The sequence below is a fragment of the Amphibalanus amphitrite genome, unplaced genomic scaffold, assembly GCF_019059575.1.
Source record: "Amphibalanus amphitrite isolate SeventyFive unplaced genomic scaffold, NRLGWU_Aamphi_draft 001066F_arrow, whole genome shotgun sequence".
Classification (NCBI taxonomy): domain Eukaryota; kingdom Metazoa; phylum Arthropoda; class Thecostraca; order Balanomorpha; family Balanidae; genus Amphibalanus; species Amphibalanus amphitrite.
The window spans coordinates 68708-212886 of record NW_024882560.1 but is presented as its reverse complement, the minus strand read 5'-3'; the positions used below and the strand labels follow the sequence as shown (position 1 = coordinate 212886).

The following is a 144179-nucleotide window of genomic DNA, read 5'->3' as shown; positions in this document are numbered from 1 at the left end:
CGGCTCCTTCGCGCGCGCCGATCCACAAAGGCCGGCTTGTTTACGATCCATCAGAGCGGCGCCTCTCCCTGGGACCGGCGGCGTCCCGTGCGGTTTGATTTGGCGCTGAGCTGACCTGTGCCGCGATCAGCGCTGGGTCGCCGTGCCGGTTCGGGCGACCCAAGCAGTTAACTGGCGGTCAGACAGCCGCCGGTGCCGCCCCCCGAGAGTCGACAGCTATCACAACACGGTCGGGCATGTTCGGAAAATATCCCGGCTCCGGGGGGCCAATCAACTGAGAGCTTCCAGCCAGTGACGTCACATACGGATCGCTGCGGATGTCTGTGAAAGAGTCGCCGCCCGGAGTTACATTAGAATCCGACCATATCGCTGCCCGAACTGAATACGCCGCTGTCAAAACTGTGATGCGCGACACAATGCAAGCCTGAAAATATCTTGAAATGTGCTCAACTCAATATAAACAATGGAAGTGTCTGGCTCTTGGTAGACGAAGAAATCGCTTTCATACGCCTGCTCTGCATTTGGCGAATATAGCCGATTGCGTGCAGATCGTTTATTGCAACATACACCATCCATTTTCTGCCTTTCGGCCATATTTTAGCCGGGCCTGACCTGACCATTCCCATAACAGCAGCCGGTCTGTCCGAGCGAATCGCATCCGTCGAACGGGTGCTTTCCGCGGAACGGCACTGCTGACTTAGGTCCTCCCCGGAAACCCATAACTCAGTGTCGACCGGCTCACTTCGGTCCGAGGGCTTAGTGCTGCGCGCTGCCCGGCGACGGGGCCCCGGCCGTGCGGACGCAGCGGTGACCGGGCGGGCGGTAATAGCCGTTTTCACGACGGGCTATCCGGCGAGTGCACCTGATTTGACCAAATCTCCACCTAATATCTTTTGCAGCAAATAGCTTTATTTTATGAATTTATTTCAGTGTTTTAATCGATGGTACTCTCTGATAATATGACAAAGCAGGCATATAAGCAAATAGTGCAACCCTAGCTAATAGCTACCAAGAGACACACTGAACCTAATTTTACCAAATCTGCACCTAATCTGCATCAGATGTGCACCAAATGTGTACCAGATGGCCGTCGTGAAAACGGCTATTGTCTGAACGCGGGTCCTGGGGGGGGGGGGGGGGGGGGGGCGCAGTGCGGGCAGACTGGGGCAGAGCAGGGGTACTATGTCACCTCCCAACGATGGCTGGGGCTATGGACTGTGGACTGGGCTTCGCTCGACTGACGTGATCAATGGGGGGGGGGGGGGTGACATTTGCATTCAGCATTGGTAAGAAAGTAAGAAATATGCAATGCAATGATGCGCTCAGCTACCCGAAGAAATGCGTCCTATATTTTAAAAGATTCAGGACAGGATGGAGAGAGCTAAAACATCAACACTAAATGAGTTAGAAAATATAAGCGACGTGGTTATAGAACCATTTGATTGCTCACTAAAAATCACCAGAACAGTGATCCCTCTGTTGCATGCCTTTGCAGTTTGCCGTGCCTTACAAGCATTTAACCTTGCATCGTTATTAAAAATGTCTGCAAACTTGTACTGAATTGACGAGCGCATGCTCAAGCAACACGCGCTCGGCACTGTATCCACCGCCTTGGTCGTGTCAACTTTCCGGTATTCCCTGTGTCTAATGACCTCGCTCGTGCCCACAGATCTCTGGTTGAGGCGGCAAAGTTCTACCAGCTCCGCGGAGTTGCGAGGAGGGGTGAGGCTCCCGAGTCTGCGCCGGCCGAAACTCAACTCTAGTCAGCTGCTGACGGGTCTGCTCAGAGCACGTGACCCGTTCTCATGTGCTCGACGGTCGTCTGAGAGTGGCATCTTGCGAGCTTAAGGTCCGAAGTATTGTTCACGCTGTGACACCAAGCCAGTCCCAGATGAACTGGTCTCGCCCCGTTCTTATGGGACGTCTAGTCAGGTGAAGTGCTAGTATGGTGGGATTTGTGGGACGGCATGGTGGGACTTTGGAGCTGTCGCCTCCGACACCATTCCTCCCCAGGGGCGAAAGGCACTAGGCGACTGGTTTCATCGCAAGCCGAGCAACGTTGGACAATTGACGTGAAACCCGCTCAACGACTCCCGTCACCGAACGCGCCCGTTCGCTGTCGTGTGTGTTCATTGTCAGCAGGTGGCCGGGCAGCGGGCCGGTGTGCCGCCTGGTCCTGTGTTTGTGGGTGACCCGGGTCAGGTCAGCGGGCGCAGAGCGCTGACCGGGGTCGGGTCAGCGGTTGCAGAGCGCTGACCGGGGTCGGGTCGGCGGGCGCCGTTGGCCGGGAGCCTGTGTGAGCCCTCGGGGTCCCGGCCGACGGGCCGCCCGGCGACCAGCGCCGTCCGCGGGCGAGCTCGCCGTCACCCGGTCGTCTGTCGCCCGGGCCGCGGCCGTCACCCGGTGATGGACACTTGACCGTCAGCTGTCGTTCGCTGTTGACTGCGCCCCGGAGTGTAATGAAACGCTGTTGTATGGCTGTATCGGGTCCCAGCAGCGCCGTTGTATCTCGAATGATTGCTGTCCAAATGCGACATCCTACTTTGGTGACAAAATGTGACCTACTACAAACGAAGCACAGTGCAACCAGTCGCGTGGGTCGTCGCCTGCAGTGCGCTATCGTAGCGCTGACACACTCGGAGGCGCGGCCCGACTACGTGCAGTGTGTATGTCGCTGGTGTCCTACCGGGCGGCGCATTAGACCGTGTTGATCGGGGTCCTCACCGGCGTCCGAGCCGCATCCCGGCCGCGGCGCTCCGGCCGGTGTCCGAGAAATGGGCGCATTGACGCGTCTCATTGTCGAGGAAACTGAGGACGATGTGGCGACGCCGAGTCGGCCCGCCGATCGGTATTGACGTATTGCTGTTAACTGTTGTTGCTGACGTTATATGCTCAAACCCAGCCGACCGTATCGCGGCTTCAACGACAAACGTGGTATTTGTGAGCTGTCCGAATGGCCGGACATGCATCTATTTCCACAATCATTCGCACATGTCCCACGCAAAACCGAAGCGTCATTTTTTGTTAAAGTATTTTACTTATTTATTTTATTTATCCGTACAACGGCATCCACACAAATCGTGACTAAGCAGAGGTGACTTTTGCTTACCTTGATTTGTTGGCTGCTCCGCTTTATCAAATATTGTCGTTGATCGGGACCGAGTCATTAATGTATATCTCAGAATTTTGATATCGATGACCTAAGGTCAGGTCAATTTTGCGACCTCCCCATTATAAGTCAATGGGAGAAAATTGAAATGCGCCTCTTTTGGACGAAAGACATTATAAACACTCCCAACCACTGAAGTACAAGTGATTTAGACACACTGAACATGAAAATGGTGTCCGTGACCCCTGTTTATGCCCTGAGGTCATCTTAGGTCACGAATGGTATCTAACAGTTTTTCGCAAATAACTTTTGATAGAGGCATGCTAGAGCGATGAAAACACCTTAGATGTGTTCAGCTCGACGATACGGATCGACTGATATGCAACATGACCCTTTCCTGTCAGGTCATGACCTTGACCTGAGGTCAAATTTTCAACTTGACCTTTCAAGGTCAAGTTATAGTTCATTCGATGCGTCTTGACGAGAGGAACATGATGCCGGTAAAAGTAAGCTCGTACAAGGCTTGGGTCAAAAGTTATTGCAGAAAAACTGTTTCCGAAAAAATCGGCTATTTTTGCAGTTTTTGCCCCCTGCAGGCAAAACCGTTGACGTTAGGCCAAATCTGAGAACATTACTCAGAAAGGGCGTTAATAGGGCTATCGAATGCGCTTTTCTGCAGCGCTGTAGCTCTATTGGTTCCAGAGTCAGGGGCGTAGGCAGGGGGGGGGGCCACTGGGCCATGGCCCCCCCCCCTTGGGCGCCGAAGGCGCCCTTTGCGATTGGAGGGCGCCGAAGGCGCCCTCTAATCGCAAATGCAATTGTGATATAATCGAATCGAAAAACAATCGCGACTGGAGGGCGCCCGCCAATCGCGAATGTGTTTACAGGGAAAATAAGGATGGAGGGCGCCCTCGGAGGACGCTCATTCCAAATACGCCCTCCAAATACGGTTGGAGGGCTCCCTCGGGCGCCCTCCAACCACATTTGTAGGCTGTAGCTCTCTAAGCGTAACGGTGGTCGCCTATGTAAGCCGCTGTCCTGTAAATAAGCGCCCTCTCACCCGAAGGCGCCCTCCTGTAGGTCGCCACCCTGCTACACATTGCCGCCCTTCTGCTGATCGGCGTCCTCATAATTATTGGCGCTTTCCTACCTATTGAGCCCTCATGTGAAATTTTGAAGGCCGCCTTTCTCCCTTTTGGCATCCTCTTGTTCAGTGCCGCCCTCCTACCTATTGGTTCCCTAGTCCTTCCTGTTGAATGTTAATCGGGGCCCTTCTCCTATTGGCGCCCTCGTGTAGATCGCCGCCCTCCTAACCACTGGCACCCTCCTGTTGATCACCGCCCTCCTATCCACTGGCACCTTCCTGTTGACCAGCGCCCTCCGCACAGACGCCCTCCTGTTCGTGTCATCCTCTTGAGCAAAGGCGCCCTGCTCACCATTGCCACCCCCATTTTAATCGTCACCCTTCCGCTCATTGGCGACTTCCAGTTGATGACCGCCCTCCCACCTATTGGCGACCTCTTGTTGATCGCCACCCTCCTATTGGTGCTCTCCTGTTCCTCGCCACCCTCTTACCTGGTGGCGCCCTCCTGTTGATTGTTGATCGGCGCCCTCCTACCTATTGGTGCCCTCCTGTTGATCGCTGCCCTTCTATCCATTGGCGCCCTCCTGCTGCTCGCCAACTTCCTACCTATCGGTGCCCTACTGTCGAAACTCGGGATGTTGATCGGGGCTCTTCTACCTATTAGTGCCCTCCTGTGGATCGCAGCCCTTCTACCTATTGGCAACATCCGTTGATCGCTGCCCTCCTATCATTTATTTACTCCTTTGGCATGTTTTTCAACTTAGTCGTTCTATTGCACATAGTTGATGTCTTGCCTGTGAAAACTGCCACAAATGAACGTGCATTCAGCACAATGAATGAAGTATCTATACCTACCAAAACTATCTACGCTCTACGATGCATAAAACACGTCTTTGGTCTTAACGGATTGATCCTACTTTACGTGCATCATGGCATCTATATGGATTACGATTAAGTATTGTCAACAGGTTCGGGCGCAACAGCAGGCATCTGAAGTTTCGGTGATTGAAACTGGTTATGTGGGTACACTGTATGCATCTGTGAGAAGGCTATGAAGGCTGGTCTGAGGTAATTTGGATGATGTTTACGCATCTCGCGCTCCGGTATCAATCCGATACGGTGATCTGGTGCGTAGATATGCCACCGCCAATAAACTTTTATACATCGACACCCATGAGCCAAGCTTTCTGTACAGTTTGTGTGGCAGCGGCCCGACCAAACCTTAGGTATTTTTTACACCTTCAAATTTGGTAAAAGAGCGAGAGGAGCTTTGAACAGTGATCGTATAAAAGGCGTGCCTAAAAAGCGGAGGAAAAGGTTGTTATCAAAAATTTCGCGCGCCTTCGGCGCAGCATTTCAAGAACACTTGACCTTTTGTGACCTGGAGTATAATGAATACACACGATGCAAAATCAATGCAGCACGACCTATACGAGGTTACGCAAAAAAAAAAACTGGTGGCATGGTAAAAAACGCCTCCCAACCCCCCAACCCCCACTGAGCGATTTTTTATCTCGCGACCGTATGGCGCCCTCCTTGGGTGAGGTGGCGCCCTCCAAACCCTTGGCCCCCCCCTTCGCGATTTTCTAAATACGCCGCTGTCCAGAGTTATGCGTTGGCTTCTTGGAAATTGTCGACATTCGACCTGGAAATCGGCGAAATTTTGCCTTCAATGACCTCTGGTGACCTGACCTTTGACCTGACCAAAAAATTGACCGAAGTGATTTCCTCATTATTTTTGACGTTCTTTCGAACACCGCCTTCCGCGTATCGCTACGTGGCCCAGGAGCTGAGTTAGAAGGGGGGGGGGGTGTTCAAACACCCCCCCCCCCCAGCAGGGCGTGGAAATCCAGGACCCCCAGCAGGGCGCGGGTTAAATAATAGGTATCAGTGTCTGTATGAAAAAGGCGCGTCACAAATTGTCTACCTGTCCCTTGTCATCACATCTTCGAAGCGTTACATATTTGAGTAGAACTCCTGTCCTATTCCAAGATTGCGTTATGATGACATCAAGTAAAATCAGCGTCACTTCCACTCTCCAGTACCGCATCTGGCTGTCCTATATAGCCTCGTCATATGTGGGATGTCATCGTGCGCCTCTGGTAACTGAAACTGGCAGGCAGCTTACCACCGAACATCCATTTCCCCAGATGTTCGCTGAAATTTCACCTATCGCACCTACGTGCAGGATATCGACAAGATTCAATATCCGGCTCAATGGATTCTATTTCAGTTTCTGATGCATCCCAGCTCAGGGTGGCACCTTTGCTATATGGAGCTGTCACCACAGAAGATTGTCATTTTCTTTAAAATTACTGAACCTTTTGCGATGTTCCTTGGTATTCAGCCTTGCCGTTATCATGTCTGTAATCTTTGACCTGAGAAAAAAAGTCTCCTTCAGCTGAACCACATGTAGCAGTATTTTTCCGTCACAGACTTTTTGAAGAACAGTGACATACGTACATATATGCAACATACGTACATACCTAGACTGGAACTTGTGAGACCATTATAGCTAAAAATGTAAAGGAGGTATTCAATAATACCCACGATTGATAGATATTGGCCAATAAGTACCAAAAACTATAATATCTCGATTTAAAACACATACTGCAGCTCTTTTCGCGTGGGGCACTGTTTTCGCGTTTGTTGGCGTTACAAAATGTGAACGACACGCGAATGTAAACACAGGATTGTGGACTGTGTCTGGCAGCCTCCTACTTTGCATAGTACTTAGTGCTGTTTTGGACTATTTTTTCTCACTTGGTGTTGATTATATCCTATTGATTTAATGTCTGATCAGCCCATGAGACGCATTATCCATCCCCAAGAAGTCAATCGGAGCACCTCTGATCTGCTGCCTGTTATGCTATGAATGTTAAAAACCAGTGTCTAAGTTGTTTATGTGCTTATGTGTACCATGTTATAATACGTTTGACCATCACGAAGGGCATGGGCTAATTCGTGTCATATTTTTTAGGCATACCATTCCGCACCCAATTGATTCATTGGTGTGTAGATGTGCTTATTTTCACTGGTAATAAAATGAGTAAAGTTCCGTGTGCATCTTTGACACCAATCATGACATGACTGCATCACAAGCGAGTGAAATAGAGGATCTGTAGTAAGCGATGATGCAGCATTTGCAGACTCGTATACATCAACGTGGCCTCATGAAATTCATGTTTTAATTATGACTGTTTGCCACTGGCGGATCCAAAAAGGGGATCTTGGACGCTGCGGAGAATGGGGCATACACCGAACAAGTTGTTAGTAAATGACGCATATGAATAGATAACGGATAACAAATATGCTTCCATTCAGATATATGCAAATCACGCCAGGTCCCGTTACGTCACCAAGTCAGGTCCGGTCCGGTCAGGTCAGGTCAGGTCAGTCCGCGGCTCGGGCCGCTGAGCCCGGGTGCTGACCGGCGCGGCGCGGCGGCTGGCTGCAGGCAGCTGACCTCCACTGGTCGCCCATTGCACTGAGCCGGGCAGCGCGTGACGGGTGCCATTCGAAGAGCAGCCCGGCCAATTAAACCGCGCCGAACGCGCCGGCCGTGCCCAACAGCCGATTAAGCGCCGAGAGGCTCCACCGACACTCTGCACGGCCGGCAGTTCGAGCTGGCTGACCATCTGAACTGGCAGACCTGGCTGACCAGGAGGCCTGGCTCCACCGACCCCCCACGGCCGGCAGGCCGAACCGGCTGGCCGACAAACCTGGCCGACCGACAGACCTGGCTGACCAGCAGACCTGGCTGACCAGCAGACCTGGCTGACCAGCATACCTGGCCGACCGACAGACCTGGATGAGCAGCAGACCTGCAGCTGACCAATCCTCCACGGCCGGCAGTCCGAGCTAGATGACCGTCCAACCTGGCTATCTGGCCGCCCTGCTGAGCTGATCGCTCAGACTCGCTCACGGATCGCTCAGCCTCGCTCACGGATCGCTCAGCCTCGCTCACGGATCGCCCAGACTCGCTCAGCAAAGTGAGCGACCTCATGTGACCGAGTTACTTTGCCAAGCCAACAAACAGCTCGCCGACAATGGGTCGGTAACGATATGAGTGTTTTTTTCTCTTTGACGCTGTTTCCGTAATAAGATTTGTTTGAGCATTTTTCAATTGGCTAGTTCCAGCTGTAGAACTTCAACTGTAAGTAAAACAATGTATTTAAAACCGGTACATATGATCCGTAGAGGATCTCATTAAAACTTGTCAAAGTCAAATGAGCTTGTTGACATACAACTCAGCCTATTTAAATGTTGAGATAGCGGTGAGTTGCATTAATTGTCTCCCTGCACTGCAATTCGTGGGGCGATGATGGAAGTTGCATATTATCTCCCGGAAGTAATATCATTTTGCGTATAACTTGTGATACGATACCTGCAATTGCTGATTGTTTTGTTAATGGTTATTTGCTATCCAGAACCAAGCATGTTTCATGCATTGAAGAGTGCTTGCATTTATCCCTTAGCACCAGACTGCCATGGCACAAAACCGGTATCTTTTATGACTGTCGAATTCCAAAATAACGAAAATAAATAAAAACATTTGATACTTATGATACATAAATCACAATTGTCAGTCTACTTAATGATCCACATAACAAAGCCGTAGGTTTGCTATGTTATTACACCAGTGCAACTTAATGTAATAGGAATAATCATAGATCTGCAGTTAAGGTTACCTAGATCAGTGAACCGAGGCCCGTATCCATCCTGTATAGGATACAAAGTTTCAGAGAACAGGTAAGCGAAAAGACTGGAAAGCTATCGGTTCTATTTTTATCGACTTGTGCAAATCTCAATAGATGGGCCGACTTCAAACCATGCCAAGTTAGCTTGTAACTGCTGCACTGATGTCGACAGTCCAATCGGAAAACTCTGATTCCACATACGAGTTTAACAGCCGAAGTCAAACGGACGCCCAGCCACCCGGATGGTGTTTGTCCCGCTGACGACCGGCCTGGGGGCGACGTCTCCACTGGGGCAGACGATCCGTGTCAACAGGTGCTGTGTGATCCGCGCAGCGCGGCGGCCAAAACCGGCTCTCACCGCCGCGCACTGCCAGCGTGGGACTGGCATCGACAACAGGTGATCTCTTTCCGCTAAAAGGCAAGTGACACTGACAGAGCGCAAACAGCAAAGGCATAGGCTCGTTTAACGATATACTATCGTAAACAGCAGTGTGAGACGTTGCTGAAATCAAGTGTCACGGTGTTGCTTCCGAACGACTATGATTTTAAGTACAAAATTGTCCTTTATACTCTGCCAGTGCAACTTACTTTCAAACCCAAAAAAGATTATACAGTTTAGGTATAAGAATTTAAGAAATTCATTCAGCAATCTGAAAGTCAGAATCAATCATTTTGAAACAGCGAACATTAATGATAGTTCTATTGTTGTCGATAACTTTTACTGTACTGTGCGGCGCACTTTTCCAAAAAATCACAGCTAACAAGCTCTCCGTATGGGTCGTCATTTGACGCCTCGGACATTTAGCTGATTGAACCTTTCAGCAACAAACGGATCCAAATGGATGCATGCTAGAGTGCGTTCGGGAAAAAATGTGAGCATTGCTTCTAGGAAATTATTGCTTTATTTACTTGGATATTCGGCAAGGTCCATGCTAAGATTGTAGTCCATTCACTATGGAGCAGTCATAACTATGAACTGGCGTCACGTCACGCAAGATTGCTCAGTTAATTATACGCTGGCCCCTCAGGGTCACATTGGATCACCCAGCAGTCGTGACTCGTGGCTATATTGTCACCGCCGGCTCAGCCATAATCACGTGAAACTTCACATTTATGAGACCCGGTCGATGCCTTATTGCTGTGAGAGCGAACTGGCCTCTAAATGAATGCATGCTATTTTCTCCATGGTTGCTGTAATTCCGGAAACTTGGGTTTGTTACTGCAGCTTACATGATTATCATAGGAAAATACCTGTACTGCTAATGCACTGAAAATACGAATAACACTGGAACAGTAGAAGCGCAGGCTTTTTTAGAGTTATTAAGAGCAACCAAAATATCTTTCTCTCGGCAATGTTCACTTGGAACCATAGTTGAAACTGGCACCGGAGCGCTCATAAGTCAGAGATCGGGATTATGGAAGCCAAACTACGGTTGGGTATTTTCCCAGGGAAACAATTGCCGAAGCCCTATCGAATAACCTCCACCTCTTGTAACTGGATATTACCAGTTCTCGGCGTACGTAAGCACATACCTACACTGCGAGTGTGGGACTAATGTCACATGAGAAAGGCGGGGTGTTCGGTGGCCAGACGGGAGCGGCACGACGGGTGGCTACTGATTTGTGTGTAAAGTCAGAGAAGAGCTACGGGCGGTCAGTCCGGACCACACTAGTGTCTGTGACGTCACAGAGGAGAATGCGGGCGGTCAGTTCGGAGTTTGGAGTTCGGACAACATCGGCACTGTGACGTCACAGAGGGGCTACGGGCGGTCAGTGTGGCGGCCCATGACGTCACAGAGGGGCTATGGACGCGGTCAGTGCGGCGGACATGACGTCACAGAGGGGCTATGGACGCGGTCAGTGCGGCGGACATGACGTCACAGAGGGGACTGCGGCGGTCGTGGCACGGGGCAGCCGGCGGGAGGTGCACTGTCGTGCGCGCTGTGTCCGCCGGGCCCCCCGAGGAGCAGCACTGATGAGCGCGTCAGACAGGCGTCATCCGCGGCACCGTCCCCCGGCGGCCTGTCGGCCTGGCCGGCCCGGTCCCCGGGGCAGGGAACGAGCGTCTGATCGCGGCTCGGCATGACACGAGAAAGGTCAGCCGGCACAATGATTATACGGTGAACAATGATGGTGCTCACTGCTCACTGTTCAGCATCCTCCGGAGAGAAATGTACTTACATAAAAAAGTGTGCCTATGCCCTGAAATATTTTTTTTTAATAAATTTAGTCCGAACCTTTCGATTTGAAGGATTCACCCACAAGCACAGAGCCCCGCTAAGCGAAGCTTGTTGTGTTGACCCTGCCCTCTACCCTCCGATCGCGCAATTCCAGTTCTTATATGACATAATTTAGAGTCCAAAGTTTAACGTGCGCAGTGCGCACATAGCCGCGCACGGTCGGTCCCCTCACGGAATTCGCCTGGCAGAGGCCTGCCACCAACCGCAACCATACCTGTCAGGAGGACCATAAACGTCAAGCGCCCGTCGCGCTTCGAACCCGGAACTATAGTAACCGGGAACGTGTGCTTTCACCACGCGGAGTCCAACGCTCCACCGACTGAGCTACGGGACCGGCGAAAGGCGAAAGGCGAAAGAAGCAATCACTTCAATTAGATGTTTCCAGTTCAATTAGCGCTTATCATTCGGTGCAGAGTCTTTGCCATTCCATTTGTAAGAGTAGCTACTTGGAATTCAATATACCCTGGCTACTTGGCCCAAATTCGGACGTGATATCACAAACACATGTTTATCAGAGCTGTTCAATGTCACTGTTCATGTGTATGGGTGATCAATTATGACCATTGGCCTGTCTCGTACTTTCAAACATATATTTTTATGGATTCTTTCGATGCGTCTCGGTGATCCTTTTCGAGCGCCGCCTCGTGCGTACTGCCATAGATGATCGGGGGGGGGGGGGGGGATGAAAACAGCCCCGCCAGTGAACGGTGTTGGTCGGAAGGTTCGGGTAACTGCGGGTAACTGGAATAATGACTGTGGCCATAGGCGGCCGAACGGGGAGGGCACCGGGGCACCGTGCCCGCTTTGATTTTGGCATTTTAACATTAGCCCTATGGGCGTTGCATGGAAAGAATGGGACCAAAAGTCGGCAGTGCCCCCCCCCCCCTTAATTCCGCCGCTACTAACTATGGCCATGTTGTCTTTTTTTTTTAAATGGCAGTAGCGCCCTTTCTTATTTTTCATGCTCGTTCAAAGCTCAAGTCTGTCAAATTATCATGTTTCAGATATTCTTGCACCAGGACCTAGGTTTCAAGTCCGTTTCGCCTGAATTTCATACTTGACACACACGAGTAGGTATACCTGCCTGCTGGCGGCTGGCTTGTGAGCCGGATCGCGTGCGAGAACGAACCACTGACCTTTTCCCAAGACGCCTGCGAAACGGGAAGTTGGCGATACATTAGTTGAGCTGAGCCTTACCGGTTGCCGACCAAAGGGTGGGAAAATCGATAGCGCCCTGGGAAAAGGTGCGCCCTGCTCCTGATTGATTACAGTGAATTTGAGAAGCTCGATCGTGTGCAAACAGAAGAAAACTCGGGCCTCTGCCACTAGCCGTGCTGAGACTGAATTTCAACTTAGTTCTGGCGTTGGAAGTACACTTTGCCGTAGCGATATAAGGAACGAATCAATTGAAATATCATTAACCTGCTTCTCCCTTTACTTTGTCATTGACACTAAGTTATGGAGTTTGGATGAGGTACTTACATGGGCCGCTGATCATCGGCCAATGTATATGGGATGGGATGGAGCTAACTTGAGTTTTTAACTAAACTTGATTTTTTTTGCGGGGTATATATACCCCGCAAAAAAAAAACTCAAGTGAACCGCCCCGTTGTTGCTGAGATCAAGTCACAGTACCTTGCAGGCCTGTGACATACGGCCGGCCGCTCATAATCGGAATTTTCTGCTTTTCTATTCTTAACGAAAGATTTCAGCTCGCCCGCTTTGCAGTTTGCTCGGTCGCTTGTGATCATCCTCATACCAATAATGATCTAAACTCATCAGCGTTTCGATCAAAGCGCAGAACAATATGATTTCCCGGTCTGGAGTGTAACAGAAGCCGGGGTCATTCAACTTTTTGCAGCTAATGTTCCGTATCTCCCGGGATTATGACACTAATTGAATTGTATCTGAGTTGAGCTACTGCTGATCAACGATCAGTCATCATTCGTCATCAATGAAGCAGAAAGGCTTTACTCCGAGCCACCGATAGACACAGCCGAAATGCTGTATTTTTGGCGGGCTTTCATCTAATAATGATTTCCGGTCTCCTCCAACAAATAAAATCGGCTTGAAGTGTCAATTAAAACATTTTTAAACTCACCACCTTTTGGGATGGAACGCCACCTCTAGTTTCTTTTGCAATATTTCCGAAACAAAGGAAGTTTATACAATCCTTACAGTACGAGTACCTCATATTTCAGTTGACAAGCAGCAATGAATAATGTTAGGAACAACTTCTTATTAAAGAGCGTCGAATGCTCTCCTTGAATTGTGGTTACGTACTACAAGCCGAGGAACAAATGATGCCACGCAAGAAGTTTCAGACTGTCGACACGCAGCACCCTGTTTCTTTTAAAACTGGGGCTTTTTTGAAATTTTGAATTACTTGCCAGAACTAGCCGACATACATGTTAGATAATGGACTACTGATCCAATCAATCTCTAGGTGTCCATCGCTTCTTCAGATCCATGTAATTATGACAGAAATTGCTGACTTTTCGGCGCGGTGATCCAACAATGTTGTAACACTTTGTATCACAAGCTCCTGCTAGAGGCGTCAGCACAAGATTGCGCTACGCCTTCTCCTCCAATGGCGCCTCATATACTTTGGCGCCGTCTGCCTGCATGGCCAGAAAGGCGTCGGCAGGACCACCGACTCCATAAAACTCTGGTGAAAAGCTCATTAGGCAATATTGGCGCCGGTGACGGCCCGAGGCGAGCTCATAAAGTGCCGTCCTCTGTCAGGCCGGTGGGCCCGTCACTCGTCTCATCCGCCCCACCGTTCACGGTGAATCTACCACGGTGAGCTGTATTAGTCTAGGTACAGAGAGGTGACCGAAAATTATTGAATTATTTTATCCACGCGATCTTCTAGATATTCTCAATTCACGACTTTCATTTCCCGTGAGGCTGTGGGCCTATTTGCTGTTAGATTCCTACCAAATGACGTCAGTATCCGGGGCGAATCCATTGATTGACGCTAGAGAAGGTTTGTTGACCCCTCACTTCACCTCGTGTGACCTCGACACAGGCTCCGTGACCCGATCACGATCGACCTCAGTGCGCCCACAAAAGGACCAGCAACCAGAAACGGAATGTGTAAGAATGTGACGAGAGTATTACCGAATACTGACCCTGTGGATGACCCGAGGGTCATGTAGAGCCATAAATATTCCAAATATTCCACAGCTAAAGTCACAGTCCCCAACTCACGCGACTTCAATGGTAGATTCTATCAGACCCCATCATCGCGTCAAAGCACTCCTGTATCTCTCGAAACATTCGAAACACAGCTGTTTTTAGCGACTCTTGACCTAAACTTTATGTTTACTTCTTACCCTGCCTAACCACCTTCAGTTTTCCATTTAACCCTCGCCCATGTAGGGGTGCAACCCCCCCCCCCCCCGAGGTTTTTCTTAGCTAACACGCCGGACCGTTGCAGATAGCCTGCTCAAATTTTCAGTACCCTTTGGGCATCCTTTGCGCAACTTTTGGTATTTTTTGTCAAGGTCATGTCAGGTCACGGAGTTATGACGTCATAAAGGGAACAACCTCCGGCCATATTTACGCTAAATTGGAGATTGCTTCACATTGGTATAAATGCCGACTGACCTGACACACTGATGGATTGTTTTAGAATCACAACTGGCTGATTTGACATTGGCACAATGTCCGTTGATATTTTGAAGGTTACCAAAGGTCAAGGTAAGGTCAGTGACCTCGGTTGACCTGTAATGACTTCTTGCACTTGTATGCCTTTTCGGGGTATTTTGATGCCCTGAATTCGAATTTGCTATCCATTTCAGGCATCGTCGGTTGTTTCTTGTAGTTCATTTTGGGTCAGGGTCAGGTCAGTGACATCACACGCCTGACGTGACCCAATGCACAAATGACCTTGCAGACATCCGATGCTCCCAACGCATCATTTTTAGCAGTGGCGGATCCAGGGGGGGCAACATGGGCATTTGCCCCCCCCCCCTAAACGGCATAATTTTAACATTACGCCTATGGACGATGCATGGAAAGAATCGATAAATTGTTATGGTTTGCCCCCCCCCCCCCCCAAACTCTAAGCTGGATCCGCCTCTGATTTTTAGAGTTATGACATCGAAATACTCACCAAACGATAGAGAATTGATCCAGGATCACGATAGTGAAGGTTTCAAGTCGATATCTCTTTCCGTTTTGCCGCAATCGGCGCGGAAATCTGAAAAAGTTAGATTTTTCCGAAAATTTGACCTTTGACCGGTCATAAGTAGGTCAAATGTTGACCTAGGACCAAAAAATATACCACCAATCGCGAGATCTCGTTGAGAGCAATCCGTTGATCTTTTTCGCTAAGCTCTACGACGCTCCGTTTTCAAACGCCAGGGGGGGGTTCGCACCAACCCCCCCCCCCTGCATGGGCGAAGGTGGCAAAACACCGTTTACGGGCGAGGGTTAAAAAACCTTAACTTATTGTTTTAACATTCTGATTGCTAAGCTTTCAAATTCATTCCATACCCAGCAAAAGAAAAAAGAATACTAATATTGCTGTAGAATACAAGAGCTATGTTCATTATGCTTCAACTTATATATTTATACAGCTCGGTAGTCGATAAGAAACGCTGCAAATTGCGCTCCGACTCATATGTTTCCTCATGATAAATTGCATTAATTCATCTTTTTCAGTTATGAATTAATTTATACCTACCGAAGACGTACGAATGCAACATGAAACGAGTCGAGCATGCAACGTTATGAATGTAATGTGCAGTCGTGCACTTGGAGAACAATGATCACAGACATCATTTAGCACGCAAATTACTTAGTTATATTTAATATCAGAAATGTTTACTTTATCCACTAGTCGGTTAAGTTGGCTGCGTTCATTAAACACGCGGCTAATCTGGATGTCTTAGTGGCTGTCATTACTGCTGAGAGATCATAACGGAACCGAAGCTATAATTACATGATGAGCCTCAGATTTGTCAGCAGTTTATGGAGTTGTTTGGTGAATTACTTTACTTTGAAGTTCTCTCGGTAATTGTCGTGCTAAGACGGCATTTGAGTGGTTGCAAAGTCCCAGCAGACTGCTGAGCGGCTGCCTGCCCTGACTGCCCTGCCGACTGCTGAGCGGCTGCCTGCCCTGACTGCCCTGCAGACTGCTGAGCGGCTGCCTGCCCTGACTGCCCTGCAGACTGCTGAGCGGCTGCCTGCCCTGACTGCCCTGCAGACTGCAGAGGCTGCCGCGTGGTTATACGGATCGAACTCGGAATTTCAGCGGCTCTGCATGTCACCGGCAGTGAAACAAACTGCCGTGAAACGTTCAGAACGCAAAGATATAAACATGAGCTAGAATGCCACGAAATTTATGATGGAACTCAATGTCCTCTTGTAAAACAAAGTCAATGACGAAATTTATGACTCGTCCTTCTCATTTGGACGATAGCGTATCACATAAAACAAGCCATGGTGCCCATGAAAAGAAATTTAATATTGCACGTCTTATTTCCGATTCCGGGAAAAAATATACTGATCTTGTAAATGTTACGGCTTCGTGCAGGAACAACTTCATATGTGTGCTTCTTATCTTTTGCTACAAATCTTGGTAAGCGCTATAATTTTTGTCTGGTGCGTGTGTCTTATAGTTCAAGAAAATAACTGATTTATGCCTTCCGTCAAAAGGTTTGATGCCATCCATATCTTCAAACGGTTACTTGAAAAGAATTAACCCGCGCCCCGTTGAGGCCTGGCAAGTTCCAGGTCCTGGTGGGGGGAGGGGGGCAAAGCCCCCCCCGTCGTATCTCCGGAACCAATAGCTGGATCGAAAAAATTCAAACGGCATTAGAAAGAGCTCATCGAGATGCACAAAATAGGATATAGATGACCTTGATATTTGACCTGTGACGTCACATGGAGGTCAAACAAGATCAAATCAGTCCAATTTACCATAGACCCGGGAACAGGGGGGGGGGCAGCGGGGCGCTTGCCCCCCCCCCACTTGGGAGCCGAGGGGACGGCGCCCCCTCAACATTGGGGCAGCGAGAAAAGATCTTTCCTCCCTTTTCCTTTCTTCTTTCCTTCTTGTTTCCTTTATACACCTAAACATCAACACACGGCATTTTCCTTGCCATCTGAATGGTTGCTGCTGATACAGTATCGATTTGCCATCAGCCTATTGTCATCCCGCTTTGATTTGGACCTGACCTTGGCCATAAGTTTGGCAGGCCAGATGTTATACACTTATCCCTAGAACGCCTAGGGGGGGGGGTTGTATCAACCCCCCCCCCTGAGGTTTTTTCGAAGTGCACGCTAAACGGCTTGTCGTAGCGGGCTGATATTTTCAATACCCTCTGGGGCAACCTTTGCGCATCTTTTGCCGAAAAAAAAATTGATCGGGTCATGTCAGGTCACGGAGTTATGACGTCATAAGAGGTACAGCCTCCGGCCGGATTTTCACAAACTGAGTGCCAACGCCCGAGGTTTCCTGCCGGTGGTACGGAGATCGGTTGATGGATCGTGATGAAACTTCCCATGCAAGTTGGGGCAAGTATTGGCTATCATATGGTATAAGAAATTTGACCGGGTCAGGTCAGGTCACGGAGTTATGACGTCACAAGAGGAACAGCGTCCGGTACTATTTTTGAAAAGCGCCCGAACCACTATTTTGCTAATTCTTGTCATCTCAATGGGAATATGCAGCAATATTAGCTTCTATAGGGAGCAAATGGACCTCCCAAATCCAAAAATACAATCAGATTTCAAAAATTTAAATTTTGATTTTTCGAATTTCTGCCGCCGACTGTGACCTTGCCGACTTCCGGCGTTCCCAACGCGCCATTTTTAGAGCTAGGGAAACGAAATACATACCAAACGATAGAGAATTGATCAAGGAACACGATAGTGAAGGTTTCAAGTCGATATTTCCCACCGTTTTGCCGCAATCGCCGCCGAAAGTTGAAAAAAATCTATTTTTCCGAAAATTTGACCTTTGACCGGTCAAAAGTAGGTCAAATGTTGACCTAGGACCAAAAAATATACCACCAATCGCGAGATCTCGTTGAGAGCAATCCGTTGGTTTTTTCCGCTAAGCTCTACGACCTTCCGTTTCGAAACGCCAGGGGGGGGGGGTCGTAACAACCCCCCCCCCCTGGTCGTTCGTGTTATGAGAAATGGCCTGGTCGTGCGAGGGTTATACTGCACTGCACCAGCTTGAGTCAACTTTGAGAAACATATAACGTACAACGGTGGTAAAATCGTTGCTATAGGTATAACACAGTTTACCCGCTCCGGGTGTGATCGAGGGGTGTGGGGCAATGAGTGCACTGACGTGGCGCCCTCGGAGATGGGATTAAAGCTCAGCGACACTAAGGGCTTGTGTGGTCCCTTCGGTTATCGGTAGCACCCTCAGAATCACCGGCGTAGGGCCCTCAGAGCCGCCGGTAAGGGGCCTTTAGAGGCACCGGTGTGGGGCCGCCATGCAGGTGCAGGTGGGGGCGCTCAGAGGTGCTGGTGTGGTTCTCTCAGAGGCGCCGATGAGGGTCCTTTCAGGTGGGCCCTCATAGACGCTGGTGTGGAGCCGTTACTGACGGGTATGGGGCCTTTTGAGCTGCTGACGCGAACTCTCTACAAGCCGGCAGGGGGTTCTCAGTGACCGGCAAGGGGCCCTTAGGCCGGCAGAAGAAGTTTTGTGGGGTCCTTACTTAGAGACCGGCATGGTACTGTCAGACGCCGGTGGGGCCCTCAGTCACCGGTGTGAGGCCCTCAAAAGTCACCAGTGGGTGGCCTTTAGATGCGCAGGTGGTGGCCGTTGGGTCCTCAGAGCCACCGATAGGTATAGGACTTTAACCCGCGCCCTGCTGGGGGGGTGTTTGAACACCCCCCTTGTGGTTTTTCGCGAATATCTCAAAAACGGCGGCGCGGAGCGCCGCCGTTTTTGGTACACCTTATCATACATCAATTCTACACATGTTGTGAAAATTTCAGACCAAGGTCATTCAAGGTCAGGTCACCAGGTCACTTGAAGTGACCTCACCTCATAAAAAGTTTCAATGTCTGTCATAGCTACACCGAGTGACCGATCCCTTTGAAACTCTCAGCGATTGCTAAGAGCAATAGCATGTACAAAATGTATATCTCAGAATTTTGATATCGATGACCTAAGGTCAGGTCAATTTTGCGACCTCCCCATTATAAGTCAATGGGAGAAAATTGAAATGCGCCCCTTTTGGACGAAAGACATTATAAACACTCCCAAACACTGAATTACGAGTGGTTTAGACACACTGAACATGAAAATGGTGTCCGTGACCCCCTGTTTATGCCCTGAGGTCATCTTAGGTCACGAATGGTATCTAACAGTTTTTCGCAAATAACTTTTGATAGAGGCATGCTAGAGCGATGAAAACGCCTTAGATGTGTTCAGCTCGACGATACGGATCGACTGATATGCAACATGACCCTTTCCGGTCAGGTCATGACCTTGACCTGAGGTCAAATTTTCAAGTTGACCTTTCAAGGTCAAGTTTTAGCTCATTCGATGCGTCTTGACGAGAGGAACACGATGCCGGTAAATGTAAGCTCGTACAAGGCTTGGGTCAAAAGTTATTGCAGAAAACTGTTTCCGAAAAAATCGGCTATTTTTGCAGTTTTTGCCCCCTGCAGGCAAAACCGTTGACGTTGTGTCAAATCTGAGAAAATTACTCAGAAAGGGCGTTAATAGGGTTATTGAATGCGCTTTTCCGCGGCGCTGTAGCTCTATTGGTTCCCGAGTTATGCGTTGGCTTCTTGGAAATTGTCGACATTCGACCTGGAAATCGGCGAAATTTTGCCTTCAATGACCTCTGGTGACCTGACCTTTGACCTGACCAAAAAATTGACCGAAGTGATTTCCTCATTATTTTTGACGCTCTTTCGAACGCCGCCTTCCGCGTATCGCTACGTGGCCCAGGAGCCGAGTTAGAAGGGGGGGTGTTCAAACACCCCCCCCCCCCAGCAGGGCGTGGAAATCCAGGACCCCCAGCTGGGCGCGGGTTAATAGGCACTGGTGTAGGCACTCAGATTTGGGCGTGTGAAAACCTCAGAGCCACCGCTGTGGGCCCTCATAGGCGCCGATGAGGGTCCCCAAATTTACCGTTATTCGGCCCTCAGAAAAATAGTGTGGAACCATCACATATGGGAAATGCCTCTAGAACTGGCCCCTCATAGGCCGATAAGAACTCTCAGAGGCCAGTAACGGGCCTTTGGAGACCACCGAGGGACCCTTAACCCTATTCCTGGCGGGGGGGGGGGCCTCAGGAGCCCCCCTGAGGTTTTTTGGTTATTTCTCCCAAACGCGTTGAGCTAGGAAGCTCAAATTTTCTGACTTTTCCTATAAGGCTTCTATGCAACATGTCTGAAAATTTTGAGTTGATCTGACCTCAGGTCAGGTCACCAGAGGCGGTTTGGTGACCCTACCTCAGAAAAGTTTGCAATCACGCCAGAGCTAGAGTTTTTGACCGATCAATTTCTTCTCTTCAGGCTTTAGTTAGGGTACCAGTATGTGCAATTTGTATATCTCGGAATTTTGATATCGGTGACCTAAGGTCAGGTCAATTTCGCGACCTCCCCATTATAAGTCACTGGGGGAAAAATCAACTCCCTGTTTTTACCACTAAAACGGGTCGGAATGGCCCCATATACCATACATGACTTCATATACGATCAACCTTCACTACCTTGAGGTCTGTTTTGCTGTTGGGCAGCTGTGAGGTCATGTGACGTCATCAAAGGTCACCAAAGGTTTTTTGGCCAATAACTCCGTACAGGAACAAGATACAGACGCGTGGATGGTCTCATTGTGTTCAGCTCGTCAAGACGCATCGAATGATATATATGATGACCTCGAGGTCACGTGACCTGAGGTCAACCTTTGACCTTGACCTTTCGAGGTCAACATATATATCATTCGATGCGTATTGACGAGAGGATCACGATGATGCACTTAGTTTGTTCCTATCTTGACTAATTCGAAAGTTATTCGAGAAAAACTCTCCATATCTAGCGCCGCCATTTTGACTTTTTCGACCCCTGTGAGGTCATCTTTGACCTGACCTGAAAATGACCTTAGCAAAAATTGTAGACCTTGTCCATGCGTATCCGATGCCGTTTACCGCTTGTCGCTATCTTGCTTCGTTCTCGAGATCTCAGGGGGGGGGGGCCGAATCGCCCCCCCCCGCCAGTTTCTTGTCCCGGCGGAGCCCGCCAGGAATAGGGTTAAAGCCGCAAGAGGTCCTCAGAAGCCGGAGTGGGGCCCTTATGTAGATCTAAGTGTGGCTATTTAGCGCCCATGAGGTGTTCTGACGAGCCCCATGGGGCCCTTCTGAGTCGAAATATGGTCATCGGTAACGCTCAGCGGTCAAATGGCGCCGCATGGGGACCCTCGGACCCGATCGTCCCTTTGAACCCAATGGGGGGGGGGGGGGTACGTGTCCCCTGAGCCCCAGCTACGCCACTGTTTCATATGCATCATGTCAGGTATTTTAGGCTCCCCTCCCCCCAACTTGAAAATCGTTCCCGGGCCCCTGCCTTCGTAACATGTTACGAAGCTGCCAGAGGCGGTTGACACGTACTACGAACACCCGGCAGAACCCCTTACTGGTTGACCTGACCTGACCTGACCCCCCTCGCCTGCACATGGGGGGGGGGTTGCCACCCCCCCCCCCCAGGTAGTCTTTCTGCTCTGCACTCAACATTTTTAGAGCTAGAAGGCTGATTTTTCGTATAGTTGCTCCTCTATCCTTTCTTGATGTCCACTGCAAATTTCAAGTTTCTGTGGTTTTTGGTTTCGGAGAAATGACCTTGTTTTTCGGGTCATGTCATGACCCAAATGGCCAATTCTCAACATCTTGCGTTTGCTATGGGCCTTGTGAGCTTTTGACACCTTGATTTCGGCCTTTTTTGCCAGTCTTACCTCCCACCTATCATGGAACATGTTGTTCGACGATGTACAGGTGTCAAGGTCAGGGTCAAGGTCAACCTAGGTCATCTAAGATAATTGCGTTTTAGGCAAGCTAAATTTACTTTTTGTGAAGTTTTTTGACTGCATTTTTGGTAAAAGCTTCTCAGATCATGATTTCATGTAATATGGACACAAAAACAATCGGTGCACACATCAGTATACACACAGACACACACAGACATACAAACACATATAATTGACCTTGACCTAACTTGACCTGAAATGACCTCAGCAGCAAAAATCTGGTCGGGTAGTGTGACAAAGAGGTTCTAGCTGGCTTGGAACCAGAAAACAGCATCGTCATCGGTACCTACATGATAAGCAGCGCACTTGATATCCAACGGTGACCCAAACAAAACAGCAACATTTTTTAGTTTGACCTGACCTGGAAGGTCAATGACTGACCTGAGAAGGTAAAGCTGGGCATCATTGGATTCGTCTCTTCCCAAATAATCTTTTTGGTCTTAACCGCTAAGCTCTATCTCCAACACATGGGTGTAGGAGCGCCAAAAATATTGGTGAAGGATGCCACCTGAACCTTATGAAAAGGGACAGGACCGTGCCAACCAACACGCACAGTGCAAGCGGGGGGGGGGGGGGGCGAATTTCGCCAACCCCTTGTTTTTCGCAGATATCTTACGCCCTTATCATCCCATTAACGTCAAATTTTCAATGCCTGCCTAAAATTGAATTGTGCATCTTGCCATGACAGCAAGATGTAAATCAGGGCCTCGGCTAAGGAATTTTGACTACTGGGGCAAATGGTCAAAGTGTGTTAACCCGCGCCCTGCTGGGAGGGGGGGGGGGAGGTTTTTGAACACCCCCCCCCTGCAGTTTTTCGCGGATATCTTAAAAACAGCGGCACCTTATCATCTATCAATTTTATACATTTTGTGAAAATTTCAGACCAGGGTCCTTCAAGGTCAGGTCACCAGGTCGCTACAAGTGACCTCACCTCATAAACACATCATAAAATGTTTCAATGTATACGCCATAGCTACACCAAGTGACGGATCGCTTTGAAGCTTTCAGCAATTGATAAGTGCAACAGTATGTACAAAATTCGGAATTTTCATATCGGTGACCTAAGGTCGGGTCAATTTTGCGACCTCTCTAGGTATTAGGTATAAGTCAATGGGAGAAAATTCCAAACCGTCTTTTTCGGACGAAAGTCATTCTAAACACTCTCAAACACTATATTACAAGTAACTTTGACACACTGAACATGAAAACGGCACCCATGACCCCTGTTTATGCCCCTAAGGTCATCTCAGGTCACGAATGGTATCTAACAGTTTTTTGCGACTAACTTTTGAAAGAGGCATGCTAGAGCGATGAAAACGCCTTACATAGGTATGTTCAGCTCGACGATACAGATCCACTAATATGCAACATGACAATGTCCGGTCAAATCATGACCTTGACCAGAGGTCAAATTTTTAAGTTGAACTTTCAATGTCAAATTATAGTTCATTCGATGCGTGTTGACAAGAGGAACACGATGTCGGTAAAAGAAAGCTCGTGCAAGGCTTGAGTCAAAAGTTATTGCAGAAAAACTGTTCCCGAAAAATCGTCTATTTTGGCAGTTTTTGCCCCCTGCAGGCAAAACCGTTGACGTTAGGTCAATTCTGAGAGAATTACTCAGAAAGGGCGTTAATAGGACTATCGAATGCGCTTTTCCGCGGCGCTGTAGCTCTATTGGTTCCCGAGTTATGGGTTGGCTTCTTGGAAATTGTCGACATTCGACCTGGAAATCGGCGAAATTTTGCCTTCAATGACCTCTGGTGACCTGACCTTTGACCTGACCAAAAAAGTGACCGAAGTGATTTCGTCATTATTTTTGGTGTTCTTTCGAACGCCGCCTTCCGCATATCGCTACGTGGCCCAGGAGCCGAGTTAGAGGGGGGGGGGGGGGTGTTCAACCCCCCCCCAACCTCCCCCAGCAGGGCGTGGAAATCCAGGACCCCCAGCCGGGCGCGGGTTAAAAAACAGACATTTGATCAACCGTCGAATCCAGTAGTTCTAAGCATAGGTAGGTGAAGACCCTCCCTTGCATTGTCCAAGATTGGTGAAGGATCCTTCACCAATCTGAAACTTTGGTGAAAGGTATCCTTCACCAAAGAGATACGTTGCTACACCTATGCTCCAACAGGAACGAAATGGCGCGGGGGGGTGGCAACCCCCCCCCCCCCATGTGCGTTCTAGGATGGGAAAATGGCATGTGCGGGCGAGGGTTAATGCATAAAAGCATCATCTGTGATCAAAATTAACATGAGCTTCGTGATCAGCACCCCGAAAAAAACTGTGAAACGATCCGTCTTTTTAAGAAGTTCTAGCAGGTCCTGATTTCCCCACTTTTGGGTCATTGACCTGAACATGGAAGGTCAACTAATGACCTACTAGGACCTTAAAATTGGGTACCTACCTATCATCGGCTTCCTCTCGTCACAGGCAGCACGTGGCTTTTTTTCCGCAAGCAGTAGCGAGTAGCGACGGAACACGTTCAATTAAGGGGCACTGCCGACTTTTGATCCCATTCTTTCCATGCAACGCCCATAGGGCTAATGTTAAAATGCCAAAATCAAGGGGGGCACGGTGCCCCGGTGCCCTCCCCGTTCCGCCGCCTATGTCCGCGAAGCTCTAAATCGATCAGGGGACAAACGGCTCGGGGTGGAGGGGGGGGGGGGGGCAACGGATCCCCTTTAACACGCTAACACGCTAGACGCTGGCAAAACACCAATCCGGGCGAGAGTTAATAAATTCTAGCAGGGCGTGATTTTCCAGACTTGGGTCATTGACATTGACCTGACCTGGAGGTTCAAATACCTAAGATAGCATTGACTTCTTTTTGTGACGGTCAACGGCCACAACGATGGTTTTCCCGCAAAGATCTTGCTCGATCAGGGGCCGACGGGCCGGGGGTGGGGGGTTGGGGGTGGACCCCGTTGCCGGTTGTATGACAGCGACTGGTAAAACGCCATTACGGACAAAAAGAGACAATGAAATGTGATCATATTTTGCTCAATTGATTTAAAAAAATCAAAGCAAGACGAGCACTGCATTCAAAAACGTACAAATAGATAGAATATCTAACATTCTTGCAAGCAAAATAACTGTTGACAATCACGCTAAGCTGTGGTAAAATCGAAAATTACATAATGTGATACGATAATGGGCGCGATTATGTATTTGGCTGTCAGTTCTCTTTGCCCTTCTTTCATTTTGTAGATTTGTGATGCGCAGCTGCGACATAACCTGCGCATGCGTACGGATGTGACAGCTGTTCAATAGCAGGCCTTTTTTAGATCTATTGGCAGGTTGCTAGGCATCAGCTTCAATAAAATTTATTACCGGCATTTCATTAGCGAGTAGCCAGGTAACTGGCGTTCTTTATCTGCTCCCTGCTCGCTTTCGAACAGATTCGATCGATATTGATTGTTCCACGCGGCGCGTCCCGCAGGACACGGTAATACTTAATAAATCAACGTCAAAATACTTATTCCAAGTTCCACCATGAAACCACCACTATATTACTTGCTTACAGACCCGTGCGCACAGTGCGCGCAGTTTTATCGTGACGTCAGAGGGTGCTTCCTCAGTGGCGCCCCCTGGCGGGGAACGCGTGCAAAAAGTCCAGCTCTTAGGCATGTCCGTAGGTAGGTGCCGTTGGAAAACTGATATTTGCGGTAAAATGCTTTTTCTTTGCTGAGTTGTGATTAATTACCTAAATGGCTCATAGAGTAATTTGATATTATCAGATCTGTAACACGGACTTAGCGTGAACATTTTTGTATCATAAATAATGCTTCATATAGCTGTCTGAACAGCCAATACAAATAGGTAACCGCCTAACCGGTTCAGGGTAGGTACCAATATATCGCAATAAATTGTTAATGTCCCAGTCATGAGTCAATATTATTGTTTATTAGTGATGAAAATTATATTATGCAGAGGGTCCCAGTGATAAGCCATATGCTTGTATTGATTTACCTGTTATTGACATTGTGGTAAGTCCGAGGGCCTGTTAGAGGGCTTGGTTTCTATTGCGCAAGTTAACCTGATTTTGTAAAATGGATTTTCTCAGTCATTTCATTTAGAGATCAGATGTGAGTGCGGTGAGTCGTACAGAGGAGAAAGTGGACATCCAAAATCAACTAGAATGAAGGAGCACATGTTGATGTTGATGTCTGATTTAAAACATGGTCGCACAGACATATTAGGAACAGGTCAACATGCCTACTAATGCAACAAAGCATTAAATCCAAGAGACGTAAAAGCATTGGCAGTTGAAAGAAACTGGAAGCGTAGGACAATCCGTGAGGCACTGGAGATTAAGGTGCACAATTCGTTAATGAATAGGGGGGTCGGAAATGTCACCATCACCATTTGGGACATTGTGTTGAGATAGGAACATGTGTGCGTTTGCCTGTTATAGTGTGCCTCGAAATGTGTTTCACCACAAATCATTTGTTCAGTTTTTCGTAAGCTAGATTTTAGAAGATCGTCATCACTGACCGGCGACGGCACGACATGAATATTTGTATTTTTTAGGACATGTTTTTGAGAAACATTTACTTCAAACCAGTGAACAAGGGTGATCAATAAAGCCAAAATATTTGGTTATATTATTTAGTTTTCCTCAGTGAAGCCTGTTTTGAAAACAATTAACTTTTGAGAGATCTATAGTTTTTTTCTTGCTAAAAATGATCAGAAAAATAGCAATGTTAATAAAAGTATTTTAAAAAGGTATTTTTATGTCATGGGAATAACAGTTTTTCATCTTTGGTAAAGGCTTAATAGCATTTGCAGTGAAATGACGAAGTTAGGTTCCACAAGCAAGCTGCTGTAGCATCTGCCAAAGGAAACCAATTACTAAGCTCTCATCAAGCAATCCTTTCTTTGTATTGACAAGGTATCCTTCCCTGTATCCTTTTTCCATCCTTAGTTGTAAGATCTCCTTGTTGTACAAGACATTGGTAAGACCCTACTTATGGGGACCTGATACGGGTCAATCAATCAAGCCGACCAAAAGTTGATTGAGCGAGTGCAGAGAAGAGCCACAAAACTTGTTTGGGACATCAAACACCTATAATACCAGGGGTGTCTCAAATGCCTGAACCTGCCATCCCTCTACTATCGAAGGAGAAGGGGTGACATGTTTGCCATATACCACATATTCAGTGGAGGTTTAGATGTCCAGCCTGAGAAATTCCTCACACTTGCCCCAGTAGTTGGTACTACCATCTCATTCAGACTCCATGTCATGTAGGCAGTACTTCATCTTCACATTGCAGAATTTCAAATGAAAGCCAAGCTGTTTGTGTGTTGACGTAAACAAAGTGGGTACCCTGACTCACAACCACTACCGCCCTTTTGTGTATGTCTCATCAGGTGTTTTGCCAGTGTGCGGACCAGCTGTGAGCGATGGCGCCGCGCCGGGACCGAGTCTCGTGCGGCCTGGACCTGGTGGCTGTGCCTGACGTGCCCGCCGGCATCTCCAGCGCCACGGAGGCAGGGTCAGTGACTGCATGGACACCTGACCGGCACCGGGCCCACACGGCTGACTGGGAACACGGCCGTAAGAGGGGGGGGGGGGGGCGAGTTCGGTTCCGCGCTCCGGTGGTGTGGGATAGGGGGCTTTGTTGTCGAATTCGCTTTCTGGTCTGGGAATGCTGTGCAAGGGTAGGGGACAAATAATACTCAAGCACTGGCATGCTACTTCAAATGTTTAAGGACCAGGTGTACTTTAGGGACTAAGGAGAGTTGAAGAGAGCTACCTCCACCTTTGTGGTTTTGTATTCATGCTTGATAAGTACCAGGCAGACCGCTTCCCTAAGCCTGATTTTCTCACTTTTTGATGTACCTTTCTATTCGATCTGATACTAGCCAAGTAAGGGGTAGTTTGTGTGCCTCTGTTTTACTCTGGCTAGTCTGGCTAGTGCTATTGTCGCCATTTAGCAGCTGTGCTCATGCTCGGCAATTTTTGCCAGGTACCACGTCTTAGTGTTCATGTTCTCGTTGATTTTCGCCAGGTACCAGCTGTGTTCACGTTCTCTAACGTTCGCCAGGTACCAGTTTGTGTTTATGCCGATCGTCCACCCGCGCTACCGTCGGGAGTTTGTCAGTGGTCGAGCCAAGGATCGGACCACTCCCTTCACACGCTCCGATATGGTGCTCAGCAACGCAGGTGAGCGAATGATGGAGTGGGTAAGTGAGTGGTTAAGTGAGTGCTAGTGTGCAAAAGTGCGAGTGAGTGAGTTTAAGTGAAAGTGAGTGTAAGATGTTTTACAGCAGTAGATGCAATTTATTGTATGGTCATTTTTTCCCGAACTTCGAATACGTGTGATAGATATCAAACTACTGTGTGTGTTTGGGGATAGGGGATATTCATTGTGTTTCTATTAACAAAAGCTTTGTTTTACTCTTACGAATGATTGCAGTGCATTACTGAATGATTCATGCATGGACCCGTGACAAACGCATGCTGGACATTGACTATATTACATACCTAGTCTATCCGGTCCAATCCAGTTCTACTTCTCCCTCAATCACTTGACATCTGCCGTGTTTGGAACTCGTGGCCCGCCGCCCGTAATGACACCCGCCCGCCTCCCGCTGCCCTCAGACTGGAACACGCTGGTGGTGGGTAAGCTGTCGCCGCACCTGGCGCTCGACTCGCCCTGCGACTCGGTGCGTCAGCAGGCTGAGGCCGCGCTGGCTGAGGAGCTGAACTTCGCCTCGCACCTGACACTGCCGGCGGTGACCCTGCGGCTGCACGGCGGTTCAAACGCCAACCTGGCGCGGCACCTCTACAGCCGCGTGGTCAGCAGCTGCTCCTACCAGGTGAGTAGGGACGGACGCGGCCGCGTGAAGAATGGGCAGCGGCACTGGGGAATCAGTGGCTGGGAGGGTCGACTTGTGAAGGCATTAATAGGTACATAGGAACTGCATAAATCCAGTGCAGAGTCGGATAGGTTTGGGATAGGGTTAGCTCGCAATCAACCAATGGTTTGGCCTATTTGCTTGACGGACCTGTGCCCTGGCGGCCGTCCTCCACTCTCAGCTCCTTCAGATCTGGGTGCAGTTTTTTCTGACACCCTGCCCGGGCCTATCCAGTGTCCATCAAATATGGGTTCAGGTGCCACCAGTACTCCATCCATGTCCTTCAGATCTGGATGCCACTAATATCCCAGTGGTAGGAACTACCACTTCAGAATAGCTAGGTTCAGGTGCGGCTAACACCCCCCCCCCCGGTCCCCCAGATATGGGTGCACGTACCGCAGCTAACACCCCCTCCCCCACCCCCCAGATCTGAGTGCAGGTGCCGCTGACACCCCCGCCCCCTTCCCCCAGATCTGGGTGCAGTTTCCGCTTACACCCGTTCACCCCCCCCCCCCCTACCTTCCCAGATCTGGGTGCAGATGCCGCTAACACCCCTCCCCCTTGTCCCCCAGATATGGGTTCAGGTGCCGCTAACACCCCTCCCGTCCCCAGATCTGGGTGCAGGCGCCGCTAACACCCCCCCCCCCTTATCCCCCAGATCTGGGTACAGGTGCCGCTGACCAGTCCGGCGGCGGCTCAGCGGCAGTACCGCAGCGACCTGCCGTCCGAGCCGGACTCGGCGCCAGAGGAGTTGGACGACCCGTGGCTCTGGTGGGACCGGCTGAGGAACGCCACCGGCACAGAGTCGCGGCTGGGCGTGTGTCTGCAGGTGGGAGCCGACCTGCCCGACGCCCGCCGGCTCGACCGCTGGATGGGCGAGCCGGTCAAGTGCGTGATGCTCTCCGCAGATGTGTTCATCAGCAACAAGGTGGGTGAACGGCGGAGTATATACATAGGGCCGGGTGTGTGATGCTATCCAGAAGGATTGGGAGCAGTCAAGCGTTCACTAACGTTTAGTACGTCATGTTGTGTTCGTTTTGTCATAGCAACGGTGCATCTTTCTGCAAGGTGTTTCGATGTGCCTGCGAATGAATATCCCCGCTCTAACGGCAAAAAGCGAAAACAGATAATACTTGTTCTAAAATTTCCTAGATCTTTCATTCCATTATATAGCAGTACGATTCTTCGTTTTCATGATGACGTTTTCCGGTTTCTCGCGTCCTGTGTCTGAGCCAGGTGTGCTCTGTTCCACAGAAGGGTTTCCCGGTGCTCACCCGCGCCCACCAGGAGCTCATGAAGAGCCTGATGCGGCTCAACTGCCAGTTTGTAGTGACGGGCGCCAACCGGCACCAGCACGTCAAACACTACTGGCAGTACCTCAACCACCTGTACCAGGTCAGTCACAGGGCCTGTACCCCATGTACCCAGTACCAGGTCAGTCAGAGGGTCTGTCTCTGGCCACTGGGGGCTTGTACACCTGTACTAGATCAGTCTGAGGGCATGTATAGTCGACTACAGAATGATGTTCCACTCTTCAAGTTCAGAAGCTATCAGTTGACCGGAGCGCTAATTTGTGCCGTTTATCGCGCAATTAAGCGTGCCGCTTGTGAGCATTGGGACAAAGTTATAATTCGTAAACTCAGCCCGTGTGATGCGGCACAGCCTACCACTCCAGGCAAATAATTGCCTGTGAAAAGTGGAACATCATTCTGTAGTCGACTATACCGCGGGTATGTACCGCCTGCACCAATCAATGAGGTTCTGTACCCTGTAGTCTGTGCCAGGTCAGTGAGGGTCTGTACCAAATGCTCATTGTTTGTTAAAGGCTGTAAACGCCTAACGCTCGCCTTCTGCCACACTATTGACACGCCCTGCCTCTCGGTGTCCCGTGTGTTGCCCGTCTGACCGACTCTCTATTGACAGGTGTTCCGCCCTCCCTCGTGCTGCCCCGTCTAACCTCTACTTCTGCGTCAGGTGTTTCTGGAGGAGTCCAACGATCCGCTGTCGGACTTTGCCATCGGGTACGAGGACTACTTACAGTGTCCGCTCCAGCCGCTGATGGACAACCTGGAGTCGCAGACCTACGAGATATTCGAAAAGTGTCCCGTCAAATACTCCCAGTACCAGGTAAAGCGGTGGCGCTGCTGGCTCGGGATCGGTTGGATTTTATAAGGAATGCGTGTTCTTACTCCTCTTATGAGTTATATTGTGTGTTTACGCTATACACCTTTTAGTGCTGTTGTTTTAGCATAGAGGAACAATCGTATGCTCACCATCTTTAAAAAATCTAAACTTAGCCTCAAATGTCGGGAACGTTCCTTCTTCATTTCGTAAATGTTCAGCTGTTGTTTTATGTTATATTAAATAGATGAGTTACCAATCTATTTAATATAACATAATCATATTTAACCCGTTTGCCGGCGCTGTTTCTGACGCCGTCCGTGGCTCTGTTCCAGCGCGCCATGTACCACGCGTTCCTGGACCGGGTACCCACTGAACGGAAGGACCAGGATACCATGTGAGTGCTGCTGGGCTCGGGACTAGAGAGCTAGAGAGCTGATGGTCGTCGGATGCGAAAATCGGCCGATGTTGAGTTACGAGGATGGGTCCTCGGTTGGTTTTACTGACCACTCCGGGACGAGTCAGTTACATATGTTGTAGGAATATCTACTCTTCCTGGCTTTGCTTAGCTCTACGGGCTCAAACTGGGCTCCAAAGTGATTAGTAACTAGGTGGCCGATGTTGTCCTTTTCCTGATTTGGCCCGACCTGATAATTGGCCCATTCACTGACTTTCCCAGTCTGGGCTTTGGCGTTCCCCAGCTCTTCTGCTGACCTGACCTATGTGTATGTACCCCTCTGCCCTCAGTCAGAGTTGTGGTGGTGGGGGGGGGGGGGGGGGGGGATCCTATCTGATCTGACCTGACCTATATTCTGTCTGTACCCCTCCCCTAGCGTTTTGATGGTGGTGGGCGTTGTACCTGACCTGACCTGACCTAACCTGACCTGACCTGACCTCTGACCCCCTCCCTCCCTCCTCAGCGTTGTAATGGTGGTGGGTGTCGTACCTGACCTCTGACCCCCTCTCCCCCTCAGCGTTGTGATGGTGGTGGGCGCCGCTGCTGACCTGACCTGACCTGACCTGACCTGACCTGACCTGACCTGACCTCTGACCTCCTCTCTCCCTCAGCGTTGTGATGGTGGTGGGCGCCGGCCGCGGCCCGCTGGTCAGGGCCGCCTTCCTGGCGGCCCGCCAGGCCGAGCGGCAGCTGCGAGTCTACGCCGTCGAGAAAAACCCCAACGCCGTCGTCACGTGAGTTCTGACACGCTGAGCTGAGTTGTTCTCAATGGTCTCAGTACAGGGGCTCTCGCTCTTTCCACAGGATTGTTTGTGGTACCTATAAATATCCTGTCATTAGTTGCCATTACAATTGTGAAGCTATAACAGATGGAATGTCTACCGTATCGTATTTAGTTGTCCTCTTTGATTTATTTTTAATTCAGGCGACTCCTCCGTCTGTTCTCTTCATGCTTTTATTTCGTCTGACCTCATGTGACCTCTGCTGACCCCGATGACCTCCTTTGGCTTCATATGACTCATCTGACCACCTACTGACCTCTGTGACAGACTGCGGACGGCGGTTGAGGAGGAGTGGGGCGACACAGTGGTGGTCGTCTCGTGTGACCCCTGCTGACCTCGTGTGACCTGTGTTGACCTCTGGTGGCCCCTACTAACCCCGCTCTGACAGATTGCGGACAGCGGTTGAGGAGGAGTGGGGTGGGTGACACGGTCGTCGTCGTCTCGTGTGACCTCCGCTGACCTCGTGTGACTCCTGCTGACCTCTGGTGCCCTCTCTCTGACAGACTGCGGACAGCGGTTGAGGAGGAGTGGGGCGACACAGTGGTGGTCGTCTCGTGTGATATGCGCGAGTGGCAGGCACCAGAGAAGGCCGACATCCTCGTCTCGGAGCTGCTCGGATCGTTCGGCGACAACGAGCTGTCGCCAGAGTGTCTGGACGGCGCGCAAAAGTACCTGAAAGGTGGGTGAAAGAAGAATGGTGGGCCTGGGATGCCGCCACCCGTGGGCTGGACTGAGTCAAAGGCTGCGAATGCTGACACAGGCAATGTGATTAGAACTCGTGGTCATCCAAAGGCTTGTGCCCTTTGGTGAAAGACATCACCGCTGCCTCGTTCCGGGAGCCGTAGACGGACAAGAAATTTGTAGTTATTTGTAGAAATTTAACTTGCTGCTTTGGCAGTCTCCTTATATACTATTGCTGAAGTAACAGGTGGCTAGAACAAGGCATCTTTCTTGCCTCTATTCATATACCTATGTATACAGAGGTCTATGCTCTATTCTAACCCTGCAGTCGTATAGGGAGTGTGTTTCAGCGCTGTACCTCACCGTATCTTTGTCTCCCTTCTCACAGACGACGGCATCAGCATACCGCAGAACTACACGTCGTTCCTGCACCCGGTGCAGTCGCCCAAGCTGTACAACGACGTGCGCAGCTGCCGCGAGAAGGACAAGCCGGCCGTCTCGCCGTTCGAGATGCCCTACGTGGTGTACCTGCAGAACGTGCTGCGCGTGGGCCAGCCGCAGCCACTCTTCCACTTCGAGCACCCCAACAGAGGTGGGTTCACACTTCACTCAGGCTCAGGGTCACCGGTCACTGGTCAGTGGTCAGGCGGAGGTCACTGTGTGGGTAGGGGTTACTGGAATACCGGCCTGCTCAATGGCCACTGGCCAGTCACTGTTTAGGTGAAAGCTGACATGCTCCTGCATATATCTCTTTAGGCCTCTTTATACAGAGGTCTATGGTTCCAGAAATATCCGTAACTATCAAAGGCATCGGCCTGCTTAACTCAGTCGGCAATGGGGGTAAAATATTCACTGCGCCAGTTCATGTGAATATCTTGTCCTGCCGGAGAAGGTATCTAACCCGGCCGTATCGGTGTATGGGGCGATGGACGGGTGGTGGCGCCAGAGGTCGATGTGGTGGCTCTATGTACGTACGATGGACGGTTGGTGGCGGCCTCTGTGGCAGCAGTGAGACCGCCACTGCGGTACTGACACTGACAATGAAAATAAACAACAGTGGCAGTGACAGTTATGGTGACAGTCCTGACTGTGGCAGTTGAAGACTGACGCTGATATGGTGACAGGGAATCTGAATGGCTGGCTGTGAATTGCGATAGTAGGACCCTCCGCTGCGTCGCGGCTCACATATTAGATGCAGATGGACGAGAGTTGTTTATTACTATGCGTTGCAACTCTACATCCATCATATTGGTATTGTCTTACTCAGCATATGATAGCATAGCATCATAGCAGCATCATATCATAGCAGCGTCGCTGGCTACGTTACTATGCTCCAATGCTCCAAACCATTTTCCAAATGCCTATCTCCACCCCGGCCTGTCTTCCGCGTCCACAGACGAGGTGATCAACAACAGCCGCTTCAAGACACTGACATTCGCGGCCGATCAGGACTGCACGGTGCACGGGTTCGGCGGCTACTTCGAGTCGGTGCTGTACAAGGACACCATGATCAGCATCCACCCGCACACACACTCGCCCGGCATGTTCAGCTGGTTCCCCATCTTCTTCCCCATCAGGGTGAGTCATCCGCTGCCACCGGCCAGATCCGCTGCTGGGTGCCCTGGGTCGCCAGAGTTGTGATCGTGTTGTCTTGTGTTGTGTTGTGTAAAACAACACAACAGTTGTGTTGTGTTTTGTTGTGATGGCCGCTGGGTTTTCTCTTCTTCCTCCCCTCCCCATCAGGAAGAGTGTGCACTACGCAGCTGCCTTTTGCGCTGCTTTGCCTCTTCATATAGATGAGTTTGCTGACGGCCGGACGTGGGTTGACCTGGTTCCGTCAGAAGTGTAAATGTAAATGGCTGATGCTTTTTTCGTGGTAAAGGGTCTACTGGTGTTATTGGTTGCTTCGTTCCTTTTCTTTACGGCGAGGCCCATGGGCTGTCTTATCTCCCAGCCTAGCTCGCGGTGTCATCACCAATCGTCCTGCGTTGCCGAACTGTGTCCCGCCGGCTGCCACTGTTCTGTGTTCCGTCGCCCGTCTCTGCTCTGTTTGGGGACCGCCGCCCATCTCTGTCCCGTCTCTGCTGTGTTTGGGGACCGCCGCCCATCTCTGTCCCGTCTCTGCTGTGTTTGGGGACCGCCGCCCATCTCTGTCTCGTCTCTGCTGTGTTTGGGGACCGCCGCCCATCTCTGTCCCGTCTCTGCTGTGTTTGGGGACCGCCGCCCATCTCTGTCCCGTCTCTGCTGTGTTTGGGGACCGCCGCCCATCTCTGTCCCGTCTCTGCTGTGTTTGGGGACCGCCGCTGCCCATCCCTGCTCTGTTTTGGGGACCGCCGCCCGTCAGCTGTGTCCCGCCGCCCGTTTCTGCTCTGTCTGTGTCCCGCCGATCTCTGCTCTGTTTGGGGACCGGTGGCGCGCCGTGCGTTACCGGTGACGTGACCAGACTGCCGGCGACGACTGCCGCCCCTCTGCTCCGGATGGGCAGAGATTAATGAGCGCGTTTGTTGACGCACGTGCCCAGTGTGCCGTACCGCCGCCTGATGTCAGCTTTTAGGGGGGGGGGGGGAGACATCGGAAATCGGCCGGCTAGGATTGTCAGAAAGGGGAGCAAGGAGGTATCATACCCAGTACGAGATTATGAGAGGGTCAACTGATGAATGCCGTTACTTAATTTGAATCTCGTTGTTGACTTGGCTAGGTAGCATCTGAAAGCTGATTCATTCAACAGTTTTATGTAGTGTACGGACAGAGCCATACATCGTGGAAAGAAAAATATCAAAGAGTAGTCCGAATTGGCCAGTCACACTTTTGAGAGACGTTTATCTCTGTAGCCACAGATCCTAACAACCATCGGTATTCTGCATCAGCCAATCATATAACCTCTACCAGGCGTGTGCCACCGACACGTCTAATTGTTGACAATAGCGCATTTTGAGTGTCTTGGTACTGTCTTCAGAAGTGTCATCTTCACATAAATTTTGTGACGGTTCGTTCAATTCTATCCAAATGTTGAATCTTTATGTAGGTACGTTCACATTGTATTGTAGGCTATTTCATAATTGTTCAAAGGAGTGACGCTTCAACAAGTTATTGCATCCTGGTGATTCAAGTGTGTCGATTGCTCAGAGCATATCCGCTTCCGTCCCCGTCTAAGAAGATGGCGATCGTGATTTCCTGCTCACGGAAAATGCGCTGTTCAGAGAATATTACCGCCTGTCCTACAACTTTCTCCACGGCTCTGCGTTGTTCTCTGCTCCGATTATTTTTGCTGAGCTGCGTGCTTTTTCTGTCTCCTGAATACCTGCGGTTCGGTGGTTAATTGCGAATTGCCAATATAGTTGTAACTTGTAAAGCTTTCTTTTATATCAATTAACTCGTAATTTTTCGTAATCCGACCAAGTAATATCTTCCATAGATATGCTAGCAATAGCTTGGCTGCCTTGTGGCTACATGTGTTGAAGTTCACAACTTTGTTTTTGTCAAAGCTGCTAAGTGTGTACCCATGCTCTTTGTATCAGTTTGTATCTGAGCGTCCCGCATGCCGCTGCATTCTTGATATGGTTTCTCCGGCTGAGTCGCACCATGGAATCAGTGAACACATCACTTTTGCAGAGCTCAATGGAGCGGTGCTGATGACCGCGCTGAGGCTGCCCACTTGCACCCAACACTCAACGGCCTCTGACTGTTCTCTCCAGAGCTGGATTTATTTCGAATGTGATGGTCAGAGGGCAAAAATCCGCCGGCCAACTTTTGCAATGTCACGCTCAAGTTGGGCCTAATGACGGTGGCTGCCCGCATTTCGTTCCCCAAAGCACAACACTCCATATTTCGCCCGTCTCACAGCGGACCGCGAGAGCCGACCGCAAAAAGGCGCCTTCAATCCAGCCGGGGCCTGCAGCGAGCCATACTAGCGCGGTCGTTTGGTCCAAGCTGGGCGGCTCCAAAGCGCGAGTCTTCAGCGGGGAATGTTCATGCCTATTAGAGCTGTTAATCTGGAGCATATTCTTTACCGATATCAAATAGGTCAATCTGGTGTTTGAGCCTGGTATTTGGGTAAATCGTCGGCACATCAAATATTTAGTCACATTCCTTAGTTTTTACTTAGTCCCGTCCTTAGTTTTCGGTGACTTTTATATGCAATAAAGATGGTAATCCTTTTCTTCCATTTGGGTCTCGGTTGGTAGGCATCAGTTTCAGTCATATAGTTTGGTTTCCCAGTACACTGACACTGACATCACCTATCCTGTAGCGCGTTCGGTATCCCGTTCGGCGAGACCTGTACCTGTACGACGAACCCGTCTGCCGTCGGTAAGCTATAGTCCGGATTGAGGTCGCTGCTCGCTCGGTGCCTGGGTTTCTGCCACGGCCGGAAACGGTGATCGGGTGTCCGGTTATCGCGAGGAATGCGCGTGTCGGGCTGCCTCCTAGAATTTGTGAGAAACAATGCATTACTCATTGCTAGTTTGTGATACCAATAGGCTTGCTTTGCCTCGGAGACTAGCTATCTATGCCTGGGTGTATGTGATTAGGGAGTGGAGTGGTATAACAGCGGTCTTTTCTTTCTGTTCATTTTCTTTACAGTAATTATACTAATATTTTTTGTCACAAAGACCCGCTTCCTTCGAAAGAGACCTCCCCAAACCATTTTTAATAACATTTTATTGCTCGAAGTGCCTCAAACTTGGATCAAACTCAGATACCCTTGTACATATATGAGCACCTACTATTCTTCAGGTTTTTGTTGACTAGTCTAGTTAAGCTCCTCAAAAAGAAGAAAAAACTGGAAGTCCGTCTCGCGAACTTCCCCTACGGCCTTGATCTCTCCTAATAAGAGCTCTCTTATTATCGCCCTTTGAAGTGCGAGAAAATTTTCTTGCTAGTAAACCAGATGGTGATTCGATCTATCACGATCTATCTATCTGACCGGGGCTGCGGAGTCGGAGTCGGAGTCGGTCGGAGTCGACAGCTCTGACCGGAGTCGGAATCGGAGTCGGAGTCACCGAAAATCCATCGCCTCCGCAGCCCTGTCTAACGATCTATCACGAAACCTTTTGGGTGACATCAAACGTCATGCCGTCTGATCGGTAATGTTTCTTCAGATTTACCAGAATGCATTTGTTGTGCAAAGCTCAGGTAAATATTATCGGTAAAATTTTGGGCAATTTTCTTTTCGGAACTATCTGCCGATCAAGGCAGATGTTTTGATTAATCCGTGTACGATTGATATACCTCCTGATAATTGAAGAAGTCAGAGCTTGAGTAAACGTGGCTATAATGTTTCAAGATACGCGATAGTCTCGCTTTTTTTGCCCGAAATTGTTTAGTTACAGGCAATGTTTTGCTTTTGCTCCTTTTGCTTTGTAATGTTATCGCTACCCTGTGCGGTAACTAATATTCTGCAAGCTGGCGAAATCTATTTCGCTCCGCTTATGTCGTCTCGCTAAACTTATTACAAGGGAAAAGTGAAATGATAATTAAAGGGCACCTCACTTCCCGATGCGACTGCCTTTTTGTAGCAATTACAGTTGTCACCCATTCAATTGTCACCCATCACCCATCAATTGTCACCCATCAATTGTCACCCATTATCATATACGCCAATTAGGATTTTCACGTGGCACAAACTGCACTTTTCTATATTCCTAGAATTTGCATCGCATCTGGATCACTGATGCATGCCTCCCGCTTCACCTGGCAATATTTCTGTGGGACTGAGTCGACCTCTAGTCCCGCTCTCCCGTGTGGCCGGAACTGGGTGAGACGCTGGCCGGACCGGCCCCGTCTGACCTGCCCCCCCCCCCCCTGACTGTAGAACTCGGCCGTGCGGGGAGCGTGGGGCTCCGCGGACCGGCCGAACGGGTAGAACCGGTGCGCGGAGAAACACAGAGGCCCGCGCTCCGCGCTGGGTGCCGTGCGCCGGGCGGAGAATAGCGGGGTCAGCCGCTGAACTGAGAGGGGGGTCTGCCGGGGGGGGGGGGGGGGTCATGTAACAGGGATACTGAGTCGTGGAAAGGGAGAGCAGGTAATGCGTCAGCATCCGGCTCGACTTGTACAAATATACTTTCTTCTAATTAAATCAACCTACCTCCTCTATTATTTTTATCTATGTTTTGCGTAGACGTTAAACCGCGCCCCACTGGCGGGGGAGGGGGGGGGGCTATTCATAGCCCCCTCTCGTTTTTCTGCAATATCCTCTAAATCCCTGGACGTATCAACACGAAACTTGCGCTACCTTCGGCTGCATCAATTTGACACCTTGTGTTCAAATAAAAACTTTGTGGCTACCAAAGGTCGGCCAGATATGACGTCAGATATCAAAATCGGCCGAATATGACGTCAGAGTGACGTCACGTTCGGCCGATTTTGATGCAAATCATTGAACTACGACAATCGCTCTCAAGAGCTCAGTTGATAAGCCAGAGCTAATTTCTTTGCATGAGAGGACTCAGAATACACAGGAATATCAAACTGCTCTCTCTCAGATTTTCAAAATTTTGAATATTTTAAAAATAATTGAATATAAACTTAAATTTTTTTTGAAATTTTTACGAATAAGTTTTTAATTTTTCGAGAAAAAAAAACAGAATACATGTGATAGAACACATACATGTGATCTATTTTGGGAAGTTTTTGGCCGATATCTTAAAAGATAACCAAGTTTTACGCTTTGTAGTTCATAATTTTACCATTAGAAAAAATCACATCCATTTTTCAGTACGTTTTCGATGTCGTACACCAAAATAAATAGCACCATCGTGTTTCTGAGCTCAAACTGCATCTGCTTACTGCTAGACACATTTTTGTTGCAAAATTTCAACCTCAAAATTTTAATTTTTTGTCATTGAAGTGACCCGACCTCAGCTATATTTAGCTGAAAATGGCCTCAAATGACACATATTACACGGATTTCGAAATGTATGACCTAAATGGACCATAGGTAACACATGCGTCTCGTGACCGAAGCATGATATATATTTTCCGTGACCTAGGATGGCGTGGCTTTGACCCGAAAAAAGTACAAGTTTGGTGCCCTCAGGGTATCTAAAGCATCTATTCAAGAGTGTGTAAACCAAAAATGAGCCTGATCTGACTTATTAGCCGGTGGCCAGAGCCGAAATTGTGAACAAGCCAAAACGTTGATACTTTTTACTTTGACCTCACCTGTGACGTCATCGGTGACTTCGAGGTCAAGGAAATTAGGTTTCGTGCGACAGTTTTTTGGAGCTATCAGACGCTGTTTGAATTTTGACTATCGGCCTAGTAGTTTAGGAGTTAGGAGGAGCTATGGATAGCCCCTGCCCCCCCCCCCCCCCACCACCACCAGTTGGGCGCGTTGCAATACATACCCCAGTGGGGCGCGTGTTGAATGCGTCATTTGTGTGCAAATGTGACCTCACAACATGCGGGAAGATGCTATTGAACTATAATACAGTATTCCGTTTTATAGAACTTCGGTAAACAATTAAATCGCTGATTCAGTATTTATTTTCGTCCTATTTAGCTGATAAATTGACCTTTTCACCATTAACAAACAACGAAAAACAAACAACTCTGCTTACTATTGAATTTTGCAGATCAATAATATTGAAACTGGTTTTGAAATGAGAGAGGAATGAAAAGCTGCCAAATTTATCCCAAACACCCTGTATACGTTGTCGCTAATTTGTCTACGATGCGCGGATACTGTCTCGTATCAGAAAAGGATGAGTGTTCTCGAGATAGCTCGGACAGCTCTTCTAATGTATGTAATTCTCGCTGTTCACGCTGAATGCGCTTAATCCTCTCAGCATCTACCCAGTGCCTGCGCCACGGCTACCGGCTGGATGTGATTACCCAACACCCACGCGCGCACGAGCTCTGCCCAAACGGCTCGGTTCCGGCGCCACGCGCGCACGCGCGCACGCGCTGCGGTCTGCGCCAGCTCAGCGCGGTCTCTGGCGGGACCGCGCGGGACCACACGGGACCGGTGGTCTCTGTGTGACCCGGGTCACAGAACTGGAACCAGCTCGACCCGGTGTGGCCGGTCCGGGTCGCGGTGTGGCCGCTCCCGCCACCGGTGTATGCAGGAATGCCCAGCCGCCATCTGACTGGAAAGTGGAGATATGTTGTGGAGAGATTCGGGCCTCGCACGGCTACTGGTTATGTGACTTGTCACATGGAGTCGTTATCTATGAGCCGTTAGCATTTTGGTGTGCATGAAATGACAGCAGAACTTTTGCTGTGTTCTGCTGTCCATGCAATATAATCTTCATTTAGTTTATCGCCGAGTTATTGCGAATGGTATTTGCTCCCAAAAGCAATGCAGGTTTGCTCACGAAAGATCAGAGGTCACGAAAGGCTCTGACGGTTCGGACCACAGCTTGGCGTTTACGGAAGCGCTTTCGAGGCTTTCTGGTTTGCAGATTTTTAAAAGAAAGCTCAAATAAGTTCTGTGCATCGCTATCTGGAGATAACGAACCTGGGAAACACGAACTAGTTTCCCAAGTAAGCAACCTTCTGCACCATTTTGTCACTGAAAGAGTCGTTTATTATTTGAACTTACCTTTGACGCTACGGGTGGCACCAAGGATAAATATTGGTTTGTTCCGTCGGCCGTCGCCCCTGTGTTCTTAGTATTGATTCTGTAATTTGTACTCCTTTCCCCGGGATTGACATATTCTCTTCGTCCTCTCCTCATCCGGGACTGACGCTGTCTGACCCTGTAGAAGTGTCATTTGGCTGACTTGTCTGGGTTGTTCTCTGGGTTTGAGCCAGCACCCTGTCGCCTGTGTTCGTGGGACTGACGTTATCTATGTGTCCCTAAGTGACAACCGTTTCTATATGTCTATCGGACTGACTTCTTCTTGCCCCTGTCTCGGTTTCACCTTGGGAACCCAGTCGCCCCGCCTTGGACTGCAGGTTGGACTGGACTCCTTGGACTGCCCTGCTCCCCTGCCCCTGGGACTGACGTCGCCAGTCTCAGGGGCAGTCCCAGTCGGCAACTGGCAATCTCATCACTTAGGGACTTGCCTCTATGTCTCGTTTGACCCCCATCTCCCCCTGTTCCAGGAGCCGATGGAGGTGAAGCAGGGTGAGCGTGTCCAGGTGAGTTTCTGGCGGCTCTCCAATGCGCGGAACGTGTGGTACGAGTGGTCCGTAAACGCACCGCGCACCCTGCCCATCCACAACCCCAACGGGCGCTCCTACACCATCGGACTGTGAGTCAGTCGCCAGGGTCGCCAGGGCTACCACCAGCGGGTTGCCAGTCGCCAGCCGCCAGGGTCGCCATTCGCCAGTCGCCACGGTTACCACCAGCGGGTCGCGAGTCGCTAAACGTCAATCGTCAGTCACTGGTAGTCAGTCGCTAGCTTCCGGCTGGTAACCGCCAGTGTCCAGTCACCAAGAAATCAGTCGCCATTTACCAGTCGTCCGTCTCAAAGTACCACCAACGGGTTACCAGTCCTTCGCTGCCAAGCATCAGGATCGCGAGTTGCCAGGGCTGCCTAACACCAGGTTCATCGCACAAGCGTCGCCAAGAGTCGCTGGCTGCAAGCAACTCTTTGGTGCCACTGTCAGTCTCCTGGGCTGCTGGCCTCAGCTGCACAAGAAGCTGACCTTAATACACAGTCTCGGGTCTAGTTCACGGGTGTTCTATCATCGATGGGAGATGCTGGTGTGTACCGACTGCCGACCTAGTGGGACGCGCGATTCGTCCTTTGTGTGTCTGTGATTAGAACTTTGGCCGGTGGATGCGAGTGGATGTTGTGATGTGAACTGCAGTGCGTCAAGAGTTCGCTTATTGCGGCTTTGGAGCTGACGCGGTAAGAGAATGGATAGATCGGTTGCTGGTTCGTTCTGGGGAGTGACTGGAGTGAGCGGCTGTGCGAACTGGAAATTGTTTGGGCTGTGTAGTGTGTACTGATGCGGCGTGGAGACTGGCTGGTGTGTGCTGTTGCGATCCGACTCGAATCGGAAATCAAAACTGGTGTGATCAGCGGCTCGGCGCTGGCAGGTACCCGTCGGAGGTAAGCGTTGGCTGCTGTGCCGCTGTATATATCGATATGTACCGGTATGTACCGATGTGTACTGGTTGGAACTGGTTCGCGCCGGTTCACAGACGGACGCGCCCCATTGCTACGCTGCTGCCATGCTCATCCTGAACCCCAAGGGAAATACAGTAAACTGTTTTTGTTTTGTTCGTTATATATTTATGCACATAGTCAAGAAGAGCCCAACCACTGAGCCAAGAGACAATCATTCACGCTCACAACAATCTCACATAATAAATATTTTTCTGCCCTCGTTAGGCTATAAATTAACAACAGATAACACGTTAGACATGAGCTGCACTTCCCGTTGGCTCAGCGCTCCTCTCCATTGTGGAGACTGATGCTGCTGTCCGACGGGGACCACATTTCCATGTTGCAGTTAAAACCAGCTGGCCAGCGTTCGGTGCTCCCTCACGGGAGGTATCATCACCGGCCAGTCTAGAGCACGAGGCCGGCGGCCAGGCTGAGTCCGAGCAGCGCGGGGGGCACCACCATGGCGGCGCGGAGCACCTGGCCGGCCACGCTCGAGTCCTCCTGCTCGGTGCCGTCGGCGCCCACGGGCACGGCGCCGGCCTGCTGGGGCTGGTCCGACTGGCCGCTCAGCCAGGACGGCAGGTACTGGGAGATGCCGCCCTCCTCGCCGCCGGCCGCGTCTGTCTGCTGCGCGCTGGAGGTCAGCCACGAGGGCAGCAGGCTGCTGACGCCGTCAATGCCGGCCTGCTGCTGCTGCTGCGTCTGGTGGCCGGTGATGGACTGCAGGAGCGCCGGCAGCTGGTCGTCGTTGGCCACCGACTCGGGCTGCGCCAGAGTCTGAGCGTCTCCGCCGATCACCGTGACAGGAACGCCCGCCTGGCCGGCAATCGTGACAGGCACGCCATTCTGACCAGCGATAGCGACGGGCACTCCCGCCTGGCCAGCAATGGTGACTGGCACACCGGTCTGGCCGGCGACAGCGACAGGCACTCCGTTCTGGCCAGCGACTGTGACCACGGGCTGCTGCACGACGACGCCGCTGCTGGTGGGCCGGCCGGCCAGACTGTTGTAGAGCTCGGCCAGGGCCATCTGCTGCTCGCTGGTGTAGTGCTGGCCCGACTGTCCGGAGGCAGCCTGCTGCACCGCCGCCATCACCGCCTGCCGGTACGCCTCAGCCGCCTGCTGGTGAGCCACGCGGTCTGCCTCACTGTCGGTGGGTGGTGGTGGCAGGTGGGCCATCACGCCGTGAGCGGGGTGCGCCGCCACCGGGACGGCAACCGGAGCCGGGGCCGGGGCCGGAGCAGGGGCCGGAGCCGGAGCCGGGGCAGGAGCAGGGGCCGGAGCGGCCACCGGAGCGGGAGCGGCCGCCGGCACCTGGGCCTGCACCCGGACCGGGCGCTGGGCGGGCGCCGGTACCGCCGCGTGCACCGGGCCCTCGGCCTCAGCAGCGTTGAGCGTCTGGCTGACGCGCGAGTCGGTGTGGGTGGAGCCGGTGGAGGTCATCGTGATCCGACTGTCGGAGGGCACCTGCAGCTCCCGGTAGCGGCGCAGGTACGGAATCACCACGTCGTTCTTCAGCGAGAGGCCTGCAATGGAGATATAGGACGTCAGCGGATGGGCGGAGGGGCCGTCACAGTTTCCAGCTTCATGTTGAACTGAAATACTTATCACGATGCAAGAAACTACGATTACGAAGGCGATGAAGTCGACTTCATGACAGTACGAAGATTCAAATCAAACTTCAAACACAAATTACGAATCGCTCTCAAAGCATAGTGATATGCAAATTGAATCTCAACGCTTTTCAAAAGTCTGATGGTTCTGTTACGCATTATGACATTTTGAGACCCTTCTTTTCCTCCACCGTTTCGTTCTCCTATCGTCTCCTCTCGCCAATACTGACCGGTATCGCGAACGTCCTGGAACACGGACGGCTTGCTGTTGGCGCCCGTCACGAAGCTCAGCGTGTAGGGCATGTCGCTGTGTGGCTCGCGCAGTCCGCTGGGCACACAGGTGCTGCACTCGATCAGCAGGTTGGAGACCGCGTGCGTCTTGGGGTCCACGTTCATGGTGACGCCTGCGGGTGGAGGGCCGGTCAGTGAGTGGAGGGGTGGAGGTGGATGTCACAGAGAAGGGTGGGCTCTTTGGCAGGTGAGCCCCCCAGTCAGGTAAAAGATCAAATGTTTGTCTGTGAACTGCTGCGCAATATACTGTCGGCAGACTTTGAGATCGTCACCATTTGACAATCGGTAAGTGGTTTGTTAGGAGCATCGATAAGCTTAGCGTGAGCCCACCATTGTTGATGCTTCTTTTATATCAATTACCTACTGGCGAAACGTGAGGGACTGACATCTGTTTTCCACCATCCCATGTATCCCGGTGCACCTTTTCAACGCTTCTCCAACCCTCCGCGACCTTTTCTCCCGTCCGTCTCGGTTTCTCCACTCACCGGAGGCGTGCAGGAACTCTGTGTTGCTCATGGTGGCCTGCATGAAGAGCTGCATCAGCTGGGTGGTGCCGCGCAGACGGCCCATGTAGACGGTGGCGTCGTCCATCAGCGAGGTGGCGACGTCCGACTCGCGGATGTCGCCGGACCAGGAGCCGCTGAACACGCCGCTGCCCACGACGGCAGCGTTGATCCGGCCTCCCAGCTGGAACAGGGGGTCATCGTCAGTCTCCTGGCCTTCAATTGGCTCAGCGGCGATCGGTCTGTGTAATGAGGCGACGAATATGTATTTATTGGTCGTGAGTTCCTGACGTGGAATGACGTTTGACAGAGGTTAATTACTGACGTTGAAGAACGTGATGCCCAGGTGATGGATATCTGTCACTACTGACGTACAGGGAAGTGACGCTGAGGTGGTGGATGCCTATCGCTACTGACGTGTGGCTGATGTGACGCGGAAACGGTGACCCACTGAGCTACCGGTTTGCACAGCTGGGCCGGTTTGTGGGAATCGGGTGGCGCGCAGTGCACACACCAGTTCCTGCACGAGCGGTCAGATTTTCCGGACTGCGGGATTAGTGTCATCTGATGAATTCCGCTACAACCGGCTCTTAGGAATGGCGCTTTCTCAACTCCAGCGCCGTTACAAAATCGTTCCACTTTTCATCTGATTAAACAAGATTTGAAGCATTCCTAAAGCATTCCTCGTTCCTCGTCTCCCGTCATAGTCTCCCCGGCACTCACCCTCCATTTGATGGCGTCAGCGATCAGCTTTCCCATGGCACACTCCTTGTCCTGGCAGTCGCTGCCCAGGCCGGATATGACGCCAGTCGAGGTGGCCAGGACCTCGCCGCTGGGCGCTGCCACGGGCGGGCGCGGCCGGAACGGCGCGGCGGCGGCGGACGGCGCAGATGCCGGCTCCTCGCTCTCGATCTTGTTGTCGGCGGAGCTGTGGCCAATGACCTCGTTGTCCTCGGGACGCAGACGCAGGATCTCGGCAGTCTCACGGTCCAGAGTGTCTGTGGAGACGGGGATGGGGTCAGTGGGAGGTATGGTACCCTGGGGCCCCGCTAGTGAAATGTAGGCTTTCGCTTGTACTTGAGTGATAAGGCGACGCCGTGCCATCAGTGTACGCCGGTGGTAAGGTGAATTGCATCAGGAAACACATTTGAAACATTTTTTTTATGTCTTCTGATGTTTACTCAAACAACAATTCATGCTCACACATGAAAAGCCTTTAACGCCCAACATTTGAAAGCATTCATGAAAAGGCAAGCCGCCACCGTGGAGACCGGTGCGCCGGTACGAGAGATGTCCACTCACCGGCAGTGCCCTGCTTGACGGCCTTGTACAGTCCGACGCCGCGCTTCATCTCGCCGCGCGCGTTGAACAACAGCCGAGTGACGCCGATGGTGTTACCGGTGCGGGTCGGGATCTCCATCAGGGGTATCTCACGCGGCCGGCCAGCGCTGGTCACCTGAGGGCGAGAGGAGAGGCACGCGGTTAGCTGAGAGACAATAACTCTTCGCCTTTTTTAACTTCACTCCCTTCACTGACTGTTTACTTCTTCTTCAAGAGCCCACCGAAACCAATCCGTTGTCCGGTCCAGACTACGCAGTGACGTTACTAAACTCTCGAGCTGTCACTACAAAGTGCATTCACTTTGGTCGCCAAAAGTGCTGATGCTTATTCACTCAATGCTATGTCCCCGAAGCCCACGTGTTCCTCCACTCGCGTCACCAAACACTGTACCATGTCCTCGATATCGCTCACTTCCCTTCCCGACGCCCTGATTGGGTAGGTACTGACCATCTGGGGGAAGTCGGCTCCGGGCACCTCGGTTGGCGCAGAAACCACCACATCTACTGTGGGCACCAGCTTGGCCAGCTCCATGTTGGCCGCGTGGCCGGCGTTACCCATAGCTGCGGACGGACGGACAGGTCAGGTCAATGGGAACGGGCAGGGAGTGGCACACCGCGAGCGAGACGTGAGGGTGACAAGCGGTTATCGATTAGTTAAAGAAAAGGCTGTGGCCATTCATGGCAATGCCCTCCATGACAGCGTTCGCCTCGCATCCTTTTCACTTTCCACCGTTAACCTCTCTGGTTCGTATCGCGTCCACCTTACTACGTATTTATAAAGACAGCCATGATGTTCGCATATCCAACAGCAGTGACCTCTGACCAGCCCCAGCCGGTCAGTGACCTGACCCACCACGGGTCTCCACGCCGCTTCGTGGGGGGACTCACCGATGATGATGTCGGTGCCCTGGTCCTGCAGCCGGCTGGCCTCGGCGCGAACGGCCATCACCTCGGAGCCGATGTGCGAGTCGTCGTCCTCCCGGAGCAGCACCTGGAGGGGAGGGAGAGGAGGTCAGGAGTGTTGAAGAGTGTCCGGGAGTCCATGAGTGACCGAGAACGTCTCTGGCAAGTCTCCGGGAGCGCCCAATTCCAAAATGTACAATATTTTATAAGTAACGATAACATCAAAACTCGTCAATTACCAAGCACACATCACACCACTCTTAAACGCTCACCATTCTTCCGCAACCCTCTTCATTTCTATACATCTCAACACTCTGCTGTCGGCACTCACGTTCAGGTACGGTGAGACGAATCCGATGACGGCGACGCTGTAGTCGCCGAAGCGGGTCACCACGGACTTGGAGACGAGGTCGCCCAGCCGGGTCGAGTTGAGGTTGGCGGCCACAAACTTCTCCCCGGAGGCGGTGAGGCGGGCCAGGAGGCCGCCGTCGCCCTCGAGACCCTCGTCAAAGTCGCTCAGGGACAGGGCCTGTGGAAGGGACAGGCCGTGTGATGGATGCGCCGAGGAAGAGTGGCATAAAAAGTGTGTTATGTAAGAAAAAAACATAAGTTAGCTAACGAACACTAATCCAACGAACTCCATCAAGCGCATTCCAGATCAATCCCAAGGCCAAACAAAAGCCTAAAAGTGAAGTGATTCTCAAGTATTGAAACCGACACGTCTTGGAAGTGACACGTGACCCATGTAGTCTCATTGCTGCCCGTGTCTGCCTGGGGGCGAGTTCTGTGTACCAATGCCACCCTGCGCTGTGCCCTGATCGCGACGCGTTCACTGACCGTGGCGTCGGGCGACACGGCGGAGTAGGCGGCCGCGTCCCGTCGGGACAGCGTGGCGCCGCCCGTGTTGAGCAGGAGGACGTTACCGCCGCCCTGCGCCTCCACCAGCTCCACTGTGCGCCGCACGCGACTCATGTAGTACTCCTGTGGGGCGACCCGTCACTGTCAGTCAGTTGTCGGGGAGGGAGAATGGTTGGGATGAGGTGACCACAGTCCTTGACCACGCTGCTCCAACAGCATCGCTGTGCTGGGATTTCATCGGAAAAGAAGCCGAGAAAGAGAACAAATTGACGCTACTCCTTTGATGTTATTATAATATGTCTCAGTTATCAATATTAGTCGTACTCGTGTCACCCTGCACCGACAGCGGGTCCTCTCATGAGCTGAGAGTTTTCAGCCTGCAGGAACAAACACACCTGCAGCGTCTTGCGTTAAAGCGCAGCGCTGCGGTACTCACCCGTTCGGCGGGGTTGATGGGCGGGTTGTACTGGACGATGGTAAGCTCGAACGGGCCCTGGCCCTGGGCGTCGGCCGTCACCAGCGCGGCCAGCACCGCCACCGACACCGTCCACAGAGACATGGCGCCTGAACCGACGGCAGAGCAGCTCTCGAAGTACGGGCTCGGGTCGATTCACTGCGCTCGCGGCTCAGCAGGTACGGCAGCTACGGCAGCGGAGAGAACACAGCGGGTTACGGGGGGAGCTGGGAGCACTGTGTCTCCAGGCATGGGAGACCATGTACCGTCACTTTGTGTTCTTGGTCTCTACGTGTTAACGTAAAGCTCCCTCAAGCGCTGAAGTGATTGCATGCTACCGTTCGATTACTGCTGTTTGCGATTCGCTATACGTTTATGACTGTTTACGTTCCTGATAGCCAAAGAACATGCACGCAATAGGTGCATTTGATTCGTGTGCGATTCGAACATCTGGCAATTTATGGTGACAGATATGGCGGAGATACATCTAATGCACCGTCGTTCTATTTGAAGCTGCTGAACTTAGATCAGGTACTTGGGCATCAAGTCCCTTTAGTGAAACTGCGAAAATAAGAAAACTTGGCCGCCGATTTCAGGAATGATCATACCTATGTCTGATCACGCTTTTCGTAAATATTTTCCAAAACCTCATTACTAGCCTGCACTTAGAATTATCAGCAGCTTGAACGTCTCAAGTCACTGATCAGGTACCCTCCCAATTCGGAAGTTCACATCACTGCTCTTCTTTATGCTCCGTCACTGTGCGAGTCTCTGTGAACTCCGGCCTCCCGCCGCGCGGCGGAGAGGTGAGGTACCTCAGCTCACCTGCTCGTCTCAATCCGAGGAGAATGCCTCCTCTGGACCACTCTCTGGCCACTGCCACCGTTCAACTGACCTCTCCTGCTGCCGGGCACACCAGCTCAGCTCCGCAGCTCCTCCGGAACACCGGCGCCAAAGTCGTCGGACCGGCCGCGCAGCTTTCGCAGGTCGCACGCGGACGGATACGGCAGGTTAGTGGGTCGGCACCGCGCGGAACCGGCGCCTCATCCCCGGCGGACGGAACGGACGGGACGGCACGGCCAGCCGGCCCTGCCACACGGCCAGCCGGCGCTGCCACCTTGTCTGGAATGCGGCGGCGAACAGAGCCGCGACGGCGGCGAGGTGTTCGGGCCCGCGGTGACTCTGGGGGACATCATTTGAGCTGCTGGGGTATACCTTCTGCTTGAACATCGCACAGTGGCACGGTGTTTCGTTATCACTGAACATTACTGTTAGTAGTTTGTGATGTGCCCCCTGAGTCAGGTCGAGGTCGGGGTCTTATGAACTTCCGCCGCTTCGACCCATTTGACAAAACACTATAAAAAGCGGAAAATATCTAAGGAACATGAAAATAGAAAACGTGCCCAAAAATCCTTCATCTAAACCGGCAGCTGAAACGAAAAGACTTATAAAGCACTCGTCAGCCAGTTAGTTGCCTGACAAAGCCGACAAATGAATCAAACGCGCGATACCCTCAGGAAACTGGAAAGCTGAGCCGAGCCCAATGGTCTCCCCAAAACACATAGGCCAGTCCGCAGACGTATGTTCCCCTCAGCCAGGGGCGGCGGATTCGGGGGGGGGGGGCAGGGGGGGGCAGCTGCCCCCCTGGCAAACTCGTGGGGGGGGCAAAAGTATCTTTTTGCCCCCCCATAATTTGTGAAAAATTTTAGACAAGAAACATATACCTGATTAGTGATTATTCTGTTCGATCATCTGAAGAAGTAACCAGATGCCCATATACTTTATCATACGTTGCCTTTCATGACAAGTGTTCGCGTTCAATTGAACTTTTCCTCTCTTCAACCTAGTTTTGGAGGCATTATAAGCGTCAACGTGACGCGGCGGCAACCCAGGCCTTCAGTGACCGCTTACAGGGGCGACGGACACGGAGCGGCAGAGGAGGCATCGTTCCCTAAGAAACTTCGGGAGGAGGGACAAACGTATATTCTTGCCCCTCCATAATTCGTGCCCTAAACATGAGGAACGTTTCCATAGCCTGATATTGCAGCTATGCGCTCCTACAGTTTGTCCAACGGTGTCTTTTGAATATGTGTAAATGCTAACCATTTCCGCTTTATAGCATTTTTTGTCTTTTCAGATTCGATTTAGAGATATTTTAAGTGTGCAAGAGACGCAACTCACACCCTCAATGGTCGTTTGCCGCTATTTTGTACCTACATGAATGCCAAATCGCAAGCGAGCGGAGACGGAAGGGCTAGCCACTCGTTTGCGGGTAGTTTAGGACTGATGAGCGCTCGTAATTAATTAGCCACTCCCCTGATTTTTTTTTTCGAGCGCAACAGTTTCCAGTGCAAGTAACATGGTAAACGCCGAGGTCGTACTCATTGACCACATTGACCAATGCACGGTATGACACCCAAAGGCCAGTCATCAGAGATCTGCTTTGGGCATTCGGAGGCTTGTGTGGGGCCAGTGTAAAAACTGGATGTTCACAGTTCAGTATCCGCTTTATTTCAGTATTCACTATTAAATAAGTAAAAAATAACGGTGGAAACTTTTGAGGGTTAGGGCACTGATCATTAGTGGGCCCCCCTCTGGATAAAGAATATAGAGCATCGAACACGAAAGCAAAATCTAAGGCATTTTGGAAAAATGAGTATGCCCCGCAGCGTCCGATAACTACCACCTTCCAGTGGGTCAAGCCAACGGGGTCCAAGTCTATAATGGCACTTAACGATAGCACCAACCTTGTCTCACTTTTCGTTGAAGTCTGTTCCGAATGGTTTCGGCGACAGACTGGCTGCACTGAGGTCGTTTGGTATGTGCAACTGTAATTAAAGCCACCTGAGGCGCCCAGGCACCAGGCTGAAGCTGGGTTGGAAATGCTTCGTCTTTGCAGATATCACTGGCCGCTGTTTCTCGAGTGCCTGAACCGGTAGATGTCTTGGCAAAATTTGGTGTGATAATTTGGACCTTACCGCATTCAGCGCACCCTAAAGCCCTAATAAAGAAACACCCCCCCCCCCCAGAGCTTCTGGATTCCCGTTCCAGTCCACCGAATTCCTTCACCATAGTCCGCTGCTCGACTCCCTCACCTCAGCCCTCCGTTCCCAGCTTGACGAGCGTTAGGGCCTTAGTTAAGTCTTGCTGTGGGCTCATCTGTAGGATAAACCCATCGAGACAGCCCGTCTCGGTGAGCTTAGTTGGCGAACTACTGCCTTGGGGTGGGTTTCTGGCGGATTGCTGTCCCAACAGGTTTAGATGCGACCGACTGTCTCTGAATGTTTGAGCGGTCTCCTCCCGCTATTAGCTAGTTTCAGTTGATATCTGTCTCAGAAGACAGAAATACTTTTGAAAGGAAGGTTAACCCTAGAACGCCTAGGAGGGGGGTTGTATCAACCCCCCCTTGAGGTTTTTTCGAAGTGCACGCTAAACGGCTTGTCGTAGCGGGCTGAAATTTTCAATACCCTCTGGGGCAACCTGTGCGCATCTTTTGCCGAAAAAAAATTGATCGGGTCATGTCAGGTCACGGAGTTATGACGTCATAAGAGGTACAGCCTCCGGCCGACAGTTACCAAACGTGTGCGCCGAATCCCTAGGTTTTCTGCCGGTGATACCCACATTGTTTGATGGATCATGATGAAACTTCCCATGCATGTTGGGGCAAGCATTGGCTATCGTGTGGTGCAAGAAAATTGACCGGGTCAGGTCAGGTCACGGAGTTATGACGTCACAAGAGGAACAGCGTCCGGTACTATTTTTGAAAAGCGCCCGAACCACTATTTTGCTAATTCTTGTCACCTCAATGGGAATATGCAGCAATATTAGCTTCTATAGGGAGCAAATGGACCTCCCAAATCCAAAAATACAATCAGATTTCAAAATTTTAAATTTTGATTTTTCGAATTTCTGCCGCCGACTGACCTTGCCGACTTCCGGCGCTCCCAACGCGCCATTTTTAGAGCTAGGGAAACGAAATACATACCAAACGATAGAGAACTGATCAAGAAACACGATAGTGAAGGTTTCAAGTCGATATCTCCCACCGTTTTGCCGCAATCGCCGCCGAAAGTTGAAAAAAGTCTATTTTTCCGAAAATTTGACCTTTGACCGGTCAAAAGTAGGTCAAATGTTGACCTAGGACCAAAAAATATACCACCAATCGCGAGATCTCGTTGAGAGCAATCCGTTGGTTTTTTCCGCTAAGCTCTACGACCTTCCGTTTCGAAACGCCAGGGGGGGGGGGGTCGTAACAACCCCCCCCCCCTGGTCGTTCGTGTTATGAGAAATGGCCTGGTCGTGCGAGGGTTAAACGGAAATCGAACGTAAAATGAACAGAGGAAATGGTAACGAGTTACCTCATTGAAGAATAGCGTTCGCCTACTTCAAAAGTTTCGGCACCGTTCTTCAAATCTGATTTGCGATCGGGTTATGCAAGATTACTTTACTATACTCGGGTTATGGGCTATGGCACAATTTTTCCCATAGGAGTTTTTTTCTAACTCAGCAATACGAAAATTGTTATACCTATATCGTCCACTGGCAGATCCAGGGAGCGGGTATATAAAGCAAATATTTACTCCCCCTCCCCTTGCATCGCCCGAAATAGACAAAACGTACCTTATGTTTCCTAATAATAAAACTTTTATCAGAAATTCTTTGCTTCATACTGTTCAGCAGTAAGGAATCGAAATCCGAGGAGTTTTTGGATTTTGGACACTTGGGGGGGGGGGGTATGTCCCCTACAGCGTCGAAAACGCCTTTCTGGATCCGCCTATGACATCATCTCGTCTGGGATCTTGCCCCCCCCACGCCAAAATCGAATCCGCCGCCACTGCCTCAGACCTATCGTCCATGCATGCGGATTACGTAGTACGTTATAGGTAGACTTTCAAATTGCGGCCCTTGTCTGGTGTCAAACTGCTACGAGTGCGTAAAACACGCATGCGTTGCGCGGTTCAATGTTCAATCTAACTAGCAGCAGCCACTTGCAGTGCGGTGCAGTCTAAATTCAGGCGACCACATGGGCGGTGCGGTGCAGTCTAAATTCAGGCGACCACATGTGCGGTGCGGTGCAGTCTAAATTCAGGCGACCACATGTGCGGTGCGGTGCAGTCTAAATTCAGGCGACCACATGTGCGCTGCGGTGCAGTCTAAATTCAGGCGACCGTACGTGTAGCGCGGTGCAGTCTAAATTCAGGCGACCACATGTGCGGTGCGGTGCAGTCTAAATTCAGGCGACCGTACGTGTAGTGCGGTGCAGTCACTACAGGCGGCTGCATATAGTGCATTGCATATGCTACAGGCCGTATAAAACTTGGTCCGTTTGCAAATGGCCTGAACACACCGGTTGTTTGCAAACCGCCTGAAATATTAGGCCGTTTGGAAACGGCCTAGGGAGTTTGAAAACGGCCTAGTGAGTTTTACGGCTTGGCGGAGTATAACAACCTCTGACTGAAGATGGCTTGATGGATCCAGATTGGTCAATGATCGGGTCTGCGGAAAGACTGTCTACAGCGAGCATTTTCTTACTGTGCAGGTGCTCGTCCCGGGCCTGTTCTTGACAATATTACTTTAGGCTCCCTCGCCGGCACAGGCCATTTTGCGTCCTTCGATGGCATAATGGGGGGGGGGGGTACGACCCCTCGCGTTTGTCTCCTGATCATGCTAGAGCTCCGCGAAAAAAAAAAAAAACGAGCGTGCTGCCCGTGACGAGAGGAAGCCGATCATACCCAAGTTTAGGGTCCTAGGTCATCGGTTGACCTTCCAGGTCAAGTCAATGACCCAAAAGTCGGGAAAATCGGAACCTGTTAGAACGTCGTAAAGTGTGGCTGCTATGGGGTATTTTCGTGGTGTTGATCACGAATATCATTTTAGTTTTGATCACAGATGATGACTGCATGCATTTAGGCCAGGTGGGGTCAGGTCAGGTCAACCAGAAGGGTCGCCTGGGCCAAGACGCCCCATATAATTTATTTTGCTTCATAATTGGTCCTCCCGTGGCCTAGTGGATAAGACGTCCGTCTCCTAACTCGGTGGCAGCGAGTTCGCGGCCGGGAAGCTCCACGTCGTTTGACCCGCGTTCCTATATTAAACCAGCTGGCAACTGCCGAGAGAGGGCCATGCTAGACCCGGGAGGACCGTGCCGCCATCTACCTGCGGCACGTTAAACTTTCGATCCAAATTATCACCGGTGAACCGGGCGCGGGCAAGGTGGGGTGGTGGTTGCGTGGTGTCATTCGCAACAAGCACTGCTTAGCGGGGCACCCGGGCCCATAGCCACTCATTCATCCATTCGGACAAAATTTATAAAAAAAAAACTTTTGTTCCAGATAACCTGGACGGCTAAATTTGTGCTCCATACGTTCTTTGGACATTTTACTTTAAATTCCAATTTCCACCCCTCAAGTTATTTCTTTTATGATCGGACTCCCAGCTAGGAAGTGATTTGTGAAGCAACTGCAAATGGGGCATTTTGCCCAACCCCAGGGCAAAACGCCCCATGGCCTGAGGCAAGAAGCCCCATACTCCCCAGTAAACATGCCGACGTCGGCCCGACGTCGGCCGACGTCGGGGTGACGTCGGCAACTCGGCATCAGCATGCCGACGTCGGCCCGACGTCGGTCCAGCCTCGGCACGACGTCGGCTGGATGTCGGATATGCCCGCATGTTCCGACGTCCAGCCGAGGTCCAGCCGACGTCGGGCCGACGTCGGACCGAGATCAATTGCTGAGGTCCAGCCGACGTCGGGCCGACGTCGGGGCGACGTCGGACCGACATCGGCCGCTGTTTTGACCGTTAAAATAATATAAAATACATGTTTCATGTTTCATAAAGAGCTTCTGTATTCAAAATATCCTCAGGAAACTCAAATCTTCCTCCACGCCGCAACCCCCTGATCCGGACTGGACGGGAAACTTGATCCCATTTGGGATTGCCCGTAAGCCGAGCTCGCCCGTAGCCGGGTGCGGTGAGTGCTTGGGGGCTGCTCGGCCTATCCTTTGGTCAGGCTCAGCCCCGGCAACTCACCAGGGCCGGGCCCAGTTCATATAGAAAGGCCAGTCGGCAAGTGTCACTTTGCCAAAGTGCCACTTATCAAAGGGACACTTTGGGAAACGTTGGTGCAGGTGTGTAAGAGTGGCTATATGAATCCATTGTGGGGTCGCCCTTTCCAATAAGTGTCACGTAACAGCAATGCGACCAGGGACTCTATATGAACTGGACCCAGGGTGCTCGCCAAGAAGACCAATGTCTCCATCCTATGATCCTTCCGGCTCTGAAATGGTCTTGTCAGACCGAAAGGACATAAGCCAACAAAACAAACCAAATTCGTTAGCTGGCTGCGTGGTGTAGTGGTTACCGCACTAACCTCGCATTCGAATGACACGGGGTTCGAATCCCATCGCCGGCTGATGCTTTTGGCGTGTTGTCCCAGTAAACATGCCGACGTCGGCGACTGGGGGGCTCGAATCCCGCCGCCGGTTGATATTTTTGGCGCGTTGTCCCAATAAACATGCCGACGTCGGCCCCGTCGGTCCAACGACAAACGATCTCGTCAACCTCGGCAAACGATCTCGGCCCGACGTCGGTTCGACGTCGGCTGGACTTCGGCTGGACGTCGGAACATGCGGGCATATCCGACGTCCAGCCGATGTCGGGCCGAGGTTGACCCGACGCTGGGCCGACGTCGGGCCGAGCCTCGGCCCGACGTCGGGCCGACGTCGGCATGTTTACTGGGTCTAGATTAAAGATTAAACATGGTAGTTGGATAAATCTTACATGAGAGGTCCGTCAGACCTCTGGAGGCACGGCACTGAAGTTACCACATCCCATCCTATCAGGTGTTCAGCTATGACGCTATTGTATGAACAGCTCTTTCACCTGCCTCATAAGGCCAAATAATAAATTATTGCAATGCAAATGTTAACAAAATACTGCCTTTGCGTACCTGCAGTTGCTGAGAAAAATACATATAAATGCATAGAAACTTACTGTTTGCCAGCTACCGAACATTAGGAAGTGGGTAGTCCGAATAACACGTGAGGTAAAACGCCCCATGGGGCGTTTTGCCCCGCGACCTACTGGGGCGTTTTACCGCATCACGTAGTTCGATCAGAGAACAACGCATTGCGCTCCAGCAAGACATACCGGGTGGCCCAGAAAAAACGTTCCGAACTTTGGAGGCCTATATATCAAATTCGAGTGCAAATAACGAGACAAAATTTTCAGCAAATTTGCGTCATTTCTTTGCGCATTGGTATGCTAAATTATAACACTATACCATCATTTTCAAGCTGGCAATCTTGAGTTGAATTAAGCAAGACGTTTTTGCTTTTTTTGCCGATGTCAAACGATAGTGATGATTGGGTTAGACGCCCCATGTTATAAAAAGGAATAGAAAAATAGAGCATGTGAATGAAACCAACACGTATGTTCTTATTTTAAATATTTGTGTCTCACTTATGTGCCAAATATTCAAATACTGAGCCAAAATGGTGCTCATGGATGCCATTCGTTTTAACACCAAATCATGATTCGTGGCACGGTGCATGGATTACTGCTGATTACCCTCCTTTCAGTAGATCAAACAGTAAATCGACCGGATAAGGAAAACAAACTAAAGCAGACTGGTTCCTGTGCCAGAAGACCACATGACATTTTATGAAAAACAACATTGCCAGCAGATGACAAAAAAAGAAAACTGGTTGAAAAGCTACCTTTTCCCAGGAATGTCAGCCAGGAAAGCATTTGAGCCGCAAGATGGTAAGAAAACTGGAAACTTCTTCCGATGCCACTGGCACAGAGCCATCGTGGTTGCCTGATGGAATGTGTCATCCTGAGACCCGAACCATCAATGAGTGAGCTGCCAGTAGCAGCCATGGCTCTAGGCCGTGGTGCCGAGGGGTGAAAGTGACCTGTTCACTCACATTTTTGAGTAAACATCGGAGCAAAAAAGTAATTTTTACATGGCATGCTTGAAACACGAACCGTTTAAAAAGTAATTTACCGAACACCATGAAAATCACACCATTTACTGAAAATGTGTGCCGCATTGACTAATCGAAGTTTCAATGTTGTATCTTTATCACTTTCTGAGAAATATTGATTTAAAGTTGGGAACGTTTTTTCTGGGCCACCCGGTATACCTACTTAACACGAACCAACCCGGCATTATAAGCGTTAGACAATAGTTGTTCAAAATACATTCAAGTCGCTAGCCTGATATGGACCATGAAAGAACGCTATGATGCATAATCAGACAACAAAACATGAAAATCACTCCAAATACACATTTTTGGCTATGTCTCCCAAAAGAGTTATCACAATTTCTTTCCAGTCTGGTTATAACTTGATCATATAGTGCACGCTTTATAGAAGAGAGGAGGTTTCCCCAGAACCTTGCCAGTTCCGAGAAACGTCGGTGAGGCGTTTTACCTCGGCGGGGCGACTTGCCCCGGTCTACCCTATGGGTCCTGTCGGGTATTCGTAATGCGTGTCAACCGCCTCTGAGTTCTGACAGCTTCGTAACATGTTACGAAGGCACCGAAATCACTTCGTAAATGTGCAAATGGTTGCTAAATTCGAATTTAGCTCCAAAAACTTGCCTAAACACTTGTAAAACTCAAAAAAGGGAACCGAGGTCATTTAAGGTCAATGACCTGACCTTCTGGTGACCTTGACAGTCACCCTAATGTATGGGACCAACATCATATCACATGACTGAATGAACGCTTGAAACCACGAAAAGACTGCAAACGCACAGCTAATGTGGGTCGACATACGCCGAATCGCGATTACGGCCAAACATTGTCTCGAGAAATAGATCACAGGTCAAAGGTCATTCGGGTCAGGGTCATGAAATTTTCAGAGTAGGTGTAAAATTGATCAATGCGAGGGTACTGAAAGTTTCGTCGCGATCGGCTGCTTTGTACGCGAGTTATTCGCGAAAAACCTTACGGGTGGGGTGCATCACCCCCCCCCCCCGCCTGTGCCGACAAGGGCTAAAATTGAGTGTCATCGGCTTCCTTTCGCCACGAGCAGCACGCTCGTTTTTTTTCGCCACTAGGATCGTGTGGGCCGTAGGGAGTTTTTGCCTGCTATGGCGGTCGTCGCGCCATCTGTGTAGCATCGAGTGCTGCCACCTTGCCGTCTCCCTAAACTAGCAGTCGCGGAGGTCGGCGAAAGCTCGGCGCATATCAACTGCGAGACCTTTAAGGCCGTGTTACACTGCCGAATTTTGGCCACGACCCTGTCGCCGAATCTCGTCGTGTAGGAAATCGGCGAACAGTTCACCGACAGAGGCGAACAGTTCGCCGACAGAGCCTGATTTGCAGAAAACGGGTGGAGGGCCCCTAACACTGAAAGAAAAAAATACCACCCTAGTTAGTTTTTGGGTGGTGGTCATATTTTGAACAGCCTTTTACTTATGGTAAACCAGTTTACGATCCAAATACTAGGCCCAATATCAAAGGAATACTATGCAACTACCAATGCTCATCAAAATACCATGGTCTTAGTACGGTAATATTTTTTCATCATACTACCTTGAAACTAAAGCATAACTAATAAGAAACCAAAGCTCTACTAACGCTAGTATTATCCTGGTACCGCCTACTAAGAAAAATACCACCCTAGTTAGTTTTCGAGTGGTGGTCATATTTTGAACAGCCTCTTACCTATGGTAAACTAACTTACGACCCAAATACTAGGCCTAATATGAATGTAAAACCATGTGAATACCAATGCCAGTAAAAATTACCATGGTATTAACACGGTAACTATATGTCGTCATACCATGCCCAAAAACCCACGTGATACTAGCACGAAACTAGGACTTTACTATCGTTAGCTACTCCCTGGTAATGCTTACTAATGACTTATCATGGTAAAACCATCCTTTTGTCATCTGGATACCAGCTTTGCTTTGCTGGCCAACCATCGTAAAACAATAGTTTACTATGTGACATTTATTGTGATATTACCAGTCGGTTAACAGGATCTTACTAGTCATCAACCAGCATGCTTCATATGCTGTGCTTTAGCCTATCCATGCCAAATTTGTTTATCATTACGACAGCCACTTACTGATGCACAACAGCATGCATGACAGTATCTACCTAGCAGTCGACAAAGCAGCTCTTCACTTTTCCAAAGCATCTACCTAGTAACCTACATGAAATATTTCACACATAAAAAGCATTTGGCCACAAACAAAGTTACGTCTGCACATAACCAAACAACGCGCATGAACAACAATTATTACAGTTCACTTTATCATCACAATGCAATCGGTCTCTTTTCACACAATCGTTGAATGTCGCCCTTCCAGCGATTTATCACGCAACACCTTCTCCAAGGGCATTGGTAGCCATATACCGAAGGTTCGAACTTCGAAAGCCAGCTCTGGAAAAGAGCAGGCATTGATATAAGATAAACCAATGGAAAGATTGATTGTGTGTGCTGCAGTGACACTCTATCTCCTACCCCTCCCACCTTGACTCGCAGTGTCCCGTGACCTAGCTCCCAGTTTGATGAAACAAGGATTTAAGATAAGTTGTTTTAAAAAAATGGCAGCATCTAATAGAACAGGGGATTTGTAGGGTGAGGAATTTAGCAAATTTGGGACATTAGGCCAGAGGCTGGTTCAGGTAAAATGCCCTATAATGAATTAATTGCCATGAGGTGCAGTGTTGAGTGTTGGCAATAATTCAAAAATTCTACTCTTAACCAGCGCCCCACTGGGGTATGTTCTGTAACGCACTCCACTGGGGGAGGCGGGGGCTATTTATAGAACCCCCCCCCCCCCGCTCCAACTCCGAAACTACTGGGCCGATTGTCAAAACTGAAACGGCGTCTGATAGCCCTGGAAAAACTGTCGAGCAAAACCTAATTTTATTGACCTCGAGATCACCGTTGACGTCACAGGTCAGATCAAAATAAAAATTAGCAACGTTTTGGCTTGTTAACCCTCCCCCGTATAGGGGGGGGGTCGAACGGACTCCCCCTCGGTTTTTCGCGAATACCTCGCGTAAAAAGCGGCCGACCGCAACGAAGCTTTCAGTACCCTCGAGTTATAATCAATTTTACACCTACCCTAAAAAATGTAATGGCCCTGACTAATGACCTTTGACCTGTGACCTACTTTTCGAGACCATGTTTGGCCGGAATCGCGATTCGGCGTATGTCGGCTCGCATTTGCCGCGCGTTTGCAGTCCTTTCGTGGTTTCAAGCGTTCAAACATGGGATATGATGCTGCTCCCATGCATTAGGGTGGATGACCGATGACCTAGGACCGACGACCTAGGATAAAATTGGGTACCATCGGCTTTCTCTCGTCACGGGCAGCACGCTCGTTTTTTCCGCGAAGCTCTAGCTCAATCAGGGGCGAAACGGCAAGGAGGGGGTTCAACGGACCCCCCCTTAAACGTTCGTGGCTGGAAAAACACCAATACGGGCGAGGGTTAACCCCCACCCTACTGTGGGGAGGGCTATTCATAGCCCCTCTCGTGTTTACGCAATATCTTTAAAACCGCTGGACGTATCAAAACAAAGCTTTTAGGACCTTCGGCTGCATCAATTTATTTGACACCTTGTGCACTAATAAAATTTTCGTAGCTACTATAGATCGGCCGGAAATGACGCCAGAGTGACATCATGTTCGGCCGATTTTGATGCAAAGCATTGAACAACGGTAATCGCTCTCAAGATCTGAGTTTTAACCCGGCAAGCGGTGGGCCTCCCGGCTACCTTCCGCGCGGTGGGAGGGGGGGGGGATTTTTGACCCCCCCCCCCCGAATCTCCGAAGCTACTATGACGGATCGTTAAAATTTAAATGGCGTTCGATAGCCTTGTTAAATTTGTCGAGGGAACTTCAATTTCATTGACCTCGGGGTCACCGATGACATCACAGGCCAAGTCAAAGATAAAATGTTTCACCGTTCACGGGTCTTTTAAGGAATGCGCTGCAACATCGAGTAAAGGGCATTTTGTCAAAAATCAGCGATAGGGCGTGAGTTGCCTATTATACGAGCATATGTTGCTATTGGAGGTCACTGATAATACCAGGTCCGATCACCAAGGGTCAGCACATGAACCTATCTTTACTAAGTAGGGTTGTGCGATGCATGTTTTATGGCCAATTTTTCATATTCGCCTCAATGGTGTTGGTTATAAGACCATCAGGGACGGTTTTTTGGTCACTTTCTGGTGGAGGTCAGGTCAATGTCAGGTCAAAAAGGTCAAATTTCAGGTCAAAGTTGATAGTTTCGCATAAAATTGGTATTGATTCGATGCCACTCGTCACGGCGAGTCTAATGGTGGTCTTTGTTTTGCGCTTTGTGGTCTAGAATTGCCAAAATCGAGTTTGAAAATTTGACGTCATTAATTTTGAACAGTTTTTTTTTGTTATAACTTGGCAAAAAGGAGTTATCGATCTAATACTTGGAATGTGAATAGAAGTCCATAGTGGCTATTACATATATTCCGTTTGTTTCGAAAATCGAAAAACTTTTGGGATTTTTTGGCTATTATATCTATTTCTTTTTATTTTTGGGGTCAACTTCAAAAACAAAATCGAGAGAACAGTATAGTAGCCCTGGTAATTCTACACATTTCATGTCTTGAACATTTTTATGCATAATCAAATTTATAGACCTGACAGCTCTTCCCGCGAAGCTTTTTTTTTTGGTCGACAATGGCAGAAATGACGTCACTCCGACGTAGCGGCCAACTTATCATAGCCTTTGGAAAAAAAATTTGGTCACAATGTGCAAAAGGGTACTGAAAGTTTGGTGAAGATCGGCGCAGCGGTTCTGGAGATATATCGAAAAAAAACTAAAGATGGATGCAAAAAATGCCCCCCCCCCCCCCACCGCCTTGAGGGTTAAGCTAGATCCTTTTTTTTTGCATGGGTGGACTCTACAGGGCTACCAAACTGATTTCGGACTTTCGAAATGTTGAATATTTTGAAAATTATAAATATAAAAACTCAGAAATTGTATTTTTTATTTTTTTACATATACGTTTCTGAATGAAAAAAAGCAGAATATGACCACGTTTCCATGGGCATCACTGATCCGGATCAGTAAAAATGGATTAGCTAATCCAGTATAGTTAGACAATATATGAAAATGAAAATAAGGGATTAACTGATTATATAAGCCTAATCCACTTGGAATTATATCATGTAACGAAGAGTTCGAGAAATATAATACGATTTAAGTTTGCTGATCCGGATCAGTGATGCCCATGGAAACGGGGTCTATATGTGTTTGAACACATATGCGTTGAATATATGTGAACTTCATCTGACAAACACCTTTTTTGTTGAAAAATGTCAACTTCAAAATTTGACCATTTTTGACCTAAAGTGACCTGACCTGACCTCAGCTATATTCAGCTAAAATGGCCTAAACTGACACATACAACACTGATTTCGATATATATGGCCTACATGAACCATAAAACATGTCTCACGTCACCGATGCACGATATAAAGCTTTCGTGACCTGGGATGAGATGGCCTTGACCTGAAAAATTCGAAGTACAAGTTCGGTACCCTCAGGTTATGTTACGCATATATTCACGAGTGTGCAAACAAAAAATGAGCCTGATCTGATTTGTTGGCCGGCGCCCAGAGTGCCAAGACGCTGATATTTTTACTTTGACCTGACCTGTGACGTCATCGATGACCTCGAGGTCAATGACATTAGGCTTCGCTCAACAATATTTCCAGGGCTACCAGGGGCCGTTTGAATTTTGACAATCGGCCCAGTAGTTTCGGAGTTAGGAGCCCCCCCCCCCCCCCCCCACTGTAACGTGCTGTAACGTGCTGTGGGGCGCGTTAGAGCACATACCCCAGTGAGGCGTGGGTTAACAAATAAAAAAACACGTTGATTTCCGACGCTGGGAAATGCCCGCAATGATACCCACCCCACCACCCTCCCCCTACCCGGTCCAACAGGGTCTCAAGGAAATTCAACAACATGAACCGAAACAAAGGCTGCGATCTTTGCTGGAAATGGCACTCGTGAGATAAGTATTATTATGCTGAAGATACAACGACTTACTTGTTATTTCCGAGTATCCTCCACCGTCAGCTACGCTAACCACCCACACAATCACCGTTCAAATATTTAAAACCACGGAGCACCTTCACAACGCCGGCGCGCGGCCGGAACTGACATGGCGGCGCCGCTGCAGCAGAGTCAGACGCACGTGGATTGTTAGTAAGGGTGTAGTGTTGTCATGGTGTTGCCATGGTATACCTTACCATAGCAGCAGAAGCACACCCAGGGAACTGTTGCAAGAAATTTCTGGCCTTTCGTCCATAAAACTATTAATTGCTCAGGGTCTCAGCTAGTCCTTGGATGACGCTCCTTCCAACATATCAAAAATTGGCAAACACCTCTATGGAAAGGAGGAGACTTGATCGCCGAATTCACCTGCTGGATCCGCCCGTGGAAAGGTTGATTTTACTATGGTAGGGAATATTAGCTTACGAGGGTATCTACTAGCCTCAGGTGGTTACCACCTTGTAAACTGGGGTACAAAACCACCCCTGATAAACGTAACCATGGTAATATCAACATGTCAAGGCAGGATAGTATTCAGCACCATAGTAGGCTGGTAGTAATATGATGGTAGGCTGATGGTAAAATTTACCAAAGCTAGTAACTTAGTAAATTGATGGTAAAAACTTTTTTCAGTGAATCGTGCGCGGGTCGAAGCTGATCCATGATTCGGCGAACATCGCGAATGAATGGCGAATCTGTTTCGAATAGTCGGCGATACCTTGGCAACAAGTCTGCGCACGCAGCGACATGTCGGCGGTGACTCGGCGACTGTTTGGCGATCATGCTCGTTTATTATATGTTCGGCGAACGACCACGAAATTTTCATTTTTCATGAAATATTCGTGGCGGTCGTGACGAATCGTAAAAGTCGCGCGGTGAACACCGACTGGTCTGCGAAATGCCAAGACCGTGGAAGAAAGATGCCGAATCGGTCCGCGACATAGGATGACTTGCATATTCGTGCACATTCGTGTACCAAAATTCGGCAGTGTAACAAGGGCCTTAGCAAAATCATCGATTCAGCCCGCATTAATTGTAACACCTCTCCAATCTGCAATGAACACCAATCAAGGCTATCTGGAAGCGTATTTTCACAGTCTGCCAAGGAATTGCAAGCTGTGTCTAAAAGTCCAACAGCCAAGTGTCAACAGCCGGCAACAGAGCCGCGGTTTTCACGTGTCCTGCGGCACAGTCTACCTTTCAGTGCCCGATGAGCTCGGCCTCGCGAGGGCAAAACCTGACGCCATGCAACCTGCCACAGAGGAGCACACAGAGAATGAGGATGCCGAAAAGGTTTGTGACCCCGACGTGATTTGAACACGCAACCTTCTGATCTGGAGTCAGACGCGCTACCGTTGCGCCACGGAGTCGGTGGGAGGGCTTCGGACAAGTTTCGTGTGTTATCATCAGGTGGATAAGGGCACCAGGTGCATGTTCTCACGGTTCAATTAGGATGCGCTTCTTCAGGACGAAATTCATACCTACTCATCGCTGTCAAGCATGTTACATACAGCTAAACATGAAGTGTTTACTTAAAAACTTGCACCTGTGTCCTTTTTTACACCCCTGAGGTCATCTCAAGTCACGAAAGGTCACCAACAGTTTTTTCGACAACAGCTTTTGATACAGACATGCCTTGCCTTACAGGGGCGTAGGCAGGGGGGGGCCACTGGGCCATGGCCCCCCCCCCCTTGGGCGCCGAAGGCGCCCTTTGCGATTGGAGGGCGCCGAAGGCGCCCTCCAATCGCAAATGCAATTGTGATATAATCGAATCGAAAAACAATCGCGACTGGAGGGCGCCCTCCAATCGCGAATGTGTTTACAGGGAAAATACGGATGGAGGGCGCCCTCGGAGGACGCCCATTCCAAATACGCCCTCCAAATACGGTTGGAGGGCTCCCTCGGGCGCCCTCCAACCACATTTGTAGGCTGTAGCTCTCTAAGCGTAACGGTGGTCGCCTATGTAAGCCGCTGTCCTGTAAATAAGCGCCCTCTCACCCGAAGGCGCCCTCCTGTAGGTCGCCACCCTGCTACACATTGCCGCCCTTCTGCTGATCGGCGTCCTCATAATTATTGGCGCTCTCCTACCTATTGAGCCCTCATGTGAAATTTTGAAGGCCGCCTTTCTCCCTTTTGGCACCCTCTTGTTCAGTGCCGCCCTCCTACCTATTGGTTCCCTAGTCCTTCCTGTTGAATGTTAATCGGGGCCCTTCTCCTATTGGCGCCCTCGTGTAGATCGCCGCCCTCCTAACCACTGGCACCCTCCTGTTGATCACCGCCCTCCTATCCACTGGCACCTTCCTGTTGACCAGCGCCCTCCGCACAGACGCCCTCCTGTTCGTGTCATCCTCTTGAGCAAAGGCGCCCTCCTCACCATTGCCACGCCACCCCCATTTAAATCGTCACCCTTCCGCTCATTGGCGACTTCCAGTTGATGACCGCCCTCCCACCTATTGGCGACCTCTTGTTGATCGCCACCCTCCTATTGGTGCTCTCCTGTTCCTCGCCACCCTCTTACCTGGTGGCGCCCTCCTGTTGATTGTTGATCGGCGCCCTCCTACCTATTGGTGCCCTCCTGTTGATCGCTGCCCTTCTATCAATTGGCGCCCTCCTGCTGCTCGCCAACTTCCTACCTATCGGTGCCCTACTGTCGAAACTCGGGATGTTGATCGGGGCTCTTCTACCTATTAGTGCCCTCCTGTGGATCGCAGCCCTTCTACCTATTGGCAACATCCGTTGATCGCTGCCCTCCTATCATTTATTTACTCCTTTGACATGTTTTTCAACTTAGTCGTTCTATTGCACATAGTTGATGTTTTGCCTGTGAAAACTGCCACAAATGAACGTGCATTCAGCACAATGAATGAAGTATCTATACCTACCAAAACTATCTACGCTCTACGATGCATAAAACACGTCTTTGGTCTTAACGGATTGATCCTACTTTACGTGCATCATGGCATCTATATGGATTACGATTAAGTATTGTCAACAGGTTCGGGCGCAACAGCAGGCATCTGAAGTTTCGGTGATTGAAACTGGTTATGTGGGTACACTGTATGCATCTGTGAGAAGGCTATGAAGGCTGGTCTGAGGTAATTTGGATGATGTTTACGCATCTCGCGCTCCGGTATCAATCCGATACGGTGATCTGGTGCGTAGATATGCCACCGCCAATAAACTTTTATACATCGACACCCATGACTCATGAGCCAAGCTTTCTGTACAGTTTGTGTGGCAGCGGCCCGACCAAACCTTAGGTATTTTTTACACCTTCAAATTTGGTAAAAGAGCGAGAGGAGCTTTGAACAGTGATCGTATAAAAGGCGTGCCTAAAAAGCGGAGGAAAAGGTTGTTTTCAAAAATTTCGCGCGCCTTCGGCGCAGCATTTCAAGAACACTTGACCTTTTGTGACCTGGAGTATAAAGAATACACACGATGCAAAATCAATGCAGCACGACCTATACGAGGTTACGCAAAAAAAACTGGTGGCATGGTAAAAAACGCCTCCCAACCCCCCAACCCCCACTGAGCGATTTTTTATCTCGCGACCGTATGGCGCCCTCCTTGGGTGAGGTGGCGCCCTCCAAACCCTTGGCCCCCCCTTCGCGATTTTCTAAATACGCCGCTGTTGCCTTATACGAAAATGCCTTAGATGTGTTTAGCTTGCCTTAGACGAAAATGGTTTCCTGATGCGCTGGACTCTGGAGCTTTATTCGCTCCCGTGTTATGCATGAATTTGTGGAAAATTGGCGAAGGAATCGTAATTTGACTTTTGGTGATCCCTGGTGAACAGACCTTTGACCTGACCTAAAACTGACCTGAGTACTTTCATCATGATTTTTGACACTACTTCGAGCGTCGTCTATCACGTGTCGCTACGTGGCCCAGGAGCCGAGTTAAAAGGGAAGGGTGTTCAAACACCCCCAGCAGGGCATGCAAGTCCAGGAGGCCCAGCAGGGCGAGGGTTGAACAGATTGTTAGTATATTTATATTGGTCTTGATTGATCTTGATTGATTGATATTGGTCTTTGAAAAGTACAGGCCCATCGCCGATTTCGTAATACCGATCGATTTTTTTAGCTTAGTGCCGCTCCTCAGAAAGGTGCCACCTCCACATGCCTCCACTGGCAGGTCCAAAAGGTGAGGGGCATTTGGGGCAATTGCCCCACGTAGTGCCCGAAATCGAAGAAAGTTTACGTTTCTTCGAGGATGAAACGAAAATAAACAACTTTTAATAGGAAAATTTTGTTTTAACCCGCGACCGCCTGGGGAGGGTCGGATCTGACCCCCCCTCCGTTTTTCTTGAATAACTCATGAATCACTTTCGCTATCTACTTGAAACTTTGCATACCTTCTCCCCCATCAATTTGACGTCTCCTGTGCAATTTTTAAGAAAAATTTCCAATTTTTTTTTTAGATATATCGATTTTAGTGATGTAACTACATGGCGTTTTTAGTCAAAAAGTGGTAAATGTTTAAAAAAATCGCCCAAAATCAGGGTTTCAAGCAAATTGCAAATTAAGGACATGAAAAGACGCAGCTCAACGAGTTCTTTAAAATGGCTATCTCGAATTTTCCATTAAATGCGTTTTTCACCCCTAAAAATTCAAAAAACTATATTTTTTGGAAAACAGCTAATAAAATCCAAAATTTTGAGAATTTCCAAAAAACCGGAATATATGTTGTAGAGATCCATTAGAACATTAGATGCCCCAAATTTCAACTTTCTATCTTGATTTTTGACCCCCAAATTGTAAAAAATAGCTCCAACATGCATAGGGCATGGTGACGTCATAAATATTTTCGTGAATTAGAGGCACTTCTGAACATCGCATGCGAAAACAAATAGCACCACTAGATTACTGGGACAAAGCTCGTCTAGAAAAGTGCATTTTTATGTCAAAAATGAAAAGTTGAAAAATTGACTTTTTTCTTAGCCCTCGTTTAGTTATGTATGGTATAAACGATTTTTATGCTTTCAATGCACACTTATCACCAGCACAGTGACTTGGGGTCACATATAACCATTACCATCGGATTCGGCGCGAAAAATAAGCCATAAAACATGTGTCGCACGCCCATGTAGCAGAAAGTGAAAACCGTGACCTTTCGTGACCTGACCTGACCTTGACCCGTACTTAGTATGACCCCTATACGCACATGGTACCTTCACTAGGCCTTTGAGGTCATGTTTGGTGAGTTTCGAGCAGCAGCTATCGATTCCGCTGTCCGTAAGCCTAATCATGCAAAACCCCTGAATTTTACCTTTGACCAGACCTTGACCCGAAAGTTGACCTCAATCTTAAAATCTTAAGAGTGCTTTAGGAAGGTCTCGTAGAGACCTTTCGAACGCCGGCTCGCGGGGCTCGATACGACCATTGGTTCTCGAGATAACAGGGGGGATCGAATCCGACACCCCCCCCCCCCCCCCGGCTGTCGTGGGTACGGAAATAGCCCAGGCGGTGCCGGGTTAAATTACACAGTAGTGCATAAGCATTAGGCAATAAAAACCCGATGACTTTTTTAGTTTGGATAAACTTTTTGGGGGGTAGGTGTACCCAGCGTCCAAGACTGGTGGATTCGCCTTCCTGGATCCACCAGTAGCCACCTCTCTTCAATGAATGCCGCTTCTCAAAAAGTTTTTTTTTTTTAGTTCGACGCGTCTGGTCCGCGACGAGAGTACTACACATCGGAGCTTCGAGCGGACGACTGTGGGAACCGAACCCATGCTTCACGCATTATGCATTATAGGCAGTTGGTAGAGCGTTGGACTCGGCCGGTAGTGAGAGCCCGGGTTTGAGTCGCTCCGGCGCTAGATATTTGGGCTCCTGAAGGGGATGGTCTGCGGTTGGAGCAGCCGCATCCAGTTGAAGTCAGTTGAGTGGGACAACTGTGTCCGGCTTTGAAGGGTGCACGTTAATCTTTGGCATCTAAATTCTCCCGTTACCTGGAATTACGCGATCGGACGGCATGGATCGGGGTCCACGCAACAAGGTCTGCTAAGCTTGGGCTCCTGCTCTTTCAATCCATCCATCCAAACGTTCGTTCTTAATTTGTAAATAATAAAGATATCGCAAAATATGCCGTTCATGAGGCGCTACTGCGTTACTGCGACATCATCAATATTGCAATTGTTCTTGTTTCCTCCGTTCACTGCTGTTATGGCCATTGAAATAACTTACGCGAGCCATTGAAATGAATCCCCTGTGGCCAATTGAACAGCCCACCATGGCTCGTTGCCCTGTGTGCACGCATTCCGTCCAATGCAGGTCCGGCCCTGGTGACCCATTCATCACTGGAGGTCGTACGACGGTGCTCCGTCGGGTCCGACGGGCCGCCGCGCCGACGATCGTCGGGTTCGACGCGTCGCTGGCAGCACGTGCTCGGCCGTCGCCGCCGTCGACGTCGTCGGCATTCGGCGGCGGCGCGGCGCCGGCGGCGGAGGTGTCTCGGTGACCGCGCGGACCCGTCCGGCCTGCCGTGGGTCAGGTAGGTGACCGCGAGGACCCCGCCCGGACCCCGCCCGGACCCCGCCCGGACACCGTCCCCGCGGGTCAGTGAAGTGGGGCGCGGGGTGCGGCAGTACCTGGTGTGCATGGTGAGAGGGTATCTGTCAGATGATGATCTAGCTTTTCTTCATACGTCACTGAACGATGTTTTAGCTATATTAGCTTAACAGTTATGAGTTGCTTTGTCCTAGAATGTTAAAATCTTCCAAATTTGACCTTTAAAGTACTCAAGGTGACTGCTGGCCTTTGACTTAACTCCAAAAATGACCAATCATTGTTCATGATTTTGACACCCTTCCGAACGTCACTTTTTACGTGTCATCAGTTAGAGGGTGGCGCAAAAACGCCTTCACAGTTCGCTTCGATGTTTCATGATCGCCCCACCTGACGCGCCCTGGACGTCCCTTAGTCGTCCATCCATGCATGAGATCAGAGATGCGTAAGGGTGTTTCTCATGTATGGCTTATCGCAGCAATTGTATTCGGAAACAAACAAGGACTATATTGTAGTATGTATTAAAACTACACCTTTGTCCTTCGTCAAAATAATTGAATGCTAGACTGTGAATGACATGCTGCAAAAGCTAACATTGTTTGCGTTTTGCTTCCAAATTTGAGCACAAATTTCGATCAAGCTGTTAACACGCGCAGTGGAAGGGTTGCGAGTACTACGCCCAGTGGAAGGGGGGGGGGCGGATGTCGCCCCCCCCCCCCTAAGATCTCAGCTCCCACTGGAGCTAGCAAGACGAAATTTGGAGGGTAGGTGGGGGCCACAGGGAACTCTGTTGTGTGTGAATTTCATGGCCCTAGGTCAATATCTTCAAGGTCAAATGAGGTCAAATGTGGTCAAATCTGCCATATTAGCGACTTTTTTGCGTTTACACGCCGATAACTCAAAAAGTTATCGGCCGATTTTTTTTTTAAACTTTCACTATACGAAAGAGCAAACATTTGTGAATATGTATGGTGAATTTCTAGATAATCCAACAATAAATATGGCAGTTAGAAGCCTGCTAAGGGTAAGATGTCGCCGGCTGAAGCGGCATCGGCCGATGCGGGAAACGCGGCAATCATAATTTTGTGTTTACACACTCATAACTCAAGTTGTTACCGGCCGATTTTCTAAATTCTTTGACCTTATGATGGCGTGTACATTTCTCAGTCTTCTCACCGAATTTGACGCGAATCTAATATAATCAACGGTAAGGAGCGCGATGGAAAGACGGAACCGTCCCGCCCCGGCACAGTCTACAATTCAGGCGGCGCGCAACGGCTAGCGCCGGCCGCCGCGCCGCCGCGCCGCCGCGGCGGCAGGATGTTTGACTTTACACCGCTATTACTAGAAAAGTTGTTAACTGATTTTCTTACTTCTTGCACGAGAAGATCCGCAATTCAATTCTGGACAGGTAGCCGAAATTTCACATTGATATTATGCTTGCGGCGCGAGTTATTGGCGAAAAACAAGAGGGGTGGGCGAAATCCGCCCCCCCCTTCCACTGCGCGTGTTAATTGGCCCTTTGTTGTCTGTGTCAACGGATGTTTCCTGAAAATGGGTCCGTGATAGTTGTGAATGAAAATCATTCAGCTTTTATTAAATTTGCATATGCAAATTGCATTACAAAACTCTTGAATATTTTGTTCGTTAATTTGCTTATGCATGGCTGTGAGCATTGTGAAAACATGACTGTGGAATGCGAAAGATAATTTTGAGCGTGAAAGAGAGGGAGAGAGAGAGAGAGAGGGGGGAGAGAGGGAGAGAGAGAACTTTGGGAAATAAATTACTTTTGACACTGTATTGTTGAACATGTTTTTCTGCTTGAGGCAATTTTTTATCAAATAAAAAAGTGTATGCTGTCATGCAGTTATCAGAATGTGCAATGTCAGTAAGGGCTACCTCAATTAAAGTCAGCGAAAGGTATTTCAATTCGGTTGTCGCAAGAGGAGCATACAGTATACCATATCTTTATAATAGAACTGGCAAGGTTCCCCGTTGCACGGGCACGAGATGGACAGAAAGCTCTAAGAGCTCAAGCCTCTGAAATCTTCTTACCTTCTCCGTAATCTTCCGTCATAACAACTTTCCTTGGGAACCGTAATTTTATTGCTTCCGCTGCTTCAAATGGTCTACGAATTGAAGTGGAGCTTTGGCATTTCCGTTTCCATTTCTAGCGCAAATGCTCGCAAGAAATGGGGTAACTGTGTCCCGTACAAATTCCATATTTTAGTTTGAAAATGTTGCTTTTTATCAATATATTTTTCAACCGTTTTGTTTGTAGGATGCGTGCAGTTTTCAATTTGCTTCTCATCAAATAACCCTATTTAGAGCCTTGCAATATTTCCCCATAACGTCAATACGTTAAACGCTAGGCAGTCCACGCGTAAAAAGTAATCAACTGCATACGCTGACCTCGAGAACTACGAAAAAGATAAGAAGGCTAAACATTACCATCACCTGGAACACCCATCCTAAATACATGTATTGTACTACATGTAGCTAGACGCGGCAGCGCACTGCGCTTGCTGTATGTATGTACGTACCTCTTCGCTGTGACCACGCCAAGCTCTTCGCTCCCGCAGAGAAAAGGAAATGGCCCATCTGGACAAAGCCGTGTCTCTATTTCGTGGATCGATGAAAGTTCTATTTACACCCTAGATAGTGAAATGTATGCCAAAGTGCAGTCTGAATTGTTGTTTTGGAATGGCTAGAGCACGGCGGCCGGACAGGCAGGACTTGTGAAACACCATGTGCCCACCTTCCGAACACTTTTGTATAGGTGGTCATGCTCGACCTAACACAGAGAACTTACTGTTGAAATACCCAACCAGGTTCGTTTGTTCGACTTTTTTTCTTTTTGCCCTTTTCTTCGGGATAATACTCTGTTTCCAGCTAACCGTTTGATGTTTCGCTTAGTAAATACAATATGTACATCTGTCAAGTTACTTGCCTAAATTGCACAATACGCATCTGGACGTGCCTACATACTGACTTGCAATTAGTGTTTTAAATTTGAAAAATTAGCAGATTATTTTTTCTCACGTTTTTTTTTGTAGAGAAGTTGTACCAGTAAAAATTAAATATAGTTATTTGCATCGTACCATATCCAAGCTGAAAATCGACGAAACGCAGTGGAAATCAAAAGTTGGTAACTGCATATTGCTGTGATTTTTCAACTGCGATTCGTCGTGATCCCATTGGGTCTGATCTACCACACCCTCCAACGGTACATCGGCCTCATGAAGTCTGGTCAAACACTGCACAGTGCACCGTTGCACCCCCGTCCATGGTCAAACCCTCTCTCCACTGCACTGCACCGTCACAACCCGTCCATGAGGTCCGGTCAAACCAAGGCCCTAAAATATAAGGTTGGACGAAGTTTTCTACCAAAAATGTGCTAGAATAGCGCACGAGTCAAAGCTATTTCCGCTGTTTCTTTACAAATATGTCGCAAACAAGCTTTTTCTGTAATAAATCATTATTTTGAAGCTAAGCGATCAGTTGCTATAAATTCAATAAGCAAATACTTATTTTTTATATAAAAGCCTAGCTCATGTAGTCCAACTCTAGTTGAATAATCAAGTAGCTACTAAATTTTCCAGATGTGACACATATTGCGCACTTCAGACAAATGCGTTGCTAGGGCGTTGCTAAGGACTCTTTCGCATGTTTTGCTGCCTGGTTTTGTTATGAAGTGAGGGAAGTGAGATGGACAGGCTTTTTGAATTTGTTTTCTGGTGTTCTAGGACCGTCTCAATTATTTAACTTGACATACTTTTCTGGCTTTTTTATCCGAGGCTTTTTCAATGATTGGTAGATTCTAGCGTGGAAATAAAAGGGCGAGCAGGCCACTGGGTAAATGCAACTTGCAAGTCGACTGATTGTGATAGTGAAATAAAAGGTAAAAGTGTCTGTTCCATTAGATTAGAAATATAATGTGATGTGATGGAACAGGAAGCAACAGGATCAGACGCAAGAACCACCAATTAAGAACCCAGAACCAGCAAGCGCCATGCAATCAAGAGCAGCCATGGTAACGTTTGATTAGCTTTCAGAAAACCTTGGAAGACGCCAGAGGGTGAGCAATCAAGAGATCTTACAAGACCAGTAGTTACTTGAAAATGAGAGTCGCCAGGAAAATCAGTAGATTCTTCAATGGCAACACATTTCAACATCTATCTAGCAATGAGATTTGCACCAGCGAGGTGCTTTCATTGTGTTTTGTGTCTGTATCCCTATAAACTGCTAAAAAATATTTGTCAATAAATAAACAAACAAACAATAATGCGTCTTTTTCTGCTGCATGGTACTGCGGATCGTCAATAGGTTTCTTGATGACTCCGACTCTGACTCAGACTTTCAAAAATCAACTGACTTTGATTTCAAATGTCGGCTCTGACCGACTCCGACTCTACACTTCACAGCCCTAGCAGGTCTGCGGAGGCAATGGATTTTTGGTGACTCCGACTCCGACTCTGGCTTTCAAAATCGACTCTGACTCTGACTCTGGTCAGAACTGTCGACTCCGATCGACTACAACTCCGACTACGGAACCCTGAAAGGTCTGCGGAGGGGATCGAATTTCGGTGACTGACTCAGACTCCAGCTTTTAAAATCGACTCTGACTCTGACTCGACGACTCAGGTCAGAACTGCCGACTCCGACCGACTACAACTCCGACTACGGAACCCTGAAAGGTCTGCGGAGGAGATCGAATTTCGGTGACTGACTCAGATTCCAGCTTTTAAAATCGACTCTGACTCTGACTCGACGACTCAGGTCAGAACTGTCAATTCCGACCGACTCCATGACTCCGACTCCGGAGCCCTTCTGGCAGCTATCACGCCAGGAAGCTGCAAATCGTATGTTCCGTGGCGGTTTATGGCATTAAAGTCGATAATGCGGCTGAATCGCACTATGAAACACCCTTATTGGCTGCAAGAACCACGAAAGTTAGCGCATCACCACTGGAAAACGTGACAAGCTATCCATTAATTGGCCCTGGATTTGGATAAATAACATGTTGATGATCATATTAGCGCACATTTACATTATCATTTACCTCAAGGTTGCCCTTCAGGCGGCTCTAAACTATGGCAATTTCCCTATCTTCAACATGTAAATGCCCTCGGGCGTCCTCGTGGTGACGTAGGCATGGGAGTGCCAGGTTGGTAGGAACTAGACTTCGACGCCCCCTGGGTCAAACCCTCTCTCCACTGCACTGCACCCCCATACCCCGTCCACGAGGTCCGGTCAAACCCTCTCTCCACTGCACTGCACCCCTATACCCCGTCCATGAGGTCTGGTCGAACCCTCTCTCCACTGCACTGCACCGGTATACCCTGTCCATGAGGTCCGGTCAAACCCTCTCTCCACTGCACTGCACCGCCATCCCCGTCCATGAGCCGAGGTCTGGTCAAACCCTCTCTCCACTGCACTGCACCGCTATACTCCGTCCATGAGGTCTGGTCAAATCCTCTCTCCACTGCACCGCCATACCCTGTCCATGAGGTCTGATCAAACCCTCTCTTCCACTGCACCGGTGTACCCCGTCTATGAGGTCTGGTCAAACACCTCTCTGCGCCGCACCGGTATACCCTATCCATGAGGTCTGGTCAAACACCTCTCTCCACTGCACTGCACCGCCATGCACCGTCCATGAGGTCCGGTCAAACCCTCTCTCCACTGCACTGCACCGGTGTTCCCCGTCCATGAGGTCTGGTCGAACGCCTCTCCGCCGCAGCGCCATACCCCGTCCATGAGGTCTGGACAAACCCTCGCCACTGCGCCGCACCGGTGTACTGTCGATACTGTCGATAAGGTCTGGTCAAACACTTCTCTCCATTGCACCGCCATACCCCGTCCATAAGGTCCGGTCGGACCCTCTCTCCACTGTACTGCACCGCCATACCCCATCCATGAGGTCTGGTCGGACACCTCTATCCGCCGCACCGCCATACCCCGTCCATGAGGTCTGGTCGGACCCAGCCCATTGGGGTCACGTCAGGACAGCCGCCGCCGCCAGTTAAATCGATGACGTGTCGATGGGTAGCCGCTGATGGCGAGAGGAGCCTTTCCAATCCGCTGGCTTCCTCCTCCCTTCTTCCCCAGCCGGCCGGTCCCCCTCTCCTCCCCTTCCTCCCACCGACGAGACCGGTGCGCCCGACCTTCCCGATCGACCGCCCCCTCCCTCCCCCGGGGAGACTCCCAGGTCCAGATCCGGGTTGGACCGGGCCGGATCGGGCCGGATCGACTAAAAACACAGCCAGCACTCCGGCCCGTGAGCAGTTTTGAGAGGCCCGGCCGGCGCGGCTTCGATCGGGGAGCCACGGTAAACAATACCTAGAAAAAAGTCGGACAAAGCGCCCTGGAGAGCTGACTTCTTTTGTTGATGTTGGCTTCAAGTCGCTTTGAAGAGCTGAGGAGTTCCTCGCATTCTCTCTAGATATCTTAGTTGAAGCACGCTGAAAGCGCGCCCGGTAGGCGTTTACAAGGCTTCGGGATGCCGTTTATAGCGACGAGCTCCTAGGACGATCTCTGCTGCCATTCTCGGGTGTAAGGTCTTCTTTTAGGTCAATGTTAAATCGCCTTCCCTGGCTGGTGGTGGAACTTATAGCCCATGTTGGCTGAAGAGGTTGATATGGTTTGGTTGTGAACCTCAACGGCATCTCTTAACCCTCGCCCGCACATGGGGTGGGGGGGGGGGGGTGGTTGCCACCCCACCCCCAGGTAGTCTTTCTGCTCTGCACTCAACATTTTTAGAGCTAGAAGCCTGATTTTTCGTATAGCTGCTCCTCTATCCTTTCTTGATGTCCACTGAAAATTTCAAGTTTCTGTGGTTTTTGGTTTCGGAGATATGACCTTGTTTTTCAGGTCATGTCATTACCCAAATGGCCAATTCTCAACATCTTGCGTAGGCTATGGGCCTTGTGAGCTTTTGACACCTTGATTTCGGCCTTTTTTGCCAGTCTTACCTCCCACCTATCATGGAACATGTTGTTCGACGGTGTACAGATGTCAAGGTCAAGGTCAAGGTCAACCTAGGTCATCTGAGATAATTGCGTTTTAGGCAAGCGGAATTTACTTTTTGTGAAGTTTTTTGACTGCATTTTTGGTAAAAGCTTCTCAGATCTTGATTTCATTAATATGGACACATAAACAATCGGTGCACACATCAGTATACACATAGACACACACAGACATACAAACACATATAATTGACCTTGACCTAGCTGGACCTGAAATGACCTCAGCAGCAAAAACCTGGTCGGGTAGTGTGACAACGAGGTTCTAGCTGGCTTGGCACCAGAAAACGGCATCGTCATCGGTATATGATAAGCAGCGCACTTGATATCCAACGGTGTATCATTGGATTTGTCTCTTCCCAAAGAATCTTTTTGGTCTTTACTGCTAAGCTCTATCTTCAACAGGAACGAAATGGCGCGGGGAGGGGGGGGGGGGGGGGGTGGCATCCCCCCATGTGCGTTCTAGGATGGGAAAATGGCATGTGCGGGCGAGGGTTCTTCTGGTTAGGAATTGAAAGCTGAAGCATCTCAACAGCGCTTGTTCTTTAGATTATGGGCGGAATGCAGGCACGTTTATAGAACTTTTAGCGTCGGACATTTTCTGCACGCTGAAGAGAAAAAAAAAGACACACTGGAAGTAGAGACTATAATCGCCTTCTATTTCACTACCACATTTGCTCGTAATCTTCAGGTAACGAAGAGCCGAAAGAGCTCCTTCCGAAAAATCCCCCGTTAATTGGAAACTGGAGAGAGCCGCCGTGTTTACCGTCCTCTGCCGATCCCGTCGTCTGCGCCGCACCGGGCTCATTTCCCAGGTCCATTTACCGGGCGCCGGCCGCCGACCGACGCCAAGTTTTTAGCGCCACACTCGTTTAACGCCGGAATGAAATTTTCGCGCGCCCGATGGCGGCCATCGATTGGCGGAATTTGGCGCGCCGATCGCCCCCCGCGGCGGGAATTTGGCGCGCCGATCAGCCGTCGGAGGAATTCGGGCCGACGCGACTCGGGCCGCCGGTGCTGTGACCAGCGAGGGATCGTGAAGTACGGAGCACGCCCGGAAATTACCCGCCGCGGCCCGTCCATGGACAGTTTCGGGCGCCGCTGCACGTCGGCCGTCCGCCGCTGCACGTCGGCCGTCCGCCGCGATGGACCCAGGGAGGGGAGGGGTAGATTGAACGAGCTGCTGAGGAGCCCCAGCCGGGCCGATGGCCGCCGTTCTGCGGCGACTGGACCAGTGTGCGTGGGCGTTGGTTGGTCTGTCATGACATGGCTTACATCAGTATGCTAGGTTTATGCTAGCTTTCAGGCGTCGGTTTTTCATTATTTTTAGTTTGTAATTTACCTTTTAAATATTACGACTGAAAAATATATCTTTTTCATTTTATTTGCACAAATTAGGCATAGGTATAATGAAAAATGATATCATGTAGCCTCAAATGTTGTCTTTTCCTATATGAGTTCACAGCGTAAATTATCATTTTTCAAACATGATATTGATGTGCATATTTCTGGAAGTCAGTCCCGTCATTTGATAAATCACTTAGGACGATTAGCAGTCGTCAGGGAACGACTTCCCAGTACCACCTCTAATTACTTGTGATTCCAGTAATCTCCCATTGGCGTTATCGATCGGTCAACCGCCGATGATCCCGGCGCTTCCTGCCCCATCAATGAGCTCGACGTTCAGGCCACTGAGGTCATAGGTGGCACATTTTACAACATTCAAACCGTTTGGGGAAAAAAAAAACGCCTGACAGCGAAGTCATCGGCGTCTGAATCCTCCGCTCTGGGATGCGCGAGGGAGGTTCTCATTAAGAAGTCTTTTGCAAAAATGACGGTCTCTACAGAAGTTAGCGAGCTTTCGTCTCTAATGACCAGTATTGTTCGCTGGTGTTAGCATCCAACGGGAGGTCGGAAGGCCCGTCAAAGAAAAACAGCTGAGAAACGTGATTGATGATGAGCGAAATGTAGGAGAGAGAGAGAGAGAGAGAGAGAGAGAGAGAGAGAGAGAGAGAGAGAGAGAGAGAGAGAGAGAGAGAGAGAGAGAGAGAGAGAGAGAGAGAGAGAGAGAGAGAGAGAGAGAGAGAGAGAGGGAGGAAGAGAGGGAGACAGTCGTGAAGTTACACTAGGATCAATAGCAGACACCCACCTATTTTTACTAATGATTCTCTACCGTTTAACCCATTTATGTATGCCCAGGAATATTGACCATCATGAAAATCGACGAAATCAAAATATGTTATGCTCCTACCAGGGCCTTGTATGGAATCGAAAATAATTTTTGCCTGCAGCAAAAGTTTCTCGAGAAAAACGTAAAAAACATGCGTTGCGAAATCGCAACGAAGGGCACACCGGGCGCCATCAGCGTTGCGAAAACGCAACGACGGGCACATCAGACGGACATAAAGTACACTGAACTGCCGTATATGCTAATATATTTTGACAAAACATCAATCAACTGTTGACAACTATTGCTTGAAAATGCGGAACCCACATCCGTCATGCTCTATAACCCGCCTAAGAGCCTCAGTGAGGAAGCATAACTTCATGGTTCGCGAACGGGGAGATGGCAACACGGTCATTATCAACCATTTACGTTGTCCATTGCTGTTCATTTAAAGTTGTGGTCGACACGTATCCAGGGTGATCCTTTCTTTTTGGAAGCTAGACAGATCCATTACCTCCACCTATCAGACCCTGCACAGTGCACACTGGTCACTGAATACAATTAAACGGAGGATTGGGAGTAAACCAGTGCCTCTCGTATGCGCGTATATCCGCAATCATTTTTAACCACCCTCCTAGGAGTGAAGTTACATTCCATTGCAGGTTAGTCGTACCCACTCTCAGCAAAAAGAAAAAAAGGACCGATCCGGCTCTAACAAATTACCCGCGTAAGGCGTAGCGCATCACAACAAATCGACTCCCAGTTTATCATGTTTACACCTAATCCAAAATTTTCATGGCCCCACTCTCAGCGACCTTCACGTGTAACCTCTTTCTCGAGACAATGCCAGGACAGAATGGTCATTCGACGTCAATCCGTCCTTTCCATCTTCAGGATAGTTGAATCCTCCTCCACGCCTCATCCCCCTGTTGCGGGCTGGACCGGCAACGTATATCGCAATCGGGCAGCTCACATAGGAGCGCGCCTGTAGCCGGGTGCAGTGAGTGCTTGGGAGGGGGGAAGGGGGTGGGTCATGGGTGGCGGCTGCCCACTGGCTGGGCTCAGTCTCCAGTCTACGATTGACCGTGTCCGGTCAGACAAATGTCTCCCCTACTTCCAATAATCCTGCTAGCTCTAAAAATGGTCTGATTAGATAAAAAGCCTATCAGAGTAAGAAAACAGGCGTATACTCCACATCAAGCAGCTTATGAATCTATGCGAGTTATGAATCCTAAAAATTATTATTTTCCCATGGGTCCGCCCTCATTACCCCTGCCGAAGGGCTCAGCTACCCTCAGAGGGGGCCTATCCCACTATTTGCCGACCCTCAGTTATCTTTTCTAACGTAAATGCTGGTAGTCAGCAGATTCTATCCAGAGAATGGCGATGCCTATCTGTCGCCTGATACCAGAATACATCCCAGTTATTCATTATTTATGCACAATGTACATAGTAGATCCAATTTCCAAAGGACCTAATTATCTCTCAGCTCCGTTAGCATCGCCGACCGTTTGATGCATGGGTCCTTTTCCTACCATGCGATTTTCAGATGCATGGGAACACATTGCTTAGTGAACGAACAGCCCGAGGCCGAAAATCTGCGAGAAAAAAAGAAAGGAGTGTTTGTGGCTGTTTGAGCCAGCAAATATGAAATGTGTCGCAACATTTTACGTGCGAACGCACCTTGCACTAAACATACCTATATACGTCCCTCATGGCATAGGCGGCGGAGCGGGGGGAGGGGGCACCGGGGCACCGTGCCCCCCTTGATTTTGCCATTTTAACATTATCCCGATAGGCGTTGCATGGAAATGGAAATGGAAAGAATGAGACCAAAAGTCAGCAGTGCTCCCCCCCCCCCCCTTAATTGAAGATGTTCCGCCGCTACAGCCTCATGGCTACAAAATGAGAGAGAGAAAGAAAGAGAGAGAGAAAGAGAGAGAGAGAGAGAGAGAGAGAGAGGGAGAGAGAGTTGGGGAACGAGGAGGAGAGGGAGGAAGATGGGGGCGAGAAAGAGAGAACCCACAGCGTATCACGAGTGAAGTCTACTGTTGATATTCATACTTCCGCTACCCTGCCAATGTGCCCATCGTTGCGTTTTCGCAACACCGCTGTCTTTCCGATGTGCCCTTCGTTGCGTTCCCGCAACGCGACCGTAGTCATATTCGAAAATAGTCACAAACCCTTTTTGTAGTATTATTTCTTAACAAAATGCATATCTACGCTATTGTAGGGACTCTGCAGAATATGTTTACACAACTTTCACTACGATATTATTAAGCACTTAGCCTACTTATCTTGGTTTTCGTGACGTCATCACTCACAAAACCTTCGACTTCCCTCTGGGAGCTCTAGGCAGTAACTTACCGGCCGCACAGACTTGTAACTGCGTAGTATCATGCGCACAACCATGCTACACACGCTGAAACTTGTCTCATCGGTTAGTCTCTTTTACACACTTCTCAAGCTTCGATCACGTCGACGCTTGCTTGCGTTGCGAAAACGCAACGAAGGGCGTAAATGGGTTAATCTAGGTCTGCCACTGTTCATCCGGTTGACTTCTCTATGTCGCTGTCTGAAGACTTTGTGCAATGTGCCCTCTGAGTTCTGACTGCTATCTGCTGCTGTCTGCAGTCGCTGCGCCAGTCCTCTGTCTGTCCTGCCGTCTGTACCGCTGTCTGCAGATGCTGTGCCGTTGACTCTTGTCTGTATCGCTGTCTGCAGGCGCTGTGCCAGTCATCCATCTGACTGTTGTCCGTGCCGCTGACGGCAGACGCTGTGCCCGCTGACTGTACTAAGCCTGGCCGCTGATTGTTGTCTGCCGCTGTCTGCAGACGCTGTGCCAGCTCTCTGACAGCTGAATGCTGATGTCTGCAGATTCTGTCCGGCCGTCGCTCTGTGTTGACTGTGCAGACAATGACTGTTTGCTGCTAGCCTGCTGACGGGATACGCTGTGCCTGGCAGTGGCAGGTGACTTATCTGTGCCGCTGACTGTTGTCTATGCCGCTGACTGTTGACTGCCGCTGTGCTCGGCCGCTGACTGTTGTCTGCCGCTGTCTCTGCAGACGCTGTGCCAGTCCCCTCACTGTTGTCTGACGCTGTCTCTGCAGACGCTGTGCCAGTCCCCTCACTGTGGTTTGCCGCTGTCTCGGCAGACGCTGTGCTCGGGGCCGGCGGCTCCGATGAACCTGGAGCCCCGCCGGCTGCTGCGCTCTGGCTGCTGCGCCGGCGAGCCCAGCTGCTGGGCTGACCTGGCCATGACCTCCGCCGACCGCGTGCCGCTCGTGGTCGGCTCCAGCGACTCGGGAGACGAGACCAGCGAGAGGGGCCGACGGCGGCGTCAGCGGCGGCTGCGGCGCCGCCGGCAGCGGCCGGCCGGCGCGGCGCCCTACAGCCTCTCGCCGTCGGGCGCGACGTCCTCCGACCAGCCGCCCACCTCTCTGGTGCAGATCCAGGTGCGCCGGTGCTCGCGGGTGGGCCGGCCGTCGCTGGCCGCCTCGGAGGGCGCCCGCAGCACGCCCGACCTGCACGTGGACCTGTCGGACGGCGGCGGATCGCCCACCCGCGGCTGGACCTCGCCTGGAGGTCACCTGAGGGCGGGCACTCCGCCCGAGAGGGGCAACCGCCGCCTGGAGGGGCCGCACCACTCCCGGTCACAGTCGTGCCGCGCGCCGCGCAAAGCAGGTGAGGCATACACAGGGGCACGTCTGCACTGTTATCACAGTAATGCTCGCGTATCGGACATCAAGTCAAACGGCTTCATCAAAGTCAATCACTCTCGGTGCGGCAGTTCAGTTTAGTAGATCATCGAGCTCGCGGTGGTGAGCGCGCGGGTGTGGTTTGTTCCGGCGCTCGATAAATGAGGCTCCTGGGTCCTGACGATAAGGCGGCTGATGAAGGTAGTGTTGGGCAGTTGGAGTCAGTTGAGTGGAACGGACCTTGTCCGTTTTTATGACCACGCTAAACTTAAGCGTCCAAAGTCTCCCTTTACCCGGAATCAACCGATCGGACGACGCTAGGGGTCACCTCGGGGCTTGCGTAACCCTCGCCCGCACATGCCATTTTCCCATCCTAGAACGCACATGGGGGGTGGTTGCCACCCCCCCGCGCCATTTCGTTCCTGTTGGAGATAGAGCTTAGCAGTAAAGACCAAAAAGATTCTTTGGGAAGAGACGAATCCAATGATACCCAGTTTTACCTTCTCAGGTCAGTCATTGACCTTCCAGGTCAGGTCAAACTAAAAAATGTTGCTGTTTTGGGTCACCGTTGGATATCAAGTGCGCTGCTTATCAAATACCGATGACGATGCTGATTTCTGGTGCCAAGCCAGCTAGAACCTCTTTGTCACACTACCCGACCAGAATTTTGCTGCTGAGGTCATTTCAGGTCAAGTTAGGTCAAGGTCAATTATATGTGTTTGTATGTCTGTGTGTGTCTGTGTGTATACTGACGTGTGCACCGATTGTTTTTGGGTCCATATTACATGAAATCATGATCTGAGAAGCTTTTACCAAAAATGCAGTCAAAAAACTTCACAAGAAGTAAATTCAGCTTGCCTAAAACGCAATTATCTTAGATGACCTAGGTTGACCTTGACCCTGACCTTGACCCCTGTACATCGTCGAACAACATGTTCCATGATAGTTGGGAGGTAAGACTGGCAAAAAAGGCCGAAATCAGGGTGTCAAAAGCTCACAAGGCCTATGGCAAGCGCAAGATGTTGAGAATTGGCCATTTGGGTCATGACATGACCTGAAAAACAAGGTCATATCTCCGAAACCAAAAATCACAGAAACTTGAAATTTTCAGTGGACATCAAGAAAGGATAGAGGAGCAGCTATACGAAAAATCAGCCTTCTAGCTCTAAAAATGTTGAGTGCAGAGCAGAAAGACTACCTGGGGGGGGGGTGGCAACCACCCCCCCCCCCATGTGCGGGCGAGGGTTAAAACTCTGATCAACCCAGACCCGGGGTCTCGACTATACTCGTATCTGTAGATGTAAAAAAAAAGATCGAGGTAGATTATAACAGTAACAATGACAGGCTGTAGTATTTAATTTAAGCCATCAATTATTGACGGAATGAACCGTTCACGCGACGATATAGCTCCAGATAGAAGGAGCCCATTTATAATCAGGGCTGCTTCCGCTCAGCATGCCGATCACCCACAGAAACGGATCTGAGAACAACCATGCTGAGGCGCTATAGTCTTGTGCAAAAAAAAAACAGAAAAACATGTCACTTATTCCTCGGAAGACTCGCCTTTCTTGTGTGAATACCAAGCCACACAAACTAAGCGATATCTTTGCGTTGATATCATATCCTTCATTCTCTTTAAACCTCCTGTGGAGACGGCCACCGCTGCCACCGAGGAGACGATGGTCGTGCCGTCGGCGCACTGCCCAGACTATGTGTACATACTCCGTGGCACTGACAGACACCACAGCACGCCGGGCGCCCTGTCCAGAACGATTCGCAGGACAGGGCTATACTAATGGTGATGGAAAGCAAGCAAGGTATAGCTGACCAAGTGGGTTCCCAGCTGCGATGAGACCTGACCGTCTGACTGACCGTCTTCAATTGTCTCCAACTGACCGTATATGGCCCCTGGAGGAAGGACCGAGTGAAGTTGTCGTGAAGTTGTGAGAGTGTGGACGCACTGTAGGAGTCTCCCGTCGTTGCTGAATCAAAACTATCAAATCAGAGATCAATCAAAGTTAAAGTGACTTTTGAGGACAGAAGTGCGGCCAAATAATGTTCAGCCCTAAATGATAGCGAAGGCCATCCGCGGTGGAATCACTCTCGACAGTCGACACTTTCTTCCGAGTGATTCAACAATTGTGTGCCCACACCGAGCAAAACATTCGCCGGGACGGCAGGGAAGTCACTTGTGAACACGTATGTGTGCAGAGCACGTACCTTGGCTGAAAATGGGACAAAGATAGACATGTTCACAACAAACTTTAAGCCCATTGCCCAAGCTATGTGGTGCGATAAGATGGTTGATCTCGCATGCACTTTGAAGTTGCAATATTCTTACAACATGCACATGCCATACCTATATGCGCTGACATAAAGACCGTTTGTCTGGATAGCGAAAGAAAAAACAGAGGTGGTTGTGCTAACGCCTGTCCAAGGCGCAATGTCCGTTCCACACAGCCCATTAAAAGTAGATGCCGCTCCCAAAGAAGGCGCCGAATGTGCGGTACTGCTGACTGTGTAACACCGGCGGCACGCCGAGGGTTGTTAAACATTGACGACTCGGAGGCTCGATGGTGACATTACAACGATACACCGCTCGGCCCCCGGCCCGAACCATACCAACCACGGCGACCAGGGCGAGTGTCGGCCGGCTGGCCACGAAACGACACTCGCGTCCACCGCCACACAAAGACATGTCCGCAGCGAGGCACATTACCGCACAGTCTATTTGTACCTGTCACGGTACTCAGCCTGTTGTCGGAAAACGGTGCTTTGATACGCTGTATCGAAATCACCATTGGCAGTGGGCCGCTGGCAATAGGAGTGCATACTGCGTAGGTATACAATCTTGCCGACATGTCAAGAATATCGGATTCATGCGCAAACTGATGTGTTCTTTTGATGATGGGCCTTATTATTTTCTCATTACTCTACCAATGCCGTGTGCTCTTTAATAATTTGTAGGTATGTACTTGTGCGCTTTAATCATTCACCATTGTAGTTTACTTGTTGCAGCAAGAAACCTAATTTAGGGGTGGTAGTCCTGATGATCCAAATCAAATGATAGCCTTATTGGAAAAAGAGGACCAGCGTGAGAGGGAGGGAAGAAGGAGGGAGGAAGGAAGGAAGGAAGGATGGGAAAGGGAAAAGGGAGGGAGAGTGAGGGAGTTGACAGTAGGAGGTAGGAAGAAGGAAAGAGGAAGGTCACTGCTACTGAACAGTGAAATAGTTAGGAAAATAGAATAGTTATACAAGAAACGACATGAGCTCAGCCCTTTGTTAAACTGAAGAGCTCCAACCAATATATTTTGATATTATGCAAAGAGAATTATGCCAAGACTGCGCACAGTCACACGACGATGAGGAACACTAAGACAGCTAAAAAAAATAATACCTAGTCACTAACGATCGCTTTTGTGATAAATTGAGGTAAAATAACGGTGACATTTGTTTACCTAGGTGGGTAATTTCCATCAAGGTAGCCATAACCGCCACGCAATATGCTGTAAATGTCTTGGGCTTTCTTTGCGCCGGAGGGCATTGTCTGACAATAAAGGCGGTGCGGCCGCGGCCCGCACACATCACCACCCATGTCATTGGGCGGACGCATGGCGGGACCCGCGGCCTGACGACTCCCCAGCCGCGCCGGCCCCGACGCCCCGCCCGCGGCTTCCAGCGGCGCCAGTGGGGGACTGTCGTCCGTGGACCTTCCACGGAACGAAGTTGTTCCACCAGCTGAGTCCCTGTAATGGATAGTTGATATGGTAACTCACCTCAAACAGCCTAACGGGGCACCGGTGCTGACGCAACACTTACGACCGGCTTTACCGCGCGGTACGGCGCGTCACGAAATCCGGCGCCGGGGCGCCGTGACAGGTCGGCCGGTGCCGCGTGTCGACGGCGACGGGCGACATGCCGCTCTCATCGCTACCGTCGCGGCCCGTGTAACCTGTTCGCTGCGGGGTCGGGGCAGACTGATAAATCACACGCGGCGCTGTGCGGCTGCCGTCTGACACGGCGCGGATCGATGGCCGCTGCCGCTCGCTCGACTGACTCGGTGGCGGGCCGCGTATACCGCTGCCGGCGTCACGGGCCGCGGCCGCCGCGAATCGATGTGCTCGTCACAAGTTAAACGGCGCCACAGCCGCACCCACATGGTCCGCCGCGGGACAGACGGCGGTCACGGCTCCTGCGCGCGGGAGGGATGGCACGCTCCAGGGCTGTCACCGGGGCGATATGGACGCCCGTCTCTAATCCGCTGTCAATTTCTACCTGCTGTTTGCTGTCATTTTCTCTGCTGATGGGCTCTGAAAAATGTATGTACACGCACTCATTGCGGTAGGTTTATTGAGAGGGGATGACCTTGATGATAAAGAGCTTGATATATCGATCACAAGTTTTTTGTATAATGAGGTGGGATGACAACCCCATAGGCACACGATGGTCACGACTGCATGCTTTCTGCTGGCGGTTTCATTTATTGATTCGGCCGGACGCTATCAATCAGTCGATTACGCTCCATCTTCAAGACGATTTCACATACTAATGATCCTTTAAATTGCCTGTCATGTTTAGCCAAGCCACAAATAAGACAGATTGGTTGCCTATAAATATATTGACGTTTCAATATCATTAGCGTTTTGTGTTACTTTTTTAAATTAAGTAATTATTGCATAAGCCAATGCTAACTTCAAACGTCCAATTCCGGCCGAACGTCACTGCATATTGATCGGAGATGATAAAATCAAAATAAAAACACATGACCTTAACTCGTCATGCAGTATAAGTTCAATTACCAAGCTTTGTTATTATTCAGCCAACAGGCCTTTTGGGAATGCATACGGACCGCTGCCGTACATGCAGTGAATGAACTTTCAATTTTGGTCATCTTTGTTCAATTCTGGTTCCCGTAAGAGCGCTCACAATGTTACCTATCGTTTTCACTCATTTTTAATTGGCTGCTAAGCGCAGTGTCTACAAGGATCATGTGAATATGGAACAGGAATCCATTGGTCTCAGTCGTGTTCGAAAATTGGCCATCAAACCAAACCAATCGACCGCACAGTGCGTCATCTGACCAGGCCGGAGACGCAATGAGCCAGCCCGCGTGCAATGTTCGCAGGTTATACTAGCAGGTCACCACCGTCACTGGTAGCACCAGCGGCCAGTCAGCGGTATAGCACCAGCGGCAGTGTGCAGCCGCATTCCAGGGTCTATTTTGGGGAAATGCACCGCTTTACGACTCAGTCCCCTAGTGCTGCAACGAGTACCAAGCTGCCACTTAGTCCGTACTGCGGCGGTGGTTAGCAGGCACAATGTGCACCTTTTCCAGGGTTTGTTTTGACATTCCCATCACGCTACATACACCAATGCTCACTCGTACTAGCGCCAAGCTTCTGACAACTGACACGGTACGTATAACGTTGGTGGTGGCGAAATTGAAAATCGATATTTGCGGCCAACTACGTACGATATCTTGTCCATTTTAATCGCTGAGGGTATGAAAGGTATGGCTATATTCCATTTCTTTGACTGCGCAAACAAAAAACACGGTTGTACAGAACACGATCCATTTGGTGCATGGGCATTGGACATTGGACAGCTATGCATAAGAACTCATTGCGTGTCATCCGTTATGTAGTCCCCAATAAGCCGCCATTGGGCCCTCCTTCTGACAATCATTTTGACATGAACGGTGCTATTATCAGCCAAGTTGCGCACTCCCCGGGGCCCGAGAACGTAATGTTTTGTGTGGGCGATCGCTCCCCTTGATTGGCTCTGGGCCGTCAGGTCACGCTATGGTCAGCTTGTGATAGGAAAACTGAGTGCAAACATCGTGTAACAACCGGTGTTTGGGAGCCGCGTGACTTGGCTCGGGACACCTTTACTCTGTTGAGGAATCAAGACATCCGAAGGATGGACAAATTCTTGGTCTCGTGATTGTAAATACCAATATACAAAATGACGATCTGTCTTACATTATCCTCCCGTTTCAACAATGCAGTAATTTGCTCCCACCACAGACAGTCGCTGCGCCGTCTCGCCGCCCGCCCCCGCCCCACGTCAGTTGGGTACAGCTCTGCCACAGTGGGCGCTCCTCATAACTCTGCCTTATTGGAGTGGCCAGTCGGCACGCCCGCGGCAGGCCTTACCCCCACACATGGACGGCAATTCCGGGGTAATACCGCGCTACTAATAGAGTCACCGCGGCGGCGACCGTATAGCAGTAGGGGCTCACCAGCCGGGGACTACCGAGAGGCAATGTTGTAATAAAGACACATAAATACGCATACTGTTCGTACAATTTACATCGATGGCATAGCCCGCATTCAGCTGCTTTTGTCTTTTTTATACTACATAATTCAAATTGTATTCAGTGCTTCATGACGTGAACAGTGATAAATTCGAGGGAGATGACAAGCTCATTTATAGCTATTCGACTAATGACTATATCTATTTTGTCAGGAATCGTGGATTCTTCTTGATGTGGTTTTCATTCAGCCTTTTTCATAACAATGAACACAAATTTGAGCTACACAGACTATCCAAATGACTGCCCATTCCATCACGATGATGCTGGTTTTGTGCATGTCACTTTGACCGCATCCAAGCCGCCTGTGTGGATAGATTATACCTGATTTATTGACGTTGATCCATTATCCAAGCGTGGGGATGCGGAGCTCGAAGTGCTAAGCTGGAAAGAAGTTACTTTTGTAATTCTCGTTTTTTTTTCTTGAATAGGTATACTTTGTTCCAGCCACTTTGCTAGTCAGTAGTCTGGTCTCTGTGACTTACAATGTCACTTTATGACCCGGTGACAGAGCACAGGTCGAGTATCCGACCAATAGACCAGCTACGCATTTCATTGTATCATCAGAGCACTCGACGATCTCGACGATAAGCAAACCACCTGACAACCCCAGACCAGAACACACTCAAAACTTTTTTACTACCTCCTGGAGGGTTCATTTTCATCAAACCAGCAAGATAAGAGTATATTGAAAGGGTAACTCTTTGCTACCATTATGTGCATAGTAACGGTACGTGGTTTATATGAGCTTATTCGCCAGCGAAGAGTATTATTACCATGTAAATATCAATATTACTCTCGCGATCCAGAACATCACGAAAACTCTTTTCATCTGGGTATCGTGACTCGTGTACAGATAGTCGTTTCATGCGTGGATCTTGTTTACCCTCGTGAAGATGATATTTGAAATGGAATCACTCAGCCAATCAGAAACGAGATCGGCCGTTTGCGGTTTGAAGGCCGCGCGCATCTGTCAGTTTTCGGCCGTTGGTCTCCGAGAGCGGATGTGAGCAGTGTCGGTGCCGCGCGGCGTGGCCGTTGGTGATTGTGCTTGCGTGTTGTTCATCGCCTATAGAGCCTCTGCGGACATTTTATTGTAAGTACCGATGTGCTAGAGCATTGCATGCCGTTGAGTGGTGCTAGTTTGACCTGGTTAACAGGACCCCGTGCACGGCCACGTGGCCTAGGTTGTGAGTACGTACATTAATTTTGTTGTGATGCTACAAGCTTATGCATTTTGTTGGTGACTTCGAAAAAGCCTTGCACTGTAGTGATCCAGTCTCATTATCTCACGCAGACGGGCGACCACCCAGGAACGCCGTCGCTCTCTTCAAATATTGTGCGCTGTGCCTTATCCAATATGAGGGCGCTGAATGTCTTGTATTCACATTCAAAGTGCATTCAAGTTGTATCGTGGTGTTTATTTACCGCTTGTGCATTGCTGAACGCTTCGTATAAATTCGTATGCATAAGTGAAGAGTCTCACAATGTTTTATGTTCATGGCTGGTGTGCCCCTCGTATTGTTTGTACGGAAGCCAAATATACATTGTTGCTCTTGAAGCATGTTTTTTTAGTTGGTGAGCTCCGGTTAACAGAAGCTTCGTGAAGCTTCTGAAGCAAGCGTCTGTGAGTCTGTTACCATCCTCTGGGGGGTTTACACTTAAGGAAAGAGTAAACATTACCATGTGACAAGGGGTAGGCCAGAAGATAATACTCTCTGTAGGAGGGTAAAGCACAGAGTAGATGATGCGTTACTCCCTAGAAAAGGGTCCCGTTTAAGATTTACCCTTTCAAAGAGTGTAACCCAAAAAATGTTACACTCTAGACAAGAGTAAATCAAAAGAGTTTACCATTCAGAAGATGGTAAAAAACGTCTGTGTGTCATGTTACCCCTCCCTGGCGAGTTTACTCTTCATGAAAGAGTAAAATTTACCATCTGGAAGGTGGTAAAAAACGTCTGTGTGTCAAGCTACCATGCTATGGCGGGTTTACCCTTCAGGAAATGGTAAAAAAGTTTTCAGTGCACTCGACTACCCCGAACCACAGAAGGACCATCTTATAGGACCGCGGACTATCACCAGACCACCTGACAGTCCTAGACTAGACCACTTTACGACCCCGAAACAGCGCCATACCATTAATTCAACCATGCCTCTGCGCGCCACCAGATTACCTGATCAGTGACCTGTGGCCGGTGAATAGTGACCAGTGACCAGTGACTACCTCTCCTCGTTGCCAGTTTAAATAACCTGATGAGATGACCACCTCTGCGCACCGCTAGGATACCCACCTGACCAATCCCCACTTCATACCGGGCAAATTATCTAATCAATGACTATCTTCTCGACCTCTGCTTGCCGCCAGATTATACCTAACTATTGACCCCTGCCTGGCAGATAATTTGACCAGTGACCGGCTGTCCTCGCCGCTGCAGATTACCTGACGATCCCCGACCACCTGGGCCGGTGTCGAAGTCAGAGCTCGCTCCGAGACGCCGCCGAGACGGGCGACACGGAGTACTACCGGCTGCGCCACTTCTCCGTCACCGGGAAGGGGGTCGTCAACTGCGGCGACCAGCTGCGCAGCAGACGATCGCGCAGCAATGTCAGCGTCGCCTCCGACTGCTCCGAGTATAGGTGAGTACCGAGTACCGAGTACCGAGTACTGAGTCAATACTGAGTACCGAGTACCGAGTATTGAGTATCGAGTCAGAGTACTGCGTAATGAGTAAAGAGTGCTGAGTGTACTGAGTCTGAGCACTGAGTACTGAGTACTGAGTCAGAGTACCGAGTCTAAGTACTGATTCTGAGTACTGAGTACCAAGTCTGAGTTGGTATGAGCACAGAGTACTGAGTACCGCGTACTGAGTACCGAGTCTACGCACTGAATATGAGTACCGAGTAAGAGTGCAAGAGTGCTTGGTAACGAATCTGAGTACCGAGTACCGAGTATGATTACCGAGCACTGAGTATGAATTCTGACTGAATATACTGAGTCAGTGTCAGGCGAGCGTGAGCTTGATCTGACTCACCCTGCCGTCAGCTGCTCCGACCCAATTATCGATCCATGCATCATCGACGCTGTATGCTCCACCTCTACATAAAATCACAGTCAACTGTCATAGCTAGTATTGTAAATGGTTGATTTGTGTTACCTAACTGCAATGTAAAAATCGATCCCATAATCAAAAATAATCCGAAATGTCCAATAGCATAATAATACATTCGCAAGAGACCATGTTTTGGAGTTAAGCCAGCTCTGAATGCCAGCTCGATAATCTGACGTGCAGCGAACGGGTGGCTGGACAGCCCGAGAGCCAACCGCGGTAAATCGGAATTAATGTCTCCTGGAGCAGATGAATTTTGTTCTTATAACAGAACTGGGACGAGGGAAGATGTTTACGAAGTTACGGCATTGCTTCTCAACTTCATCAATTATTTATACTCCGTTTTACTGGGTATACCACATTGTCCGTTTTGGTGCATCGTCAGCGAGCCAGCTCATGCAGTCTGAAATCATAGGCCTCTTGCACCAAACAAAGCTAGGTAAAATCGAAAAACCGATTTCAAAATAAGCTAATCTAAAGGTGATAAATTTGTTTGCAATACTTTGCAAAGTCACGTTTTTTGGCGATTCCGTTGTTTCTTAAGGTTTAAAATTTGCAAAACCAAGAGAAAATATTGAATCCTGATTGCCATGGCAGCCAGCAGGTAGTCTGTTCAGGTCGATCCAAAGATTAGCGGCACAGTAAATGATGTTTTATCTTCCTCGGTGTCGGTAGTCACATGCCAGTATGATGCACCTATCGTCACACTTCAGCTTATTCTGCGAGTGTTTATTTCTTACATGGCTATCCTCAAGCTTCGTTCTTACATTTCCTTTTATTTTTATTTTTATTTGATCACGTGTTTTCTTCCCTCAGCTAATTAATATTCCATCTCAGCAACCTTCTATAATTATGCGTCCTATCTGGTAGGCGTTAGTGAAGATTTACAGGTATATTTGTGGAGCACCACTCAAGATTACGTGTTCTCCCACATAATGACATCTCATTTGGACATTTCGCTCTGGCTGGCGGCCCATCGTGCCTTCATCAGCGCCTCGTAGAGGGGAGCCGGGGCTCCAATCTGCGACCCTTTGAACTCCAACTTCATACGGCCAGACGGAGTCGAGGAATACATTTCAATATAGCGCGAACTGAGGAGCTCCCAGCCCGCGCAGGAGATGTGACGAGAGCGCTGTGAGGGCCGACAGAAACTAATTAACTCGCGCTGAGTGGCGATAGAATGAAAATTAATCTGACGACATGGCAGTGGATTAACTATCACAGTTCACTAATTACCAGTTGTATAATATTGCAAGCTACTCCCCTCCAGTGCGCATTGTTTGCTTTCGGTAATGATATTATTCCTGTTACTTTATTCTGTTCAAGCTGTCGATGGCTACATTTGTCTTTTTAGAGGTTTTCCCTGTGAGTGGATTACCTCTGAAAATGGACCCACGGCCAGGGTGACCCTTCTGAGTGGTCGGGTGGCCCGTCCCACTGCCAGGAGAGCCCTGGTCCGAGGGACGGGCTTAGCCGCTACACTGGCACTAAGCGGGGCTCAGCCTCTGAGAAGCGTCAGCCGCTGATCGCATCGCGCTAATGTCCAATGCTTATCCTCTCAACCTGAAGTGGCCCAAAATGACTGAAAAGTCCTAACGAAACAAACAAAGATCACACATCCATCAGCACTACGCTATAACGTTATCCACTTTTGAGAAATCACAATTCCTTCATGTTGGCACTTGGACACAATAACAGTTTTCACGACGGGTTTTCTGGCGAATGCACCTACATAATTTGATCAAATCTGCAACAAATGTCTTTTAAAATAAAGATCTCCATCATGAATTTATTTCGGTGTTTCCATCGAAAATGTTGTCTGATAATTTGGAAAATGAGGTCTATAAGCATCTGTGCAACCCAATCTGACAACTTTAAACCCTCGCCGGCCGGCCTGGCGCCGGCCGGCGCCAGGAACCATCAGAGGTCTCACAATTTGTGTATCTCGGGTTTTTCTAAGGGTAACATGAGGTCAGGTCGGTCACCATTATAAGTCAATGGGAAGACATTAGAACTGCTATTTTGGCGCCGGGAACGATCTCAAACTATCTGGACCTTACAGCATCATGATTTTATGCACTCCTTGCAACTTTCGATGGTTCACTTTTGCATTGTTGACCTGACATCACTAGGGTCATGTAAGAGAATTTCGTCAATAACTCCTGGTCAAATTAAGCTAGCGAGTCGGGAGAGCCACCAATGGAGTCGGGAAGACCTGCTGAATGGAATGATATGCGACATAACCTCCTTCGTTCAGCTTCGTGACCTGGGGGACTCTGACCTGTCTGTGACCACAGGTCAACACCTCAAGTTTACCTCCCCAAACGAAAAGTATGGCATTCGACGCGCCGGAGCAAAGCGAACACGATATTGCCAAAATCGCGGCTCTGTGGCCGTTTTTTTTTTGCGTAGTTACCAAAAACCGAACCCGTTCCTTGGGCCACTTAACCAGTGACCTCAGAGGTCACTGGTTGACCTGAGACCTTAAAATATGGTACCAGTCGCCGCTGTCTCGTAACGGCGCACACGCTCGTTTCTTCCGAGACGCGCTAACTCCATCGGGGGCGAAACGGCGAGGGGGTCGTACCACCCCACCCCCCTCGGCCGGCGCGTATGTAGAAAACCAATAGATCTGGCAAAGGCCAAGATATATAAACCAAGATATTTAACGAACCTATTTTGACCAAATCTGCACCTAATACGCACCAAAATTGTATCAGATGGCCGTCGGGAAATCGGCTGATATTTAGCCGGGTTTCAACTGCATTAGTGAGTTTGTGGATGCCTGTAGAGCAAATGGTATGGCATAATCGTACCCACATGCGTGCACAGGATAATCGAATAGCCTTGCTAGCCTCGCTAAAAGCTTTATTTTTTCTCATCCATCACGGTTTTTCCTGTGGACTGGCCGTGCAGTGTGTGTGCCCGCTGACAGCGCCCTTTCAGCGCCGTCCAATTGGGTAGTACCTGCAGACCACTCACCCTTGTCGCGGACCGCTGAACGTGCAGTGTCAGCTGTCTTCTGCGACCGCTCGCTGCTGCTGTGTCACGCCGACCAATGGAGACGGACGGAACGGGCGGGAGCGCAGAGCTTCTCCCAGTCAACACCCGACGGCCGATATAAATGATGATCGCGCCCGGGGCAGGGCTGACTGCTAACTACCGCGCGGTTAATTAATTAAATCCCTCTGAGAATGTACTTCATTAGTGTGTCAGGCGGTTCAGTGAGTGGCACGATAACAGTTCCAGCATTAAATGTGAAGCCACCCGCGCTACAAAGGAGACTCAAAAGGATCAAAGGAACCTGCGAAACAAACAGGGCCTTTGGCAGTAATTAAACCATTCAAATTTCGGACTCGGAATAGCTCCGGCTAGGCAATTCAAAGACTTGACTCAAAAGACAAATTTTGAACAAACTCTAGGCTCTAATTACGAACGAGCGAGCGAAGCGAAGTCTTTTCAATATAACCATCGGAAAAATCGCAGTATGAGCGCCCCGACCCGGCCTGTAACACTTTTGAGAGGCTTACATAAAACTCAGCAACTGCTGGGCCACTGACATGCGGTCTTTTTTGTTGGGTAGCCCCATTCCTACCACCCCGTGGTTGACTATTCTTGATGCATTTAGGTGACCGTCGTGGCACGTGCCACGTGAAATGTCAAGGGTGTTCAAGCAGCTCTACAGAATTAGCGCTTTTGCGAGGTCTATAATTATATCTCAGTAACTGCTTGGGTGATTATTGGCTTGCGGTAATTTTTGTACGGTAGTTGCATCCCTTCTACCGAACACCGGATACTCTCGATGCATGTGGGTCATCCCCAGTGCACGTGCAAAATGCAACAATACGAGGTGACAAATTTGTTCCGATTACAATTACTCTGAAATTACTGGGGCGATTTCGCTGAAACTTGGCATACATGTAGGCACCCACTAGGCAATCCATTCCAATGCGTTACGGTATAGGGTGCTACTGCACGTGCGCACGTGCAGGGGGTATTTCCAGATCTTAACCCGCGAGTTGCTGGGGGGGGGCGTTAAACGCCCCCCACTTTTTTCGCCGGGCCATAGCATAAAAACGGCGCGCCGCAGGCGCGCCGCGGCGAATTTTGGGTACCTGTAGGGAATTGATTGAAGTTTATTGTGACAAAGTTCAAAAAATCGGTCGGAAAATTTTTGAGATATCGAGGTTTTAGTGACGTCATGATTTCTGAGTTTTCGACCAAAAACGGCATATGTTCAAAAAATCATATAAAATCACAGAATAGACATACAGACATGTCATAAACGCCATTCGACTGCCAATACCATGAACAATCAAATGGCTATCTTCGATTATTGATTATCGTTCCGCATTTTCCAAAATCTTGAACTGAATCTTGGCAATTTCTCGTGACTACTTCACGACCATGATACATGCATTTCTTAAATTGAACTTTTGAGCCAAACACGTACAAATATGATAAAATGAATGTCACCATCGTGTTCTACGCCCCAAATTACCCATAAAACATGTGCCACAGGCTGCGAATATCAGTTTTGATTTTTTGGGGATATGTGCCTACCCGGGTGACCTGACCTTGACCCTGACCTATGCTTGACTGACCCTTACATGGAGCTGACACTCTTGTAGGCCTTATATGATGGATTGTGCACCGTTTTGACAGAGTTTATGACGAGAGGCGCCCATTGCGAAGTCCTGAAGTCCATGTTACTGAAAGCCCGATTTCAGGTGTTTGACCTGACCTTGACCCGACCTGTGACCTCAAAATTCAACTTTAAAGTACTCATCTGAAGCGTCTCGTCGCGTTCTTTCGTTTGCCGCCTCGTGCGTTTCGCTGCGCCTATTGGTTCTCGAGTTATCGGCTGGGGGCGTTTAACGCCCCCCCCCCCCAGCAAACGGTGGGTGGCGAAATACCCCAGCAACTGCCGGGTTAAGAACGGTTGGGTCGAGTGCGCTCAAATTTGGTAAGCAGTTGGGGACCGCGGTCGGTATAGTGCCTTGCAAAAGTCACTTTTGACCCAGTTTGCACGAGCGCACGTGTACGGTGCCGCTTCCAGATCTCGAGATCGGCTGGGCCGATTGTGCTCAAATTTGGCACATTGCTAGAGACCGGTTAGTACGGTGCCGTGCACGAGTCAGTTGAAGGTATAGTAGCCGTTTTCACGACGGGCTACCCGGCGAATGCACCTGATTTGACCAAATCTGCACCTAATTTCTTTTACAGCAAATATCTTCATTTTATGAATTTTTTTTCAGTGTTTTAATCGATGATGCTCTCTGATAATATGACAAAGCAGGCATATCAGCAATTAGTGCAACCCTAGCTGATAGCTGCTAAGAGACACACTGAACCTGATTTGACCAAATCTGCACCTAATCTGTACCAGATGTGCACCAAATGTGTACCAGATGGCCGTCGTGAAAACGGCCTCACATTCGCACGTGCAAGGCCCACCTTCTCGCTCGCTCCTTTTGTCGCCCTATAATGCGTTTTACTGGTTTTAGGCGTTTTTACATAGCCATTGCAAGCTGAAATGGGTGCCGCGTGACTTTTCTTTGCATCGAAAGCAGCTACGTTTCTAGGAAAACTTTGCCTGTCCTCAAACACACTTACCTATTCCTGTATAATAACGGACAAAATCGGAATGCTATCGGGCCTGCTATGACCTGAAATGATTTGTGCATGCCATATTTTTAGTTGCACTAAAAAATATGCGATTCAAGATGCCATAGAAATTAATGTTACTTTTACAAATATAGTCGTTGTTTGTTTTGTCTTTTCATCACCTATCAGTACCATAGTGTTGAAACCACTCGCTCAAGCAAGGCACGAGCTTGGGTTGGTCGATCAGTTCGAAAGCGGAATTGAAACGTAGTGGAATAAACATATGCCAGAATCCAGGTGTTTGCTGCTCTGTCGAACGCCATATTGCTTCGGAGTTACAAATTGATAGAAGTGCCAGCTGACTCCTAACAACTCGTCATAGAAATCGCCGCGGCCGTAGCCTACCTGACCTTTGTAGGTGGTTTGCCAGCAGAGCCGCTGTAAAAATTGGCCGACGGAACACAGTGGACTCGGGTCGCCCGTCATCGGTGCTCTTGACGTTGATGGCCCTCTGGAAACGACTGTAGTGGCGTCCAACCGCCGTTGTGGACGAGGCCGATATAGCCCGCAGTACATACCAATGGTGAATTGCTAGGCATGGAAGAGAAAATTGTGCTATTGTGTTGAGTGAGTTGGCTACGCTTTGATGCTAGAGTTGGGACAAGTTTCTACTCGATAAACCAGTGCTGAGAAGGTGAGCTTGGATTATGTGTCATATGATGCTGTAGCCTTTTGAAGACTGAAGTGTCTTTCAAAAAACATTTTTCAGAGCTGGGCATTGCGCAACTAAGTCCGCAACTCCGCAACTCCGCAACTTGCGGACTACCCTCTTGGTAGCGGAGTTACGGATCGGCTACCGAGCCCAAAAAAGTTGCGGAGTTGCGAGTTGCGGAAGCGAAAAATTCCAAAGCGCAACCGCTACCGGGGCCGCCACCGCTGGTGGGGGCGCCACTGTACTCTTTGCACTCCACTGCACACTGGACATGTTTCCAGGCTAGTTTTTGAAGCTGATTTCGAATTTAATGACCGTTTGAACATTTACGAAGTAGTTTTAGTGCCTTAGTAACATGTTACGAGGCTTTCAGTGGTGGTTGACACTGGATAGGAGGTAGGACGCCTACTGGTTGACCTGACCTGACCTGACCCGACCAGGCCCAAATGCATGGAGACGTCATCTTTGATCAAAACCAACATGAAATTTGTTATCAGCGCCCCCCCCCCCCAAAAGCATAAAAGCTTCACTTTACGAAGTTCTAGCAGGTCCGAATTTCCCGACTTTTGGGTCATTGACCTGGCCTGGAAGGTCAACCAATGACCTATGACCTTAAAATTGGGTATCATCGGCTTCCTCTCGTCACGGGCAACACGCTCGTTTTTCCCGCGAAGCTCTAGCTCGATCAGGGGTCGAACGTCAGGAGGAGGGGGTCCAACCGACGTACACGTTAGACGCTGTAAAACACCGCACACGGCGAGGGTTAAGTCAAATGTTATGGTCGCCAGCACGGGGCCGGGGGCGGGGGGGGGGGGGTGTTTGGACACCCCTCCGTAAGGTTTTCCGCAAATATATAAAAAAGGCGGTGGCAGCGCGGCTGTTTTCGACACTGCTATTAACACATCCTTTCCACACATTGTATCAACATGTCAGACCCAGGTCACCTCAGGTCAGGTCACCAGGTCAAGTCAAGGGACCCAATCTCCGAAAAAATTTAAACACCCGCCCTAGCAATACAGGGCAATATATCAATATAGATACACCTATTGACCGATCACTTTGAAACTGTCTGCATGTGACAATTGGGTAACAATATATATGTACAAAGTGTATTGTCTCATATTTTTTTTTATATTTGTGACTTAAGGTAAGGTCAACTGTGTGACCTCTCCATTATAAGTCAATGGGAGAAAATACAACTCGTCCGGATTTGCGGCAAAATGATCCCAAACAACTAAAACATGCAAAGAGTAGCACTGGCAGGTCATTTACGTCGACTGGTGTCGGTCGCAATGACTTGCGCATTGAGCATTATAGGTCACGTGACGTCATCAGAGGTCACCAACAGTCAGGTCACCAACAAAGGTCAACCAAAGGTACTACCTGTCAGACATAACATAACACTGCACAGGACTAAAACTGATAAAACATAGGAACCTAATAGAGGTTGGTAGCGGAGTTGCGGAGTTGCGGGGTTGCGAGTTGCGGTTTTACGATCTGCAAAATAGTTTCGGAGTTGCGATTGCGCTTTGGATACCTTAGGTTGCGGAAGGTAGCGGTAGCGGTTTCCAAATTTCGGTAGCGATGCCCACCTCTGACATTTTTAGATCTCAAGCATGCTCACACATATTTACCATCACCAAAAACAAAGGTTTCAGCAACGAAGCGTTGCTATTGCAGGAGGCGAAAATGGGATGCTCTCACTAGCACTTACCTAGCCATTATGTGGTAGATGGCAGACGCCGCCCCTGTCGAACTTTAGAGGCAAATGTCCTTATATCATCATTCATCTCTCGCGAAAAGTTTGACGTGATACATTGGCCAATTACACCTCAGGTCATTTGACACAAAGTTGACTGTCCTTATCAGCTCGGTTCAGACTGTCACCAAGTCTGTTGAAACTCCACCGAAAATGGTAGATGCCGACGTCTGAGCGTCTTTAGAAGCTCCACTGATTGCCAGCCAAATAGACTTCGATGCTCTCGGGATATAATATAAATATTTGAGAAAACTTGTTTATCTTAGAGCACGGTTCTTAGTAAACCTGGGCCCAATCTTACCAATGCCGTAAATAGAATTTGGTAGCACTGGCCGGAGTTCACGGCACTGATATACAAATATCCTTTTTATTTACAACTTGCAAATCTTGTCCAATGGTTTTGCTAGCATGGATGATTATGAATGTTGCCTGAACGAATGAATAAGTGAATGTGGAATAGTTCTGAATGTTACCAAATGCCGTGAATGCGCATTCACGGCATTTGGTAAGATTGGGCCCAGGATCTGACTCCGAGTGTTCAGCTGGGTTTTCACGAAGAATGTAGTGGGATAGTTGTAACAGAGTATATATGTTTGCATCTCTTTGTTACGTCATAATGACGAGATCTCAATTGTTGGATCTCAATTGTGATGTCTTTTCATCACCTGTCAGTACCATAGTGTTGAAACCACTTGCTCTCGAAGCAAGGCACTGAACCAAAACACTCGAAGCAAGGCACGAGCTCGATCAGTTCCAAAGCGGAATTAAAACGTAGTGGAATAAACATATGCCAGAATCTAGATGCATGCCGCAGCGGGTGCAGCCACGGCAGGGAGTTATCGGCCACAACCTCGCTCGGCCACCCTTAGACAATGTAGAATAAAGTAAAAAATTCTCTATTCTACAGCGGGAAAAAAACTAGACTATAAAGACCTACAGTACAGTAATTGAGATAAGCTCAAACAAAAATAACTTGTTCCATGTCAGCCGAACTAGCAAATATCTAACTATACAGATTGAGTTATTTCATGAAAAAAGAAGCGGGAGGGACAGAGGGAGGTAAAGTGAGAGCGAGAGAGAGAGAGAGAGAGAGAGAGAGAGAGAGAGGGAGAGAGAAAGGGAGAAAGGAAGAGTGAGATAGAGGACAGACAGCCAGGCGCGTAACCACCACTGGGGACACTGGGGACCGGTCCCCAGTAACTTTTGGGTTACTGGGGACCGTCCCCAGTAACACCGACGAACTCCTCAATTTGCTTAAATAGCCAAATATTGTCTCTAAAGCGACGTGAATAGTAATATCTATGTAGTCAACGAAAGACAACACTATGGATGTTTTGTTTAGCCAGCGTCCGGGTGGGCCTCTCAGTCAACTTCGCCATGGTGGGTCAACTTTTTGGCCACATCAGATTATCTCGGAAAGTAAGCAAGCTAGAAAGATGCGGTAAAAAGCAACAGATAGCTCGCTACAGTATCTTGAAAAATTATCTATGTCATTTTTGATCAGGTCATCGCTGAGGTCACTGGAGGTCACCAAAGGTAAAACTTTCACAAACTTTTGTCCTCAATTTCAACAACTTTTTACAAATCGGCACATGAGTCAGGAACCAATAGAGATGCAGTGCTGCCTGCGGGAAAGTGCATTCGATAGCTCTTTCAAAGGCCTTTCTGAGTAATTTTCTCAGATTTGACCTGAGGTCAACGGTTTGGCTTCCAGGTTGGCGTTTTTGCGAAAAAGGTTTTTGTATAAAAACTTTTGACTCAAAACTTGTATGACGCTGATTTGACCGTCATCGCGTTTGTCTCGTCAGTCGTCGAGACGCGTCTATAAGTTGACCTGAAAAGGTCAACTGGAAAATTTGATCCCTAGTCAAGGTCACGGAAAAGGTCATGTTGCATGCCATTCGATTGGTATTGTTGAGCTGAACACATCCATGGTGTTTTCAGCGCCCTAGCATGTTTATACCTAAAGTATGGTAAAAAAAAAACTGTTGGAGATGTTTCTGACCTGAGATGACCTCAGGGGAATTGGGGAATTAAAGGGGTTACTGGTGCAATTTTCCAGTTCAGTGTATCATGTTTACCTGTGTCGCGGTGTTTGAATTTGTTTTCGGCCAAAAGAAGAGCATTTCAATTTTCTCCCAACGACTTATAATGGAGAAGTCGCAAAACTGACCTGACATTAGGTCACCGAGGTAAAAACTTAACCCTCGCCCATGTAGGGGGGGGGGGGGTTGGTGCAACCCCCCCCCCCTGAGGTTTTTCGGAAATAGTGCAAAAACGGCGGCGCGCAGCGCCGCCAAATTTTGGGTACCTTATGGGGCAAACCTTGCGCATCTTTTGATGAAAAAAATTTGACCGGGTCATGTCAGGTCACGGAGTTATGACGTCACAAAGGGAACAGCCTCCGGCCGGATTTTCACAAACTGAGTGCCAACGCCCGATGTTTCCTGCCGGTGGTACGGACATCGGTTGATGGATCGTGATGAAACTTCCCATGCATGTTGGGGCAAGTATTGGCTATCATATGGTATAAGAAACTTGACCGGGTCAGGTCAGGTCACGGAGCTATGACGTCACAAGAGGAACAGCGTCCGGTACTATTTTTGAAAAGCGCCCGAACCACTATTTTGCTAATTCTTGTCACCTCAATGGGAATATGCAGCAATATTAGCTTCTATAGGGAGCAAATGGACCTTCCAAATCCAAAAATACAATCAGATTTCAAAAATTTAAATTTTGATTTTTCGAATTTCTGCCGCCGACTGTGACCTTGCCGACTTCCGGCGCTCCCAACGCGCCATTTTTAGAGCTAGGGAAACGAAATACATACCAAACGATAGAGAATTGATCAAGGAACACGATAGTGAAGGTTTCAAGTCGATATCTCCCACCGTTTTGCCGCAATCGTCGCCGAAAGTTGAAAAAAGTCTATTTTTTCCGAAAATTTGACCTTTGACCGGTCAAAAGTAGGTCAAATGTTGACCTAGGACCAAAAAATATACCACCAATCGCGAGATCTCGGCAAGAGCAATCCGTTGGTCTTTTCGGCTAAGCTCTACGACGCTCCGTTTTCAAACGCCAAGGGGGGTCGCACCAACCCCCCCCCCCCTGCATGGGCGAAGGTGGCAGATCGCCGTTTACGGGCGAGGGTTAAAGGCATACGAATTGTTCATACTGATTTCCTCATGCAAAAGCTCGAGTTTCAAACTTCTGAGATGTAAACTGTAGGAATGGCAGAGTCACAAAGTTTTTAGAGAGGCATGGTTACTTTACTTGACCTGTTGACCTGACCTTAGGTGACCTGGTGTCCAAATTTTCACACACGATGCGAAAATGAGGTAGCATAAGCTATACCAAGTTTCGCGGCGGTGCGCGCCGCGGTTTTCCTTAAAGCGCAAACAACTGGCAGGCGTGGCCAAAAACGTCTCCCACCGTCCTCCCCCCCCCCCCCCAATCGGGCGAAGACTGATCCTGAAACTTAATGTTTGGTCTTCACGGCCCTCCATGTGGTCCCCAGTAACTTCAGACTTGTGGTTACGCGCCTGCAGACAGCTACGGGCATGCTGAGAGATATGGACAAAGAGACAACACATATGAAGACAGAGTGAAGGTGTAAGAAAAGAAAGCAGCGTAGATCCCGATAAATTGCAAAAAAAAATGTTTGATAAAATGATTTTTCATGCGTCCTCTCCTGACTTTAGTAGCACTCTAGAATTCTGAGAGCCCTGGAAGCCCAATGTAAATCATATTCTGTTTTCCGCCGTAAAACTCTGCCGTAGAAAGTTAGGTAAGTGGGATGGAAAATGCCGTCCCGCATAAAATTGAGCTTTCCGTGTAACTTTGTAAAGGTAAATGGGTCCCAACAGAGCCCTTTTTATCTGGTAGTGTTGTTTGAAGCCCGCCTACGAAATTGGAAACTCCTGTCAGCCTGGAATCAGTCAGAAAGAAAGAAGCCCCATATTACTTTTCCATGTTCGCGTGTTAGCTGTTTGCAAAGTCTGACCTTTTACAAGCTTTTACTTCTGCTAAAAATGACCCCGAAATGTGACTTGTATTGCCAAATAAATAAAAAACACTGATTTTCTCACGCCGATTTACTACCTGCCCAATACCTTAGAATAAAATTTATCGAGCTACTTTTTCGATATCCCTCTTTCGTCTTCATTATTTGAATTGATGTATTAAAGACATGCCGACAGAAAATGTAATTTTCCATGCAAACCTTGAGTCTAACCAGCTACCTGACCTGATCATCTACATGTATCACGCACTCTTAGAACCCCGACTAGTCAGGTGTGCAAAAGCCAACATTGCACTTCCCCACATAGTCTTAAACGCTGTGCTGGACAGATATCTGTTCCGTGAAAATTGAGTCACAGCCTGTCTCCACTTATCGTAATTCATAAATCTTATTAATCATCAAATTCTGTTCAATTCTGTAAATATCCTGCTTCCACAAACCGCAAGATATCCGACCAGCAGTCACATACATGTGATACATCGATACATACATCGATACATGTATCGATCCTGAAGCCACTCTACCACGGGCTCTCCTCTCTGCACTGCTGACAATACCCGAACACCTGAGAGGTGATACAGTACGCAGCGGCCGGCCGGCTCCGGCGCGCTGGTAATGGGGAGGTAGACTGTGCCGCCATACACAGCAGCCCGGCGGTGCAGTCTACCGGTGCACCGCGCAGAGCGGCCGACTGCGGCGAGGGACTTCGTCGCCTGTTCGTAAAGCACAGATGATAGGCGGTTGTTCCTATGCACCCAGGCTGTCGCTATCATATAGGTACAACTGTTGCATATTAAAATTTTGTTTTTGATCGGAGAGGGATAAAACGCGACAGCGTTAAATGCGTTTGTCAGTGGTCGATGTCCATTGTCCAGAATATCACGAAGTCGATCATAACATTTTTGACTTTATGTACCGATACGCTGCATAACATTTTATTTACTGCAAGACTTCAAGAATTTTCCTTTTTTCAAAACGACAGAAGGTTCACCCTATGAGCTGATGCAAAAGAATTTACCACAGCACATACGCTAGCTAAGTACTAAAATGGTTCGCTAATTTTACATTCCTAGGCATTGTGGTGCAAGAGATCTCTGCTTTGTAAGACGGGCTTGATAACTCTTGAACAGCAATTTGCATCAAGAAGTATGTCGCAATGGAAGATAAAGCTTCATTTTCTAAGCATGCGGATACACGTCCATGTCCGTAAAGGGAACGGACGCCGATCTTAAGTACCATGTCCACTCGTCGACTTCCTTCATACCGGTCGCCGTTCCCATTTTTACCACTGGTTACATAACTGGAGGGCGGCGACACTGGACGACTGGTCGGCAGGGTACCCCAGGGTGTCCTCAGGATCGGCTAACCCGCCGACATGGCCTCCTCAGGGACGCTGAGCAGATCGCAAACGAGCCCATTGACGGCGGAGGGCCGCGAGCGGCGGACGACGCTGCTCGGCCACCTCCGGGATGGGCTCCGGTCGTGGGGTGACCCCAGTCTGACCTCTGGAATGTGCCTGGTCGTGGGGTGACCCCTAACTGAACCCTGGGATGGGCTCCGGTCGTGGGGTGACCCCTAACTGACCTCCGGGATGTGCCCCGGTCGTGGGGTGACCCCTATCTGACCTCCGGGATGTGGTCTGCTAGTGGGGCGCCCCGCCCTTACCTCAGGGATGTCCTTTGCTCGTGGGGAGCGTTCCTGGCGTGACAGGCCGGCACAGATCAGTGACAGGTCGTCTGACCAGTCGCAGACCTGTCTGACGAAGATAGGCCTCCACCGCGGTCCAGTCCGTCCGATAAGCCGCCCACACGGCACGGGAGTTTGTTTGAGGGCTGATGCAGTTGCTGTGTCGAGTGTTTACCTGTCGCGCCGTAAGGCAGGACGTGCAGACAGTAATTAAGATTTCCCTTGGGTGCTGTCAGCACTACAATCCATGGTATTCATGGGCCACTTTGGGGCTTGTGCTGTCTGCGAGCCGTCCTTGTGTTATGAGGAAGCACTGAACGCATGAGGACTGCGGTCGGCCATGGACATTGGACAAGACTTTGGATAATGCCGTAGATGGTTATTGGTGGTTTGACAATAAGGTGAACCGGTCAATCTGCACCCGATAAATAGCCAAAGAAGGTGGTGTTTTATTGACAAAATTTTAAGCAGCGCTTTTATACCTACTTGAGAAACTTTGGAGTGCGGCAGGAGCTCAAAGAGTTCGCCAAGCTTGCATGTAGATTGAGGATGATAATTTTGCAATAGAAGACATTCATTATGATAGCGATATCCAATTATGCGGTTGGATTTCGCAGTCACGCAATCTACCAACATTTACCGAGCTGAATATCACAGTCCATCACCAAACACAGTGGTTTCCCAACAGACCACGGTATTGCTAGCACGGTATATTTACTCGGGGGGGGGGGGGGGGGGGGCTGAGTGAATGGTGGTGGAGCTTTACGAGTATCTGTCCCGGTGTGTACTGGTCTGGACCAGTCTCTCACCAGCTCATCAGCTCAGCGGCTCAGCGGCTCAGCGGCTCAGCGGCTCAGCGGCTCAGCCGCTCGGGTGGCTCTCGGTCACCCCAGCCGGGCCGCTACTGCCGCGGTGGGGGAGGGCGATCGATTGATAAACGTTCGCCACCCCTCCCAGCCTTCCGACCCGACCCGGCCCCACCGACCCCACGGCCCACCCGCTCCAGCTGAGTACGGTCGACAGATGAACACGGAAAAAAGCCTGCCCTCGTCCCGAGCAGTCTTTTATGTACAACGGCGCAGCGGGGGGGGGGGGGGGCAGATAAGTCATCCTCATCGGACATGTATTTTTGGGGAGGGGGATTCCTGCGCGTGAATCAATATTTAACTATCACATAGCCATGGGAAGACAACATTTAACATTGTCATTCTCCCGTTTAGTTTCGGCTTTCACCTGCCGTGTTCTTATGGTGATCCATTACCTTCCATCTTCACTCTCCCTCGGCAATCGCATGGCTCGTAGCTGAGAGCGCCTGCCATACTAAAGGCGAGGCGCTCAGAACGTAATGCTAAGATCACTACTTACTCAGTTCAGCACTCAGGCCTCAGAGTGTCGTGCTCGTATGACCGTGCTCGTATGACCGTGCTCATGGAGCCGTGCTCAGAGCGGTGTGCTCAGAGCGGCGTTCTCAATTCCTGGGCCGTCTCAGCCCGCGGTAATCTGCATTGATTGCCACGGCCGGTCTGCCGGGTGGGGTATATTCCGTCCACACAGACTGCGGGTGGGGGCCCGCTGGGTGCGGCCCGCTCGGACAATATTTACCCGGGGAGGGGGCAGAACTACGGCGCCGAGCCGTTCCCCGTCGGCGCTCGACGCGGCGGGGACAGCAGAGCGCCGACCATGTCGGCGTGATGTGATTTTGGGGATGGAATGCGCTTTTGCATGCTATTTTCGCCCCGCAAACACTTTGCTGTTCTACTGCGCTGCGCAAATCTGACATAGGTATGCATGGGATCTAACTTTCTAACTTATAACAGCTGGATAGTTTCTTTGTGTTCTCAAGTATAGTCGACAGCTCAATGAAGTGCACGCCATAGCGGCAGTGTGATTCGCTATTCAGCTGCTTAGCCGACCCAACGGAAAAGCACAAATGTTTATTGTCAGATCGACACCCTTACGATTCCATGAGAATGCGTTTTATTGCACTATATTCTGCTTAGATTTATATAATCACTGTTCGTTTCTCATATTTGTTGGGATTATATCACCAGTATAGAGTAGTTGATGATCATCCATGAAGTAGCATTGGTAAAAGCTTGCTTCCGTACTTGAGATCAGGGCCATCCAAATATGTAGAGGCATGGTTCGCCTTTTGAAAAGGCAGAATGCTATTTTCCCCGGTGACTAGCTTTAGTCCTCTCACCGCGCCTTCCCTACTGAATAGAGGTCCTGCTTTAGCCGTGCCCTGCACTACGCTAATGATGACCCTGTTTTGCCAAAAGTCACGTTCAACGAACGAAGTGGTGCTGCATGTATGCACACAGACTATATCACCCGGAATGCAGCCAAATAAATATGAAAAGGGTTTGCTTTGTAATGCTCGCTTTATTCTTTTCGGTCGTGCAAGGCACCTATTTCAAATGCTTCCATTTCTTCCTGCAAGCTGTTACGTGCAAAATGTTTGCCTAATGTCCAACCTAATAGCTCAGTGTGAAGGAAGTATATCGACCGAACGTGGCGTGAGCCGATTCGGGTGTCGTCTTGTTTCTGACGGGGACAGCTACCATGGTATTGTACCCAATCGTTACTTTGTAAAAAGCCCCAAATGAACTGGAGTCGTGGTGTCGGACAATGTGGACGCGGTAAATGCTCGATGCTTTATTCCACCGTTTATTCGTAGAGTCCTTATCGGATGGTATATGGCCGCGGACCAGACAGCCACCATATTTCAATGCCACGCCACAACAGCGACGTAAATTTACAGCACATCATGTATGTAAGCGGAATAATAAGCGTGCATATCGGTATTATGTCAATGGCTGATAAAGTATGCGGCTAGCGATAAGTCATGCATATGTCAATAGCCTTGGGAGCGTGTCATAAGCTGCAATAAACGGTAAACGGTAAACGTCCGTAGCGGTTTCACCCGTGGCGCTAATGTGGATGTGTCCCCTCACCTCACTGCATACGGACATTGACCTATAAGGTAATTGGATAATAAAGCTGGCGGCTGACTATACAGGGTATCCTGTTCCATTTCCTACATGTTTGCGTCCTCTCGCAAGCCCCGCGGTGGTGTCCTGGCACAGTTGGATCCACTTTTCCGCTGGCAGGTCCATGTCCTTGATCACTGGCTCATGACTTCTACATAGTTGACTTTGTTTGTTCCCCTCCGTCACTGACTGCTGGTCTCCCCTGACTTCCCGTTCTCTCTCTCTCTCTCTCTCTCTCTCTCTCTCTCTCTCTCTCTCTCTCTCTCTCTCTCTCTCTCTCTCTCTCTCTCTCTCTCTCTCTCTCTCTCTCTCTCTCTCTCTCTCTCTCTCTCTCCCTCTCTCTTTCTTTCTTCTCTCTCTCTCTCTCTCTCTCTCTCTCTCTCTCTCTCTCTCTCTCTCTCTCTCTCTCTCTCTCTCTCTCTCTCGGCAGTTCACACGGTCCTTACCTGTTTAGTACCTGTCTCCCCCCTCTGACTGACTCCCCGAGTTCTCTCTCTGTCGACAGCGGCAGCTCGCGCGGTCCCTCCCTCCCCCTCTGACTCCCCGAGTTCTCTCTCTGTCGACAGCGGCAGCTCGCGCGGTCCCTCCCTCCCTCTGACTCCCCGAGTTCTCTCTCTGTCGACAGCGGCAGCTCGCGCGGTCCCTCCCTCCCTCTGACTCCCCGAGTTCTCTCTCTGTCGACAGCGGCAGCTCGCGCGGTCCCTCCCTCCCCCTCTGACTCCCCGAGTTCTCTCTCTGTCGACAGCGGCAGCTCGCGCGGTCCCTCCCTCCCTCTGACTCCCCGAGTTCTCTCTCTGTCGACAGCGGCAGCTCGCGCGGTCCCTCCCTCCCTCTGACTCCCCGAGTTCTCTCTCTGTCGACAGCGGCAGCTCGCGCGGTCCCTCCCTCCCCCTCTGACTCCCCGAGTTCTCTCTCTGTCGACAGCGGCAGCTCGCGCGGTCCCTCCCTCCCTCTGACTCCCCGAGTTCTCTCTCTGTCGACAGCGGCAGCTCGCGCGGTCCCTCCCTCCCCCTCTGACTCCCCGAGTTCTCTCTCTGTCGACAGCGGCAGCTCGCGCGGTCCCTCCCTCCCCCTCTGACTCCCCGAGTTCTCTCTCTGTCGACAGCGGCAGCTCGCGCGGTCCCTCCCTCCCTCTGACTCCCCGAGTTCTCTCTCTGTCGACAGCGGCAGCTCGCGCGGTCCCTCCCTCCCTCTGACTCCCCGAGTTCTCTCTCTGTCGACAGCGGCAGCTCGCGCGGTCCCTCTCTCCCCCTCTGACTCCCCGAGTTCTCTCTCTGTCGACAGCGGCAGCTCGCGCGGTCCCTCCCTCCCCCTCTGACTCCCCGAGTTCTCTCTCTCTGTCGACAGCGGCAGCTCGCGCGGTCCCTCCCTCCCCCTCTGACTCCCCGAGTTCTCTCTCTCTCTGTCGACAGCGGCAGCTCGCGCGGTCCCTCCCTCCCTCTGACTCCCCGAGTTCTCTCTCTGTCGACAGCGGCAGCTCGCGCGGTCCCTCCCTTCCCCTCTGACTCCCCGAGTTATCTCTCTGTCGACAGCGGCAGCTCGCGCGGTCCCTCCCTCCCCCTCTGACTCCCCGAGTTCTCTCTCTGTCGACAGCGGCAGCTCGCGCGGTCCCTCCCCCCCTCTGACTCCCCGAGTTCTCTCTCTGTCGACAGCGGCAGCTCGCGCGGTCCCTCCCTCCCTCTGACTCCCCGAGTTCTCTCTCTGTCGACAGCGGCAGCTCGCGCGGTCCCTCCATCCCCCTCTGACTCCCCGAGTTCTCTCTCTGTCGACAGCGGCAGCTCGCGCGGTCCCTCCCTCCCTCTGACTCCCCGAGTTCTCTCTCTGTCGACAGCGGCAGCTCGCGCGGACCCTCCCTCCCCCTCTGAACCCCGCTCTCTCTCTCTCTGTCGACAGCGGCAGCTCGCGCGGACCTCCGTCGATGCCCTGCAGCGCCGGCACCTCCATGGCCAGCTCAGCCAACTCGAGCTGCCTCAACCTCAGCCGGCCGCGGCCCTACGTCGGCCTGATGCTGGGCGCCTCCGGCGTCGGAAAGACATCGCTCATACACCAGTTTATGACGTCCGACTACATGAACGCCTACGACGCATCACTAGGTAGGAAGGAAGGCTGGCATTTGTGGGATGGTTCACGGCTGGATGGGTCGACTGTACACATCAAACGCATTTGTTATTGTTTTTATCTGGGCTGTGCTAACATAAAGACGAAATAAAGCTGTTGTTTTGAGCACGTTCAGTGCACTAGGTCGAATAGAAGCGTAGTCGTTTGGAGGTTGTAGTTTATATTGAACACAAAAGGACCCAGATGAAAGTCGCCTCAGAAGCTGTTGCTAGGCTGACCCAATCTGGGGGGGGGGGGAAGGGGGTGGCGGGGTCGATGGGTGAGGAGGGAGGCTGTCAACTAACCCTCTGAAAACGGCTGCTATTTCCGAACGGGTGAAGGGTGCTCGCTCACTTGACATGGCCTAATGGATTGGCAGATCTCTGAAAGATTTCAACTATTGTGCGGTCCAAGTCCGTTATTTATAGGCAGATAAAATGTTTAGCAGAGCATGCCGTTATCAAGTTGGAATCGTTCAGGGAAACTTTGAGATGATAAATGGCGAGGCAAAAGTGAAGCTTGGTGGGCATCCTAGCGCGATTATGCATGATTTGGCACGATGTGTTTCTGACACATAAGCATAGTGTCCATTATGTAATATGATGTATTCCCGTTAATCCGGCTTAGTGGAAGCAATCTGAGCAATCTTCACTGGTCCTCACGACCCTTCATCTACGATAATGCTCAGGTTAATTGGTTCATCTGGGCGTTTTAGGGGATGCAGATGTGCGGTTATCGATGGAAGGCTGCGATTTGTGGAAAATAATAGACCACGCTCGGGGGTCTGATTTATTACTCAGACCTTCATTGCAACGCTGCGAATCGAAGCTTGCAGCCAGCTGGCCACGTACGGTTCACACCGAACGGGGCTGTAAGAAAATTAGGTTGCTAAGCTGAATGCAATGCCTTAAGTTCACCCAACGTTGGATGCAATAAGATGCATTATGTAATTACATAATACATATAGGTAAGGTAGGAAGGTTAGCGAGCTTCCAAGTTGGTGTTCTATCGTTCGTGTGCCCCCCATTTCAAACCAAATGTTTTTTTTTTGTTTTTAACGAAAAAAATGTCGTTTTTTAAAGAACAACATTAATGAAAAATTTACTCCCTGTTTTTCTTCTGCTTAAATTGCTTTGAAAATGTTCAATTTATTAATTCTTAGCAAAAAATGGAAGTTTACACTTCCGCGACGGGCTTAGTCATGTTTAGCTTTTCGTTTCAGCGCAACTGCATGAAAGTCTAAATATGTAGAATTACTTTGAATGTAAGCACCTACACGTAGAGTAGTTATAACACATCGCCTCTGTAGGCAGGAATGGTGAAGTACATGCGACTGCATAAAATGGTCAAAACGAAGAGGAAGATAACCATTCCTGGACAAATGGGGCTCTTTGTTCTTCTCCTCGTGTTTATTTATGAGCTTATTTTCTCCATTTCAGAAGGGCATTTTCGCTGCAAGCGACGAACATTCCCTGCTTCCATTCAAGGCTTCGAAACACTAAGGAAAGACAAATATTCAAATGCGCACTTGTTTGCATATGAATTGCATCAAGCAGTGGCATCACAACATCACACACAAATAATTTCAGTCCGTGCGCCGCTCTTGTTGCAAGAGGACCGCACCCATTCCGCGCTTATCGTGCATGATTTAGTAACTTGGCTTACGTGGCTCAGTCGAAAACTCATTTACTCTTACACCGTTGTGTATGTTTGCACGCACAGTCACTCCTCCCTTCCCGGACTCTGAGCAGCAAAAGAATTCCTTTCCATACCTTACTAAGCACAGGGTGGCAAGGTGTCTTTGCTTTGTCCTTCTCACCTGTCAACTATCCCGCCTCGCTATGAATTTATGTCCAGACATGACCTTGTTGTCCTGTCCGTGCATGACGTGCATACATGACCTCCTGCACCTATACCCTATCGGCGATATCCGCCCCATATCTCAGACTCCCGCCGACATCATCAGCCGCCCGCCGCTGTTTGTCCCACCGCCTGAGGTGTTTGTCGTCGGCCGACCGTCGTCGACAACTAACAGCTTCGGTCCCGACGGCCCGCGCCGCGTCCGCCGCCCGCGCCACCTTCGGGACCCGGTGCATTGCAAATGGCGGCCGGCGCACAAACACACGCACTCTCGGAGCCTCGTTTGGATTTGGAGATGAGCCAACAGCGCGCGCGCCGCGTATTGCGGATGGGTCAAAAGGCGACCAAAGATAGAAAGCAACTGAAGAGCCATCGCGTTCTGAGTGATGCGTACCGAATATGAGAGTTCAGTTTGTTATCTTGTTCAGGTGGAACAATTTGAATGGCGATAACTATTGATTGAAAATCGACGACTAATTTAGGTACTTCTTAGTGACGCGGCCGTCAACCCGCGCCGGGTCGTGGTGTGTTTGAAGCTTTGAACACCCCTCCTTGGTGTTTTTTTTTTTTAGGTACCTCGTGACGATTTTTGTCATGCCTTTTAGAGCACTTCACGGATAGGCTTTTCAGGATCCGGCCCGGCCCATATCCGGCAAGTCATATCCAGATCCGCCCATTATCCGTGTTTCTTTGAATTTCAAAATCCGGCCCGCCCATGGCCCGTATCTCAGCCATACATCCAAAAAATATCCATAATAATCCGTTTCATTACAAACCGGTTGTGAGACTATCAGCATATCGCCATAAGATCCAAACGTTGGACACTAGGAAGCTATCAAATTGTAATAACAGCAATCTTAGCCACTGCAAAATACATTTTGTGGTAAAAGCTGCATTGCTAAGGATAGGGGTAACACATTGACCTGGACCTCAGCATTTCACAAGGTTGGCTATCATTAGAATTGTTAAGAATCTACTGTGGTCTACCGGGTGGCCCAAAAAAAACGTTCCGAACTTTGGAGGCCTATATCTCAAATTCGAGTGCAAATAACGAGCCAAAATTTTCATCAAGGTAGCGTCACTTCTTTGCGCATTGGTATGCCAAATTATAACACTGTAACATCATTTTCAAGCCAGCAATCTTATGTTGAATTAAGTAACACGTTTTTGCTTTTTTTGCCGATGTTGAACGGCAGTAATGATTGGCTTAGACGTACCATGTTAGAAAAAAAAGAATGAAAAGATAGAACACGTGAATGAAACCAGAACGCGTGTTGTTATTTTAAATATTTTTGTCCCACTTATGTGCCAAATATTCAAATACTGAGCCAAAATAGTGTTAATGGATGCCATTTGTTTTAACAAGTCCTATTTCGAGCAGGAGTGGCACGGTGCATGGGTTACTGATGATCGCCCTCCCTTCAAGAAGATCAACTAGTTATCGACCGAATAAGGAAAAAAGCTAGAGGGAATGTGTCATCCTGAGGCCTTAACCATCAACGAGACTAGTTGCCAGTAGCAGTCATGGCTGCAGGCCGTGGTGCCGAGATGGAAGTGGCCCGCTCACTCATATTTTTTAGTAAAAATCTGAGCAAAAAAGTAATTTTTACATGGCATGCTAGAAACACGAACCATTTAAAAAGTAATTGACTGAATAACATAAAAATCATACCATTTACTGAAAATGTATGCCGCATTGACTATTAAAAGTTTCAATGTTGTATCTTTATCACTTTCTGAGAAATATTGATTTAAAGTTGGGAACGTTTTTTCTGGGCCACCCGATATAAAAGGAAGAGTACTTATTACGGAGCGAGCGAAGCGAGCGAAGTCTTTCCTTAGATTAACGGAAATTTCTGAGTATGAGCAGCCGGCCGGCCGGCCGGCCGGCGGGCCGGCCGTGCGGACGCTTTTGCGAGGCTTATATCTCAGCAACCACTTGACCGATTTACACGCGGTAATTTTTGTAGGGTAGCTTCATTCCTTCTACCAAGTATTGGACTATTCCCGATGCATGTGGGTGACCACTTATGCACGTGCCAGTGCCACGTGCAAAACGAAGAGGTGTCAGTTTTGTAATTGTTGCAATATCTCGATAGCTACTTGGCCGATTTCGCTGAAAGTTGGCATGTAGGTAGGCACCCACTAGGCACTGCATATCCATGTGCCAGAGTTGGGGTGCTGCTGCACGTGCGCACGTGCAGGGGTCGTTTCCAGATCTCGAGAACGGCTGGACCGATGGCGCTCAAATTTGGTACACGGTTAGGGACCAGTTAGTAGGGTGTCGTGCACAAGTCAGTTGGGACCCATTTTGCACGTGCGCACGTGCAGGGTGCCGCTCCCAGATCTCGAGAACGGCTGGGCCGATTGTGCTCAAATTTGGCACATCGCTAGAAACCGGTCAGTAGGGTGCCGTGCACAAGTCAGTTGGAGGTACCCCTCGAAATTTCGCACGTGCAAGACTCACCCCCTCGCTCGCTCCGTTAGTCGCCCCAAAAGGCGCTATACTGGTTCTAAATTATATAGCAAAACCACAATCAATTAGTAAGTCAAATGGTAGGTAATAATAAGTATAATACAATGAATAAATAAAGTTTCATGACATTGGCAACATTCTATATGGGAAAAGGCAGAATCAAAACACCTCAAAACACATTGTTTGGAAACTAGCCTTGGAATGTGGTCTGACACACTCTACAAAGAATTTGACACTGAAAACCCAGCTGAAAAGGTAGGTATTAAATAGCCTTGAGCCTGACTTTGGTCCTAAAATGAAAGGAAGATAAGTTAAACCGGCATTTTGTCGTATCAACAAGACGACACAACACAATACACAGACAAAATTGACGATAGTGGCGCAAAAAAGCAAGCAAGGATTGATTTTTTTTTTTAAGATCCGCTCTCTCTTTATGAAATAGGCGAGCTGATGACGTAATATTGATTCGTTTACCCTTTAAGTTGAATTTCTGATCAGAAAATATTTTTTGGCGTCATTTACACTGAAAATGTTGATAACATCAGAATTTAATAATATCGTCTTGGATCGTTTTTATTTCTAAAAAAAATCATCCACGAGGCATTGCGCCAAGTTTAAAACTTTTTTTTGCAGCGTTTTATTCAACTGGTTAAAAGCATCTGTTATTGCGCATGTGTTTCTAACCTTGCGCAGTGTTTGTTGCTGTCTGGAAGATTGAAAAATTCGAGAACGCATTATCGTTTTTAATTATACATATTATATGGGGACTGTTCTCAGGACAAGTGAGTTATTAACACATTTTTTTACATGATTCGTATCTTATTCAGGAACCAGCGAGCCATGGTGGATATGATGCCATGGCGGTTGTTGTTGCTTCCTCGGTTAGGAACATGGCTGAGTCTGCAGATTTTATGTTGTGACCATCTATATTCAAAAATTTGGTTGGTGCTGCCATATACCTTAGAGACTATCATGGCTCACAAAGGTATGCTTATAAATCTCATGTAAATCAATTAATACTTCTGCTGCAGTGCCTAAGAAGTTAAGTTACCTAATTCTTAACATGAATATTGAATGCTACAATTTTATCCGTTCTGATCCGTGTTCAACATTCAATTCCCAAATCCGGCCCGCCCAGATCCGTTCTATTTTTCCAAATTTGGGATCCATTCCTATCCGGTCCACGGATTTATCCGTGGATAACGGATTTATCCGGCCCATGAAGTGCTCTAATGCCTTTATATGCAAGTTTTCTGCGCAGGTAGTGGAAATTTTCAAGTCAATTCGCTCAAAGTCAGGTCACCAGGTCACGTAAAGTGAACTTACCTCGGAACAGGTTAAATGCTCGCCATAGGCACACGGACTGAACGATCGCTTTGAAACTTTGATGAGAGTAACACTACGTATAAAATATAATTTCTTCCTAATTTCTTTGCTTATGACCTGCATCACATCTATGGGTGCAAATATTTCCTATCAGGTATTTATTGGTCCCGGTCTCTCTTCTTGTTCAATCTTCTGCGGTTCCAAGGAATTCGGTCATACAAAGGGGCCCGTTGGCTCCTGCCATTCCTACTGCTCTTGCGGCGCTGATCAGGAACAGTATTGGTCCGCAGACTGTCGCAATTCGTGTCCATGGCTCCTGTAGAGCTGAGCCGACGAGTTTCATCCACCCGAGCCAGATCACAGTTGGATTATTCAGATCGCGACAGGAATCTTCCACTTCGTTCGTCTCAGCACCCGATGAGCCCATCAAATGAGATGTCGAGTGGCTACTCTGCAGACTCATTTTGTTCCAACGCAGAGGCGCCGATTGGCTGGTACATTTTTATTCTCTGAAATTTGATCAAGCGTATCTAGCAATCTCATCACCTGATAGAACAATTGGGGCTAAGAAGTTCCGGACACCCTATGCATGTGCGTACTTTCTCTCTGATCACGCACAGTGCCAGTGTTTTCATTAAGGATCGATTAAGTAAAAGGTTGTGTCGAGTGTCCAGGGAATAGAGCTTTCGATGGACAAACAACCTTTATTGCGTTTCGCTTAAGTACCGCATTAGGCTTACAGCGTACCGCTTATGGTAATGGTTATGATTTATTTCCCTTTGACACATGCGTATATGCAAAGATCTTTGGACTGGGTACCGGCTGCAATGAGCCTTTGCAATATCTCATAAAATTGGTGAAGAAAACGTCTTTGTTTACGAATTATAGCTTTTGTTTCTGTTTCAAGTACCATTCCACCATAAAAAACTACTGACATTTGAAAACTTTTATAACTTTATAGAATTTCAAAGCATAACGGCTTGTGAATCACATTTGCCAGGCCATTCAAAATCCACCTTAGCATATCACCCCTCCAAATAAAAAAGTGGTTCATAATTTCTAAACGGAATTGCAGTGGGCATAAGACCCCTATGGTATGTGAATCAGATGCGTTAACCAAATAGCCCCCTCCAAACCCCAACCATCCTCCTGTTCCGGAGTCTCTGTCCTCTGGAAATGCCTAGCCCTGCCCGACGCCCTGTCGATGGGAAAGCGTCGGTAACGAATGGCACCCGGCACGCATATTTCACCATTGATGACCGCGCAGAGCCGGTGGCTCAGCGGCTCAGCGGCTCAGCGGCTCAGAGGCTCAGGTGGGAGGCTCAGTTGCTCATGTGGGAGGCTGCCCAGCAGCGGCGGCAGAAATGGACCTCGGTGATGAGCAGTGGCTCGCTGACCGCTCCGACGCGGGTCTAATTGGCAGCCGGCACGTGACGGCAGCTGCGGTCACCCGAGCTGACATACGGTAGTGGGTGGACGGTAGAGCACAGGACGGGCGGCAGCTGCGGTCATCAGCCGTCATTGGGCAGCTGGTGTACGGCGCGGGATAGGACGGGAGGCAGCTGCGGCCATCAGCCGTCATTGGACAGCTGGTGTACGACGCGGGATAGGACGGGAGGCAGCTGCTGCCATCAGCCGTCATTGGACAACTGGTGTACGGCGCGGGATGGGACAGCCGGCAGCTGCTGCCATCAGCCGTCATTGGACAGCTGGTGTACGCCGCGGGATGGGACAGCCGGCAGCTGCTCATCACTGCTAGCAGTAGGCAAATGGGCGGCAGCTGCAGCTGCTGCTGCTAGCGGGGCATAGAATACGGGATGTAACTAATGCTAAATTTGCAATCCAAGGGACGAACTACATATATAGCTACATATACTCTGGACGGCAATACTATTGAATGCAGTCTGACGGGAGTTTGCTGTCATATTAACCTGGAAAATTCAGCAAATTATTCGAATAAGAAAAGGAAAGAAAAAAAAAAACGTATGGCATTTCGGCCCCGACGAACACTGGTCGCACTGTTGGGCACCTTCTTCTGTTCTTAGCGGGGAAGTCCACAGAATGACAGCTGTCTTCATCATCCTCCTCCCCCCTCCCCATCCACACCCGTCAGCATCAAATACCTCCGGCGTCCCAGAGCCACCCCGGAGCCGCAGATGAATCCGGAGCCGGAGCCCGGAGCCGGATGACAGGCAGTCCCGAGCCGGAGGACCTGCTGCCGGGACGGCCGGCAGCCAGTCATTACTCCGGGTGTCGTGTTGCAGCTCTGGTGACAGTGTGGGGGTGGGTCGCCGGCGGCCCCTCATTAGTGGATCGTCTCAGGTCACCGAGGCCGCGGCAGGATACAGAGTGCAGACAGGTGTTTGTGCCGGGATGAGACGCCGGTCGGCTGAGACGGCCGCACAGGGCGGACGGCAGTGAAGGCTGGGTCTTGGTCGCAGACAGCGACACCCACAGGGGGATAGGCCGTCACCTACCTGTGCTGGATGACGGTATGATGACTAGGATCAAGGCCATGGGAGTTGTGGCTATGTTGTCAAGTTATTGGCTTGCAATGCAGGAACTTGCCGAGAATGAGCTATGCGATACCTTGTCGAGCTACAACTACAAGCGTTTAGTTATCTAAGTGTTGTTGGTTCTTGTAATAGTCACATAAACCTGAAAAAACAAGAGTTTTGTTATTTGCATCATTTTATAGGTACCTGTCAAACCATAAAGTGATGAAAGTTAAAAAAAAAATTGGAACATGAAATGTGTAGCAACGTCTCATGAAAAGTAATATTCCTGAACTAATCTTCGTCTTTTTTGCACTGCTGCATACATGGATCAAAGAAACAAAAGACTACCCACAGAAACATCATCATCGGCGGCCCAAACCGAAAAACATGATGTAGGTACTGGCATGTCTCCGACCTTTGCGAGTTAAGCACGCTCTGTATAGTGTGTAGTGTAGTATCGGCGGGCAGCCAGTCCGTGCCTGCGCCGTGCCTTGTAGGCGCGCCGTGTGGGGCAGGGGAGCCGAGCCATTACCGCCTCCGGAGGCCCGATCCATTACTGGCCTGAGAACGGCACACGGGTCGATTTCAGAGACGGAAGCTCATCTTCCTCCCGGACCAAGGCTAAGAACGGCCGGCTTATCCGTGGTTTGATACCCAACAGGGATTGGAAGGGGGTCGAGTGTCAAACCAAGCTGAGCTAACCGACTTGGCCCACACGGCCAACTAAGTCAGCCTTGCTGGGAAGTCAATAGTTGTTTGAAGGTTTACGAGATTATTGATATTTGATATCATGCGGAGACTAAATCAATGGTTGTCCTGCGGAGTGCCAAACTCTGAGAAGAATGTGACGAAACACACATTTGTGGTTAGGGACATCATCCTGTTGCTTAAGTCGTCTAATCATGCCACTTATAAAATCTACCGATATGCAGCTTCAAGCTTTAGGTTTAAACCCTTGCCGGACCTATTGGTTTTCTGCATACGCGCCGGCCGAGGGAGGGGGGTAGGACCCCCCTCGCCGTTTCGCTCCTGCTGGAGCTAGCGCGTCGCGGAAAAAACGAGCCTGTGCGCCGTTACGAGACGCAGAGACTGATACTCGAATTTAAGGTCCTAGGTCAATCGGTGATCTCTGAGGTCAGGTCAAGTGCCCCAAGGTACGGTTCCGTTTTTGGTAAATAGCTTCGCAAAAAAAAAACGGCCGCAGAGCCGCGATTTTGGCAGAATCGTGTTCGCCTCGCTCAGGCGCGTCGAATGATATGCTTTTTGTTTGGGTCAGGTCAACTTAGGGTGTTGACCTCAGGTCACGGTCAGGTCAGCGCCCCCAGGTCACGAAGTTGGTCAAAGTAGGTCATGTCGCAATTCGATTTAGCAGGTCTTTTTGAGTCCATTGGTGGCTTTCTTGACTCGCTAGCTCAATTTGATTGGGAGTTATTGACGAAAAACTAATATGACCCTAATGACGTCATAAATGACGTCACGTATGGTCAACATTGCTAAAGTGACGCATATAACCTTGCAAGGAGTGCATCAAATCACGATTCTGTGTGCTTGGAATAAATGGAGATCGTTCCCGGCGCCAGAATAGCAGTTTTTATTTTTCCCCATTGACATATAATGGTGAGGTCACGAAAATGACCTGACCTCATATGACCTTTGGGGAAAAATCCGAGATATACAAGTTGTGAGACTCGTAATGGATATTAGATCCTGAAAGTTTCATTTCCCTGTGAAAGCTCCTCTGGCAGTGAGGGCGTTGCGAAGCTGCGACATCTGAAGACCGTGCAGAGGTTCACTTATGACGTCATATGTCAGTGACCTGACCTGCAAGCCGAAAATGTAGTTGATGTCAAAAGGATCCGGCTTGAATCAAAGGTCAGGTATGCCAAGTTTCAGCTCTCTATCGCCAGCGTGTCCGGAACAATCGCGAAAAAACCCTATGGGGGGGGGGGGGGCGGTGCCCAGCCCTCGGCCGGCGAGGGTTGAAGCTGTAAACGGTGGCTCCCATCTCGGTGCCTCCTAATGCGCAGTAATGTTACGACTATGGGTAAGCGGGCGGTGGCATTGGCCATGAGGTCATCGTTTGTGCTCATTGATGCGCTCCATTAGCCAAATGGAACCTCCAGCGCAGTTACGGATGTTGTCAACTTCATTTAGATGTATTTCATCTCGGTATCAATTTCGGTGCTTTCTCTGGGCCGAATCTTTTCCATTGCCCACTGTCGATTCAAATCGATTGAAGGTATGATATGAAGGTATTCAATTGAACGCATGATTGAAAAGCTCTGAATGCTGAAGATGGAACATATATCAGTCATATGTACTTGGCGGTCCCAATCCTCAAAATCCTGCTCCTGCCCTCGAGCTTTACGCCTGATATGTGCACACGCAGACGCGGAGGGTGATACCCACGCAAGAATCCAATCGCCAGTCGACCCCTAAAACTGGGGTTATCCAATATCCCAACTGAATTAGATCAACTGAATTAGCTAGCTTAGAGTCTGTTAAGTGTTAACGAAAGAAGACAAATATCGATAGCGATATGATTCAACAGAGTCAGACTCAGATCATCAGTTCACCTCTTCCGTTCTCCTCCAGCGCCCAAGGTCCTCCAAGGTCCAGGATTTTCACATTGTGCTGCGACGGGACGGTGTTTAGAGGCGCCGTGCTTTCGGCGGCGCGCCAGCGGCTGATGACAGCTTCTTAATTGCCTTCGTCTGCGAACCGCGCTTCTCACCGTCAATAATAATACGGTGGCCTGAGATAAGAGCTCGACAGAGGGGGCTTCTCACACCGCCACGCCGCGCGCTGTTCTCTGACCAGAAAAGGTCGCCTGACCCCACCACGCGGAGTTTCCGGGAGTCACCTCGTTCTGTGTCTGGCGGTGCGGTGCGGCTTCCGCGCCCGACTCCCCAGGGTGACGTTGGGCGAGATCCCCTGCCGAACTTTGCCGCGCTGTTTACACACTCTGGAGTCAGAGCCCGAGACCCTCGGAATCCAACGGCGGTAGTTGGAGCCAGGTGATGACATCCTTAGGGGTGGGGCTACTGGGGAGTAGGGGCAGTGCGCGCCGCCGAGAGGGTCGAGTCACTCGTTTCCATCGTCAAGGCAGGTGAATAGGCACGAGTGTTCAACTGGTGAAGCTGTTACGATGAGACTGGTGTCCTGTACAAAGCCGAGAAAGCAGCATCTAACACAAGTAGACAAGGAATACACCAGTGTGAGGGAAAGTCAGCGCTCACTGCTCTGACGACCAGTCTGACGGCCACCTCGACCTGAGGTCAGCAGCGTGCTGTGACTCCGGCTGAGATGTTTCCGGCCTTGGTCCCAGTGCTATAAAACGCGGTTATCTCCCTATCTATTTGGTAGCATTTATGTATAACACCGGTTACGGGAAAAGCGAATCTAAGTTAACGAAATATTTTCTGAGAAAGTAGTAATCATCAATATTTACGATGGATTGGAACGATAAGTACGATATTTTTACGATTCAACCAGTCCCTTAGAATCATAGTTAGAGCATTTATAAGATTTGGCCCATGGACGTGTTTTTCTGACGGCCAGTGTCTGTCTTCGTTTCAGACGAGGAGTACGGGGAGAAGTCGGTGTCGGTACTGCTCGACGGCGAGGAGTCGGAGCTCGTCTTCATCGACATGCCCGACGGCGAAATGACGGTGAGCTGCGGCTCTCTCTCTCTCTCTCTCTCTCTCTCTCTCTCTCTCTCTCTCTCTCTCTCTCTCTCTCTCTCTCTCTCCCTGGATCGTTTTTCCTCTTCCTAATTTTTCAATCTATACCTACCGATCTATCGTTTGAGTTAAATACTTATACAATCATTCCGTCATTTTTTCATGTTGCTTCCTTTCTTTCACTTTTAGGGAAAAAAGTTTGCATCTACCTGAGCATTTTATTGAAATTTTCGTTCTTTTCCCGACCGTATTTTTACTAATGCCTTCTACCAGCCATTCTGCATGCATAATTGAACTGTATAAAAATGTGCATATGCGTAACCATTGTGCATACCTAATGTGCTCTGAGCACTTTGCTGCGTAAGTGGACTGGCCAACGAAATTACGAATGGTCGATTTGGTTTGTGTATGGCGGAAATAAAGAGCACATCTGAAGCTGATACTTAATTTTGATGGCAATTTATAAATGTGCAGAGATGACAAAAATGAAATCGCGACTTACGTCAGCTCTATCCAATCAGTACTCCTTAGAATTCTCACCTGCTCATCTGAATCTTTGCTGTCGATTGTCAGCATTATCAGTCAAAATGACAGTGTCTGGTAGGGAGAGCTCACTGCTATTATGAGTCACGCGTTGTATCCGACGCTCATAAGTCATGATTTCATAACGTCTCGGTATTTGCGACATATGCCAAGCGGAATGGCTGCGGGAACTTGCGCCCCAAAGTTTTCTCGTATCTGCCCACACTCGGGCACATATGAGCCTCAGCAAAACCCAGAGATACTTGTAGCACGTCTCGGTGCTCATTCTTTGTCGCCAAAGTTATCTGCTGGCACGCCACTCATCAAACGAGGTATGCAGCGAAGTGCATCGCTGAAATAGTTAATCGGAAATCACCCGCATAGTTTGAGACCGACGCCCTGTTGTGACACTTCTTGCCACAAAGTTTAAGAAAAGATACATCTTCGATATTGATTGGCTATCTCAACTTTTTGTCAGCTCTACTGGATGTGAAAATATTTTATGATCTTCCACGAAAGCCCGCACGTTCTTGGGGCAAGAAGATAAAAGGGGATGATCTCGGGTCAGCTGAATGCCAAGATGTCATATGATATACATTTTCTTACAGTATTGTGCTCATTCGCTGATGAAATATCCATGTACGTACAGCCCACCGCTAAAGTAATGTGTGGTTTTACCAATCTCAACGGATGGCTTTGACCGACAATTTTTAAATGCGGACTGCTTGAAAAGAAGACGTCAATAAATAAGTTGTAGCTGCAAGGGTGAAGATACATGTAAGCTACATTTAAAGTCTCGTTGCAGTCTGGCTAATCGTTCCTAGGCTTCAGAAGCAGAACATACCCATGACTGAAACCACACATTACTTCTGCTGTGGACTGTACATGACAGTAGTCATAAAATAGCCAACAAAGTTTTTTTGATATATGGGGCATTCCACGATAGATCGTACCAGGCCCGTCACCCTCATCTCTCAGATTTGAATGAAAACTGGTACAAGGGGTAATCATAGGCTCTAAAAACACCTGCCAAAATATCAGACTTCTCAGATGAAAACTTTTTGAGTTACATTGCATAATATTTTCTAAACTTCAGATTGTAAGGGTGAGTTTGATGAGCTATAACTCAAAAATGAGCTAAGCAAGCAACAAACGGTAAACAGCTTTGAACTAACGATGAATCAAAGATTAATACAGTATTTTTAAAATTGGAAAGAAAAGCCTTACATATTGAAAAAGTTGTAGTATTTTTAAAATTGTCTATAATGGTCCTTGGGACCAAAATTTTAGCCATTTTTATTTCTTCAAAATTAACCTCAGGTCCTTTAAAATCGACATGCAAAAAATTAGAAAGGATTAAATATGGTGATGAAATTGACCAATAACATGGCAGTGAGATGTATTTTTACATAACAAAATAGGCCGAAAATATAGAACGAGCTTTCGTCTTACGACATCATCGGGAGAACCCGATGATGTCGTAAGACGAAAGCTCGTTCTATATTTTGGGCCTATTTTGTTATGTAAAAATACATCTCACTGCCATGTTATTGGTCAATTTCATCACCATATTTAATTATTTCATCATGGCAAAACCGACCATTCAATACATAAATTAGAAAGGTGTTCTTTCTATAAATTCCTCATTTAAATGTATACAAAATGGGTTTCCGGGGGGTCGGTACGACCCCAGCTCGCCGTTTCGCCTCTAATGGAGGTAGAACCTTGCGAAAAAAACGAGCATGTGCGCCGTTACAAGATGCATCGAATGATACCACATTTTAAGGTCTCAGGTTCATTGGTGACCCCTGAGGTCATTTCAAGTGACCCAAATTACGGGTCCGGTTTTTGATAAATAACTTCGCAACAAATGGTCGCAGAGCCGCGATTTTAGCATCTTTGTGTTTGCCTAGCTCCGGCGCGTCGAATGGCGTTTGTTCTGGTAAAGTCAGCTTAAGTCTCTGACCTCGGGTCAGCACACTGCCGTGTATTTGGCTCCGCGCCCCGACCGGGCGGCCCAGCCGGCAGCCAGCCCCCGGGCATCACGTGACCGCCCCGAGTCCGCGGCAAAGCCAACCAGCGCGGCGCTGGACAATCAGCGCCGCTACAGAGATGGTTAACAGTCGGGTCAGGCCACGAAGCTGTGTGAATGAGATCATATTGCACATCATCCGATTCGCAAGGTCTTCCCGAGTCCATTGGTAGCTTTCCCGTCTCTCTAGCTCAATTTGATCGAGAGTTATTGACGAAAAACTCTTATGACCCTAGTGACGTACGAATGACGTCACCCAAGGTCAACAATGCAAAAGTGAGGCAAAAATGACTTCAATTGAACTTTCAGTAACCAGTGATGTCACTAGGCAGCTTTACCACACCATTTGTAGACGGTGACGCAAAAAAGTACATTTATAGAAAGAACACCTTCCTAATTTTTTGCGTACTACTTAAACATGATCCAAAAATGTTTTTAAGTAAATACAAATTAAAAAAAAAATTGGTTCCAAAGGAGAAAAAAATTGCAAAGGAAAAATGCAAATGAAAGGAAACTCGAGGTGTTATATATCAAAAAAGTATATATTTCAAAATTTTAAAAATGCATATTATTTTTTGTTTCAATGCAAGTTCAATGCCGTATAGCATTTGGCATTTGGATTATCCGTCTTAGAGTTACAGCCCGCCAAACTTGGGGCTGCAACGCAAGATCCAAAAGCATGTTATACACTATAACTCAAAAACCACTCATCTGATAAGCCTGAAATTGTTACAGGACGATTCAGAGCCCCTGATTACCTCGTAGACCAATTATCGTTAAAATCCGAGAGATGAGGGTGTCAAATTGGAAAAAAAGTGGTACGATCTATCGTGGAATGCCCCATATAACTTAAACAGCGAATACTAAAGTGGCGAAGTACTAAAATGAGCAGCATGATTGAATATCGTAGAAGAATAACCGTATGCTCACTATCCTTTAACAATCCAAAATTAGCCTAAAATGAATGAAAGCATGAACTCTATGCAATGTGCCATATAACATGTTTTTTTTTACTTTTTTTCATTCATTTTAGGCTAATTTTGGACTGCAAATACTAAATTTAAATACCGAGAAATTCGACATCAAATGACAGGGAAAGCAAATAATTGCGATTTCAACCGCTTAGCATGAACTCCATGCAATGTGCCATATAACATGTTTTTTTTTTTTTTACCTAGGACCTAGCAGGCGCATTGCACAAGTATGCTGTAAAACTGCAATGGGCATATACACAGTATTATTTATGGTACGAATAGCAGGGTAACGGCTGTGGTCTGTCATACTTCTCGCCTTGTTACTGCTTCAGGCGGTTCGGCGCCCCGACTGGCCCGTCTAGACGCCTCAGCATTCCAGACAGTATAGTGCCTCAATGTTTAGGTACTTGCGCGCTGCGTCAAACAGAATACTTTATGATCCGATTAAACTGTCACCAACGATTCCAGATGCAAAGGCAGATTTAGTAAAAATTGGCTGACAGTGAAATGGCATCAGTCGAAGTTTCCTCATTAGAGATACGCGAAGAAACAAATCTGCATTCTCCAAACACGATACACTTCGTAGATGCAACGTTAAACGCGCATGTTTTTCTGCTTCTTCACGAAAAAATACCCTGCCTGGGTACTTCAGACTTCAGAGGCAGATTGCATCAAAATCGACACGCGTGCGGCCCGAGTTGATTTAGTGGCGAAACCATTTTGTTACGGGCGTCTTGTTCTATGCCGGCACTCACAGCAGCAATTTTTGTCAAATCATACTGTAAATTAGTTTTATCTGAATATTGCCCTTTAACCCGCGCCCCAGTGGCGGTCTCAGCCAACTTCGCCCTAGTGTGGGGGGGGGGGGCATATGTTAACACGCACCTCTTAACTAAAAAACTAAGAGGGATAGAAAGACGCGGTAAAAAGCACTCGATAGCTCTTGATTCGTACGTTTGAAAGTATTTCAGTCATTTTTCATCTCAGAGCAATATTGGGGTCACCAGAGGTCATCAAAGGTCAAAAGTTGCGAATTGTCATTGTATTTTTCAGAAAACATGCCATTATCTCAAGAACTATGACAGCTAGAAAAACGCTTGGAAAAGCAATCGATAGCTTTTGAGTTGTTCTTTTGATAAGAACATCATAAAAAATGACCTCAGATCAACGGTTTAGCCTCCAGAGGGCAAAAACTCCAAAAATAGCTGTTTTTACGAAAAGTGTTTTTCGACAATAACTTTTGACTTAAAAAAGCCACGACATTTTTATTGCCAGAATAGTGTTCCTCTCGCCGAGACGCGTCGAATGAACTATAATCTGACCACAAAAGGTCAACTTGAAAATTTGACCTCAGGTCAAGGTTATGACCTGACCGGAAAAGGTCATGTTGCATATCAGTCGTTGCGTCTCGGCAAGATAAACACAATGAGGCCATCCCCAGCGTTCTATCTCTTTCCAATCGAGAGTTATTGGCAAAAATCTGTTTGCAGCCTCAAATGACCTCGGATGACCTTTCTAGAGGCTATCAGCAAAAAAGACACCTTGGTCGTCACGGGTGGTCCAAATCATTGTGATTCTGAAATATTTGGACTGTTCCTATGCGTACACACGGATTTAGAGGCATTTTCGTTTTTCTCCATTGACTTATAATGGAAAGGTCACGCCACTGACCTGACCTTAGGTCACGGATATAAAAAATCCGAGATAAACTAATTGTATAAGCGCCCATAACATCATGCAATCCACCAAGTCTAAAACTTCTCTGACAAACACTGCAGGCTGGACATGATTGCAAACTTTTTTAGGCTTGGTCAGACAACTTGACCTGGTGACCTGACCTGACATGACCTGGGGTCAAAATTTCACACATTGTCCAAAATTGATATACAAAAAGCTACTCCAAGCGGCGGGGCGCTAGTCCCGCGGTTTTTTACGTAGCGCTGCGCCGGTTTTTTTTATTCATACGCAAAAAATGCGACAGGGTGGTAACATATGCCCCCCCCCCCCACTGGGGCGAAGGTTAACCACTGAAACAAAGAAGGTATAGTCGACTACAGAATGATGTTCCACTCCGTATACTTCACCAACGCCCACACCGCATGGCTGACTCCACCGCTCCCCCACCTCCTCCCCGCTCCCGGGGCCCACCCTCCGTGTGCCGAAGGGGGATGGGTGCCCGGCGAGGGGGCGGAGCCACGGCTGCCAGTCAGCCCCTGGCGCCACGCCCCTCCGATAACCTCAGTATTACGTGGGAGGCGCGCATCCCTCGAGTCGATTTATTGGTTTCCAACGATTGCCAATGGCTCGTTTCATCGATATACATACCTTGGTACTTCTTGGAGGTACCAAACATGCTCCCTTTTGATATCGCTCGGCCTAGTGCTGAGAGGATGAACCAATTTGCCTGGCCTGTCCTGTTCAGAGATCTGCAGCTTGCATTTATCCGGGGCTTGGAGGATGGTCCTCCACAGCTATTGCAGCGGTGTATTGTACTCCTCGAGACTGCGAGCGCTGCCAAACGACAGGCCGATCCTCTATCCCATTCCCAACAGCTCTGTCGTGTGCGGGTTTGAGATCGGCCGAAGGCTTGAGATCAATCGACCGCAGGTCGACGATCGATCGGTACTATCTGAACTTAGTTTGATTTTAGATAATTTGGTTTTAGGTACAGGTCTCGCGGGTTTTAGCGGCAGGTTTTGCACCTATGAACTTTAGTATACTTCAGGCTATATCTTGGTCGCGTTAAGATTTTGAATGTTGAAGATGCGATAGGCTTGTTCGTTCACAAGCCTGCCATGATCATTTAAAATGGCTTCATTCTAGATCGATTAGTTTCTGAGATATAACCGGAAATGTAAAAGGGCAAAACCTACCCTACCGCTTAATCTTGCGAGAGCCGTACTTACGAATCCGAACTTAATTCTTACAACAGCAAGGTAGTTAAAATGAAATCGGACTTACTCCACAAAAGCTCGTTGGGTCGGAGCTTTCGAATTGTATTACCATTCTTCGTCAGCGAGAGTCGTATCGGATGTTAAGATCGAATCGAAGGTACAGTGCGGATCGAACAAAATATATTATTCTGTTATTATTCATATTTTTTTCGATCCGCACTGTACCTTCGATTCGATCTTAACATCCGATACGACTCTCGCTGACGAAGAATTGTAATACAATTCGAAAGCTCCGACCCAACGAACTCTTGTGGAGTAAGTCCGATTTCATTTTAACTCACAATTCATCTCCACATCATGTCTTTAACCCGGCAGTTGCTGGGGTATTTCGCCACCCACCGTTTGCTGGGGGGGGGGGGCGTTAAACGCCCCCAGCCGATAACTCGAGAACCAATAGGCGCAGCGAAACGCACGAGGCGGCAAACGAAAGAACGCGACGAGACGCTTCAGATGAGTACTTTAAAGTTGAATTTTGAGGTCACAGGTCGGGTCAAGGTCAGGTCAAACACCTGAAATCGGGCTTTCCGTAGCATGGACTTCAGGACTTCGCAATGGGCGCCTCTCGTCATAAACTCTACAAAAACGGTGCACAATCCATCATATAAGGCCTACAAGAGTGTCAGCTCCATGCAGGGGTCAGTCAAGCATAGGTCAGGGTCAAGGTCAGGTCAACCGGGCAGGCACATATCCCCGAAAATAAAAACTGATATTCGCAGCCTGTGACACATGTTTTATGGGTAATTTGGGGCGTAGAACACGATGGTGACATTCATTTTATCATATGTGTACGTGTTTGGCTAAAAAAGTTCAATTTAAGAAATTCATGTATCATGGTCGTGAAGTAGTCACGAGAAATTGCCAAGATTCAGTTCAAGATTTTGGAAAATGCGGAACGATAATCAATAATCGAAGATAGCCATTTGATTCTTCATGGTATTGGCAGTCTAATGGCGTTTACGGCATGTCTATATGTCTATTCTGTGATTTTATATGATTTTTTAAACATATGCCGTTTTTGGTCGAAAACTCAGAAATCATGACGTCACTAAAACGTCGATATCTCAAAAATTTTCCGACCGATTTTTTTGAAACTTTAACACAATAAACTTCAATCGACTCCCTACAGCTACCCAAAATTTGGCGCGCCTGCGGCGCGCCGTTTTTATGCTATGGCCCGGCGAAAAAAGTGGGGGCGTTTAACGCCCCCCCCCCAGCAACTCGCGGGTTAAACAGCAAGGTAGGTATTAGTGACATTATCCATGCAACATCTCAAATTGAGAAAAGTCGACGGTCTTCACTGTTCATTCTAATAAACACTAGATTTGTTTTCTTGGTAGGTTTCTTCTTGGTATGTTTTCCTATCAACGGATGACGAGATGAGGAGTGAGGATAGTAGGTATATGTATATGTAGACACTAGACACCATAATACGATCAGTCCCCAGCTTCAGACCTATAGTGTTTCCCATGCCTTACGGTACACGATGTGTTCTCAGTTTCTGACCTGAGGTACAGTACAATCAGTCCCCGTTGGCGACCCCAGTTTGTGACCCGTGTCTGTGACCCGTGTTTGTGACCCGTGTACGATGACCCCGCTGTGCCGCAGCTCGAGGACAGTATCGAGGCGCACAACCCGGACGCGTTCGTCGTGGTCTACAGCGTTACGGACGCCAACAGCGTGCAATACGCCGACCACATTCTGCAGGTAACAGCGTGCAATACGCCGACCACATTCTGCAGGTAACAGCGTGCATATGCCGACCACATTCTGCAGGTAACAGCGTGCAGTATGCCGACCACATTCTGCAGGTAACAGCGTGCAATACGCCGACCACATTCTGCAGGTAACAGCGTGCAATACGCCGACCACATTCTGCAGGTAACAGCGGGCAATACGCCGACCACATTCTGCAGGTAACAGCGGGCAATACGCCGACCACATTCTGCAGGTAACAGCGTGCAATACGCCGACCACATTCTGCAGGTAACAGCGTGCAGTACGCCGACCACATTCTGCAGGTAACAGCGTGCAATACGCCGACCACATTCTGCAGGTAACAGCGTGCAGTACGCCGACCACATTCTGCAGGTAACAGCGTGCAATACGCCGACAACATTCTGCAGGTAACAGCGTGCAGTACGCCGACCACATTCTGCAGGTAACAGCGTGCATATGCCGGCAACATTCTGCAGGTAACAGCGTGCAGTACGCCGACCACATTCTGCAGGTAACAGCGTGCAGTATACGCCGACCACGTTCTGCAGGTAACAGCGTGCATTATACGCCGACCACATTCTGCAGGTAACAGCGTGCAACGCCGACCACGTTCTGCAGGTAACAGCGTCACTGACGCCTACAGCAGCGTGCAGTACGCCGCGGCCACATTCTGCAGGTAACAGCGTGCAGTACGCCGACCACATTCTGCAGGTAACAGCGTGCAATACGCCGACAACATTCTGCAGGACAGCGTGCAATACGCCGACTACAGAACACATTCTGCCTGCAGGTAACAGCGCCGCCACAGCGAATAGCATACCCTGTGGACTATATAGCTGACCAGTCCTGTAGGTGGCGAATGCTTAGTGCCAGAGGACGAATGCTCCTGCCAATTATTTCTGACATTTCAGGGGTGAAGGGGCGTAAACATGCTCTCGCAGCTCGAATGCCTCATTTTAACGTAATATATAGGTTTGAGGTGCATGCTTATGCATTGAACTTATTGTGCTACATTTGCGCGTGCTTGTGTGCTTTCTGGGTTAGGCCCTCACATGTGATTGTGATTCTCTATTTCCCTGTTTTTCCTTCAGCGTATATCGCACTCATCAATCATCGATTTGCCCCGTACGGCAATAATCAATGCAATCAACAGTTGGAAAGTATGCATGCTAATCCTAGCGTTAGATCAGTATTGGCAGCCAGGGACCGAACCTTTGGCCCGATACCTACCGGAAATCGATTGGTTCTGATAGGTTTGGTACCGCTGTGGGATGAGGTTATATAATAGGGCCTTGTTTGACGATACTCATTCATCACATCAATGAAAGGTAGTCCCTCTGGAGCCTTTATCATGCGACATACTTGTGCTGTTTTTATTTCACTATGGAAAATAAGCCTGACGGAACCCGTTGCGTCTTTTATTTCGGTGACCTGCCATGGCTCTTCATTAATCAACTTCTTATAAAAAAAGATAAATTTAGCGTGCTTAAGTGGGATACCAAATGCTAATCCAGTAATGAGACCGAGTACTAGTGTTACTTCGGATTGCCACGGTTAATATTGATATTGGTCCCAGGAAGAACGCAGAGCGCAGAGGTGCCGCCCCGCCGGCGCCACCCGACGCTCCGCAGCTATACCGTGTAACGTGCGCACCACTGGGCACTGACTGACGCCTCTGGTGCGGCCGGCAGTCGCTGTGGAAGATGTCCGCGGTGGCCAGCAAGGCAGTGATCCTGGTGGGCAGCAAATCGGACCTGGTGCGCAGCAGGACCATCACCGCCGACGGTGAGTCCGTGACACCCGCCCCGGCGGCGTGCGTGACTGTCCGGGACAATAGCCGGCGCGCTCCCACCGGGCCCAGGGTCACCCGCTGAATTAGTGGCGGGCCGTGCCTCTGAGCGACACTGATCTCCTGGGAGGCCATGTGATAGTCGCTCTCCTATCACAGAGAGGTCACGAAACTACTTTTCGGAATGATTGATGCGACTGTCCTCTGAGAATTAGCCTGTAATAAGTTCATTAAGGGCTATTGTTACCTCCCGCTTCAGTGAACTTATTACATGAATCTCCAATCTGAGCCAACATCGTCGACAGAATGGAATCGGCTCGCCTGACATTGTTTATACTGCGTTGATAATTGAAATTAGGTGTTTTTCTTCGTGCATTGCGAGCTCAACTCCTGCAAAGAGAGGTGTACTTTTCTCCTTGTCTGCGTTGGCCGCATTTCATTATCATAGAATATGCAATGAAAATGCAAATTGTTTTTGAAGTGTGCGCAAATGTTATTGCTGCCATATGCAAGCTGCACGAAAACTTCGGCTCTTGTTCGCTCTTCGATGACTGCTCGAACTGCTGCGTAACTTTTGACAGTGATTGTTTCAAAACCCAGATTCACAGACGAGCAAACATGCTGCGCAGTGGCGGATCCAGGATTTTCACTGGGGAGGGGCTGCAGGTCATAATTGGGCGCCACGCCCCGGATGGGCGCCATAGTCGCATCGTATTGGCGCTGAAATATTGGCGCCCAGTGGCCCTGACAAGAGGCGCCCAGGATCAGTATGTACAGTGACACCACACGATTGGAAATATCGGTGCGGAGCGTACTGAAACGACGTTATTCGACTGATTTTTGCATCCTAGTCCTAGTATGCGGCACTCCGATGAGTTGCGAATTGAAAATTGGCGCCACTGCGCCTTCGGCGCAGTGGCGCCAGTTTTCCTTGGGTGGGGGCTGCCAGCCCCCGCAGCCCCCCCTGGATCCGCCACTGATGCTGCGCTTTAATATTCAGAAATAAATAAGGAGAAAATTTTCCCGGATAAACAAAACCTCATCGCTTGACGTCATTTCTGTTTCACTTAAAAGGTTGATAAAACATCCAGGTCAAAGTAGCATGTAAATATGTGCATATGTAATTCACTATTTCTTTCGAATAGCTCTAGAGTTTAGCGGTAAACTCTTGGTTTCGTATCGCTCTTATGAGCACTCCCACTCTAATTAGCATCTCCCCCAACGTCCACTGTCCGCCCTAACAGCACCCGCCCACGTCCGTTACAGCCGGCCGCAAGCTGGCCAACACGTACGACTGCAAGTTCATCGAGGTATCGGGGGGTCTGGACCACCGGGTGGACGAGCTGCTGGTCGGTGTGCTGTCCCAGATCCGTCTGAAGCGCGACTGCCGCCTCAGCCGGTCGCGCTCTCTGGGCAGGCGCAGCTACCGGCTGAAGCGCGGCACGCGCAACACGTCCAGCGTCAAGGGACTGCTGAACGTGGTGTGTGGCACCACCGAGCAGCGCTCCAAGTCGTGCGAGAACCTGCAGACCCTCTGAGGCCGCCGTCCGCCCGGGGAGCGGGTCCGGGGGCAGGCGGGCAGTGCGCGGCCGGTCAGGCTGCCGCGCCGGGCGGAGCTGTGAGACCGCTGGTGGGGGTCACTTTGGAGGTTTTGTGGGCTGTTGCTTTTGAAGGAGTTGGAGATATGGGGCGACATTGAAGTTCTGCTGGCCGCGGCTGCAGTTGTGCCGATCATTTTCTCTCAGAGTGTCACACAGGGCTGGGAGACGGAGTGTATTCTCTGACCTAGCACTTCTCTATGATATCACCGAAAGCTTTGCGAAGGCAGTTGATGGAGAAATAGCCAGATGAGCTGCTTGCAGCCGCAGGATCACCAAGTAGTAGACTGGTGTGTATCGATATACCGGCTGAACCGAACTGTTCAGCGAAACACAACACGTATTGGGAGATGAGTATGGCTCTTTTAACGCGTTTCCTGTGGATTGTAGAAATAAGCTTATTTATCTTTTGCGCGCTTTCATTTACATTCATGGCCCTGGAGCCATAAGCATAAGCTCAAACATTATACAGTAGAATCCGCTTAATAAATCCTAGGATAATAAATCCAGCCGCTTATTGTGGCCACTTGTGCTGTTCACAGATTTGTCCATAGAAGCATAACTGACTCCGATTAATAAAGCCACCGTTTTAATACATCCAAAACGCCGTGTCACAAAGGTGGATTTACTAAGCGGACGCTACTGTATCAAAGCATAACAAACTGACTTCTAAGTCGTACGTACTTCACAGGTTTTGGAACAGTTGCATAAGCATTACCGAATGTCCCTTCCAATGTGTAATTATGACTGGGAAAACTGTTCAATGGAATTGGCAAATACGAACGAATCATTTATCATAGTTGGAGTTGTCGGTATGTAACGTAATCTGATAATACCGCCCAACCAAACTCAAGTCCGCTGAAGCCATCTGACGTATGTTGGTATGTCTCAGCTTCCAAAAGACGCAATCTTTGCTGCTAAAGGCAATAGGACGTCTTTTTGCCAGAAGCAATTCAGTCAGGACAATTTCTCTGAGGTCCCACATCAAAGTAAAAAGCTCTGGCTGGTGGTAATTTCCTCCGCCGTCCCGCCTGGCTGGTGGGTGGTGTGTGCGCTCACCGGCGGCAGGGCCGGCGGGCGGCCCTTTGAGGCGGTGACCCGGGGCCCTGCAGCCGGTGACCGAATCCGCCCCACCTCCCTACATCACTGCTGACACCACCGACCCCCCGGGGGTGGTCTGTCACGGTATTTACCGGGGACATCGGTGTCTGAACTACCCCCGGTATCGGCTGTGCTGCCCGCTCAGCACATGGTGCCATTGCGGTGACCGGGAATGCCCGTCTATACAGCTATAGGGCAGCATTCAATGGGGCACTCACTGCGCCATTACGGCTTTTGAACAGGCTCCGTGGTCGCGTCTTAGATAGGTATATACTTTTCTGGCCGCCTGATCGATCAGTACTTGCCAGGGATCAATGAAATCAGCTCTGAACACGAAATGCACACGTGATATTTAAACGTGTATTTTGTGACTAAGGATAACAAGTGATAGTCTTTATCTGAGCCTCGGGATTATTGAATCTTTACGTATGATATACGTTATCGGGATATATCGGGATTATATATTTCGTTTAGTTTTGACAGCTTGCGTGAACATTTGCATTCCAATCTAACGCTGGCTTTCTCAATATCAGTCCGTCTTTATTTGACTTTGTGAGAAGAATGCATTCTGATCAAGATTATGGGCAACAATATTGCTACACAACACCGAAACTTATTATTGTACCTGTCGAGTGGGTATCTCTCATACTCGTACTTACGTAGGTAAACCAAGATTAGCAACTGTACTTGGTGGTTATCACAGTCTGACTTATTGGCGGGTTTCAGGTTCGTCTTGCTTATACGTTGGTCGCCAGGCCTTCCCGAATAACAGCAGTTGTCAGCGTTTAGTGCTTTCGCCTTGCGAAAGCAGCGGGTTCGGCGTAGCTGTTTATAAGCGCTGAGCTTGAAAGAGAAATTTTGGAACTGAATAAACAAAAGGAAAATGGCACACAAGTGGTGGACCAAATCACCTAATTACCATTGGAAATGAAGGTCAGGGAAACTCGCAAATCGGTCTAAATTATTCATGAAACTGAAAGAGGTACAAATCGGCATAGATAACAAATGTTTATTGGAAGTTTTGGCGAAACCCATTCTCCTTTCGAGTGGCAACGCCGCATAGCTAGAATTACACGAGACGCTACAAGATATTTCATATATCTACCTAATTTTTGGGTTTTCGGGACCAGCAGATCCTGAAAGAATTGGTTAGGCAAAAGGGTGACCTCGATATTCATTTATAGGCGCTGGGTCCGACCAGCGACCGCGAACATATCTTGATATCGGCTTTGCTCCAGCATTATACGAGTATATACGTGTTTACAAACAGAGACGGAACAGTTAATTGGTCTTTGTCGGTGTAAATGTATGATATCCACCCAGCGCTTCAGTTCACAAGTCATTTATGACAGGAAAATTAGTTGCAACATTCACGGGCTTTGGATCTTATGCATGCAATGCGTGAATAAAGAGGATTGCTTATTTTTTATTCACTTACTTAAATGTGCACGTTTGTTTTGTATGTAGTGGTTGATCTAGAGAAAGTTGTCAATTCTACATTGAAAGAAAGCCATCTCATGTGAAGACATCTAAAAAACCTGCACAGAGCCAGTGGCATTCGATGAGTGGCATTCGTGTCATGAGGGTTGGCCAAAAACCGATCAAGGATGTTGGAATTTAAGTATTTATTGGGAGGATGACGGGACGGCAGCTGGCACTGTCGAGTATTCAGGGAGACGCAGCCAAATGCCGTCAGAAAACATCCAAATAATGTATACTTTAGATACATTTCATGTAGGCATTAGTTGACTGGTCGATTTGAATGGCTTCGATCTCAGCCAAGGAGAGTATGAAGGACTTGATAGTGGACATTGGGAATGGTGTCGGTGTGGCGAAGTGTGTGTTTGTGCTCTGTCCGACTCGCTCACCAGCACCGCCTGCAGGGGCGTTACCCCGTGGTGGACGTTACCGGGGGCGTTACCCTGAGGGTGTTACCCAGGTTCAGCTAACCGAGGGCGTTACCCGAGAGCGTTGCCCGTGTTTCCGAGTGTAGTGTTGCACTTTGTCGGGCAGCCGCGCCGCCTACTTACACGAAATGTCTATCAAAACTTGGAATGGCGTGTATCGTTCGGACGCTCCAACCCTGTATTGTATGTAACTTCTACGAAATGATGTCTTTCATGTAGTCTCTTTCGCTATTAGAATGTGATCTAGAATCATCAAGCACAATTTAGCGAACGCTTGTATGATATTAGATTCATATCTGCCATCGAGTGAAATAGAAATCAATAGTATCATGTACATTTTTGAGGTGATGATATCTTGGATTTGACAAAACCTGTTACACTCAGTGAACATTTATATTGGCGGATAACGAATGAAAAGAATCATATCATGCTCGGACCTAGGTGCTTGGAAGCATGAATGCAATTAAAGTTTTGCTGACTCAAGGATTATCATCGATATTCAACGAACCAGCGAACAGACAGGAAAGCATTTATGTAAAAAAAAAAAACTCAAGCGCTTGCTCGTTGCAGCATGGGGAGACTGTTTGTACACAATTTCTTCATTTGAGCATGGCCCATTTTGATTGGCTCTGACATTATGTGACAAACGTCCGTGTGTTCGTGTGACATTCAGCTTTGATCCGTATAGCTATATGTGTATGTAATGTGTAATTTGTCCATATAAGTTTATGGTGTAATTCGTATATCAGCTCCTCAGTCACTCTAATTAAGTCACTCTAATCACTAATCACTCTAATCACTCTAATCACTCTAATCTAATCAGTCACTCTATTTTGAATATCATTTCGCAACATAAGACAGTTACCATTGCCAAAAATGGAATTGAGTTAGATTAAGATTATTCAAACGTAATAACACCTTAAAATGAAATACAATACACCAGAAGAAAAGATAAGTGATTGTTTTAACAAAGGCAACAAAATAACCTATTTGTGCTACAAAGGTAGCTTTTTACCTACCCAGCAATGACGACAGCAGGAGTCATACATTCAATCCATGGAACAGTTATTTGATATAACCTACCGCTTTCGTTGCCAATAACAAGTTATTCACTATTTGGCCTTTAATCTTCATTAAAAGAAGCTTGAAACAAAAATGAAAACACATTGGCCAAACCATTTTCGTAGAACTTGTGTGTTACGCTTGAGCGTGCCACTTGTGTCACATATAGACCGTTTGAAAACAGTGGACTTTTGTTAATTGACTGGTTACTAGCACTTAACGCATATATGTTTTTTCATTTTGTTAGAGATGCTGCTAGATGCTTTTATACCTAAAGACGCCCTCCCCGGCGCTGTGTGTCTGTGTGTCGCGGGCCCGGGGTGTTGCCGGACGGCCCTGTTCACCCGCTGTGTGACTGCGTGTGTCACCCGTTTGTAGCGTGCTGGCCCCGGCCGCAGCACGGCGGATCTCATATCACGGGCGGATATCACCTCACTCACGAGCGCTTCATACGGCGTCCCCCGGCGGGTCAGCGGGCGCCACCACTCACCACCGTCCATCCATATCCCCGGCGCCTCGGCCGCTTCTCGTGTGGGGGCGGGGCGGGGCGGCGGGGCGGGGCGGGCACATCACTGACCCCGCGTGACGTCATGGTGACCTGACCGGGGCACACGCCACACTGCGGTGCAGCCGACCACTACCCGGCGGGCTGGCGATAGGCGTTATGTCACGTGGTCTGTCTCGGTAACACGTGATCAGCGCCGATCACTTTTCCCTGCCAATGGCGGTGCGGTAACTTGGTTCCCTTTCAGTGTAACTCGCTCCATGTCAATGCGATCAATAACAGGATATCAATAGCCCCTGTAGTATATCGCTCACACGTGTGCCGTTTTGGCCGAATCAAATAACAGCCCATCGCCAGCCCGGGCCCGCCGCCCCTCCCCCTCCCACATCTGCCGCAGCCCCGCCCCCCGCGGCACCCCATGGCGCACGAGCGTTATCAAAGCGTGAGACTTGTTCCTGTTTGAGGAGCCACTTTGTCGCGATCTTCGGTACCAGCTTTAAGGCATGCCCTGCGCACCGGGGTCGGATGCTCTGCTGACGATTTGTATACCATGTGGGACGAGTGTTCGCTGTCCTGTGCTTACTGTTAGACAATAAACTTCTACAACAAACGTGTCTTTGAAAGCAAGGACGCGGGAACTACTTTCAGACTGGGGGGAGGGGGGCACACCATAATAGAGATCAGCCTAGGGTACCCCCAAATCTAGTTTTCTCACCGGTTTTAGGCCACTTATTTTTCATCCCTTGGCTTTTTCAACAAAAAAGAAAACCTTTGCAAAAAAGTGATATTCCGTCTCAAAGATGTGGGGGCACCGCCCCCACGGCCCCAGAGTTGGGGAGCAAGCTGCCCCCACTGCCCCCCCCCCCCCCCCGGCTCCCGCGCCTATGTTTGAAAGCCACTACAAAGGGCAATTATCACCTTCATGCTACGTCACCAACACCTTCCTATTATGCGTCGAGCCTTACGTATTTATCCCTGAGCCATGAGCCAGCCCCCTGCGACGGCCGTCAGGGTCAGACAAATGTGATGCAATGCCACCGATCTGCAATTTCGTCTCCGGGTCACATACAATTCAAATGACCAATTTTTCCCACATGAGTCACATGGGCGTCATGAGTCGCACATCCATACGATCAACACGATACACACGGGCTACTTATGCATATTATCCGCACGATCCATAGTCGAGGCTCCAGTAGGATCGTTCGTGGGAGAAACGAGGCCTCGCGAGGCACTTGAAGAGCTGCATGCCCGGGAAACCTGCTCGTCATCTCTTCTGTTGAAATATTTTGACGATCCTGGACATCCCAACCTGCGAAGCGTAGATGGACACTGGACATTGTATGTTAGGCATCCATCAATGTCACCACGAATCATGTAGAAAAAAATTGAGATGCAAAGCCTAGATCAGCTACCCATTACACTAAGCACAATCATATAGTATAAAATAAGCCTGAATACATACTCGTACATACATATCCCGCACCCCGCTGGGCTATTCAGCCATTTTTTTGCTTAGGTAGGTCAGAGGTCAGGTCAAGGTCAGGTCAAGGGTACAAAATGCAAGTTTCTACAGTGTCGGTCTTGCACTGAGTGCCGAATAGTTAGTTTTGCTGTATTTTCCCTCTGCTGACACCATACGAGTAGGTATGCACCTGTTGTAAAACGAAACAGATAACGCACATAAGCGTAAAACATTGATTGATCGACCGCAATTACATTTAAATTAATGCATTGAGATGATAACATGCACTCATCAACAGCGCTAAAAAAATGACTAGTTAGAGATGTATACCCAGCTAACAGGAAACGTTAGTACAACGTTGCCACAACGTTGTTTCGGTAAGTTGCGAAATTACGGTTTAACCCTCGCATGTGTGCGGCGTTTTCCAGCTTCTAATGTGTAGGGGGGGGGGGTCGGTTGGACCCCCCCCCCTTGCCGTTTGGCCCCTGATCGAGCTAGAGCTTCGCGGAAAAAACGAGCGTGTTGCCCGTGACGAGAGGAAGTCGATGATACCCAATTTTAAGGTCCTAGGTCATTGGTTGACCTTCCAGGTCAGGTCAATGACCCAAGGTCGGGAAAATCGGGACCTGTTAGAAAGTCGTAAAGTGTGGCTGCTAAGGGGTTTTTCGGGGTGCTGATCACGAATATCGTGTTAGTTTTGATCACAGATGATGTCTTTAAGCATTTAGACCAGGTCGGGTCAGGTCAGGTCAGGTCAACCAGTAGGCGTCGTGACGGGTATTACGTGTCAACCGCCTCTGACAGCTTCGTAACATGTTACGAAGTCACCAAAACTACTTCGTAAATGTTCAAATGGTTGCTAAATTCGAATTCAGCTCCAAAAACTAGCCTAGAAACATGTAAAACTCGAAAAAGTGAACCGAGGTCACCAAAGGTCAATGACCTGACCTGACCTTCAGGTGACCTTGACACCCACCCTAATGCATGGGAGCAACATCAAATCACATGTTTGAACGTTTGAAACCGCGAAAAGCTTGCAAGCGCGCGGCTAATGCGAGCCGACATACGCGGAATCGCGATTCCGGCCAAACATGGTCTCGGAAAAGAGGTCACAGGTCAAAGGTCATTGGGTCAGGGTCATGAAATTTTCAGGGTAGGTGTAAAATTGATCAATGCGAGGGTACTGAAAGTTTCGTCGCGATCGGCCGCTTTTTACGCGAGTTATTCGCGAAAAACCATGGGGGGGGGGTCCATCCGACCCCCCCCCCCTACACATGCGAGGGTTAATTACGTTCTAGCAACGTTCTGAACGTTGTGAAGCCATGGTTTGGTCCTAGAGTTGTGGTAAAACGTTGTGACAAAGTTTTATTGGTACGTTGCAGCAGCCGCGCACTTGCAACATTATATTTTGATAATGCATGGTGACACATTCTGAGTATGTTGCGAACACGTTGAACGAAAATGTTTAGGACGTTTAGGATGTAAAATGTTTTAGGACGTCTCGGGGTCGCAGGGACGGCAATACGAAGTAGCGACAACGTGGTGCGCACGTGATAAAAACGTTCAGAAACGTCGCAGAGACGTTGCCAAAGCGTTCTATACTCGTTGTAGTTTATACGGCCTTGGTTGTAGTCACGTTGTGGAAACGTGGTGACAACGTTCCAGAAACACTGTTGTCACGTTACAGAAAACATTTCATAACGTTGGCGGGACGTTGTGAGAACGGTTTTGGGACGTCACGGTCACGTTACCGAAACGTTGTGATGACATTCAAATGCATGGTCGGATGACGTTGTCACGCCGTTGTCTGGAGTCTACAAAATTACGTTGTCACAACGACAAATCGGAACGTTGTGGTAACCATCTGACAACGTTTAAACGATGTTGTAACGACGGCAAATTGTTAGCTGGGTAAGAAATGACAACGCGCTGCGCTAACTCCAGGACAGCGTCGGCAGGGCGTAGATCGATTACGTTTACGAATGACGAGGACGGATGCGTCTCCAGTTCAATCCTCACATACTTTTTCACGCAATCACGCGGACTATCCAAAATAAATATGAACTCTAAATGTGTCTCTAGAGCTCAATCTCACCAACCATGCCCTAATCCTAAATAGGATTTGGTAGCACCGGCTTAGGTTCAACTACAGTAAACAGCTTTAAATAGAAAAATGTTTTTTTCACGCATTTCAGTCTATCGTATTTTGACGTTCCCAGGAGTCTTCGTTGGCTCGGATACCAGTCATAGAATATCATATTTGCCAATACCAGCACTCTTGCATTTGCTACCAAGTGACGGCGTGAATATGGAAATTCTATATGTAAGACTGCCAAGGATTGGCCACCACGAATGCACTGCCGGTCAGGTGCCGCCGCCCCGGCCCGACCGCTCACCCTCACGGCGCTCCATACTGGTACACCAGAATGACGTCCAAGTAGTTGTTCCCACCCACCAGCCCATGCCGCGCTCACCCCACCAGCCCGGTATATGGGGCCTTGCTCGCGCTCACCCCGCTGCACTGGTCCGGCCGCGTAATGGCATTGATGAATGAGAACGTAGTTCTTTCAACGCCATCAAATAATGCCGTTCGCTGAAAAGAGCATGACATTAATCACAGCTGAATGAAGCATGAGCTTATTTGTCAGTGGCATTGCACCCTGCAGTTCATTCTTAGGCATTTATGATCTAACTCGGACAAATATAGGGCTGTGGGTAAGTCATTATAATATATATTTTTGATGTAGTCAGGGGCGGTCGCAGACTTGGCGTTTGGGGGGGGCCAACTTGGCAAAGGGGCCCTTGCACTGACCCGGGGGGCCCGGTGCTAGCTTAAAGGGGCCCACGGGCGTAGTGCATGAGTGCAGAAATCTAGCCATGACCGGT

General features: G+C 49.2%; 3 protein-coding genes and 1 non-coding gene across 7 annotated transcripts; 2 read left to right on the top strand and 2 right to left on the bottom strand.

Annotated features, from left to right (window-relative positions):
• Positions 1 to 25546: 25546 nt before the first annotated feature.
• LOC122369729 (protein arginine N-methyltransferase 5-like) lies at positions 25547 to 43211 on the top strand. 4 transcript variants are annotated; one of them, XM_043344661.1, is made up of 13 exons: positions 25547 to 25580; positions 27506 to 27630; positions 28183 to 28301; positions 28740 to 28957; positions 29655 to 29924; positions 30251 to 30391; positions 30971 to 31123; positions 31453 to 31514; positions 32186 to 32308; positions 32860 to 33035; positions 33426 to 33629; positions 34434 to 34615; positions 42086 to 43211. In XM_043344661.1, exons 2-13 carry the CDS (start codon positions 27539 to 27541, stop codon positions 42236 to 42238), a joined length of 1893 nt encoding a protein of 630 aa, XP_043200596.1. In that variant the 5' UTR covers positions 25547 to 25580; positions 27506 to 27538; the 3' UTR covers positions 42239 to 43211. The 4 variants fall into 4 exon arrangements, with proteins under 4 accessions (XP_043200596.1, XP_043200598.1, XP_043200597.1 ...); XM_043344663.1 differs by having other exon boundaries at positions 25578 to 25770; XM_043344662.1 differs by lacking the exon at positions 25547 to 25580 and adding an exon at positions 25663 to 25800.
• On the bottom strand, positions 43199 to 50028 carry LOC122369728. Its single transcript, XM_043344660.1, has 11 exons — positions 49886 to 50028; positions 49043 to 49248; positions 48586 to 48729; positions 48080 to 48277; positions 47734 to 47836; positions 47294 to 47406; positions 46808 to 46961; positions 46229 to 46503; positions 45488 to 45689; positions 44942 to 45115; positions 43199 to 44624 (listed from the first exon to the last, which is right to left on the bottom strand). The coding sequence occupies exons 2-11, from the start codon at positions 49163 to 49165 to the stop codon at positions 43504 to 43506; spliced, it is 2607 nt and encodes an 868-aa protein (XP_043200595.1). The 5' UTR covers positions 49166 to 49248; positions 49886 to 50028; the 3' UTR covers positions 43199 to 43503.
• A 15404-nt stretch (positions 50029 to 65432) lies between these two features.
• On the bottom strand, positions 65433 to 65504 carry Trnaw-cca. Its single transcript has one exon. It is a non-coding gene; the product is annotated as a tRNA-Trp (tRNA).
• A 5060-nt stretch (positions 65505 to 70564) lies between these two features.
• LOC122369732 (GTP-binding protein REM 1-like) lies at positions 70565 to 140438 on the top strand. The gene is made up of 8 exons (XM_043344669.1): positions 70565 to 70626; positions 82988 to 83516; positions 92279 to 92480; positions 111622 to 111821; positions 123565 to 123656; positions 131756 to 131854; positions 133558 to 133651; positions 134922 to 140438. Exons 2-8 carry the CDS (start codon positions 83015 to 83017, stop codon positions 135191 to 135193), a joined length of 1461 nt encoding a protein of 486 aa, XP_043200604.1. The 5' UTR covers positions 70565 to 70626; positions 82988 to 83014; the 3' UTR covers positions 135194 to 140438.
• The last annotated feature ends 3741 nt before the right edge of the window (positions 140439 to 144179 follow it).

What these genes read in the sequence shown, in the direction of transcription:
- LOC122369728 (XM_043344660.1), bottom strand. Translation starts at nt 49,165, where the DNA reads ATGTCTCTGTGGACGGTGTCGGTGGCGGTGCTGGCCGCGCTGGTGACG. An exon ending in CCGTGTCGCCCGACGCCACG is followed by an intron (nt 48,278 to 48,585) that starts GTCAGTGAACGC and finishes TCCCTTCCACAG; the next exon opens with GCCCTGTCCCTGAGCGACTT. An exon ending in CGTCAAGCAGGGCACTGCCG is followed by an intron (nt 46,504 to 46,807) that starts GTGAGTGGACAT and finishes CCGTCTCCACAG; the next exon opens with ACACTCTGGACCGTGAGACT.
- LOC122369732 (XM_043344669.1), top strand. Translation starts at nt 83,015, where the DNA reads ATGAACCTGGAGCCCCGCCGGCTGCTGCGCTCTGGCTGCTGCGCCGGC. An exon ending in TGCCCGACGGCGAAATGACG is followed by an intron (nt 123,657 to 131,755) that starts GTGAGCTGCGGC and finishes GCTGTGCCGCAG; the next exon opens with CTCGAGGACAGTATCGAGGC. An exon ending in CAGGACCATCACCGCCGACG is followed by an intron (nt 133,652 to 134,921) that starts GTGAGTCCGTGA and finishes CGTCCGTTACAG; the next exon opens with CCGGCCGCAAGCTGGCCAAC.
- LOC122369729 (XM_043344661.1), top strand. Translation starts at nt 27,539, where the DNA reads ATGGCGCCGCGCCGGGACCGAGTCTCGTGCGGCCTGGACCTGGTGGCT. An exon ending in TCAGCAGCTGCTCCTACCAG is followed by an intron (nt 28,958 to 29,654) that starts GTGAGTAGGGAC and finishes CTTATCCCCCAG; the next exon opens with ATCTGGGTACAGGTGCCGCT. An exon ending in ATGTGTTCATCAGCAACAAG is followed by an intron (nt 29,925 to 30,250) that starts GTGGGTGAACGG and finishes TCTGTTCCACAG; the next exon opens with AAGGGTTTCCCGGTGCTCAC.